Below are 126392 nucleotides of genomic sequence, written 5' to 3'. Positions count from 1 at the left end.
GGATCAAGGACCTCCACATCAAACCAGACACACTCAAACTAATAGAAGAAAAACTAGGGAAGCATCTGGAACACATGGGCACTGGAAAAAATTTCCTGAACAAAACACCAATGGCTTATGCTCTAAGATCAAGAATCGACAAATGGGATCTCATAAAACTGCAAAGCTTCTGTAAGGCAAAGGACACTGTGGTTAGGACAAAACGGCAACCAACAGATTGGGAAAAGATCTTTACCAATCCTACAACAGATAGAGGCCTTATTTCCAAAATATACAAAGAACTCAAGAAGTTAGACCGCAGGGAAACAAATAACCCTATTAAAAAATGGGGTTCAGAGCTAAACAAAGAATTCACAGCTGAGGAATGCCGAATGGCTGAGAAACACCTAAAGAAATGTTCAACATCTTTAGTCATAAGGGAAATGCAAATCAAAACAACCCTGAGATTTCACCTCACACCAGTGCGATTGGCTAAGATCAAAAACTCAGGTGACAGCAGATGCTGGCGAGGATGTGGAGAAAGAGGAACACTCCTCCATTGTTGGTGGGATTGCAGACTGGTAAAACCATTCTGGAAATCAGTCTGGAGGTTCCTCAGAAAATTGGACATTGAACTGCCTGATGATCCAGCTATACCTCTCTTGGGCATATACCCAAAAGATGCCTCAACATATAAAAGAGACACGTGCTCCACTATGTTCATCGCAGCCTTACTTATAATAGCCAGAAGCTGGAAAGAACCCAGATGCCCTTCAACAGAGGAATGGATACAGAAAATGTGGTACATCTACACAATGGAATATTACTCAGCTATCAAAAACAACGAGTTTATGAAATTCGTAGGCAAATGGTTGGAACTGGAAAATATCATCCTGAGTGAGCTAACCCAATCACAGAAAGACATACATGGTATGCACTCATTGATAAGTGGCTATTAGCCCAAATGCTTGAATTACCCTAGATCCCTAGAACAAACGAAACTCAAGACGGATGATCAAAATGTGAATGCTTCACTCCTTCTTTAAATGAGGAAAAAGAATACCCTTGGCAGGGAAGGGAGAGGCAAAGATTAAAACAGAGACTGAAGGAACACCCATTCAGAGCCTGCCCCACATGTGGCCCATACATATACAGCCACCCAATTAGACAAGATGGATGAAGCAAAGAAGTGCAGACCGACAGGAGCCGGATGTAGATCGCTCCTGAGAGACACAGCCAGAATACAGCAAATATAGAGGCGAATGCCAGCAGCAAACCACTGAACTGAGAATAGGTCCCCTATTGAAGGAATCAGAGAAAGAACTGGAAGAGCTTGAAGGGGCTCGAGACCCCAAAAGTACAACAATGCCAAGCAACCAGAGCTTCCAGGGACTAAGCCACTACCTAAAGACTATACATGGACTGACCCTGGACTCTGACCCCATAGGTAGCAATGAATATCCTAGTAAGAGCACCAGTGGAAGGGGAAGCCCTGGGTCCTGCTAAGACTGAACCCACAGTGAACTAGTCTATGGGGGGAGGGCGGCAATGGGGGGAGGGTTGGGAGGGGAACACCCATAAGGAAGGGGAGGGGGGAGGGGGATGTTTGCCCGGAAACCGGGAAAGGGAATAACACTCGAAATGTATATAAGAAATACTCAAGTTAATAAAAAAAAAAAAAAAAAAAAAGAGCAACAAAAATAACCATAGGAGGGGATAAGGAGGCAAAGTTTTGAGCAGAGATTAAAGAAAAGGCCATTCAGAGCCTATCCCAGATGTGGCGCGTGCGCGCGCGCGCGCGCGTGTGTGTGTGTTGTGTGTGTGTGTGTGTGTGTGTGTGTGTGTGTGTGTGTGTGTGTGTGTGTGTGTGTGTGTGTGTATACATACATACACCAAAACTAGTTAAGATGGATGAAGCTAAGAAGTGCAGGCTGACAGGAACTGGAGATAGATCTCTCCTGAGAGACACAGCCAGAACATGTCAAATACAAAGGTGAATGCCAGCAGCAAACCACTGAACTGAGAATGGGATCCCCATTGGAGGAATTAGAAAAAGGTCTGAAGGAGCTGAAGGGGTTTGAGACCCCATAAGAACAACAATGCCAACCAACCAGAGATTCCAGGGACTAAACCACTACCTAAAGACTATACATGGACTGACCCAGGGCTCCAACTGCCTATGTAGCAGTGAATAGCCTTGTTGGGGCACCAGTGGAAGAGGAAGCCCTTGATCCTGCCAAGGTTGGACTCCCAGTATAGGGGATTGTTGGGGGCAGTAATGGGGGATGGATGGGGAGGGAAACACTCATATAAAAGGGGAGGGTGAAGGTTTAGGGGGCTGATGGACAGGAAACCAGGAAAGGGGATAACATTTAAAATGTGAATAAGAAATATCCAATTTAATAAAAATGGGAGAAAAAAAAAGAATGACAGGCTTCAAGTATAGATTCTATTGATTTTTCTTAAAGAGGTCCATGGGCCTCTTTCCTTTAACAAAATTCCTTAAAGTAAAGGGTTCAACGTTGCATTCTTTATGCTTTGGGCCTTTGTCTACTTTAGTGTAATCTCACCAGCTCGTGATTGTTATCAATTATCCATTTTGCCAATTTGTGCCGATTAAAAATAAGCCAAATTTCATAAATTAGAAAGTATTAGGATATGCACCAAGTTCCTCATAGGTTTGTACGAGAGTATCTTTCTACAAACTTGCTGCTATGTATGAAATGTATATGGAACTAAAATATTATTAAAATTGTAATTAATTAAGGGTAGTATAAATTAGCACAAAAGACCATCATATTCCAGAATGATGCCCAGGTCCAGTTAAAATTCAGCATGGTCTTATTGTTTCCTAACATTTAAAAAAAATTTCTATTAATCCTTTCATTTGTTTACATTTCAAATGTTATCCCCCTTCCCAGTCTCCCCTTCTCAAACTGCCCACCCTGTCCCCCTCCCCTTTGCCTCTAAGAGGGTGCTCCCCCATCCACTCTGCCTCACCTCTCCAGCATCACCTCTGCTTGGCAGCAAGCCTCCAAAGGACCCAGCACCTCACCTTCCACAGATGCCAGTTAAGGCAGTCTTCTGCTACATAGGTAGCCAGAGCCATGGACTGGTCCATGTATACTCTTTGATTAGTGGTTTAGTCCCTGCGAGTTCAGAGGGGTCTGGTTAGTTGATACTGTTATTCTTCCTATGTGGTTGCAATCCCCTTCGGCTTCTTCAGGCCTTCCCCTAACTCTTCCATTGGGGTCTAGGGATCAGTCCAATGGTTGGCTGTGAGTATCTGCATCTGTCTTAGTCAGTTACTGGAAGAGCCTCTTAGAGGACAGCCTTACCAGGCTCCTGTCTACAAGCACATCTTGGCATCAGCAATACTGTCAGTTTTTGGTGTCTGTGAATGGAATGGATCACACAGTGGGGTGGTCTCTGGACGGCCTTTCCCTCAGTCTCTGCTCCATTTTTGTCCCTGCATTTCCTCTGGACAGGGAAAATTCTGGGTTAAAAATTTTGAGATGGGTAAGTGTCCCCATCCCTCCATTGGGGGCCAAATCTCTTCAGGTTCTATAACCCCACTATTTGAGTATTTCTAATAATGCCATCCCCATTGGGTCTTGGTATATGAGACTTTCTAGTAGTTCTCCAAGTTCCCATCCCCCACTTCTACTTATTTCTATTCATTCTCCTGGCCCTCTGGACTTCTCTCTCTTCTGACCCAATTTTTTCCTCCCCCTTCCCTCTCCCACTCATCTCCCTCCCTCCTTTTGCCTCCTGTGACTATTTTGTTCCCCTTTGTAAGTGGGTTTGAAGCATCCACACTTTGGCTGTCCTTCTGTTAAGCTTCATGTGATCCGTGGGTTGTATCGTGGGTATGCTGACTTTTGGGCTAATATCCACTTAACAGTGAGTACATACCATGTATGTCCTTTTGGGTCTGGGTTATTTCACTCAAGACAATATTTTCAAGTCTGATCCACTTGCCTACAAGTTCATGAAGTCAACATTCAATTGTGTAAATGCACCATATTTTCTGTATCCATTCTTCTGTTGAGGGACACTTGGGTTGATTCCAGCTTCTGGCTATTATCAATAAGGCTGGAATAAACATAGTGGAATATGTGTCCTTGTTATATGTTGGAGCATCTTTTGGGCATTTGCCCAGTACTGGTATAGTTCAGTCTTCTAGTACAACTACTTCCAATTTTCTAAGAAATGGACAGATTGATTTCCAAAGTGCTTGTACCAGCTTAGAATCCCATGAACAATGGAGGAGCATTCCTCTTTCTCCACATCCTTGACAGCATCTGTTGTCTCCAAAGATTTTGATCTTAGCCATTCTGATTGAAGTAAGGTGGAATCTCAGGGTCATTTTGATTTGTGTTTCCCTGAGGGCTAAGGATGTTGAACATTTCTTTAGGTGCTTCTTGACTGTTTGAAGTTCCTCCATTGAGAATTCTTTGTTTGGTTCTATACACCATTTTTAATTGGATTATTTGGTTTTCTGGAGTCTAACTTTTTGAGTTCTTTATATATTTTGGATATTAGCTCTCTATTGATGTAGGGTTGGTAAAGGTCTTTTCCCAATCTGTAAGTTGCCATTTTGTCCTGTTGAAAGTGTCCTTTGCCTTACAGTTTCATGAGGTCCCATTTCTCAATTGTTGATCTTAAAACCTGAGCCACTTGGTATTCTGTTCAAGAAAATTTCCCCTTTGCTAATGTGTTCAAGGCTCTTTCCCACTTTTTCTTTTATTAGATTCAGCATATCTGTTTTGATGTGGAGGTCCTTGGTCCACTTGAACTTGAACTTTGTAAAAGGAGATAAAAATGGATCAATTTGCATTCTTTTACATGCACCAGTTAGGCCACCATCATTTGGTGAAAATGCTGTCATTTTTCCACTGTATGGTTCTGACTTCTTTGTCAAAGATAAAGTGACCATAGGTGTGTGGGTTTATTTCTGGATCTTCAACTATTCTATTGATCTACCTGTCTGTCCCTGTACCAATACCATACAGTTTTTATCACTATTGTTCTGTAGTACAGCTTGAAGTCAGGGATGGTGATTACCCTAGATGCTCTTTTATTGTTGAGAATAGTTTTTGATATCCAGGGTTTTTATTCTTATTCCAGATGAAGTTGAGAATTATTCTGTCTATCTTTGTGAAGAACTGAGTTGGAATTTTGAGGAGGATTGCATTGAATCTGTAGATTGCTTTTGGTAAGATGACCATTGCTACTATATTAATCATGCAGATCCATAGACACAGGAGGTTTGGTTGTCTCACCTGTGTGCCTGGATGTGATGGACCCCATGGAGTCAAGCTGTCTCTGGGTGTGGGAGGGGGTCTGGAGCATTGGCTCTGCCTCAGGCTGAGTTGTGGACCAGAAGCAATTTCTAACATTTTTATTAACATATGTTAATTTGTACAGCAGGTCTTCTCTGTGATATCTCCACACATTCCCATGATATACTTTGATCATATTCAGATACTCTGTTGCTCTCTCTTATCTATCCTCCATTGTTCCTGTCCCTTCCATATACTTCCTTGTCCTCCATTTAGTCTCACATCCCTTTTCCCTATGGCTTCCACAGACAAAGGAAAATATGGGGTGGTTGATCATTTAACTCGATCAACTCTCATTCCCAGCATTTCTTGAAAAATTTTGTTCTTCATGGATGAATAAAATATGTTATGTGCATACACCCTACTCTAGGCACTTACCTGTGGATCAGTGAATGGCAATTCTATGCTCTGGATTAGTTAGTTGTAGAACCATACAACTGACTGTGAAGGGATAGCTGATGTAACCTGACTTTCATTCCTTTGGATATCTGTTCTCATTCTTTTCAGTCCCTAAAACTTCATGACTATCATAAGTGAGGAGCAAAGTCTGAAATCCAATTTTTGACATGAATAGGATAAATAATCAAAACCAACTGGCATAAAAGTCTATAACAACAAAATTATATGCAGAATCCAGGAGCAAAGTCCTTGTCACTATTTGAAAGAGGATAGTTTGGAACATAGAACACCATAGTGAAAAATTACAAAACTAATCACATGACAAAGAAAAAAGTACATTTGCAAAAGTATAAGATAACTACTCTGAGCAAAGCAGTAGGTGCAGCCTGCTGGAGGCACTATTCAAGGTTAGCAGTGAGCCTCCTAGATAAATATGTAAAGAGCTCTGATTATTGCTCAAGACCTCAAAGAAGGGGTTGGCAAAATGTGGTTGGTTCTCTATTTTTAAATTTATTTGAAAAATCCCTGCATGTGTCGACTTTATTTGCATGATTTCCACTCCTTTTTTCTCTTCTTCAACTCCTCTTGTGTCCCTTCCATGTTCTCTCAAATTCATAACGTCCTCTTCGCTAATTGTTGTTGTTTTATAAATGTGTATATGTACATGCTTCTGTAAATGGATAACCTATTGCATTCTGAACTATATGTAAATATATAACGTATTGCGTTCAATAGTGCTGCTCATCTATGCATTTGTTTAGGACTGTCCTCTTAAGACTGGAAGCTAATCCTTGAAGAAAATTGGTTCTCCTTTTCTCAGGTGATATTGCCTACAGTTTGCCAACAGTTTAGGGGTGAGACTTTTTGAATTTTCCTCCACCCATGGTAAGATGGCAATTGGTGTGGTCATTGTGTAGGTCTTATTTAGTCACCCATGTTGTTGGCAGCCTTCTTGTAATGTCTAAAAGACACCATTTCAGAGCAGACATCCTGGTCCTTGGGCTCTAATAATCTTTCTACTCCATATTGGGCTGGAAACTCCAGTTGGTCATTCTCTGCTCTTTGACCAGTTGTAGATCCCTGTAATAGCCTCAGGCTGCTGGAAAAGTTATTGTGAGCACTCAGTGGAAGATGATGAATATGATGTTTTGTTTCATTTCACTCATTGAACAGAAGTAATAGTAAAAAAAAAAAGTTAACCTCACCTAATCATTTCCTTCATGATATAAAGGCAGCCAATTAGAATGCCTTGACCAATCAGGCAGTAAGAAGATATGTACAGAATTATGAGTCAAGGCAAGCAAACAAACAAACAAACAAAAATAATGAAAAATCACCCAAAACAGATAATGGAGGCCTCCACATGTATACTGTGTCTACTTTGCCAGGTATCTTTCTACAAAAGAGACATAAAGCTAAGGAAAGTTGTCAAATAGTTTATATATTTTCCAATGCATCTCTTGCTTTTTAAGGCTAACTGGAAAACATAAACAGCCAAGCAGATAATATTTTACAAAAGCTAAAGAGAAAGATTAGGTCAGGAAGCAGATTCAGGCAAATAGAATGAATATGTATAACAACTTCTTGAAATTAGCCATTTTTCATTTAGAAAGTTAGTAATACTCTTATTTAGAATAGCTTGATCTTTGTCAGTTAGCTCTGATAAAACTGTGCAAACAGAACCTCCCAGTTATTTTATTTTTTGTCAGTAGGGTGTCCAGTTTTTTCTTGGGTTCAAACTCCTAGCGCATTCTTTTCTTTTGCAGTTGATTTGCTTCCCTGTATGTATGTGAGCCTTTGTAATTTGGGGGTACTGTGTGTTTCCAGTACGTTCTTAAACAGGGAAACACAGATAGAGCTAGGGATGTTGATTGCTCAAGGGAGGTGGGGTAAAGCACCAAGGTGTATGGGAAGGAGTGGTAGAGTTGGACTGCACAAAATTTTGAGCAGGGAGATTTGCCTTCAACCATTTTAGTCTATGGTAAAATGTTTAGTCCCATTTCTTTCAAAAGTCCCAACCACCGCTGTGCTTTAAACATACAGAAAAAGTGGAACTGATTGTTAATTTGCCATATCCCCACTTCATCACCATCATGGTCCTCATGTTCTTTGTCTGCACTTTGAGATAATTGCCTTCCATCCAAAGAGATGATGCACAAATCATATCTAAACAAGTCAATCTACATTTCAAAAGCCGAAGAGACGAACCATAGGCAGCATCATGAACTGGGTATATCTTCCATGGGTGATCAACAGAGACAGTTTGAAGAGTTTGAAGCTAATCACATTTGTGATTACAGAATCATTAGTGAGGTTTTTCCCTCATACAAATGAAGAAATGATGGTAAAGGCCAGAGTTTGCTTCTCAGGAGGAATAGTTTGTCCATAGTCACAAACGACCTTCTTCGTGTAAGGCCAGACTACACATGACTGTGAAGACCCAAGCATGTATTCTTCTTGTTCCGTCAATAGGAAAATGAAGCCAGTCAGGAACTACTATAATGTCCAAATATGTGTAAGTAAATAAAGTATCTAAATGGGAAGTTTAAGTCACATCTAGCAACTTCTGTGGTGGACCAGCCACTCCAGAAACAGGGGACTGGCTCCTTATCCCGGAAAACAGGAAGGCTGTGCTGGTGACTTGCAAGTGAGTTTTCTCTGGGAAGTTCCATCTGTTGAAAGGAACAGATTCACTCACGATTAGGTCTCAGCTTCAAAGGCAGCTCAGAGCCGGCCCAAATCAGAGCAATTGTTTAACTGCATCATGCTCTTGTTTGAATCAAGGACAACTGCCAAGGGCCACTCTAACTCAGAGTTAAGGCTCTCCCATATCTGCTTACCTGCCATCCTCACAGTGTATGATCCTCCCGAGAATACACACCCTTGCACAGAGTTCTCTCTAGGAATCATTTTCAGGGAGCCCAGTCTAAGACAGAATGTCAGAGACTGACATTACGACCATTCTCTTTCTGTAGCTTGTGAGAGAGTCAAGAGACATCTAAACTTAGGAAATCAGAGTACCAGCAGCAGAATTCAGCATTAGGAAAGGAACCTACAAATAAACATAGAAATTTGATTTCAGCAAAATTATAGGGATTAGATTGAGGATTGACAGAAACTACATTTCCCTGTGGCACAATTTTGTGTTTGTTGATAATATGTGTACAGCTTTGAATGGTGGGAGGAGAAGGACCTTTCTGAATGTGCATGTTTCTCTCTTTAAATACAATATGATATTCTATGGCATGTGAAGAAGCCAGTATTGAACCACTTAAAGTTGACAATAAGCAACAGATGACAAAATGCATCAAAGAAAACAGGGTCAAAACCCTAGTGTTCAACACGAATCAAATAGACAGGACGTGATGGCAAAGCTCAGTCATTTACACTTGCTTATCATGCATGAGACTCTGGGCTCTATCCCTGGCACCTCAATTATGCAAACAAAATATTAGTCAATGACAAGGAGATGGTTGATTCATGGACTTTAATGAGCTCTCCTAGTCTACTTCCTAACCCTTATGCTTACAAGTCCCAAAAAATACTATATAAAGAGGGAAATCTTTAAGAAATTCTAAACATTTCCCTAATGATCCCCCTCCTAATACAAGTTCACACAGTTTACAGTGAAAATAACTCAAGCGGCCATGAAGAGAAAACTCATGTGAACAGCAGCTCTGATTGTCATGTTAACATCAAAAGAATTCTGTGTTCATCACTTTTAAAGTCTTCAGACAGACCTGAGAGGAAAGTCAAGCAGGACCTCTATTTCCAAATACTAACATGAATCCTAACAGCATGAAGGACAGAGAACAGTGGTATCAGGATGACACAGCCCAGTTGGACAATTGTTGCCTCCAACCATACTGAATACACACACATGCATGCCCATATGCACTCAGACATATACACATACACTTGTGTGTGTGTATGTGTGTGTGTGTGTGTGTGTGTGTATATATACACACACACACAAACATGTTTTTGCTACAGGACACAAAGATAGGGAAACAACTCCAAACCTCTTAGAAGCTAAGAGAACCAGATTTTTGAGCTATGTATGTTAGCTCATGCTGTAATACTAATATTTCAGAGACTGAGGGAAGGGAGTTATGAGTTCAAGTTGAAGGAAAGAAAAGAAAGAAAGACAGAAGGGAAAGAAAGAGGAGGGAAAAAATCTCAGAAAAAAATAACAATCCAAATATCTGAAGAAAAAAAGAAGGAGAAAATATTCCAGAGAGATACCACCCATGTAACAAAGAAGCCGTACACTGGGCAGGAGAGTCCGGGAGAGCACAGGAGGAAAATGGAAAGAAGCAATGTAGGAGGGAAGAAGGAAAGGAGAAGCATGAGAAACAGAAACTGATGAGTAAAAACGCTGTGGAGAAGTCACTCCTTGCTGTTGGGTTTACATTCAAGAACCCGTTAACATAAGTTCATACTAACAAAATAAAAAAAATGAAAATATTTGATCAGATCATCTCAATAGAGGCTGGGAAACCACTTAACCAACTCCAATACCCACTCAGGATAAAAATGCTCAGAAAAAAATGAATCAGTCTTATTCAGACACTCAGCTTCTTGGGTGGTATTAGCAAAGTGGGCATGAAGATCTTGGAAACAACCAAAGACAGGGATGGGAAGAAATGGAAAGATCACCAAACTTCTATGCATTATCCTTCAACAGTATAGATGGAGCAAGCCCTTGAGCTAAAACACATCATCACCTACCACTGAAGGCCAGTGGATTCATTTAAAAGTGAAATGCGTGGTCTGATGAGCACAAACAGTACTTAAAAATCTCTGAACATCCTAATTAATACTTACTTCATTCTTATAAAAATTTCCTATAAGCCCTGGAGCTGTAGCCACCTTTTTCTTCTGGCTACCAACATTATCTTTAAAGATTTATTTTCCATTATGAATAGTGTTGTGTGTCAGAGTGTGCACATGTAAGTACAGGTACCTAGGACCAGAAGAGAATGCCAGATCGGCTTATGGACAGTTCAGCAAGGGTCCTAGGCACTTTTGGGTCATCACTGCAGCCTCACCAATCATATTTTTAGTTCTGCTATTTTTCTATTCACATTGTGATTTATTTGGCTATAAACTCTTTGGAAAAAGAACTGTGCTCTCATCGTCTTTGTCTTCCCTTGGAGCTTGGATGCAGAGCTTCTCGTGGCTCCTCGACACTGACTTGTTGAAGAAGTCAATAAGTTAAATAAGTGGACTGAGATGCTGTTCTAAAGTGCAGAGTATGAGCCAGACAAGAAAAGGTTTGTATTCTTGGCCCAGCTCAGTCTTTAATTTCATGCCTGCCAAAGTCTCCACCCCCTTCGCTTTTAGTGTCCTTTCCTCTTAAATGAAGGAATTGGAATTCATTACAGCGTCTTACGATTTCTCCCAGCTGTGCATTTGTAGTTTGTTATGAATTTTTGAAGACTAACTTGGAAATGACTTGTCTCTCGCATACATGAACAATGCCATGGCTATTACAGCCAGAAGTTCTCTTCAATGTCAGGTTATGGATGTACAAGAAGCTACCACTGGGTCTCCGGTAGAAACTGTGGCAATGACAGAGGCAGGTGTTTAAAGTAGGGCATCTTATAGGGCTTCCCACGTCTTGTGGTGATGCCAAAGAACAGAAGAACAAAGAAATTTCGGTAAGATAAGAGGGTTGCAGGTGTGCCTGCAGTTAAAGGGTGCAGGGCTGTGAAAGTCACAGAGTTGGGAGGGAAAGAAGAAGAGCTGCAGCTCCCCCACCCATACTCGTTCTAGAGACTGGATTTACATGGGAACTGTTTCCAGTGTGGGACCAGCCTAATGATTTTATCTCATTCTCTATCTGACTTCCCTCCAGTGAATCTTGTAAAGGAACCAGCTACCTGATCCTTTAATCCGGCTAACATTTTATAAAAGAAGATTCAAATTAGTTTTGCTTATTCCAGATGCTTTATATGCAAATGAGCCTCAGAGTTGGTGGCTGAGTCTAAACAGACACCATGATGTGCTGGAAGAAATACTCCCACCTGACAGCCTTCCCCAAACAATGGTATCATTCTTCTTCTCCATGCTGCTTGTGACTCCCTCCTCCCAAGAGAAGGCTTTGAGAATGCTCAGGTAACCACTGTGCAACTCTTTGATTCCCTAGGATGCACTCCAGATTCCTGGTCTGTGTAAATGCCTTCCACTTTCCCCAAACAACATGTGGATCTCTATCCCCGCCTTCTATAAAAAGCATTACCTATGCAGTATTAATCAGAGTTTGCAAGTCAAATATTAAGATCCTTCCTTGGAGTAATTCAATGGTACAACACTGCCATTTGATTTTCCCCTTTGCAACTCTAACTAGACAAGAGAGACTGAAAATGTTGAGCTTGAAATTATTTATTTAAAGCCACAAGCTAACACACGTAGACTCTGGCTAAAGATTGCTTAATCTCCTTCTAACAAAAGTGGCATCTTAATGCAGGGCGGTGCGAAACTCCATCCTTGCCTGTGGACCAGGGCTTCCATTCCCCCATGTAGCTTGGCATTTGCCCTCCAGCATTCCCATGGTGCTCCACTCCAAATGGAAGTGCTCTTAATTTCAAATGATTTATTGGGGGCAAGTGGGAGGCCAGTCCACCCTAAGTCTGTTTTATCTGGCTTCCTGTGTCTCTGGGGCTGATTACCAGAAGGTATCTTACACTGTTAAGTAGGGATGGGCAAAAGAGAAGAGTTAAGTCCAAGGACAGCAACTAAATTGCTAGCTGTCAGGGGAACAGTTACACAACTTCAATGGGGTGATTTCTTACAGGTTGGTCCAGTTGGATTATTCAGAGGAGAATACTAACTCTGGTGACACAACAGAGTGGCACTGACCACTATTTCTGGAACGTTCTGCTCCCACAGCGATGGCTTATGTTGGTACAGTTTCTACATCTCAAAGATATTATCTCTTTCTATAGCTCTAGCATTTGTCTATGATCTACTCAAATGGAAGGCCCTATGTTTAGTATTCTGATGATTCTGCAGAATGCCAAACAAATAACAGATACTCCAGAAGTGAAGGAAAGTATGTGGGGTTAGTTCCAACTGTATCTGAGCTAAAGCGGGTGTGGCTTGCGGAAGAGGATGCTACATTTAAATAGTGGATTCTGACCTGAGCAAGCATCCTGCTTGGGCTCTCACCAGCCTTGTGTAGAATATCAGCTGGAAACCGAAGCACTGCACATCCCCACAGAACATTCTGCAATAGTAGAAATGGTCTGTATCTGGGTTGTCTAAAAAAGTAACCACTCGTCAGTGCAGCCACAGACACGTAACTTTCAATGCCACTTTGATAAATTAGTTTACATAGCTGCATGGAACTTAGTTACTTACGGGACAGTATAGGTTTTGAGATGTCCCCAGGAAGAACTCTGTAATATTTTTCAGAGGGAAACACAGATTGCCCATCTGTGAGTGTATACTTGCTATTACAAGGAGTTGCTGTCCAACTCAGGGTCAGCAGAGTGTGGGTATTAGGCGTGTATCTTCCAAGAAAGCAGACTTCTATTAGAATTTTTGGCTTTGCACTCACTAGCTATATGACCTTGAACACCTCGCTGTTATTATTGGCATGCAGAGCTCCCCATCCTGCCAAGTATGTCAGGATGAAAACCTTAATTTTCTGGGGAAGATAGAATAAAGTGTCAACATCATTCTAAACATGAATTGTTGACAGGTGGCATCATCCTAGAAGAAAAAAATCTGTATGACTTTAGGCACCAACACTTACACACGTATGCATGCACACATATACAATACATGCCCAAGTATTCACACATGCATGTGCACAAACAGATACACAGGCACACATATACACAAGTGAACACACATACATCCCATATGGACTATATACTGCAGTTATGATTCTTCTTCCTTTATTAAATTAAAGTATGTCACTTGTCCTGACTACATGCCTTCCTCCTAATGACTCTGACAAGACAGCTGCAACATCATTTTGTCGAAGGAGCTAGTCAGACAATATATTCTGGACACAGTTTCCCTTCCCCTAATTCCTCTCAGATCTTGCCAATCTCTTCCCACCCACCCAACTTGATGCCCTTTCTTTCTTTCATTCACTCTTTAGAAAAACAGAAAGACAAACAAAAAACAAACAAACCAGAATATTAAGAATGGAAGAAATACACACACACACACACACACACACACACACACACACACCCCAAAAGCAAAACTGGAAACTATAACATAAAACATTACATAACATTACATAACATTACATAACATTAGTATGGCTTGTACAAATCAAAAAATCTGGGACCAAAAAAAAAAATCTATCATTGAGTTTCTTTGGTGTTGCTCATCAGTGTGACTTCCCTACTTCAATATGTAAGACCTCAGCCCAGTGGGCCATGTTTCTCAGTTTATTCCTGACCACAATGGTACTAGTGCAGGGAACAGTATGAGGATATCCTTGGATTGGAACTGTCATTTTGCAGAACCTTGAGATCAACAAATGCAATGACAAGGGTCAGTCATCAGACTGGACAGTAAATGACTTTATCTACTGAGCCATCTCACCAGTCCAACTACCATGTTTTACCAGAAGAAAAAATATTAAAAAGTTGCATTTTTTCACTGCTTGTCCACATTGGTGCAGGTGTTATCCTGAGCACTGGTGGGAGACGGCTTCATTTTAAAGAGGTGTTCAGTTATGGTTTAGGCTTTACTGTCCTCAGCGCTGACAACCTGGGGATGGCCACCCTCTGCTCCCTGGTCTTTAAGCCTAAGAGGCTGATGAAACTGACCTCATCATAAATGGGACATTCAGACTGTGGTCAGTCCACTGGACACTGTTATTACTGCCCCAGCCTTATCATCCCCAGTTTACTCTGCTAAGGAAAAGGCACAAGGTTTGTTTTTTTGTTTTTTATTTTTTTGCATGTACCTTCAGGTATGCTGTTGGAAAAAAAATAATAAACCCTCCTCTGAGCTGTTTCTCTCCTAAACCAAAACAAAGCATGTTCCCATACCGCAACACCTGCACATTTTTAAGTTTATCAACCAAAAGGGGTTGGTCCATTAATCAACTGACATTGACAAAAGTGTTAACATTCTTCACATGCTAGCTGAAGAACACCATGGTCATAGATCACTATCTCCTCTTCCTCTCATCGCTGGAGGCACCAAAGGAAACAAGCCCCTTTCATGGTATCTGTACGGCACAGCTTTGCTCCTTAACAATAATGATGCCATGATCATGCTTCTTGGAAGCACAATTAAAAACGAAGGTTTGGACAAGTTTGGGTCTGCTGCTATAAATATCACCAGCCAGCCAAACTAAGTTACCAAGAACTTTTATTAAACAGATATGTTCCCAAATCTCTAGAAAGGTTGAAATTGTTGAGAAATGAATAATAAAAAAAAAATTCAGCACCTGCCTATGTTAGAAGTTGGAGCCCATTCTTCAAGGGCTGGAACCGGCTATGGTTTGAATCTGAAATGCTCATTTTAAATGCTCGTCCTACTATATCAAGAGGCAGTGGTCCTTGCTGGTGAAGTAAGTCACCAGGGATAGGGATAGAATGCAGATTCCCATCCTTGTCTCTGTGGTTCCTGGTCTACCTCAGTGTGAACAGCTATTACTACACATGTCAGAGCCAAGATGTTCTAGTAAAGGATATGGAGCCAAGTTACTATGGATGGAAACATTCAGGGGTAGAGGGAGGGAATTGAGCTAAAATAAATCATTCCTCCTTTGAGTTGATGTTGTCATATGAAAGTAGCTAACACACACACACACACACACACACACACACACACACACATATACACACAAACGACAGGCTTATTTTAGTATCTCTGTCCTCTAGGCTTGATGTAACCACAGTTATCTTGAAATATGAGCAGTTGATATTCTCAACAAGACAGTACAAGGTTGGGTCATGAAGAGGAGAAAGTCTATGCTAAGCACACAGAACATTCGAGGAGAGCACAGGAGGGCCCTTTCCTTGCTGGAGTCACAGTTAACAGTTCTGGACAGTTAACTGTCTTCCATTTTCAGTCACATTTCTGTAACTAACCCTGGTGAAACTCAATGGTTTGGCAAGCTCCAGTTGAGTGGTATTGTTTCTGTAGTCTGTCCTCCATGGAATACCTAGAGTAACCAGGAAAGTTCATATAACAAAGCAAACTTCTATACTGAAACCAATAGAGATGGAAATGTTAAACTGTAACTCTCCTTCAAATACACATTGGTTAACATGAAGCCTGGCTACAAGTAGTAGCCTAACACTTTGGATGAGTCAAAATGTTGATGTACACAAATACAAAGGGATTCATGAATGAGTTTAGATTTTTAGGAAAGAAAATGGACTTTCCTGTACAATTGAAAACAATACACAGGCCATCTGGACCGATGAAAACAAATTACAAAACTCCAATAGCTTTCATGTTTTCTCCACACTACCTTTAAAATAAGATCATAATAGAAATCATCAAGAATAGATTTCTTATGTGATACTTCTTCCCGTGGTTCTTAAACTCAAGTTGTTCTCCTTCCCATTGTGTTATCTGGCCCTGGTATAATGTTAGCTTTTCACTTCTTTCTTTTTATTTACCCTAAAGATTCTTACTGTAGGTGAGATTAGATTTTGGAACTAAGAAGTAAATCATAAATAAATAAAAATCAAGTCCTTCCTTCTCTGGAAAGGTTCGACAATGAGTGGAGACCCAAATGTAACAGGAGAGCAGTATGAAAGTGTTGTGTGCTCAGAAACACTCAAAGGATGAAGCAAATCCTGGAAACATCAGAGCAGCCTTGTAAGAAACCATGCCGGAGATCGATGTTCAGCAGCTACTTTTGTGGCCCACTCATGGAAGTAGATCCTGTAAGCATAGCAATCAGGAGACAGAGTCAGGAAGATTAGGAGGCCAACTGGGGCCTTTTGGCAAGACATCTTCCAGTAAATTAAAAAATAATAATAATAAATAATAATGACCATGTAGAGATTGGGATAGAGAATCTTAAGACTTCACTACTTAAGAACACACTACAAGATTTTATCCAAGAGATGACTGGCACGATCCCCTACACATACAATTACATACAATTATTTTCCCTATACATATAAACCTATGACAGAGTTTAATTTATAAATTATGAACAATATGTATTAACAACTGCTATAATAAACAAAATAAGGCAGTTATATCAATTTACAATAGCAAGAGTTCTGTAAATCTCTCTTTCTCTCTCTCTCTCTCTCTCTCTCTCCACTTTACACTTTCATTTTTGCATATTTTGCATTCCCAGAACTTTTATTTTGCCCTTGGGTTCTTACTGTACTCATTCAGTACAATAAACTTTTGGAGCACAGAACAGCAGAACCTTCACAAGTGGTTTAATAGGAGAGGCTCTGGTCAGACAACATTGACAGTGCGGCTGACAGCAGGTGATCCCCACCCTGAGTGGGATAGAGTGGAGCGGCACAGGACGTCACCATAGTACTCAGAATGGCACACAATTTAAGCTGGGCTTTCTTTTTCTTAAATGTTCTTTCATCTTTGAGATGGACGTTACGGAAGCTTGAACACGAACCAATGGATGAGGGAGTGTCAGATGAGATATCCAGCACCAGATCTTCTAAGGAAAAGGATATTCAGATAGAACTAGGTGGCTCCCACAAAATGCCAAGATGCACGTAAAGGGCTCTAGGCCACTGCTTCCCAATGGTCGCTTGGTTTTCAGGTCTCCCACTTTTTCATTCATTGACATATTTTATACATTTCTAGGGCCTAGATGCTCGAAGGTGTCTCAATGTTTTAGGTTACAAACTTTGGCTTCCCCAGTTTAGACCTTTACCATGGATCAAATTTTATGACAACCTTACAAGAACTTAACATTAGTATCAGAATATCCGGTGTATTTTGCCTCTCCTTTTGGATTAGTTTGCTTGAGCAGCCTCCTTTATGATTAGAAAATTGTCGGGTAAAGTGATCTGTCTCTGTCCACATTTATTATGCCCTAGTTATGTAACCGTAATGCTTAATTTGATGTGTCGATGCTGGGCATGGAGAAGCATAAATGCAGATACCAGTGATAGACTTGGTGCCTCCCTGTCTGAGCACCTGATCATCTGGGGACTGTTACAGAGCTAATTGTCAGGTGTAAGTGCACTGTAATACAAGGCCATGCTAAGCTTCGAGAATAACCACCTCTGCCATTAGAACAGCCTTAAAGAGAAATAGTCATGGGCGTTTCTTAGTATGATAAATAGATTGCTAAGGTGGCCTAAGTTGAAGGGTACAGAGACAATGGAATATGAACAAGGTGTCAGACATATGTCTATAAAAAAAATAATAAGAAAACTTTGGAGCCTGGCTTGAGGTGTTGTATTCCTTAAACATGAAGATTTTTTCTTCAAATTCTACATTGTAGAGTGCTCTTTCTCTTCTTTGGAGTAAAGAAACCCCAGGTCTCTTACCACACAGACTGTGTGCACGTAGCTGTGCGTAGTGAGGATGGAAGAGGTTGTTAGGGCCACACTGCAGATGTGTAGGCGAAAGGTCGTGGGGAGACATAGAAGTCTCAAATTTTAAGCCATCCTGGGTTACATGATAGGACTGTGTCAGGAAAATAGAATAAAATGGAATAGTATTCTACAATGGCAGAGGAATATGGAAACAGGCCTCATTAAACATGTGCATAATAATAACCCAAACCAGATTTCTCCCTTGGGTTTTAAACTGGGAAGTTGTGAGATGAGATTGGTGCTAGACAGTCACCCACATATAGTTTGAAACACAGGTTAGGTCAAAAACATCAACAGCAGGGCCACCTGCTCCCCAATACCACAAGCAGTGACATCCGTATGACTACAAATTAGAGGGTGGGACAAGGTTTTGAATTAAAGTAACAGAAGCTTTTTGAATGGAAACAACAACAACAACAACAACAGCAACAAAAAGAATTTCAGGGCCCCGTGAAAACTGAACAAAAGTACTTAGCAATATAGGAAAGGTAAGGACAATTAATTTTCACAGTTTTCTTCTGGCTTTCCCTGTGGTCTACCCATGCCTACCCATTCGTTCCCCTTGGAGACTTGGTCCTTTGCTGCAACATGAATGGGAGAGAGCCACTTGTTCTTGTTGGTCCTGCCGATTCTGGAATCTTTCATTTCTTCAAGCCAGAACTGTCCCCTAATATTTGCTGATATTTACAGGTGAGAAAGGACCATAGAGATGGCTTAGGCAGTACGGTGCTTGCCACTAAGGCAGATGAACTAAATTTGATCCCTTCACATCTGGGAAGAAAAATACTTCTGCGGCAATTTGTCATCTGACCTCCACATGGATGGCCCCAGCCCACATCCACATCACCCCCACCCCCACACTTATGCACACAAATAAATAAAACTTAAAACCACATGAGAAATGTTTCCCTATAATGTTCTGGATTTCAGATTGGTTCGGAAACACAGAAACATCTGCTGGAACCTTCTGCCAACTCTATCATTCCCTTAGGTTAGACACATTCTTAAGTTTGACATACCCCCACTACTGTTGTATTTCTTTTTTGGTGCATATTAAATATAGAATATTGGGTTTCATTATGACATTTTAATGTATGTGAATAATGTATTTTAATCATCATCTTCCCCATTGCTATCTCTTGTCTGTCTCACTTCTCCCACTTGTCTCCCCCTCTTACCAAACAGTCAGCCTTATGACTTTCACATTTATAGATTTGCACATGAGAGAAACCATGATATTTTCTTTCTGGTTCTGTATTATTTTACTAAGTAATTTGATGAGCTCTAGTCCTACCTATTTTTTCACAAACATCACATTTTCATTTTTTCTTTCATCAAATATCACATTTGTCTTTAGCCATTCATCTGTCAGGCGCTATTTGGTTTGTGTCCTGAACCAGAACCAGGCTATAATGCACAACACCACAGGGAGGATGGGTGTGTGTTCATCTTTATCATATAATGACCTTTATCCTTTCTGATATAAGCCTAAGCATAGCAGTACCTGGATCATATGATGGTTCGAGGTTGAGTTTTGAAGTACATTCATACTGATTTCTCTTGTGACTGCATATTTTATATTCCTACCAGCGTTTATTGTTTTCTTTTCACTACATCCTCACCAGGGTTTGTGTGTGTGTGTGTGTGTGTGTGTGTGTGTGTGTGTGTGTGTGTGTGTGTGTGTTTTAAACCTCTTAGTAATAGATGTTCTAGTTGAAGTAAGATTTAATTTCAATGTAGTTTTGGTTTGCATTTCCAAGATGGCTTAGATGGTTGATCTTTTCTTGTGTGTATACTTATTAGCCATTTGTACTTCTTTTAAGAAATATTTCCTTGATTCCTTTGCTCGCTCATTGCTGAATTCTTGTTGGATTTTTGACTGGCCAGTTTTGCTGATTCTCGTTTCTGGTATAGACATGTCACTTTAGACAGGCCAGTGGCTTCCTGTAGCCTTCAATATAAGCCTGTTATTTTCCCAACGCACTTCATGGTACTGAGTGGGCCATACCAGCATAAAAATCTGCTCTCCTACATTCTCTACCAATCAGAGAAACGGAAGAGCTTCTGGACAGCGTATGCTGACTCTTTGACACCTCAGGGGGTGTCAGTGTTTCCACTCAGTCTCTTAGAAAGTCTCCAGCAGTATTGACTCGTGTCTAACCATCAGTTTCTCACATTCTGTCAGCTGCCTGCTCACTTCCCCACTCCATTTCCTCCTGGGACCATATCCAAAATAAGAGGCTGGTATGTAAGCCCCTGTGTTTGTATCTGTTCAGAGAAAAATAAAATGAACATAAGATCCATGGCCAATCAAATCCATCCTTTGGGGTTTCAACTGACTTCTGCGTTGTAGCTGCCCCTAAAGCATCACAGTCTCTGAGAATCCAGGCAAGGGATACGTAAGGACCACACATGAACCGTCTGAGGTCACCTGGAACTATTGCTTCCACAATGATTGAAAGTCTCTCTCCTGACCACAAGTCATTCCTTGCACGATTTGGGAGCAGGTAATGTGCAGTACGTCCCTCTGTCCATTCTAGCACATCTGCCTTTAGAAATAACATCTGATTGGATGCAGGCCTGCCCATTCCCTTGCCTCTCGCTTTGTCTGCTTCCTCTCCTCAGCAGAGTAGGGGAATTGCAACAAAGACCACCACTCCTCAGAGCCTGGAATGTTTACTCTCAGAGAGGGTCAAGGTTGACCTCCACTTCTTTCTAGTGGCAGGAGTCAGTAATTCTCCTGGACTCGTTCACAGATAAAACAGGGAGCCACCCCTCCTTCTCACCCATGCTCAATGGAGCAAGCGCAGCAGCTACTTTCCTTTCCTAAAAGGCGTTTGTAGCAGAGCCCAAGGACCAAGGCTGCAACTCTGACTTCTGGTAAATTAATTTATTATTTAAGCACATCTGCCTGTTTATTTAAAGATGTGCAGTGGCCTCCTCTTGTGCACTTGTGTGGAGCTAAACATCACACAGAGTTCTCAAGTGTGGCAGCAATTAGTCAAATGGGGAAAGATGCCGCTCCAGGATGTTCAGGGACACTGTACTTGATATTATTTAATTTGCTCAATATTACAATTAGGTAACTTCAAGAGCATTATAACCTCAATAATGTCAACATGCTTCCATTATCTTCAGTGTGTATATTATTTTTAACCTACTTCACACATAAGAATATATTAATGCATTTTTTTGGCTACTGGTAAAGTGGCCCTGTAGCAGGCTTGTGAAGGACTTAATAACCTTGTGGGAATGTTTCACTGATGAATATCTTAAACTTATTGGAAAATCACTTAGTGAGGGCTGAGGAAAGGTACTAGGTTATTATTGGATGGAGGAGAGAGACTGAAAGCGACAGGAAGACTGAGGGGCAGAGATGCTAGACTGACAGAAGTGGACGCAGCTGGGTTCCAAGCCAAAGGACCTGGGTTTCCAGCCCCAGCTGCATAGCCTGTTTGCAGTGTGAACACAGGAACATGGTTGAACTTGTTAGAAAATTGACCTCTTCATTTCCAGTTACAAAGTCTTGGTCACAGCAGTAATAATTACATGAGAATGTAATTTATAAGTGCTTGGCCAGAGAGGCAGAGGAACCTCAAGGAGCCTAGCAGATATGTGTCACTGTTATACAAAGCTGGAGCGAAGGTAGAGATGAGTATTGCTACTTCCTGTTGTCATCTGTCACTGTGTCTCCACGGCCTTTTATGGCAGGTAATATAAACAAGGAAACATGCTGACAGAAAGGGCAATTCACTTCTTCCACCAAAAGCCATGTAAACAGAGATGACAGTTGATCATTGCTCTGGGTCCCAGGCCCTGTCCACAGTGCCACTGGACTGTGCTGGAGAAAGTAGCCTTCTCGGGTGGGAGAGAAGTCTCCAGAAAACAAACTATGTGAGAGTCGTATGACCTCATACTGTGAGTGGCCAGTAAGCAGTAGCCAGATTTTATTTGCTTATTTGGGGAGCAACTTCTTCAGCCTCCGGCAGTCCCTGTTGTCCCCTCCTCTTTCTCTGACTGTTCAGAGGCAGGCATAACCCTGTGCCTGGATTGGTAAACATTTATGTAACTCCACTGCTTGGCACTGGTGTGAAATTACTGATATGTTGGGATCCTCTGTTTTCCCTAATTAGACCAGTGAGTGAGGGATTTGCAAAAACAATTCCAGAGACTCTCACTTTAATATTAACTAATGTGCACTTGGCCTACTTTTTGATTTTCCCACTGAACATATAGGGTCAGTTTCTCATCTTGCTTGGCACCCCTGTGGAGTAAGCTCAAGACTCAGAACTGCAATGTTTCCAGAGGCAATGTCCTCCCTCTCTTCTTCCCGACCCTGTCCTTTGCCTTCTACCAGGCTCTGTTTGCTGACCATTCATGGACAGACAGACAGACGTGTGCTTTCATGGGTGTACAGGACTATTTACAGAACTGTAGTGAACTCAGCTCAAGAACTAAACCTGTTAAGAGTTCTAGATATGTGTCTAGATGTGCATCTTTAAATATAAACTGACTTTCAGAACCTTGAGCCAGGAAGACAAAAGATCTCCATGAAGACCTGACAGAAGCAGAGTAACAACACTGACCTGGAGTCAAATGGTGTTCAAATCCTGGGCCTTGAATGGACTGTTTCTGCAATCACCCGCTCATCACTTAATGCCAACTCCAGAAGTAAAGAAATCTGTTCTTTAAGGGTTATTAGTTTATAGTGAATGTGAGAGCAAATTTCTGGCCATACCCCCCATACCCAAAAGAACTAAACAAATTACTATTATCATAGAATTAGTAACATTTACCTAACCCATCATTTCTGAGGGCCTCATGAGATCCTTGTACACAGAACATGAATGCTGTAAAAGGTAAATAAACATATGGCTTGGCATTGGGAAGGAGGGCATCAAAGGTTTCAGCTGATGGTGGGAAGGAGGGCATTGAAGGCTTCAGTAGGCGGTAGGAAAGAGGGCATTGAAGGCTTCGGTTGATGGTGGGAAACAGAGTATCTAAGACCTTCGGTAGGGGGTGGGAAGCATGGCATCAGCACCTTGAGTTGCTGCTGAGATGTGAATGCATCCAAGCTTTCAGTTGTCTATTTTGTCTTTTGAACATTAAACAGGCTTAGATTCTTTATGTTTCTTTAAAACCATTGACTTCCAGCTCCATGTGTACCTTAGGCCAAAGAAAGTCAAAGAAGGGAAAAGCAGAAGAGGAGGGAGGACAGCTCTGCAGGCCTGGTTCTCAACAACATTTGGTTGCCTAGAAAGGCTTCATCTTCTGGAACAATGTAGCGTATCACTCTACAAGGTTCCTTGCAGTGCTCACATTCTGCCGGGACATTGTCATTCTTTTCCCAAACTTTAGTTCTGGCAAACTGTCAGACTGCCTAAGCACTAGAAACATGTCAAGAGAGTTCTTGGACAACATAAAGTAAATATCTTTTTAAAAACTATGAATTCTTCACTTAATTCTGGATCTCCATTTATTATAGTGATGTGTGTATCAGTTTTATTCCCATAGCCTATTTGGCTTCAGAGTTTTGCCTAGCTCACTACCATGGCTCTTCCGTGAATTGAAATGTTTCCCACAGACCCTTGTTTTGAATATGCTTTCCCTACCTATGTGTATCATTCAGGAGATTGTGAGACTATTAGGAAGTGGTGCTTAGCTACAGTAAAAGGACACTTGGAAGTGGAACTTTGAGGGTTATTCCCAGCCCTGTGTTCTGTGGTCATCTGCTTCCTGCTCTACCCAGAAGTGAATAGCCTACCTTCCTGCCACCATGACATAAGCTGTTTCCAACTCTTCCTGACCACAGTGACATGAAATCTTCAGAAACTATGAACTAAAAATAAACTACACCCCCTGATTTCAGTCAGACATTGTGTTCACAACATTGAAAAAGTAATTAATACAGGCCCTTGTCTTGCTACAGTCCATTCTTGGGTTTTCACAGTCCATCTCTTTGTTAAGAAAGAAAAGCTAACTCTTTTCCCTGGTGATGTCCACCTCAATAGCAAGTGGCTCATGAAGGGAAAAAGGTATTTCATACTGCCCATCTATATTCGAATATCTTTGTATTACTCAAATCCAAAAATATTAGGGGGAAATATTTTCCTTCAAGGTTATCTCTCAGCTTCCAGATTCCCACAGTCACGTCAGCTACTGGTGTGCAGACAGCCAGCTGTGTTATCTCTGCCACACTCATCAGAGATGAACTTTTCAGTCCTGAGTCCTTGACTTCTCTGTCTTACTGCATATACTAACTTCTCTAGTGTCTGGTAATTATCTTGATGCTGTTGTAGGGATATGATGGTTTGGGGAATAAACAGCTGCTGAGCCAAATCACACCTCTTAATACCACACCATCACCACTACCATCATTCACTTCACCATCAACCTGTCATTCAACTCCATATAAACCTCAAGGCTCTAAGTACTGCCATGCTTCTTTATTTCATTTAAATAATCTTACACTATCTTTTAGTTATTATTTTTGCTCCAAATATACATATACACCATACTTATATCACAATGCATTCTCATATACCACATACACATATACACACAACACATACAAAATCACACACACACACACACACACACACACACACACACACACACACACACACACAGTTTCCATGAAGGTCCCTGGATCTTTCCTGTACACTGGGGAAATAGCTTCTATTATTGCTGGTTGGTGGTTACTGGTTATATCAGCTTGACAGCTTTTTTTCTGATAGTCCTTATCTAGGTCATACATAGAAATGAGAGACCCTGTCTATCTATTCTGGCACTGCCATATGCTCTGTGACCATAATGTCCACTCTGAGGGAAAAACAATCACACTTTTCTTAGTCTCGTTAGCCTGTGGCCTCTTACTTTGCTGGGTAAAGTTTCATCCGTTCTCCTATCCCACCTCCTTTATATTCCTCTATCTGTCCACTACTACCACTCCCTTCTCTCAATTTGCCATTCCTCCCTTCCTTTTCCCCTTTTCCCCTCCCTCCAAGTTTATCATCATCCTATCATCCAATCTCAGAATACTGAGAACTTTGTAAGATGCTAGAAGAATATATATAACCTTGTACAGAAAGGAGAACACCGAAATACCTAAACAGGGCGAATGAACTGTGTATACATATATACATTGTAATAATTCTCTGCCATTAACATATTCAGCAGTATGGTGTCACTGTCACCATCATCCTCTCCCTTGCCACCAATACCAGGAACTCTTCCAAAAGTAACAATGCTTCAGAATTAATGCAAGAAAATGAAGATGAATCAGAATTGAAATAGCTTGGAAGATTTCATTATCACTGTGAAGATATAAGAGCAAACAAGGTCCACAAAGGTAACCTCGAAGCTCCAGAAGTACTCATGTCAACTCAGACCAAGATGTCTCTTCTCTCTATGAAATTCTTTACCAAGTTCAAGCTGGTGGCAGCAAATAACATGCATTAAAGCAGCCTCTCAATGATAGCTCCTTCTCTTATTCCCAGGTAAATGTTAACTTTATAGAAATTCCATTTAACTAATGAGAAGGAAAACACAGTCGAAGGTAAAGGAAGTGCAGGTGTAAGGTGGCCCATTTAATGGGTAGAGAATTCCTCCCAAGCAATGGGCTTGCCGTCATTACTCCTACAGCTGCACAACTCCATATCTTAAGTGCCTGGAGGCAGAGCCCAAAATACATCCCCAGTTCTGATTGCATGGGAACAGCTCCCATGTTCTGAGAGATAACTAGGTGTTCACCGACACAATCAGATGGATGTTCACAGACAGCACACCTGCTAGTTCTCACGTCAGCTTTGTAGAAGTGTTTTTCTACAAAATGGCTGTGCTGCTCCTAACATCAAATAGCCCTGAAGTGGTAAGTAACAGTTCTATACTAGTTAAGGCATGTGTTGTTCAGAATGACTACATCACATGGCCCCAAACTTTGTAACATCTTCTCTTATATGTAAAAGCAATGTGGCATTGGTAAACTGTCTTTCCTCCCCCATTCCTACCCCCATGACCATTCATTGGATGTGGCCCAGTCAAGGGAGGAATCCAGTTGCCTTCACAGATGCGGCACCATCCTTCAGGTCCATCCCATTCCCAAATACCATCAGTTGTCTAGGGCCATTCTCCCTCATCCCTATCAGGTTATGGGCGCAGCATTTGCTATGTAGGGCTCAACTAATTCATAATGACATTTCTCTACCCATTTTCTCTACTTTATCTGTGAAACATTGTGAAAGGTTTTGAAAAATATCTAATTACAATGAAGTCACCTTGGCAGCCCACTTAGTCACCCCTCACATCGTTTCTGTCTCTGTCTTTGACCAATTGGCAACTCCATAAATTTTAGGTCATTGGTAGCAACACAAGCAGATACACTGTTGTATATCTGTCATTATTCTGTCATAGTCTGCATGGAAAACGAACAGTTTTCTCCCAATGTGTGTGGGGGTGGGGCAGTTTCATAACAGTCATAAACTTATTTTTGTAATCATGAGAGTTATTTTGTGTATTGATGCAAATTCTTCTTTGAACTACTTATAGACTCTCATTAATTAATAAATTAAATTAAATATTTGACACATGTTCACAAAAGTATGTTTATATCTTTATGAGACTTGTGATTCTATATTAAAAATCTTCAATTTGTTTATTCTTGACATTGCGATTGATCTTAATTTGGATTTCCTGGAAAGCAGAGACTAAAGTGAAAATTTGGTTATGAATATTTCACTGTGAAGGAAGAAGGTGTGTAACAGAATTTTCCACTACTATAACAAATTCCTGATATAATGAATTTACAAAAAGAAAGAGATTACTTTGTTTAGAATTTCACAGGGTTCGGCCCACGATGGGGTAGCCTAATTGCTTGGGGGCACACATGAGATGGGTCATCTTAGCAAGTTCACGTGGTAGAAGAAACTCCTCAGCTAGTGATGAACAGGAAGGAAGAAAAGAAAGGAAGAATCAGGGCCCAATGACCTAAAACCTCCCTCTAAGTCCCACCTCTTAAAGTTCCATTACCTCCAAACAACATTCTGCTGTTGGGCAAATGTTTAACACGTGGACTTCTGAGGGTCATAACAGCTCTGAACTATAGCAACCAGGAGGCCCTAGAAGTGTGTATTAATGGTTTTGGAAGATGAAAGGAAAACCACTAGTGCTCACAGACCTGATTACCCTGAGCACTGGAGCTCAGTTCCTCTGGGGCCTCTCCAAAGAGCTATTATAGAATACACACCTCAAAATTGCTCACACAGAAGATAGAAGGCAAGGCAGTTTCTCTGCTAAGTTCTATCTTCTTACTGGTTGAGGGTTACCTTTGGTGTGGTAACTCTTTGTAATTCCTAGTTCTATCTTTCATGCTCTTATTAACAGAAAAGAGCGTGGGACAGGAAAGCGAATAAATACTATTCTGTATAACTGAGGCCTCACATTGACAGGAACGCTCATAACCTCTGCATGAAGCCCAGACAGGCAAGGGCAGTGTGGAACAGGACACCCAGCCAACTGGATGACCAGCATAAGTGATTTAAAGCGGCATCATTTTATCCCTCTTCAACTGAGGACCTTCGTTCAATTTCCCCTGGCTTCCTGATAAGATCTAAACACATAGACTTGCAGACTTTGACCTTAGTCTCATTTGCCACCTCTACCTCTTCACGCCCTCTTCCTCCACCGTTCCTCCAATCCTTGCTATCTTCCTCCATACTATTTTAACTCTTTGTGTTAATTACTCATCCCATCTAGCTAATTCATCTTTAACTAGCACCAGAAGTATTAAATGGCTACCCATAACTCCTGTTCCATCTGTTGCCAATTTATTTTCACTCCTGACTTATGTCACTGCTCTGCAATTTGTTTGTCTTTATTACAGCATGAAGTACACGGGGCTACATTTGTATATTTCTCTTTACTCTCCCTCTCCTCTTGCATGAGTTCTTGGAAAACAGAAATAATGCCGATCTGTCTTCATTACACCAGTGCTGAAGAGCTTCTCAACCAAAGCAGGAAGTCAGAATAAAAGTTTGTTGTCTTAATCAAGTACTTGATCTGTAGTGCAATGTAAAGAGTTTGTGTTACTCGATATAGGCAAAACTATTCTGCAGGAACATTCCAGATGCTTTAAAAACTTGCCATTTATCCCATATATATTCAATCATATTTGAACAGAAAACATCTACTTATAACAGTTACTCAGGATGCCAGCTGATCTCCTAATCAATCTATCTCAGCATGTTACCTCATTCAGAAGTAGGGCCATTGCAAGCATCCTCAAGCATGACACCTGATTCTTGGGTGCATTCAAAAGCACGAGAAAGAAATGCTATGATACAAATAGCATATTTGGGAGGTGATCTCAGGAAGGAGTGTGAAGGAGCTGGAAAAGTGACACAGGGAAGGGAGAAAAAAGAGAAAGGAAACAAGGATGGAGGGAGGAAAGAATGAAGAGTATCCAAAGTTCAGTCACCAGGACTCCATGCAGAAAAGTTCTGCCTACGTTGTTCTGAGAAGTCAAATGTTACTCTGATGGGTTCGCTTTACATGTAACATGGGTTTTCTCTTGAAACTTTCAATACCCTCTTCTTGTTTTGAATATTTAGTATGTTAGTTATTATATAATTTCTCTGGTTTCTTTTCTGTTTCTACCTATTTGGTGTTCTTTCTGCTACTTGTATGTGTATGGCTGTGTCTTTCTTTATTTGAAGGAAGTTATCCTCTATGATCTTATTGATGCTATGATATATTCTATTAACCTGAGATTTTTTTTCTCCTTTATTATACCTGTTAAGTTGAGTACTTGGTCTTCTCAAAGAAAACTCTAGAAGCCAGAAGATACTTTAAGTTAATAATAAAAAAAAGGTCAGATTTTAACCTAGATTACTATACCAAGCAAAACTACATGCCATAGTTGAAGAAGAAAGAAAACACTTCCATTATGTAAGAAAAGCTAAAATAACTCACGTTCCGTAAACCAGCACTTCATAAAACACTAGAATCAATACTTCAGACTGAAGAAAAGAAAGAGCCAAGAGTCTACTAAAGGAGCGTAAACAAAGTATAGATACTGAAATACAAAACAGAACTAAGAATATAAACAACAATTTTGAAAACCAGCAATCAATATTCAACTTTTAATGATGATGGCTTCTAAATATTAATGCTTTCACCTCCCAAATCAAAAGACAAAGGTCAGCTGAATGAATTAAAAACAAACTTCATCTTTCTGTTATCTACAGAAACTTATATAACCATAAAAGATAAAACTCACCCTACCTTAAAATGAAAGGAAGAAATGATGTATTTCAAACAGTTGTAACCAGGAAATAATCTGGTGTCAGAAATCAGATATTTATTTATCTATCTGTCTGTCTGTCTAACACACACACACACACACACACACACACACACACACACACGTAGATCTAACATATCTATAGAGTATCCCATCCAGACCATGGGAGCTTCTTTAAAACACACCACAAACTGGGGAACAAAGAAAATCTTACCAAATTCAGAAAAATGTAATATCTCTGTGTACACTGTATGTAGTGATTTGAATGAGAACACTCTTCACGGTCTTATATATTTGAATACCTGTCCCAGTGGATGGAACTGTCGGGGAAGGATTAGAGGTGTGGCCTTATTGAATAATGTGTGTCCCAGGAAGCAGGGAAAGTTTTGAGTTTTTAGGCCCATACCATTCCCAACTAGAGCTTTCCCCTTGACCTACTGCGCCATGCCTGTGGATCAGCTTTCAGCTACTACTCTAAACCCATGCCATGCTCCCAGCCATAATAGTCACAGACTCACCTCTGACACAGTAATCTCCTACTAAAGACTTTTTCTATAAGTTTACTTGGCCATGGTACTTTGTCATAGCAGTAGAAAAGTAGCTAAGAAACTATCTGATCACAATTCAATAAAGCTTAAAATCAAATAAATCCCCAGTAATTACACAAACTCACGGGGATTAAGTAATACACTGGCAAATGACGAATCAGTTAAAGAACAAATAAAGAAATAAGTAAAAACATTCCTGAAATTAAATCAACATAAAAACACAATACATTATAATTTTGGAAACATATTAAAAGCGAATCAGATGGGAAATTTATAGCTTGAGGCATTTACACTGAAAAAAATCAGGGAGCACAAATAAGTGAATGATGAAACTTAAAAATTTAGGAAAACAAGAAAAAACCAAACCACAATTCTGTCCATGGGAAGAAATAATAATAATAATAATAATAATAATAATAATAATAATAATAATAATAATAATCAGAGTTGAAAGAAAGAAAACAATGAACAGAATCATCAATCTAAACAGTAGCTCTTAGAGAAGGTAAACAAGATTGACAGATCCTTGGCCCTGCTGACCAAAAGAAAGGGAAGATACAAATTAACAGAATAAAAAAATGAATAGGGAAACATTTCAACAAGAAAGAACACACTCCCAAGATAAAATTATGATAAGGGGCTACTTTGAAAACCTATACCCCATTAAATTAGAAAATCTACCTGGGTTCGGTCCCTAGCTCCGAAAAAAAAGAACCAAAAAAAAAAAAATTAGAAAATCTAAAAAAAAAAAAAAGAAGAAGAAGAAGAAGCATTTCTAGATTCATCCAAACCACCACAGTTAAACAAAGAGGAGAGCAACAACTTAAACACATTTATGGGGTTGGGGATTTAGCTCAGTGGTAGAGCACTTGTCTAGCAAGCGCAAGGCCCTGGGTTCAGTCCCCAGCTCCGAAAAAAAGAAAACGGAAAAAAAAACACATTTATAACCAATAAGGAGATCATAACAGTAATGAAGAACCTTTGACTAAAAGCCAGGCCCACATAGATGCACAGAAAAATCTACCATATTAAAAAAATCTTACTGGAAATACTTTTTAAATTATTCAAAGAAAGAAGTAAAGAAACAGACTCTAATACCAAGCTCAGGAAAAGAAATAACAACAATAAAACTACAGGCTAATATTTCTGAAGAAAATATATAGATGAAAAATCCTCAATAAAATATTTGTAAATTACATACAGTCATATCCTAAAATGATCATCTACCATGATTGAGTTGTCATTATCCCAGAGATACAGGGATGCTTCAAAATTTGTAAGTCAATATATGTAATAAATCATACATGGACTTGAAGACAAAAATTATATCATCGTCTCAATAGACACAGACAGGGCCTTTAACAACTTTTGTTTTGCAGCCTGCTTGCTTAGACTCAGCAGTGAAGGGTATAAATTCATCATTTTCCACACGCACCTCTGTTCCGCTGTCTTTCCTTCCAATTTTGTGAGTGCACGTTTGAAAGGCATCCGTCTATAAGACTCGTCTTTTTTACTTTCTAGCTGTTCAGGATCTATGGCAGAACCCTCAGACTCCTTTTTCTGCTGCCACATCACCCCCAAGACCCCATGGGTATCTCAGACTCCTCCGAGCTCCGTGGTGGGTGTTGGCAGCCACTGCCTCTTTGTTTTCTCTATTCTAAATTTTTGTCATGAATGCATACTTGATTTTGTTAAATGTCTTTTCTGCATCCGTGCAATGATCCAGTATTTATGGTGCTTCAGAAGCCAGAAACCCTGAAGCAGACCAATGAATATTTGCAAATAGAGCTGTCTGGGATACATATATGCACACGCACGCGCGCACACACACACACACACACACACACACACACACACACACACACACACTGCAGTTTCCAATTCCAATACAATGAACTACAGTGAATGAATATTCAATGGGAAGGTGGGAAAGGTAGAGGAAATGAGTCAGAACCAGAGACAGGACGGTGGTGGCAGATGGGAGAGAAGCCTGTGGTAGATGGGGGAACACATCGTTCTGAGTGACGCCAACAGGTTGCTGTGTATGGAGCTTGCACTGTGACTCAGCCCCACTTCGTAATATGCTGCCCAGCATAGGACTGCCCTGGCTCTGATTAACAAGATGTCCAAGATGAAGAATGGGTCATTTTCTGGAATGGACTGACTATAAAGGAATCTAAAGTTTGTGCTGCCTCTGGAGACCACTGTGGTATTCATGGTCTACTGTTGTAAGCTGTGGTGAAGTCCTGAGTTCTGGAGAATGTCTGTGGTCCTACAGCAGCCAAGAGTAGTGTTGATGTTCCTGGCTGGGGTTCCCAATGAAGACCATACAGATGTTCTTGGCTTGCACTGCTGCTGAGGACATGGTTTGTGTAGGCTCAGAGGGCCATGTTCATGTTCATAGTCTGAACTGCCATTGAGGGCCTTTCTGAGGCCTGTGCTGATGTGGATGTCTGAAGTCCACCCTGTTGCCAGAAATCCTAAGTCAATAACCCCTGTTCCTACTAATGGCAAAGGGCAAGGAAGCTACTTTTGCCATGATATCGATGATCTAGACTCACGGTTGGGAAAGGACATAAAAGCGCTCTCTCTCTCTCTCTCTCTCTCTCTCTCTCTCTCTCTCTCTCTCTCTCTCTCTCTCTTTCTCTCTCTCTCCCCCTCCTTTTCTCTCCCGGTGTGTGTGTGTGTGTGTGTGTGTGTGTGTGTGTGTGTGTGTGTGTGTAAAACCCATCCAAAAGTAACACCCAAGCTAGAAAGACATTGCAGAGAATTCTTAAAAATGTGATAAGGATGGTGAAGAGTCACTCTCCGCAATTGATGGCTTCTGGGGAGGAGGGAAGATGGGGTAAAGGACTCAGTTTTATTTAAGTGTCTAGCCACTGGGAGTTTGATCATGCTTCAGGGAGTATATGGGCAGCACAAATTGGACTTGATCTCTTTCTTATTTCCTTTTTTTTTCAATTTTTTTGTGGGAGATCATTAGGAGGTGGGCAGAAAACAGACCTGGAAAGACAGGAAAGTAAGTGTGCTCAAGGTTATTAATGTGAAATTCCCAAATAATGAATAAAATATTATGAAAAATATTAAAGGGGGTGGGGGATTTAGCTCAGTGGTAGAGCGCTTGCCTAGCAACCGCAAGGCCCTGGGTTTGGTCCCCAGCTCCGAAAAAAAAAAAAAGAAAAATATTAAAATAGTTTTGGCAGAAACATACCTTAACAATCAAAAATGTGTATGATAATATCACAGTCAACAACATCCTAAATGGAGAAAATCTGAAAGAAATGCTATAACAGGAGCAAGACAGGACTTCTACAATCCCTACTCATTTTCAGTGTAGTCTATGAAGCACTGTCCAGATTATTAGGACAAGAGATTAAATGCATAGAAATAGGGAAAGAAGTCAAAGTTTCCCTATTTAAGAGATACAGCTACAATATTATACAAACAACAAGAAAAAAAAAAAACCTCTCCCTAATTGACTATCCAATATCAAGAGGTCTGCCCTAAAGCTTGAAGCACACATATTCAAACACGCAGAACTGAATGGACTCAGTAGGGTTGCTCTAAAGAATTAATTAAAGAAAAGGTCAGGATTTTGAAAGACGATGAGGGGCCATGAGAAGAGTTAGACATGGGATAGGGAAGAGTGGGAATGATGTAAATGCAGTACTCATATGTAAAATCCTCAAAAAATATAAAGTAAATTTAACAACCAAAAGGATGATGCTAGCACACAGGACCGACCCCAGGAGCACCGCATCCCAAGCTCAGACCTTACCGCTTGGATGGTGCTTTTTGTAACTCAGGGATCTGTGGACAAGTTTCCAGGTCAAAGACTCCTGGCGCACTGTTGCTTACTGTTCCCCTTTTTTGAGATTAAGCAATGACCAGGTCCTGAGATGATCCATAGAGGATTACATTTGAACAATTTCATTACTTTATGAAACAACTACTTATATTCAGTACCATTAGTGCTGCCTAGGTGTAGTCCTGTATGGAAACGGCCCGCAGGAAACAGTTTGCTGTGGATTTTAGGACCAAAGTCACTTACGCCTGAAGTCTTGCTGCTCTGGCATCATGTGGCTCTTGAAGGAGATGTGTCTGTAAGCGGAGGATATAGTTATTCTCAGGTCCGCCTGTCCTGTGCCTTCTGCTCCATTTGTATGGCTTGTTCCTGACCCTTTCCAAGATTTGCTAAAGACTCCTAACCCGACTCCATCCCCTTCGTCTGTGATCCATTTTTTCTTTTTTCCCATCCCATTCTAGCTGCATAGATAATTAATTTAATACAAAGGAATCTCCTTTCATGAATTTGAGAAAAACACATGAAAATGTTCTATGATACATTGTATTATGTTGAACTGGGGATGTGCCAGACCTCAAAGCCAAGCAGGCCTTTCAGGCACAGCATGCACACTGAATGCTTCCACTGATCGGATGTAAACAGATGATTTTCACGGTGTCTAGCCGAGATAGACAGACTATATATTTTTCAAAAAGATTTCCTCCTCAGAAATGTCTCCATGTGCGAAAAACAGACCTTGTACTCACGGTCATGTTGGGATAAGAGTATAAACAATGAGTCATGGTGGGTCAGCACCACAGAGCTGCAGGGGTGGGACATGTTGAGAGTGCTGGAGTCTGCTAGAGTTTGTCAGTTTCTTGGGAGATGCTATTCTATGTACATTTGAGGAATGGAAAACTTAAAGTCTAAATATGCTGCTTTCTCTACTCTGCTATTCTCAACGAACCCAATACTTCAGAACATCAAAATAAGTTCATCTGTAAATTCTTCTATTCGCCATTTTTATGTAATTTTTATCTTTGTGAGGTGGAAAGCAGGAGGAAACATGGAACAACAATACACAATGTTCATAAAGCAGAAGAAAAGTGATTTTTTATAAGAAAATATTTCCATATTATGTTTTCCAGGGTCAGTGTAAACAATAGTGAATTAACATTTTTACAATTATGCACGGGGCCATTTACCAATGTTTTGTTAATTATGCAAATGTAGAGTGCTGCTCTACTTCTTCCTTCAGATCTATCAGTGCGCATCTGTCTAGCGAGTATGTCAGGAAGTAACCCCTTGCCACCATCAGAAAGATCCCCTTAACTACTGAAGTCCTGAAAATCAGTGCCAGCATTCACCAAAGGAATGGGGAGTGTGCTGTGTTCCTGATGTTGGTCACGTGGGTCTGTGGCTCAAGAGTGGAGAGGAAATAGAAAGAAATGGAACATTTACTGAGTAGCTACTAAAGAACTAATTTTCATTAAGTATCTAATCTAATTTTCATTATTAGCTCTTTGAGGCGTCTGCTAAGATGTTTATAGTTTTTAAAACAGCAAAGAATGGAGCTGGAGAGATGGCTCAGCAGGTAAGAGTGTGTATTGCTCTCGTAGAAGATCAGGCTTGATCCTTAGACCACATTGGGCAGGTCACAACTGCCTGTAACTTCTGCCTCAGGAGATCTGATGGTCTTTTCTGGAGCATTGACACCTATATTCCCATACACACTTGCATGCATGCATGCAAGTAAAACATGAAGCCACAGAGAAGTTTATAGAGAACACTATGGCAGAAGTTCCATGAGGGTATCAGCAACCCTCTCAGACAGGCCACAGAAAATGATCTTTCAAGAGAGACCCAATGTAATCAAAAAGACAAAAGGATAAGGTACGACGAAGAGCCTTATCGAAAACAACTGTGCCAAGACTAACAATAGCAGAAGCAGGTGACTGTGGTACAGATGCGAACAGACAAGTAAGAAGCTTAGTAGAGAAATCAGGAAGAGATGATGGTGCAGGAGAGCCTGGGTTAAAGCATTGTCATCTCTGCAGGTGGCAGAATGATAAGCAGAATTGGGGTGACCTTGTGAGAAGCAATTCTTAGACTATGTTTTGTGGCTGGGATAGAACTCATAAATTCAGTTCTGTTTCTTAACAAGGGAACTAAAGGTCAGGCAAACACAATCATAATGCTTAGATCAGAAGAATCATGAGCCAGAATGTCTATGCTATCTACAATGTCTACTTTTCATTGGAAAGATGAATACAGGAAAATACAGCAAGTCTCATATATATTCATACATATTCATACATATGCGTGTGATATATGTACTTTTCATATATATTTATATACATGCAGACATGTAGACATACATACATGCATACACACAGACATACCTACATAGAGGGAGACTCATATTTTTGTATTATTTTAACTATATATAGTTAGCTATGTAATATATATATATGAAGTTAATACAATGGCTTGTGTGTTATATTTAATATATGAAAACACCAAAGTAGCCATGATAATCATACTCAAGAACTAAAGGAAACTATGCTAAGAGAACAAAGGAAAGATTTGTCTGATTATACTTTAATGAAATGTCAACATATAAATGTCAACCAATAAAGAGATAGAAATAATCTCCCAATAGAAAATGGTAGAATGCAGTGGTAATAGTTAAAATAATAGAAAAATAATCTTAATAATAAGTCACACAGCAGCTCAGCTGTAGAGCGGAGTTTACAGAAAAAGACATTAGAGATCCTCAAATCAGATCAACATAATTACTCAATCTGAGGAATACAGAGGATGAAGAACCTAAAAATGTGTATCTCCTATGGGAATTATGATCACTATTACATGTATTTCCATTGCATGTGCTACCAGGACAGGAGAGAGTGAACCTGAAAGACTGAAGCCATCCCAAACTCCATTTAAAAGGAGTTAATCTGCACACTCACAAAGTTAATGAAAAACCAAACTGACACAACAAAAGACTTCACATCTATACATAACATATTTAAAACTATGAAGACAAAAATAAGAAGACCCTCTTGAGCAGAATTGGAGTGAAACAACACGTGAAATTGAAACTCAAAGATGGATGGTTGACTTCCCATCTGAATCAGTGGACGCCAAAAAATAATCGAAACTGTTGACCATAAAAACCAACACTGCAAAACGGCCTTTCAAATGCAACTGTGAACATGGCTACCATCTATGATGAACAAACACTGAAAGAAAAAGTTCTATCAAGTCTATTTTACATGAAATACTAAAGAGTGCATGACTTTAGCACTTGTAAAGCAGAGGCAGGAAGATCATTAGTTTAAAGTGAGTCTGACCTCTGTAGCAAGTTCCAGGGAAGCTTGAGTTACATAGTAAGACCTTCTCTCAAGGAAAACCTGGGTTCAATCCCCAGGAACCACATGATAGAAAAAAATATTTTTCTTCTGACATCCTTACGCATACCATAGCAGGCAGACTCACATACATTCACACATAGACACACAGACACACAGACACGCAGACACACACACACACACACACAAACATACACACACACAAAACAAAACAAATAAATAAACAAAAAGTATTAAAGTAATGAGAAAAAGGAGAGAAACACACAGCTCTATAGGATGAAGAAAAGTGACCGCAGTCCTAACTCACACATTTCAAAATCGAAGAGTATCAGTAGAGAGGAGTGAATGCCATCAATCAGGAATTGCAGACAGAAGTGAACTGACAAGGGGAGCCAAACGAGAAGCTTTATGTAACATTTTTCAGATATAGACTTGTTCTCCTTTCTTCTAAGCTTTCTAAACACATAATTCTAAAAATGTTTTGGCTTGCACTGTATGGTGATAGAGTATGTATGCACAGCCATGAGCACAGAAAGGAGAAAAGGAATGTAGCTGTACAGGAATAAAGTTTCTGCATTCCATGAAACCACGTCAATAGGAATCTAAATAGACCCAAATAATGAAAAAGAACTAAAATCCAGAAACAAATCCTCCTATGCAACCCTCCTCTCCAACCTCCTCTGTAACCTCCTAAGTAATCGTTATAGACAAGCGTTTTATGCAGTCTTCCTAGGCAATCCTTTGTAGCCCTTGTAGGCAAGCCTCCTGGGGAATCTTACTTTGCAGCCTCTGTTTGTGTATTAGTTTCCACAAAGACTATTATCTTCACCCTCGGAGGAAGGCTGACTGAAACAACAGGATATTTTAAAACAAAATGTTAACATGGAGGTGAACTGTGATGGGGAGGTGAACCATTAGAGCCTACAAGGGAGCTCCTTAAACTCAGGAAGTAGACAAGTCAAACTAGGAGCCCTTTAATCTGACCATATTCACTAGGCCTCACCTGCTTCTCAGAACTTATAACCATGTGAAGACTGCTGAGAGGCACACCCAGACAAGATGGACTGCCCAGATGAGGCTCAGGAGAGCAGAGCAGCCTGAAGAGGCAGAGACCAACAGAACTGCCTAGAATAGAGAGAACTGGGGATCTGCTAGGAAGAACTCAAACCAACTAAGCCTCATACAAAGGACACATCCTAACCTGCTAAGCTGTCTGCAGGTTGTATAGGATACTACAACTTTCCAGCTTCCGTGACTTGTCACTCATGCGGGGGTGGGCTTTCAGTGACACAGCTGATGGTAAATCTCCGTGCTTCTATCGGTAGCACTTCACCCATATTTCTGTTATATCAGGCCTCCAGCCCTAAGCAAAACTGATGCCATGGTGGAAGTGCTACTCAGGCCTTGGGGTTCAGCAGGTAAGCAGCAACACCTGACAAACCAAGAACAAAGGCCCAATTCATCAAAGTCTACGGTTCTGAGAAAGTCTCTAAACACACTGGCCTTGCTTTTTGGTTTCTGGAGTTTTACTTCTGGATAACCTTTCTTGCTAAATGAGGTGTTTCAACACAGGATACAGGTTTCTGTATTTAAAAGCTCACTCTGAGAAAGGTTAGGAACTGCATTTGGGTAGTTACTGTCTGACTAATAAAGATTTTTCTCTTGGCTTGAAGCTGAGTCCAAATGGTCTTTGCTCATGGATACTCCACAACTTTGTAAGTAACACCAATAAAACCCAAAAGTCCAAGTTGGACTTCGTTGGTATCCATACTTTGGTCTGTTATCAGTTCCCTATCTGAAGTGAGTAGTTGTTTGTTCATATTTCCCTATGAATAATCAAACACAACAACTTCTTATATGACCCTCCTATGCATGTCCATCAGTTTCTGATGGAATGATGACAGCTCAATGTATCAATAAATCCTCTATGTAGCTCCCTCCATCCCCTAAGCAAGGGCATGGGTTCCTGAGGGATTGCTGACAACACAAAAGGGAAAATAAAATATTTACAACAAGCTCCTGGACACTCAAGTGCAAAACTCAAAGTGAAGTCAGGGCCATTGTAAAAACTAAAACCATGCAAGTCAAGAAAAATGACGGGGAGATGCCTCAGTTGTTAACGTACTTGCCCATGAAACCATAACAGCTGTGACTATCCACACAAGACTGACACATAATCACTCAATCTACATCCCAGCACAGAAGGAGGAGAGACTCATGAACCCCTACCCAAGGCAAGGAGCTATTGATAGTTGATGACTTTTGGATGGAGCATTTAAGTTGACTGTTCTCTAGTAGATGTCTTCGTACCCATGTCTATATGTGTACTACAAATTGGGCACTGGGTTTTCTTAAGAAAACAATCACAGGAGGTAGAAGGAGGGAGGGATCTGCATGGGAGATGAGAGGTGGATGGGAAAGGGGGAACATGATCAGGTATGGTGGGGGGAGACCAGAGAGGCAGGCCAGCAGAATGAATGGAAATATGCAACCTCAGGGGTTAAGAGGTTGGGGAACCTTCTAGAAAGTACCAGAGACCTGGAAGGTGAGAGGCTTTCAGGACTCAAAAGAAAGTTCCTTAGATGAAATGCCCAACAGTAGGGAGACAGAGAGTCCACCCCCAGTAGAAAGACTGGGAGGACATCAAGTGAAGGGATTGGGTTGCCATCCTATAGTCAAAAACTGACCCAGAATTATTCCAGTATAAGAGAACTGCAGGGACAAATTGGAGAAGAGACTGAGGGAAAGGTAGTCCAGTGACTGGCCCAACTTGGGATTAATCTCAAACTATTATTGATGCTATGGTGTGCTTATAGACAGGAGCCTAGACCAGTTGTCCTCTGAGAGGCTCTACAAGCAGCTGACTGAGACAGATGCAGATACTTACACCTAACTTTTGGACTAAAGTCAGGGATACCTGTGGTTGAATTAGGGAAAGGCTAGAAGAAGCTAAGGAGGAGGGCAACCCCATGGGAAGATCAGCAGTCTCAACTAACCTGAACCCCTGAGATTTCTCAGACACTGAGCCACAAACCAGAAAGCATTCACTAGCTGATCTGAGACCCTTGACACATATACTGCAGAGGACTGCCTGGTCTAGCCTCAGTGGGTGAAGACTTGCCTAACCCTTGAGAGACTTGAAGCCCCAGGGATTGGGGAGGCCTGGTCAGGGGGTGAGAGTGGACGGATGTTCTTGCAGACCAGGGGGAGGAGGAATGGGAAGAGGAACTGTGGCAGGGTGGACCAGGAAGGGGGCAATGACTGGACTATAAAAATTAAAAGTAAGTTTTAAAAGGGGACATAAAGTTGAGAAGTGTTGTAATATAATGGGCTCAGGTGGAGTTAGGGGAAGATAAAAAGAGTGAACTCAAAATACATTGTCAAAGAATTAATAAATGTATAATTTGAAAGGGTACATGTAATATATATGGAAGTTATATGGACTACTCATTCTGATAATTCTACAAAGACAGAAGGCAGAGTGATGATTGTTCAAGGTTTAGAATAAGAAGAAAATGAGGGGCGATTGTTAGTGGCTTGAGGATTAATGGCAATACTACCAAATTAGACTATACTGATTATACTTTTAAGTATACTTTACATGAGTAAATTTATGGTATATGAATTATATCTCATTAATACTATTTGAGAATCACTTCTTGAACATCTATCAATACTTATTCCTGCGTCATAATCACATTAACCCCAAACACCAGTGATAAGTGTACACCAACAGTAAATGGCACAGCGAGATACGTCCAAAGCTACAACACAGGGTAACCAGCCAGAACCTAAGTGGACTTACAGCTCTCTCAATAGGAGGGAATTCATGCCTGTCAGTTATAAATTTCCTCAACTACATATATGGTTGGGATAGTTCTGACGCTAAGGTCCTGATCCCCTATTGTTTCTTGATCCTCAGTAGGAAGGGACAACTGCTGGGCAGAAGGGATGGGCAGGACTTCCCGGGTCCTGGGAGGCAAGTAGACAGATGCAAGGAGAGGAGAGGCGTTTTCACCAACCTTGGAGAGAGAAAAGCCACACAACCCTGTGAGATCTTGGGAGGAGCAACAGTCTGTGGCTTCTCCTACAGGCAGGCACTTGGGGATGTTGAGCAGGGACTACGCGTAACTGAGTTACTAAAGTTTAGGGCAGGAGAAAAAAACCTTAAAGTTTAAGTTTAGGAGAGGTATGGAGATAAGGGTGCTTTTCCAGGTGGAAGATAGTAGCGCCCAGCAATTGTGTTAAAGGCAAGTAGAAAATGAGCAGCGTGTGTGTGTGTGTGTGTGTGTGTGTGTGTGTGTGTGTGTGCGCGTGTGTGTGTTCTATCCGTGGACTCTGGGTGGGGGCTGCTAGTTCAGCCTATTCCCGGAGCTTAGACAGAGTAGCAGGAGCTACACACAAGAACTTATGGCTGCTGAGGCCATGGCCTTTAAAAGAAAACCTACTACCACTTGCCTAAACCAGGCTACTCTCAACTCGCATCTAAATACTTAACTTTCTATCCACAGAGAAGTGTATCTCTCCTGCCTCATCAAAGAAGCTTCTTTTTGAGGGCAATGGAGATCACTGCTAAAAGTCACAACGGTTCAAAATATGGAGATTAACTCTCTGTGGGGTCTCTGTCCCCAGTCAGTACATTTACAACACAACACCTACACATAAGGTTCAGAGAACATCAGAGAAGAGGGGCTAGAAAAACAGTAAGAGCCAGAGAACCACACATCTGTGACGTGCTTTGAAATTTCTCCACCCGATTTTCTAAGTTCCCGTGGTGGATCACCACCATGCCAGCCCCATGCATCCAAATTCCGCGGCTGGCTGCGGTGCCCCATACTTTTCTCTGGAACTCAGTTGAGTCGCCCTGTAAAGGAAAACACCACACGATCTTACTTCAGAATCAACAGGTAACACAATCGCTGGGCACAACAACTAACACCCTAATTAGTAAGCCATTCTAAATTAAACCCTCTGCGGGACCTTCTAAGTGCATTATGTCTTGTACCCCAAGCTCACCTATCCAAAAAGCCGCAAGTCCCTTTTCTTCTCCTCTCTTCCCCTTCTGACCTGGAAGTCCCACCTACTCCTTACCCAGTGATTGGTCCCCTGAAATCTTTATTCATTAGGGGAAGAGGTCCCTGCCACACATCTGCTTCAAGATAGTCTCTTCTTTAAAAAAAAATTGGAGGTAAATATGATAAAGGAATATTTTATATATATGAATAAATATAAATTAATGTAAATATAGTATTATTATTTATCTTTTGAAATTATAATTACACTACATTCACCTTCTCTTTCCTCTCTCCCTCCCCTTCTATATACCCATTCTTTTTCTCAAATACATGGCCTCTTTTTCATTAATTATTGTTACATACAGATATCTATATATAGTTAGATTATCCTAAGCATACAAATATTACATGTTCAATCTAAATAATGTTACTTACATGTATCTTTTCAGAGGCCACTTGATAGTGGACAACTAGTGTGTTCTTCCCTGGGGTAGACTATTTCTTCTGCTCTCAACACCCTTAGTTATCTGTAGTTCTTTGTGTAGGGTTGAGGCATGTGGCCTTTCCTCCATTCATGTTAGCACAACTATTCTTTGTTTTTTTTTCTTTGTCCATTGATGTTAATACTGGACCTGGTAGCAATGCATGTAATCCCAACACTAGAGACACAGAGGAAGCAGGATCCCTGGGACTCTCTGGCCTGCCAATCTGGCATACCAATAAATTCCAGTCTGATGAAAGACCATGTCTGAAAGGAAATGGATGACCTTCCTGAGAATAACACCTGAGTTTGTTCTCTGGCCTCTATATGCACACATCATATATAACTGTGTATGCACATATTTAAAAAGTATTTTCCAGTTGGAGAGTTGTAGTCAGACAATGCATATTATGAATAGTATTTTCTTCTTTACTAGTGTTTTGATTCAATGGATAAGTGAACATAGGAGTTGGATGGTGGTGACTTATATACTGTCTTCATTACAAATAAAAGTATCTAGAGAATGTAATTTGAATAGGTGTTGGAGTAGACGTGCTGTTTCTTGACCTCTAAAATTATCAGCAATTCCCAGTACAAGAAGTGTACTATTTGTTTCTATGTAGCAAACCCCTGAACCTGGAGTATGGACACAATGCTATATCAGTTATGAAACTTCTGTGGGTTGACTAGACAGTCCCAAAGGCTCTGTAGCTCACCCATAGAGTTCTGTTAGTTCTATGGTTTAATTTGATGGTTCTTGTGGTTCTGGGACTCTACAACAAAGTTCTAATAGATTCAGAGGGTGGCTAGACGGTCTGTGTGTCGGCTGGATAGTTCTGATAGTTCTTTAGGTTGAACAGACAGATTTCATGATTCTATAGGTTTATTGAACAGTTACGATGCTTTTGTGGGCTCATCACACAGTTCTGATAGTTATATGGGTCATCTGGATAGTTCTGACGATTCTTTTGATAGATTAGTGAGTTCTAGGTATAAGTTTACTGGAGAATTATGGGGGTTCTATAAGTTGACCACATATTTCTGATACCTTTGTGGGTTAGCTAGACAGTGCTCATAATTCTGTGAATTTGTCAGAGTTTCGATGGTCCTGTGAGCTGGCCATAAAGCTTTAATGGTTCTGTACATTTGTTGGACACGAGGCATTTTTCATTTCACCTGCTATCTATGTTCAGGTGACCTGGACTGGATGACCCTTTCATAGAGCATCCAACATGTCTGTGGCCATGTTCTCATCTTCGGTACTTTGGCTATTCTCCATATGGCCCTTACTCCATCTCCATCTCCATGAAGTTCTTCCCATCCTCTCTCCCTCCTTCTCTCTCTCTCTCTCTCTCTCTCTCTCTCTCTCTCTCTCTCTCTCTCTCTGTGTCCCTTTCTCTCTGAAACAGTCTGAATTTAAGTCCAACATGGCAACTAGATTCCAAGAAGGAGAAAATGAAATCTTCTAGGTCTTTCAAGAATGACACTTGTGACTTATATTGCACCAGTGCCCTTAACTGGTATAAACAAATGAGAATACAGATTTATATCCAATGATAGTAAAATGGAGTCCACCTATGATGGGACATAGGCAAAGCAGATAAGAGAAAAGAAAGAATTGGTGCAGCCCAGTTAAGAAGACCCAAACAGTCCTATATACCCAGTAACAGATAAAAGCTGAAGTTCATTCTGCATGACTCAGCTACTAACCTCAAGAACTAATCAGATAACAGAGAGAGAGAGAGAGAGAGAGAGAGAGAGAGAGAGAGAGAGAGAGAGAGAGAGAGATTCCTGAATCCAATCCTGGGAATCTCTCCGGCCCTGATATGAATGAGTAAAGGAGTACAGAAGACTCTAAGCTAGTGTTTTTCATAGGCATATTATTGAAACATCACTAGCTATATAGCACAAAGCAGAAGCCATGTCCTGTTCACAAAGCAAACCATCAGGAGGAGCATACACTTCCTGTTCCTCATTAGAGCTTAAAAAAATACAAGGATGTTCCTGGACAGCCCAAAGAAGAAAAAGATAAACACGCATGGTCTTATTTTCTAAGGTGGCATCAACTCTCTCCAACTCCATACAGTATTACTTGCAATCCCTGCTCTTCTTCATAAAGAAGATCTAAGTTTAAATAAGAAGATTTAAGTTGTGAAACCTGAAGATGGTTTACTTCAATGAAAAGTGAGAGGAGGGCCCCGTGTTGGGGGAAAGCATATGATTTTTAGATTCAGAAAGTCCTCAGAGCCACTGCTAAGTCAAGTTAGAATGCCATGGTTTGTCCCCTACTGCACTGGAGGACTGGGGATGTGCATAACTCCATTACTAACTGGTGAGGCAAATTCTGGATCACTTTTGATGTTTATTCCTAATGAGTGCAGACAATAAAACAGGTTCCTTCCATTTAGATATACTAATGAATATGGTTTTAATTTTAATCCTTCTTCTCTCTAAAGCAATTGCATTTCACTACCTGGAAATATGGCGGGAGCCTAAGAGCATCACAAATGTGCTTTCTCCCTGGGGTAATTCACCTGAAGCAGAAATTTGCAGGCAAGGAAGAAGTGAATAAACAGAAATTAAAAATACCACTGGGTGCCTCCTAGGAAAGTCTTCTTGTTCTCATTTTGGAATCCCACTGGGTCTAGAACATTCGATATCCAGAGTTGCTCTTTTTGTTTGTAAGTCCTTGCTTTGAGGTTCTGTTTTTGTTTTGGGGGGGTTGTTGTTGTTTTGTTTAGTTTAGTTTTTGTTATTGTTGCTTATAAGAACAATTAATTTGAAAGCATGTTAGGAAGAAAGGGGATATAGAACTGAATTGCATTGCTGTTGTAGACTAAAGATTACAGGGAAAGTTAGGTTAAAGGGCAGATCTAGTCTTTTTGGAGTCTGAATCCTGGATAAAGACAATAAGGTACTCATATTTAGAAAAACATCAACTTATAAATATAAAATAATATACTGAGCCTCATCTATAGCCAATACAATTTATGAATCTCAGAAAACAATTTTTTGGTTCCATGACAATGTAACCTTATTAGATATAATATGTGACCTAATTATTTATATTTCATTAAAGATCAAAAAGACTTGTCCATCATTGATATAGGTGCATTGAAGCAGAAAAAAACGAATTATAGAAGATAAGAGGATATGCTAGGAGAGATGAATATTTCATTGACACTACCTTAAGGAAATACTGAAAGTGGGTAGCTTAGTCATAGAGAGTTTTGATCTCTGGAAACCAGAGTCAAAGTCATCATAGTTTGGCTGCTTCTGAAAGCTTCTTGCCTAGATTCTCATCTTTCTTGCCATTGCTTTGCAATATATAAGCCCAGCATCTGCTTTGAACTGTATCTAGTATCCTTCCTTTGCCTATGAATCTGTCTCTAGACCCAAATTAAAGATACCAGTCAAATTATGTTAAGACACTTATGCTCATTTTATTTGATCTGACTTATCAACAGTGATTTTTGTCTTTGAATGATGTTACATTCACAGGTGCTGGGGATTGGTCTTCAACCTTTGTCGAAATGCAATTCAAATCATAAAGAGTTGCAAGATATTGATATATAAACTATCAAGAAATCTAATGCCCATGGTAAAACATCCTAATATATCATTTACATTCTATTCCATATGTGGAAATTTGATCAGAATATCACTATAAAAACAAAATTGCCAATTTGGTTAATATTAAACCAACTTAGGAAGCTGGCAAGAAGTGCTCATTGATTGCAATAATGGCATGAAAGTTATGAGGTCCACTACGTTTATCAAGTAATAGTTAATGACTACTGAAGGAGGGTGAGTGACTCTCCTGTAGGCATGTGGATGCTGGTAAGCTACTCATGCCCTGGTGAATGGCCACATATGCAGGTGCAAATGGGCAACACCACTTGGGCTCAGGGGGTTTGATAACAAAGGAAATAAAAGGGGAAAACAAAGCTGGGAAGGAAATGTTTGAGGACACTGGTGGGAACCAGAGAAGGGTAGATGGATATGATCAATATACATTGTAGACATGTATAGAAGAATAGAGAATATAAATTTTATACATGTATAGAAGAATAAAGTATATTATTTAAAAAAGAAAAGTGGGTCCAAGTTAATTCTTTCCACTGTATACCTGGAAAACCTTTATAGTGTTTGGGCATCACTGTTTTCTGGACTAGATTTTTAGTCTATGGAATGTGCCTGTTTCTACAGATCTACTCCACTTTTCCTGCCCTAAACCCTCCCTAAAAGGACTGGTTTCATGGACTCTGTTATCTTGGCTCCTAAGCTCAAGGGTTCAGGTTAGGCTCATCCCATACGGACTACTGAGAATATGTTGTAAAGTAGGATGGTGGGTAATATGTGAACACATCATCCCTTCATCCTTCTGACCTCATCTCTAGCTATGTATCTCAAATGAAGATCCTGTTCCCTCCCCTGGGATCTTTCTCCTTTTGAAAATCAATGTGTGACAACCCTTATTCTTCCATACCCTGGAAAAGGGCTGTTTCTATTGTTTCTTTTCTACACACATCGGAAAGCAAAGTTTTTCTAATGATTCTGTTTTATCTGTCCCATCTGTTTGTATTGGGACCCTGACTCATAGATTCCCCCAATTCCCAAATTTAATCACTCCTTCCTCTATCCTTCCAGTGCATTGAGTTTAATATCAAACCCACAGACTAATTACATCATGTCTATATAATGGTATTTACCAGTCTGACTCTCATACTAGGCCAACAGGAGCAGGCCATCAAGTTGGACTATGGGATCTCCAGCCCCTCCAAACTTGGATCTGATTAAATTTGCATCTCTTCTTTCTCTTTTACTCTGTTTCTGGCAATTGAACATTAAAAGCATCTAATCAAGCAATGTTTAAGCTAACTTAAGAATAATGAGACTTTCTCATACTGTACATTGTTTATCAAAATCAAGAGACTGGCCAATATTCTTTTAGTAAGAAAAAAGTATAATTTCAGTCCATACAGGTAGACCTGCAAGAGATTCTACCCCATCTTCTAAGTAATTTCTTAGGTTTAAAGAAAAACAACGTTCTTTCTCTCTGTCTCTGTCTCTGTTTTTCTGTCTCTCTTGTCTCTTTCTGTCTCTGTCTCTGTCTGTCTCTCTGTGTCTGCTTCTCTCTCTCTCTCTCTCTCTCTCTGTGTGTGTGTGTGTGTGTGTGTGTGTGTATGTTGTAGTTGAATCTACAGCACTGAGCATGCTCTAAGCAGTATACAACCCCTACTCTCAGCTAAATTTTATGCTTTGCTTCTATAGTTTTACACAATCGCATGGTTTTTGGATTAAGTGTTGCACAGGTAGTCATGAATCATTTGTCCTATGGGTTCCTTTGGTGGCCTCTTCTATCACAGAAACCTCTGCTCTTTCTACTACAGATGATGAGGTGATGACATTTTCTATGAAGCTCTGCTTGTTCCCATAGGCCTCCATATATGTAATAAGCTCCTTTCCCCCTGGAGTCCTTTCTCATCAAGGACAAATGAGAACCTTATCTCTTTACTTCCTTTGTCTTCCCCTTTTAATCTTTATCCACATCATTGTATTGTTTGTTTGCTTGTAAAACATCTTGTCAATAGCTCTGTCTTCCTTCAGCTATTTGCGCTATCTGCTAAATATATAGTAGACTATATATAATAGTAGGCTATAATCCACTATTGGTTTAGGAAGATGGGCCAAAGGGCCACAGAGAAATAGAACTTCAGCTTTGAGCCTATGGACAGAATCCTATTGTGCTGTCACACATTGAATTGGAATGACAAATAGGTATCTGTGGCGAAGAAACAATCCAAAGGTCAGGAGCTAGCGAGAGTAGAGCTGGAATAAGAAGTAACTGTGGGCAGATGGAAGAAAGGCGGCTGAGAGTGTTGTCTCGAACAAGAAGATGAGCTGTCTCTCAGCCTTTTCCATGGTAGATCCTACAGGGAAAAGAACGTGGCTTCCTTTCACTAGACAAGAAGTTGCTAATAAGGAAGATGACTGCACACAAGCCTACCCACGTTACAAGCAGTCAGCAAACCATTGCACCATTAGCATTCATGCTTCTATGTAGACCCTGCAGCACTGCTCAGTGCCTTTGTTATTCTCAACCTCACCATGCACCTGATTGTAAGTGGGCTTGTTCTTGGTCCCTAATTGCCAGTTCCTCCTATGCCAGCTATCTTGAAGTGGTCAACTTAACTCTATTGTTCCTCACATTATTCTTACTGGTCAAACATGCAGATTCATCAGTTGGTACCCACAACACCTCTTCATTTACATGTTCAAGAATCCAGCAACTTTATGAGTGACTGCTTAAATTCAGGCTTGTCACAGCTACCTAGAGGGGTTATTAAAACATAAAGATCTGAACCCCACCTCAAGGACCTCTGATGCAGAAGAACTTAAGGATGCCTTCTCAACAATTTCTGAGTGATAACAGTGCATCTATATCTAAGCATATAGGTCAAGTGATAGCTGAGGGAGGGGGTATGCCTATTCTCTACTGATGGCAAAGACTCTCAATGATGAAGAGTTTGCTGTATTTACCTGTTCTCAGAAGATTATGTATTTTCTTCTTGTTTACATTGATACAAGATAATCACTTGCAAAAGTTTAAGAATTATATTAGACACAGTCAGTATCAGGTCAAGAATATTCAAGAAGTTGAACAATTTATTCAGAAAATATTTAGTAGGCACTTGCTTTCTGTAATAAATATTGACAATCTACATATGTGGAACTAGGCCTCCATGAAAGAGTCAATTCTGTGTTGTCCAAAGCTGCTAAAGTTCTGACGTCCAGTTGTGTGTCAGAGACATCCTGTTAGTCATTCAAGGCCACACTGTATGAACCAGGGCCATTATTTCTTGTTACCTATCACTCTACAAATCATATTTATCCCTTTGTTGATGTATTTATTCTGCTTTTATCCACTGGGTTGTAAATCCTATGAGGAAGGAAGGTTTGTCATTTTTACTACTGTATCACCAATTCGTAGCCCTACAACAAGCTTTGATGCTCACTAAATAGGATGGATTACTGGACTACAACCATCAAGCTTGAATAGTTAAAGCTACTCCAACATGGATAGATATCTGACTTAATAAATGAAAAAATTCTTAGAAGAGTAGATAGTTGATGGTAAGAACTCAATATGCACTGGTATTCTAAAAAATGTATAAACTGGGAATGTGGCTTGGTGGTAAAGTATCTGTTGGTATGTGCAGAGCCTTAAATTGAATTCCCAGTGACTCAATTAAATAAACTGGGTAAGGAAATGTGGCCACTGTTAGTCCCAATTTCAAACAGATTGTGATACATGCCAAAGCAATGCTGTAGCATTTAAAACGTAAGGATGATGCATGTAATTAACTAGTAAGTCAGAGTTGCACTGAGGAGAAGACATTCCATAGGGATTTTAAGTTATGAGTAATAGTTTGACTTGGCCCATCAATATTTCATCTCAGGTTGGAGAGGGGTTCACCCCTCCTTGATAGACTATTAGTAGCTAATGATTACAAGGGAAGGAGCACCATTTTCATCAGTGGTGTAGCCACTCTTACGTTGCTCATGCTTTAATAGAAATCCTCCCATTCTCATTCATGAAAGCAACTCTAATTAAACACAGTGAGTCACTCACAAATGTAAACATAAAAGTACAAGGTGGATGGCTGGAGAGATGGCTCAGTGGTTAAGATCACTGACTTCTCTTCTAGAGGTCCTGAGTTCAGTTCCCAGCACCCACATGGTTTCTTACAACCATCTGTACTGGGATCAGATTCCCTCTTCTGGTGTGAATAAAGATATAACACTCATATAAAAATGAATAAAAATATAAAATTACACAAAATACAAGGCAGACTTGTTGGAAAGAAGTGGAGCTCCACAGAGAAGGAAGAAAGATGCAAGGGAAGAATGGAAGGTGTGAGCTAAAATTTGTTAAATATGTGTACAGAACTGTCAAAGAATTAAAAATTGAAAAACAGAATTAGAGGACAACACGTTCTTGTGTTGTGACATTCCTTGCAAATTGAAGCATTTGCTATAGGAAAGAAAAAGACTCAGATGTCTTGGGTAGTAAACAGCAGAGACACAAAAATTACATCACTGTGGAGAAAAGAAGCTTGGAAGATTCTGAACAGCCCCTACCAACAATGTTACTGCAGCAAACAATTTCTGAGGGTAATAGAGGAGAGGGATCCTGGAGGCAAGGACTCCAACCAGCCACACTACAGAAAAGGAAAAATATTCCTACTGTGAGCCACCTGCAGGCTTCACAGAGAGCTCCAGGGTCACAGCTCTCCAGAGTCATCACCTGTTTGGGATGGTCTTCCGCATGATGAGCTGCTTTTATAAATAATTCCTTACCTAATCTTCTGTTAGTAACCCCAATTTAAAAAGGACTCACTGGCACAATTCTTACTTCAGTCTATGATGGGCTCCTGTTCTAGGGTGAGAAGCCGCATCAGCTAAGCTAGGAAGCGATATAAGGATGTGAGCAAAAGTCATGGAAGTTTGTGCTTACCATCTATGTTCTTGGCCCATTGGATTGTTGAGCAGCATTACTAAATAGCTCCCAGGGCAGCAGCAGCAGCTTCTCAAATGTTCTAGAGGAATAAAGCCATATTCAGGATCAAGTACCATATCCTCACTCTTCCTAAAACAGGCCAAGCACACACATAAATCTATGGCCAGGGAAAGCCCCAGAGTAAAGCAAACTTTTTTTTCCTATTCATCTGGTGATTCTCAAGTGGTGATGGAAGGTTCTCCATTCAAGACTCACATCTACTTAACACAGCACTATCATCTATCAGATAAATTTTGACAAGCCCTCTAGTAGCCTGTGATGGCTGCCAGGGAAAAGGTAAGAATAAGTATTATATATTCTTCATCTAAGGGAAGGTGGTTCTGTGCCCTGAAATGGTTTAAAGTGCACAGTTTATTGCATGATTCAGAGTTGGGAAAATAACACAATCAAAGCAAGTGTGAGGTTGTGTTCTTCCTGAAGTGGTGCACCACGGATTGAGTATTGGGGAAGAGAATGCGTAAAGAACAGATATGAACTGTCTGTACTTGTCCCAAATTCAGGCAGTGAAACTTTAGTGGTTCACAACTAGATACACTAGTTCATCTCTTTCCCACAATTTTTAAGAGGAATCCAGAGTCATCTGAGAGACTTTTTGAAACCTAGAGGAAGAGAGAAGCCATACTCTCTAGACAACTGTTGAGACCTAAGGTGATTGATGGTTCAAGCCGAGAGAGTCATAGTAATGGTGTGCCTGCAAGAGGGCTGAAAGAGAAGTTCCCACTGGAGGAGACATTGTGGAGAAAGCCTGGGAAGTCCAGGAGATTACAAGTGACATGGGGATTATAGCCTAGTGCAGTTACCAAAGTCAGCTTCATGGAAAGACACAAATGGGCAAGGACTTAGATTAATGGGTATTGAAAATGAGGCATCTTTATCATCTAGAAGCTGATTAAACTTAAAGAGAAACATGGGTTTTTGTCAAGTGGCCTAGTTAGCAATTTTACACTTCAATGAAAAATGAAAACTGTGCTGATCACCCGTGGAGGTGGACATGAATAAGGAATGTAGACTGGGTTTCCTGTGGCAAGCTCCCAGACACAAAAACATCCTGTTATCTCATTTCTTGGTGTTTGGATAAGTCATTATTGGCTATATATATATATGAGAACTACCTGCAAGGAACTTAAATTCCACTTAGTGGTGACTCCCTTGAGGGTATTGCGTATACTCTATACCTGTAAATTCTCAGTGTTGATACACACAGTGTCATCTTGACACAACGGAAAATCATCTAGGAGAAAAAGTCTTGATGAGCTATCCTCCAGGCCAGGGTGGCCTGTTGGCATGTCTGTGGGACATTGTATTCATTGCCTTAGTTGACTTGAGAAGCCCCAAGGTTGACTGTAACAGTCATAAGTAGGACTAGTCCTTTGTCTAGGGCACTCCAGTGTATAAGGGTGGAAAAAGTTAGTTGGGCATAGAGTATGTGCACATTCATCGTCCCTCCACTCTGAGCTATGGATATGTGACAAGCCCCTGCCACTGCCTCAAGCTCTTGGCACTGGGATTTCTTCAAAGTGATAGCCCGTGACCTAAAATTGTACACAACAACAATAACAACAACAACAAAAACAACAACAACAACAACAACAACAACAACAAAATAACCCTTTCTCCCCTAAGTTGCTTTCTCTCAGGGAGGTTTACCACAACAAAAGAAAACAAACAAATCTAAGAGAATGTGTAGTAAGAGTTCAATAAATAGTTCACATGTGAATTAGAGAAGGAAGATGTAAGGGGTGACCCTTCCCTCGTTCAGAGAATACACCAAGATTGTTTAACGGGAAGGGAGGTCTCTGTTAAAAACCTAAATGCATCATATGAAAGTCTGAAAACACAGTATACTACAAGACAAACCCTCCTGATATACCAAAACACTGAAGCAGAAGCCGGATCTATTTCTGAGGTCTTCTAGCTCTCCATCTTAACTTCTTTGTGTAGATAAAAGGAAGTTGGAATTTGCATGACTGAGCCAACTTCCCTGCACTGGCTGTAAATGAAGACTCAAATGCACACAGGCACATCTATTTGGAAGGAGAAATAATCAAAATATGAGGCAAAGTCGAGAAGGGTATGGTCATCTGATGAGCTTTTAGTACTGTGGAAAAAGATAGGAATTTGGGGTCTCAAATGAGTGCAGGGCATTTTTATCGCTCATGCTTTTGTCTTTGTAGCTGCAATGAAACATCCATCCCACAATCAGATCTTTTAAAAGCAATTCTTCTTTGCCATTAACATTTGCCTAATGCAGTGTCAGTTGACATTAAGAAAAGTTGATCAGGTAGACTTGGGTAGACTGAATTCTTTGGGGGAGGAAAAGCAAAACCAGATTATTCCGGTACTGAGGTAATTTAAAAATCCATAATAAATAAAGTAATGTGATTTTCAGAGAATCACTTAAGCAGAAAAAATGGCATAAAGTTACTACATCTACAGAAAAATAAGAGTTCCTTAAAAGTTGTAGCTCTTAATTTATTGGACAAGCATTTCACGTTGACTTAGCGATTAAGAAATGAAATATTTATTTTTCTGGTTTTGTGGAAGAGAGCACATTGTTTTATATTTGTATAAATTTATGACTGAAATTTTAGTGTTGAAAATCTGCAGGGTCATTGCACATTAAATGGATATTGATGTAACATTAGAAATAAAAAACAATACCCATTAAATTAATCAATAAAGACTTAATTCCTGATGAACTCAGCAACCGAAGGTAGAGTATTTGTTTGCGGTTTTTTCTCTTTCCAAGCAAAGTATTTCATGTTATAGTAAATAATCCAACATTTAAAAGATTATGCTGGGGGAAAACAGCACTGGTGAAAGCTGCAGTTTGTAATTGCAAAGTTAATTATCTTTCCTAAACCATCAGTTGTCACTTAGAGAGACCAGATTCTTGCAGACTCTCCAGGGACTGCCTTTATTTCATTCCTAATGGCTTGGGACCCACCATTTTGCTGTCTCTGAACATTTGGTCACTGAATGCACCATTTATGGAGTATTGTTTAATTAAGGACAAATTAAGAGAACTGTGCACAGAATTTAATTTCATAGGCTCTGTAAATTCTTTTAAAGAGGATACTAACTATAGGCATGATAAGTTTTCATTATCCGTTTCTTCTATAAGGTATTGACAATTTATTGTCTGCAACAGTTCCGAGTTTTGTTTACTCTTTGGGGGATTTGTGTTGGCACTGTACTTTTGTGCTTTGCGGAAATCCTATTGGCGGCATCTGACACTCCATTAACCCTTTCCACTCAGAAGAATCCAGAAGCAGAAGCTGGCGTTTGAAGATTGCATTTGGCTTTTGTAAAGACTGAGGATTTCTTCAAAGCATCAAATGAAAACTGACATCATTAAAATGTGTGCTTAAAATGCTTTAGAAGATGGGATAAAAATATTCCATATCATAGGTACTATTGATAGTTCCATTTGGCAAATATTTGGGGAGTGCTTTCTGTATATTAGGAAGCATCCTAATGACGAACACCCCATTTGATAAGTACAGGAGTCCTGAAATATTTGCTTGAAAAGGATTTTAGAATAAATAAATGTTCTTCAGGATTCCTACTGTCACTTCAGAAACTAAGCTCAAATAATAAGCTGCACGTTTTAGTATTGCTATCTTGACAGAATATTTCTGTGCTACATACAGAGTGAAACCTGGAGATCCTTTTGTTCAAGCTCATATGTTTCTAAAAAAGAAACTGAATCACAGAGGGGTTATTTTTAACCATTTAACTTCATCCAAGGAGTTAGTGTCATCTATCCAATACTTAAATCCTCAATGTAAAATTGCTGTGATTTATAGTCAAGTAGACAGTCACAGCTAACTGTTTTACAGAAAGGTTGTATATGAATGCAGCAGGCGTTTTTATGTGACACTCTTCTTCAGGAGATATGAAAAATGTCTATACATCCCAAATAGAGAATGATGATCAACCTAAATAAGGGTGCTACCAATGTCCAATTTGGTGAACCAATATATTCATTGGGGTTACTTACAGGAATATGTGTGAGGTATTATTCACAGGAACAAAAATGACTCAAAGATAGCTGCATTATCAAAGTCCATCCCAGCACAGGTACCAGCTGAGGAAAGTTGAGACCTAAAACACACTACACAGCCTGCAGACAGCTGAAGAAGTTGGAGAATGTCTCTTTCAGATAGTGCAGCTTCTCTGATAGTGACTCTGATCTGGCCATATTGTGTACGTACATATTCTTCAGAAAAGAAGGGCCTGGAGAATTTACTTAGTTTCAGGGAATTCCTGAAACTGTTGAGTTGTTAACCTTCTTAACTTAATGAACTTCCCTATGGGATGGAAGTTTTTTTCTCTGAGAGGAAATTTCTGTGCAACAGAAGCTGTGTTTAAATTCACCTAAGCCCACGTGAAGTTTGTTATCAGAATTCAAAAACTTCAGAACAAACTAACCCCAGTGAGAATCTGGTTTAGTCTTGGAACAATACGCCTCTAGTATCTGCTTCATTCTTTCTTTCTTATGTGTTTCCATTTCATTTTTCTCCAATACCTTCTTAAAATAGCTACCAATAGTGCATCCATTCGTAAGTTATTTCCCAGAAGGCCAAGGACTTAAAATTTGTATCCCAATTTAAAATTCTCATGAAGGCATTCATTGGAGAAATTTGAGGTAAAAAAAAAAACGCTTTAGTCAACCCATTATGGCCAAATAAAAAACATCTGTAGAACAGAGTGATTAATTCTATGACCAGGGCTCAATATGGGATTTTGTGGGAATAGAGTGTGTGTGTTGGGGGCAGGGGTGTCATTTATGAATCTTCCTGCTCTTGTTAAAGGCATCTCAATATTTTTGGTAAAACTAAAAACAATTTCTTTTAAACACTAATGTGGTTAAATAAATTATTGTGCTTTTTATATAATGGACTACTTTAAAATAATAGAAATTATATAATTGCATTTATATGTAAAATCACACACACACACACACACACACACACACACACACACACACACACACACACACACACTTTCAAATTAAAAGAAAAGCATCACGAACACCAGGTATGGTAGCAAACACCCTTCATCTCAGAGGGCAGAGGCAAGCATATCTCTATGAATCTGATGTCAGTGTGGGCCACATAGAGGATGTCATGCCTACCAGGGTTACATAGGCTACATATGATATCTATATCACTAACAACTAATAGCATCCTTTTAGATATAGAATTCCGAAATCTAACATTGCTGGTTGGGATTTCACATTTAAGTAGTAAAACAAATAAAAGGAGGGAAAGTGTTACGGACAGTTCAGGGCTATCTGGGAGCTTTTGTGGTATGGTGATGTTTTCTTAAACTAGACAGAGCTACTGGAAGTATTTACATTATGAGAATTCAGTCGCTGGTCTTTTTATAAAGGGGTTGTGGTTTATTTAAAAATATGCTAATATTTATAACTAAAGGAAGATCTCCTTGGCCCAGGAACAGCCATTTCTATTATCACTCCTCTACCATGTGAGTCCCACAACTTTGCGTAAGAATCAAACCCCTCTTCCAACGCACTGACTTTGGCAAGGAATGGTTAGCTTTCACTGATCACTCCTGGAGTTTCTTTCCGAGTTCCCGTGTTTCAAGGAACGAAAAAAGAACCTATTTAAAAGCAACCAAGACATGTGTAGTGCTACCTGTAATCCCAGTGACTGGAAGGATGAGGAGAGTGGATCACATATTCAAGGCCGGCCAGGGCTGCACAGTGACTGTCTTTTAAAGAAATCACCTTGAGTTCATTCTAGCTTTATTCGATGGCTGTACTCATGTTTTCAATATTCTTACCTCATATCTAGACTACAGAGCCCTTTTCATAATTACAATCACAAGTCTTGGATAGTTGTTTTACCAACCAATAAATTATTTTCTTGCCCAAACTGCAAAAGTCTCTCTTTTATAGGGATGTCACTGTTCTTTGCAAGGTCAACTTCTGTTTGGCATATCTTCACCCATTAGAAAAACAGAAATAAATAGAACCATGAAAACACAAGTTAATAATAGCAGAGAGCATGTATGGGTGTGTGTGTGTGTGTGTGTGTGTGTGTGTGTGTGTGTATGCTTGTGAATGCATGAATCGAAGCCAAGAGGGATTTTAGTTTTTAAGATTGAATCAGTGAACATAGTGTAGGTATAAACAGGACTAAATTCTTGCAATTTGCATTTCTTCTATCATGGGAGAAATGAGTGTAAACATTTGGGTGTGGGAAAGAAAAGCATAATAAATGAGCAGATAGGCAAAGGGAAAGCTTTTGTGTGTCCTCAGACTCGCAAATGTGTGTGTTGAGACATGCAGCCAGACAAAAAGATTTTCTTGTAATCATATTTCACAAAGTATCCCCTAGCTATGACCTAACTGCTAAAATATTTACTTAAGTTGAGTGTATATAGACAGCGGAAAAGAAAGGAGAGAAGAGGGTGTGACAAAGAAGTGAAGAACTTGGAAGGGAGAGACCAAAGGGCTTAGAAATAAAATGTCCATCTGAATCGTGGCTGACAAATTGCTCGCCCAACACAAAAATACTATAGAGAAATTACACCAAATCCGAAACCTGTCAAATGAGATTTAGTAATGTGGTTCAGATGTTATCCCCCATTGAGTAACTGTCTATAATCTTGCAAGAAACCCCATAAGTGTGTGTGGTAGTTATTCCATATGCTAAGGGCAGCATATCATTTTAGAGCTGTCAGTTTTAATTTCAGTTTTATTAATTTTACCATAAGCCCACAGACGTATGGTTCAGTGGGTATATATCACATAGATCGTAAACTTTCACAAAGAAGCTAGTGATGGCTACAGGTTATGTCACAGGTTTGATGGGAATTAGATGCATCAAGAGAATAAGGAAAAGAGGTTTAATGTATATGTCAAAACACACATGAAGAAAATAACCCATCCATAGATTACCAGAAAAGATGTGTCCAAGTGATGAACAATCCTTTGGGGAGACATTTTTTTACAAGCATCATGTTGTAAAAATGTAAGTTTAAAAAGAATCCCATGCTCTTCTGACAAAGAGTTTATTTTTAAGAAATAGAAAATTAGTTCTTTTGATAAAAGCATTGCTTCTTACTTCAATATTTCTCAGGAAAATTTTAGAAAAGTAGGAAATCTCAAATATGGCTTGTTGGTAACTGTGGATCCCTCTAATTACCATGAAGTTAATTGGTTACAATTCTAAGGTTTTGCCTTTACATCCTGGAATACCCTAGAAGGCAAACACAGTGCAGATCTCACATGCTATTGCCATGTTGCAATGAAGCCCAAATCACTTGGAGAGGCAGAAGCAGTATGAGGGGTTGTATTGCTGTCTGGAACCTATAGGAAGCTGTTTTAGACCACCTTTCTTATCTCTGTTGGTAACCACATACGGCTAATGTCAGTAACCATATATGGCTAATATCAGTAACCATATACGGTTAAAGTCAGTAACCATATACAGCTAATGTCAGTAACAATGTATGGCTGAATAAATGAGCCTAGATGATAGTCTGCACAGCCTTGCAATGGTCCTAGCCCACAGAGGATTGACAGTTATGAACTGGCTTTGTTTGAAGCCACTGTACCTTGAGATGGTTTATAATGTATCACTAGAAAATGTTCACAGACCATGTGTATGATATTTGTGGTAGATAACCATTTGTGACTTAAAGGGAAGTTACACAAAGAGGATTTTAAGTAAGAGATTACATTTCTAACTTCACTTAAAAAAAACCAGTGACATGGGATATGGGGAAATGGACATAAAGTGAATATGAAACACAAACAATAGAGACACTTGTCACTCTGAAGAGAAAGTAAGCAGAGGTGAAAGAAAGGATATATGCAGTTAACAGGAAATGAGTGTCAGGTAGGCTGGTGTCAGAAGATGGTAAGTTGGTGCAAAGGAGAAGCCAGGGGCCAGCAAGAAAGCTCAGCAGGAAGAGGCTTGCCACAAAGCCTGATGTTTTATCACCAGGACTCTGAAAGTTGTCTTCTGGCTTCCACAAGGATGCCATGGAATTTAAAATTTTAACATAAAATCATCATGGGTGAAAAGACATCATCCCCCTTTACAGCTGCTTCTTCTTGTTTTTATGTTCAAGGTTGAACATTAGAAGTCACTTAAATATTTCAAGTACCCTGTGGCAACTCTCTTTCTCCCACATAGTAGTTCTTGACTGTCAGTTCATAGAATGAAATTTGAGAAAACAGGATGGTGCTTTTAAATCACTATTTCATAAGTTAATTCAATGAGAACTTAGAAAGGTTAAGTAGCTCAAATATTATCTAATGCAAAGATTTGACTCTGAGTCTTCTGTCACCTAGGATGAGCTCTTAGGACAGCAAGGCTCTTCATGTTATCAACAGAAAAGTAAAGATGGCGGCTTTATTTTAGCCTGGGGCTCAAGATAGCATCTTGCCTAAGAACCCTCACAGGCAGAAAACATTAGTAACATGAATCTGAGGACGTCGCCTGCGTGCTTCTTTGGGCTCATTTGGTTTCTTTTGTGGTACAGAGAAGTCACCCAGGCCAATCACTCCCCCCTTTAGTGGTTGGCCTTGCACCTATTGCTGCTGGCCACATTGAGCTCCAACAGCAGATACAGTCAGAAACTAGGAACAAGAGGCCCGGTGCTGGCTCCTATGTAATGGATTAAGCACAAGCGAAATGCCACAGTAATTAAAAATATATCTTGTCCATTAGCTTCCTGGCTTGAGAGTTCACAGCCTTTGTGGTTGTACCATTGGAGGGTTTTGATTTGGGCTGTGGTTCACTCTAAATGCTCGTCAGCACTCACTGTGGCTAGGAATAGAAAGGATACAATAGACTCGGTTGGGTTTTATGGAGCTGTTTTGGTGTGCTTCCCCATGGCAGGCAATGGCCCTGTTGACATTCCATCATTTGGACACACTAAAAAGCTGCTCAGCTGGTATTAACAATACTCTTTTCTTTTAAAAAAAATAAGATATGTCACTATACAGACAAAAAAATTACTATGTGCTGGGTACTATGTCATAAAGCAAAACACTAAAAAAAAAAAATTCTGAAAACAGTCCTCTGGAAGAATGAAGAAATGGTTTGACAGGCAAAAGTACTTGTTGACAAGCCTGAGGTACAAAGTTCAAACCCCAAAACATACATGGTGGAAGGAGAAAAACAACCCCCAAAAGTTGTCCTCTATCTTTCAAAGATGATCTATGATACACATACATATACATACATCAGATAAGTGGAAAAAACAATAAACACTCCTTTGACTAGTTACCTGCTGTCTTTTATGATAAGGAAATGATTAAATCTTCTTAGTCTGCCTATGTGTCTCTATCTACTTAAATTAGTTTCTTCAAAACATAATGATTTAGAAGCCAATGTAAGGCTCTTCTAAAATGAAAACTAGCAGTAAAAGAGGGGGACAAAATATTTGTGCCCTGAACCCCCAGTGAAGCATGCTGTATTTATTCATCTGAGGGGAGACATGGGGTATACAGTGATCTTCCCGAAACCACAATCTCCATTAGCCCTGTCAGAGTCTGCATCTGAGATCAAATGAACCTGGGAAGATCTTTTTGTCCCACTCGGAATGCCTTTATCACCTGGCTCATGTAGCAATACTTCAAAAGCTGCAAACCTTCCAACACTCTTTTTCAAACTAACTTCCCCCAACTCTATCAAGTCTTTCTGAGCCCAACCCTAGTACCATTCGGTGTGCCATGGCAGCAGCTCAGGACGGTAGAACATGTCTACTTCAAACTGAGGTGTGAACTGAAGCACCAGATGCTCACCAGATTTCAAAGACTGGGTGAGAAAACTTATATGACATACTCTAGACATTTTATATTGACTGTTCACATCATAATACGGTAGAGCAAATAAATTGTTAAAGTGAAACTTGCCTCTTTCTTGATGGTTTATATTGATTGCTGAACATTCAAAATTTCATGTGTGGATTAGGAGAGACATCTCACAGTTAAAAGAGCACTGACTGCTCTTATGGAGACCTACATTCAATTCCCAACACCCACCCAATAGCTCACAACCATCTGTAATTCCATTCCAGAAGATCTAAGCCCTCCTCCTGGGCTCTTCAGGCATGCACATGCACACCTGTGTATGTGCACGCACACACGCACCGGCACATGCACAGGCACACACAGAGTACACAGACTATTCATGCATATACATAAAATGAATTTGAAAATCTCATGTGTGCTTTCCTTTGAGATTCTGCTGGACACTGCTCTTCTAGACCATCCGACCAGGAATCTGGGAGAGGTGAGCTGGATGAGTGAATGTGTTCCTTATATTTCCAAGTTATCTGAATTGTCCCAGTCACAACATTCCAACATCCACTCTTCCAAATACATGCGTGAATGAATCTCATTTATTATGGATATAAAAACTTGAAATATTTATATAGGTAGCCGCTTACCAGTCCCTAATACCTGCAGTGTCTGAGGAACCTTAAGGGGATCATCATCAAAACCAGTGTAGAACATGGGGACATGTTCCTCGAGGGCAGCAGCTCTCAACCTTCCTACTTCTGCAACCTTCTAATACACTTCCACATGTTGTGGTAACTCCAACCATAAAATCACTTTGTTGTTACCTCATAACTTTAATTTTGCTACTGTTATGAATAATGATGTAAGTATCAGATACAAGTCCCTGAGAACCACTGCTCTAGAGACTGGGAAAGCAGCAAGTGTTCCCTGACTGACCTCTTTCTTACTGAGCATGCTCAACTGTAGCTGCTGCTTTCACCCTCCAATGACTGCTTACTCTCTTCATGGTCCTTTCCAGTAAGCAGTGAACACTCCACATGAACCCCAGGTCCCAGCACCAGCTTGGGAATGCAGAGATGCCCAGCTTCATGGAAGCAACTGCCAGGCTTTCAGTCTCCAGTATGCTGACAGTCATCGCTGGACTGCCAGCCCTGTCATTGAGACCCAATCTAAACACATCCCTTTCATAGTCCATGAACATTCCTTCAGTCTGTTCCTCTAGAGAATCCTGCCTCACATAATGGCTTTCCAAACCTAATTCATTAACTTGTAGTTCTTTAAGGTTGAAGGCTGTCACGGGTTTCTCCAAGCTAAAATCAAAGCATTGTCAGGGCTGTGTTCCTTTCCTTGGACACTGGAAAGGCTCTGCTTCTTTGTGTCTTCCAGCTCCTCTCTTCACTTTTTGGCTTATAGGCTCTTTCTCTCCTACCCCAGTCAGTGGTGAGACAAGTCTCTTTGACTGCTCTCCTCTTTTCATTGCTTTGGATCCCACACATGACATGGGATAACCCTATCTCTGAGGTCTTTCTCTTCATCTCATTCGCTAAGTCACCTTTGCCACAGGTTCTCAAGTTTGGCACATGGACATTTTTGAGGAGCAAGGTGGGACAATTTATGCCTCTTATAGATGCCAAACAATATTTAATAAACCTGAAATAAATCCATGTTTTCATTTCTTCTGTATCTTCACAGGCGGTACATCTGTGACAGAATATTTGATCCCTGAGTACCTGACAGGCAAAAACATCACCTTGAACTATAAGGTCAGGAAGATTTTTATGAACATCACAGGATGAAACACTGCTTGTAGAATGGTGTTTCTGGAGCTCTAATAATAGTAACTTCTGCTCCAGATGATACAGGGAAATGTGTCTTGTATATGTCGCTGTTTTTAAACAGGGATTGCTATTCATTCCCAGTAGAGTTATTAATCAGGGCACCATTATCTAGCTGAGAAACTTTGGAGCAGAGTTGCAATAATAGTCTCGGAAATCAAATAGGTTAATATTTATATCTAGGCTGCCACGCTGGCCTTTTTGAAAGTTTTACCTTTTAATGGCATGATGATTAGTTTTAACTGTCAACTTTACACAAATTAGAGTCAACTGAGATGGGAGGCTCAAGGAAGGCTTATATAGATTAGGTTGGCTATTGGACATGTCTTGTAGGGAGCACAACTTGATCACATAATTGAGGTGGAAAGAACATCCCTCTGTGTGTAAAGCTATTCACTGGCTGAGATCTAGGACTGTGTAAGAGCGATAAAAGCAAGTTGAGCATAAGTATGCGTTCACTCTTGCTCCACTCTTGCCTATGGATATGACCAGCCATTTTAAGTTCACACTGCCTTGACTCCGTCTCGTGATGGACTGTAACCTGGTGTTGTTTCTCCTCTAATATTTTTTGTCAGAGTTTTTCATCACAGTAACAGGAGACCAATAAAGACAAATGTCTATTTTCATGCTATGAGCACCTCTATTTCAACATCTGTCATTCTTGGCTCCATTGGCATCTCGGGGCATATACTTCTTTGTTGTAGAGACTTCCCTGTGGATTGTAAGTTAAGTTACATCTATTCACTGTGTGCCAGTAGCCAAAAACATCTCACCCCTTTCGATGACAAAGAAAAACTATCCCCAGACATTTCCAGATTATGATTGGAGTGGAGACAAAATCATCTTTGGTATCTACTGTTCTCGATAGACTTTTTATAAATTCTATTGTCAGAATATAGTTTGACTCCTTTATTTCATTCCTTCAGGCTTAAAGAGTGGTTCGGCTCAAGTTTTTTTTTCAGTGACTGTATGTATGATCTCCTTCCATAAGCAATGTAGCTGGGTCTTTCTATTTTGGACATGAGGATAAATCAACCATGAGATTAAAAAGAATGAGTGCTAGCATCATAAAGACATGGTGTGATCTTGGTTGGCATTTCTAACTTTAATTGCCACATGACATGACAGTGTGAGTGGCCAGCCAGTATTCAGTGTCATCAACAGCCCTCCAAGATAAATCAGGCCAATGAAAACTCTGGTAAACATCTGGTAAAAGAAGAAAACTAAAGATGTCTGTGAGATTGTGAGTCAAAGCATACACATGTTTAAACAGGTGCGCACACACACACGCACGCGCACACACACACACACACACACACACACACACACACACACACACACTCTGCAATAAGCAAATTTCTACATAGAAACTGCCACAAATTTCAGCCAAGCTTGACCATGGTAGGATATATTTTGAAACACATTACTCCAAGCTGAGATTGGTGGTCCTTACCAACATACCACAGAGCTCTACATGCTGGAACCTGAAGATGTACCACTGAGCACACTGTGAAGGGACGCCTGGGGCTATTCTGAGGTCAGTGGTAAAGATGTGAATCCAAGTTTGCATTTCTCAAACTCGCTTCCACTACCGTTCCCACTTGGGCCTGTTTTAAATACATGTCTCACCATACATAAGATGCACGTGTGATTAGGGGGTTCTGTTGGATTTTTGTCATTATTTCCTAAACCCCAGGTTTAGCTCAACCCTCTCATTTTGAAAACAAAAACAAAAACAAAAACAAAATCCTGACCTGTGTCACTCATTGAATTGATAGCATCCTTCCCACTTCGGATTTCTGCCTTTCTAGGGGTCACCACTGTGAGCACCGAGCTCGCCCATGATTGCAGTTGTGCATTGTGTCAACTGCTCTGCAATCAGCCAAGGGCATTGTGCTGAGAAGCCATCAATTATCCCGAGTAGTCAATGAGAGTTTGCTGTTGTGAAGGGACTCAATTGAAGATAATCCATAAAAAATCAATTACATTATTATTTCTTAATTAGAGCACTTGACAATATAGCTTTCCTCAGCAAAGCCATCAGTGAATAAGCACATAAATACACATAAATAAACACTGCTTCCGTCCCGCAGAGCTCCTCAATAAGTTCACAGTGACCTTTATCACCAAACATTTGCCAGACAAGAATGTCTGCATATTTAAGAAAATTCCCAAGCTGTTTTCCCCTATCAGACAGAAAAATGAGTCCATCACAAGTATCTATAATAATAGTAGTATTATGTTTCTGGATGATTAAAAGACCACTTAATACTTATGTACTTCTCTCCAGTTTATGAAATGTGCTCCTCTTTGAGGCAATGGTGAGTCCATCTTTACATTGAAGTAAGTTAGACGTGTTTATCTCCCAGCAACCAGTGAGGTAGGACCACAAAATATGACACCATTTTAACAACCTGCTCCTTTCATCCTTGGCCTTATTCCATTTCGAATGCATTACTTCCTGCCTTCTAGGTGATGGGTCCTTTTGAGACCTTAAGAAAGTCCTTTTGATTCAGTAGTGGTCTGGATTCCTCCAACTACTATTTCCTAAACGTCTGCATATGTGGTAGACTCTATAGGGAGGAACTGCTGATGTGCAGTTTACATTCTAATAGATAAAAAATCATAACACAATAAACCTCAGAGCTCTATAGCCTCTGGATACATTGAATAGAATGTCCTACTCATTCTTAAGAAAGAGATGAAAGCTTTTAACATGAATTGCTAGCTAAGCTGAAACTAGAGTGATGAATGGGACTAAACGAGACCAAGATGGAGTAAAATGTTATGTGCAAAGGCCTGGGAGTAAGAGATACTGTGGGTAGGAGAATTAAATGGATGAAGGGGGAAGGGAGAAGGGAGGATAAAGAGTGGGGTGGGGAAAATAATTGAAAAAAATCATTGGAGGAAATGCATTCTAGGCAAGCTAAAATAGATGCAAGTTCTGAGAGGAAAAGAGGACCAGAAAAGGACTAAGGCTAGTAAAGCATTAGCTAGAGAAGCGAGCTCAGAACTGGGCCAAGGAAAATAGAGGCACAAAAAGATTTTGTTCTAGAAGTAAACGCCATTCCAGTTCTGCCATAGAGTAAGCCATTTTCCACACAACAGTGTTCTTTCTATACCAGGGATCTCCATTCTTCGTCTCTATCCACCTTAAAATACCAGTGGCCCCACACTGTATCTCGAATAACAACCCAGCTGGTCACCACAGGGTCTCTATGACCCTTCTCTGTTCTCAGCTCAGAGGGTTCCCCCTTATTTGTTTTGCAAAATTACATCAGATTGTTGTCCACAGGTATGCTGAATTTCTTCTTGCTTCTGGACGTGTGACCTTGATGTCCTCACCTTTTGAAAAGTCCTGAGGTCTTAACAGCAGATTTAGCATAACTGTCAGTTGGCACATCCTCTCAGAAATATCTGCTACCATTCTTCAAGACTTTCTACAGATCAATTTGTTCCTTTCTGGAATGCCATCCCGCTATACCTTTTTCAAAGCTGTATTATTTCGAGAGTCAGGGAAAGCTTGCTGACACCTGGGTTTCTGTGTAGAACACCCACAAATGACAAAATTGTTTTCCTCACTAATACCAGTGCAACATGTGTGTTCTACACTGAAGGTGCTTCTGCACAATACTGCCACCTCTCCCTAAAGCTTGTCTCCAGGACCTGTCAGCAATAAAGACACTTGGCATAGAAGTAGATCCTGACATTATCATTTATACCCCATTGGGTCCATCAGTCCCAAAATCAGGCACCCAACTGCAGGGCTTTGTGGGATTTTTCTGTAAAGACACTTCTCAGCCACAATGGTATTTTGCAAGGAAAGCCTGGTATTGTTGGGTGGACAGTCACCTCTGGCACAAAAGAGTAGTCTTAGTTAAATGAATTCTAACTATTTTAATATATTCAAATATTAATATATAATTTAAATATTATATAATATTTATATATAAATGCCAGAGGTGGTAGCATTTTGTTTCCGTCAGAAGTCGAGCTCAGCTTGATAGCATCGAAAAGGTTTTTTTATTATGGTCAACACTGTGCATGGCCCCATTTCTTAGAGTACATAGATTCCGGAAGAGTAGATATTTATTGTAGAAACATGTTTATAAAAATGCTTGAATTATTCTTGGTTTTCCTATTTGTAGCCTGCATGCTTTTCACCATGATGGCATCTCTATCTTCTGTAAAAAATAAGCCACAGGCATAGCTGTCTTGTGATGGGGGATAGATAACTTTTAGAATGCGTTTTTCAAAGTGCTCCCAGCCCTGAGCTTCCCTGTGCCTCTCTTTCTTTCCGCAGTGTGTAGAGGTAAGAACTTGATCCTGGGCTGAGGGCGTGTGGGGTACGGAAGCCTTGTGTTAAATTCCTTACCCTAGAGGAACTTTTCAATAAATAGTTTACCCTTCCAATGTTTGGCTTAGGTTGACCAATTCTTACTTTCAATCTTTCATTCTTTCTTCCTTGCTTTTTTCACAGTGTCTTGCTATATAACTCAGAATGGACTCAAACTTACAGTCCTCCTATCTCAGCTTCCTGGGGGCTGAGCTGTGTGGCTGTATCACCATGCCCGAGCAGATTTCCAAGCTTGCGTTGGCCTTGGTGAAGCAGCTGATGTCATCAAGCTTGTGATCAGTTCTTCAGAGCTCCTGCTCCGCCTCTCCCGGGATGTGCAGGCCAGCAGGACATAACAAGGAAGGCCTTTCTGCTAGTCATCAAAAGGCACTTCTTAATTGGTCTGGTGATCAAACTGAGCTCCACAACTTAGCAACAGTTCTCCTATCTGATAGGTAGGTATCTAGGAAGGGATCGATGAATAATCGCTGATTAACTTTGGATTTCAAATATTAATGACAGTCAAAGCATTTAAATAGGTTAAGAAGAAATGGAAGCACCAGGCCAGGTAGTTCCTGAGTGTGCGAACAGCTCAGCAACTTGCCATTTCCTCAAAATGCTTGATATGGGTTTTGGCTGCTTTGTAGCATGCATCAAGCAGAGAAATATGACCAACCCCTTTGCCAAGACCTATCTGTGCTTGAGTATTTGGGGGAAAGTACCTTTGTGCACTACCTCCTCCCTCCTTAACAAAATAGTAGTTTAATAATTCTTTGAGACTATCAGACAGTGTATTTTGGCCATATTTATTCCTCGCTTCTCCATCTATCTCCCTCCAGATCCATCTCCATTTCTCCACTCCCTCCCTACTTCCTGTCTTTTTTTTTTTTTTTGGCACTTCAACCCCGGAAGTCCAATTTGTACTAGCCATGTACATACAGGAATAGGACTGCCCACTGGGACATGCTTGATCTATCAGTGGCCACACCTAAAGGAAATACACCCTCCTCTGCCAAAAGCCATCTGCTATCAATAGTGCCTCAGTTAGGGATGGCGGCTTATGAGCCACTCCATGTTTTATGCTAGTGCGTTGAGGGCTTGATCTGGGCGGGTCTCGTGTAGGCAACTACAGTTGCTGTGAGTTTATGAGTGCGGTGGTTCTGCTATGTCCAGAAGGGTGGCTTGTTCCAGTTCTCTGAGATCTCCAAGATTCCTTTGTACAGTTTACTTTGAGAAAGAATAAGTTACCAGACGGCTATGAATTCAGGCTCTAGCTGAGATTGGCACTAGATCTGTGATCCTCCTGCCTCGGCTTTCTGTAGCTAGGATTACAAGCTTATACTACCAGACCTGGAATGATCTTAGAGCCTGGATTTGTGGGAAAGAGGATAGCTTTTATTATACTAGACACTTCCCTTAAGTAGATGAATCCTAGGAAGGAAATTGGGATGAATTTTCTTTCCCACTACAGAGGAAGCTTTCCCAATACACTACTTCTCTTTGCTACATGCAGCATACATCCACATATTAAATAATAATAATAATAATAATAATAATAATAATAAATATCTCATCGAAATAGTAGAATAGTAGGTACTGTGGGGTCTGCAAATGTCACTTGATAGTAGAGTGCACTTTTAGCATGGATGAAGACTTAGTTCAGTCCCTGATACCAAATGATAACAATGGTTATGGCGGGAGCCCTTAGAAAGAATGGGTAAGAAAAGACAGTATAGCATAGGTCAGTGGCTTTAAACTTTACCTTGTAACAGAATCACCTGGTATGTTATATGTATGCTGTATGTATGAATACAGCTGTGGATCCTACCCATATTATCTGATTCAACAAGCCTAGATGACAGCATGGGACTTGAACATCACACTGATAGCTGCTGATATGGCTACTGTTTCTGCTGCTGCTAATAATGACAATGATGATGACGACGATGGCCATCAGGATTTGGGTCCTGCCATTGTCACCAGTCTGCTGTCGTTGTGCTGCTACTTCTACATCTGCCAACCAGGCTTTGTAAGAATAATTATGTACTTGTTGAGAAGACGGAGCCAAGGGACACTCATAAAGCCTATAGGACAGTTATCAGTGAAGAAGAGGCATGCAAAAGACACAGCCATGGCCAAGAGCATTCTCTACTAGCACATCTTACATTCATGTACACTGTTTCCCTTCATGGAGTTCTAAAGCACTGCTTCTTTAGTTTCTCCTTCCCACTTGCCTTCTGTGGTTGAAATGCACACAATGCTAAGTCCCCCAGCTAGCATGCCCTCGTTGACTGTTGCTTTTAAAGAACAACCAAGCCTGTATAATTGTCATTGATCATCTTTGTAAGGAAGTTACCCAATTTGCCACTTCTACCCTTTAGTATATTTCCTTATTATGTTAAGGACTTCACAGGTCATTTGTTTTCTAAAAGGAACATAGAAAGAACGGATTTCAAAAAATAATTGAATAGACTCAATGTTCCGCTGTTATTACCTGAGAAATGAAAGGTTGTCAGGGGAAAATGTTAACACTACCAACAAATGTTCACCTCATAGAAGTGACTCTTGGAATTCTTATGAAGCAGAGAACATTTTATTTTTGCTGACAGGACCACCAAGTCTTTTTTCGAATGTGATCATGCTTACTCTGAGCACTGCCAGTGCAGCTCTCTGAACACAATTTATAACCATTTGCCCTCACAATCAAGTTTCTCTTTCAATATGTGTTACCCCTTCACAGGGCTTCATTTTTCTACAGAGATTTTTCCCACAAAGTGTCACATGTCAGTATAAATCATACATGGAGTTTATTTTAAATGCAAAGCCCCTAGCTCATCTTATGAGGCTGCTCACGAACTCACCTTATTTAACTTTTGAGACTAACCTTGTCAAAACTGCCACTTCTTACAAGAGGCACACTAATGAATGTTTAACAATCATCTCCCTCAAAGAAAAAAGAAAGAGAATTCCCACCATCAACAAAACCCTTAGTTATTGAGGTTGCCAATTTTTCTGGGCATGAATATTTCCACATTAACCAATTTCAAATGATCCATGAGATGCCAAGGTAGGCAAAGAGGAGCAGCGATTTGCAAACATCTCTGGCTCTCCTGGAGGAAGTGGTGAGAGTTATCACCAAGTGGCCACTCTCTAACACATATAAGCATACACACTCATGCTGTTACTACATTACAGTCCATGATTTCACACTCGAATAGTGCTTTCAAGTCTCCCTGCCTTTGCCAATGTTCTGTCTCCTGCCAGGAATCCCACATGGAAAATGCCTTCTTCAAGTCCTAGGAAATGGTTCAATCTTTATTCATAGCTTTGCTACCAACTTCCAAAAGAAGAGTTAATTACTCTTCTTCTTTGTTCACTTAATGTCTTAGTGTACTTCATCAGCTGTAATCCTATCACCAGTGTGTGTGTGTGTTTGTGTGTGTGTTTGTCTGTGTATACCTACCACAAAATCTAGACACAGTAAAACAATATATTAATATTTATGAGATAAAATAGAAACTCAGTGACATACATGCATTGGACCTAGGCCTCCCCACTCATATGTAGCAAATGTGCAGCTTGACCTTCGTGTAGGTCCTGAAAAACTGGAATGGGGGCCATCCCAGAAGCTGTTGCCAGTATGTGGGATGTGTTTTACTAGCTGGACTGCCTTATCTGGCCTCACTGGGAAAGGAAGCACCTAGCCTTGAAGAGATTTGAAGTTCCAGGGTGGAAGGGATCCCCAAAGGGGTTCCCACCTGCTCAGTGGAGAAGAGGATGGGGGTTGGGGGTGGGCAAAGGATTGTGGGAGGGAATGACTGGGAGTAGGGCAGTGAGTGGGATATTTTACGTTAATACGTAAAAAAAAAAACTAAGGTTAAAAAATAGGAACTGAATAAACAAAAAATCACAAAGAAATGTATTTTTCAAATAATAAAAGTAATTTAAAGCCTATTAAAAGTTACAAGACAGGCATTTTAAAAGTGAAATATTCAGGTAAGGGAATGAAGCATGTAACGTTTTTGTTTAGAGAGTATAATATTTATATACTTAAAATATATTTTACATAATTCCCATTACAGAAATTCCCATTTCAGAAATGAAAACAAACCAACAATTAAAAAAGAAAGAAAAAGAAAAACTACTCACAGAAGTAAAGCCACCGACTCTAAACCAGAGAGTTAATTATTAATGGAGTCAAGGTTAAAATTTTTCTAATCTGCCTTTTCTGTGGAAATATGAAATCAGTCTAATCTATACTCAGACGTACTGTGAGCTGCCTACAGCACTGGGTATGCAACAGTCTCTTAATAAATATCACTGACTCTTTTCAGCCCCAATCTAGCAAAGAGTAATTCTGTAACATTCGTTTCATTCATTTCAGCCATTCAAGTTTTGATGAACTTGTATAGAAATGGGACTTGAAGAGCAAGCTGAATTGTAAGGTGTATAATTTTGCAATTCAGCAGTATAGCATGACTTCATTCCTTCACCTTATGGAGACTGAGTGCCCACTAACAGCTAACATTTATTGTCTCCTTAACATGCCCCAAACATACGCTCAACAGTTGACAGGCCTTGTCCATTCTGGCGATCATCTGAGGCATGTACTATTATGATCATCTTCAGTTTTCAGAAATGAGTTAGCCAAATGAGATACCATGACTAAGATCCTTCTGCACGTGCAGAATTGAAAACCATACCTAAGCGTGACATGAGCTTTAGCAGACACCTTGAAATACAGATCCCTTGTGATGTGGAAATGAAATAACTGAAGCATCCACATCAGGGACGAAGAGCTCAGAGAAGCTGCCGCTGTGCTTCAGAGAGTTTAAAATCTTCTCAGCACTGCAGGAGGACATTGGTATAATTACATATGAAGATGTACTTGTATTTGAAATGTCACCTAAATTCAAAGACAGTAGAAGGTACTGTCAACCTGTAGGGACAGAGAGGTATCAACTGTGAAAGGATGTACTGAAACTGAACGAAAGGGTTGCATGTGTGTGTGTGTGTGTGTGTGTGTGTGTGTGTGTGTGTGAGAGAGAGAGAGAGAGGGAGAGAGACAGAGACAGAGACAGAGACAGAGACAGAGACAGAGACACAGAGAGAGGGCAATATGTGTATGCTTGGAGAAAAGGATGCAAGATAATGAGGTCACCAAAGATTACCACTGACTGTATCTTAGAGGTTTATTTAAGAGGTTAAGGTTATGGCTGAATAATAGAGGGTCCTGAATATCAGGAGAAGGAAATTGAACAGCAATCTCTAACTATGATTATGGATGACTAAAGAGAATGACCATCAAAAAATGCTTTTAATGTATCATTTCTCTGGCACCATTTGGTAAGAGAGAGCATTTAGGAGAGATCTGCAACCTCGTTCCATAGTAGACAGAAGTGATGAAGTATACTTGGAAAAAAGTATATATTTTCATGAAAAGAAATGTCTACAAAATAGAGGCCTTCTTCACATTACTTGAATGAAATAAAGTAAAACTCACTTAAAATACAATAAATGCAAACCTAAATCATGTTACTATGTAAACTGAGAAGGAAAGATAATAAAGCCAACTTGAGAGAGGGTGGGGGAAAGACATGTGTGAAAGTTTTTGTAGAGGACAATTTACCACATTCTCTCAAAATTGAAATGTGCCTTTCACCTATCAATTTTCCTTTTAAAATGTATATCCTGAAGAAATAGTAATATACTCACAGACTATACACATGCAAGTTCATGGAAGAAATCGTATTTACAGGAGGAAGTTTGAAAGAAACATCCACGAAGAAGGCATAAACTTAAGAATCTGCCTACTGTGAGGAGGTCTCCATGTTGCCTACTATGTTGAGGTCCTGGTTTTGACCTCAACAGCAAAGTCAGTTCTTGTCCTCTCAGAAGAGGACAATAAAGAAGTGTTACTCAGTAGTTCTTACATTGTGGAAGGGCATAACACTGATTGTTTCTGTTTCTCAACAGTGAGTCACAGAGTAAAACCCCATCTCTTAAAAAAAAAAGAGAGAGAGAGAAAAAGAATGTGCGGAAAACATCAATGTGAGGACAACATTCTGACGTGGCTCCAGGGGTTCATCTGATTGCTGTGACGAAGAAGTCACAAGCACACAGACCCGGGACAGCTGAGCAGGGTCTCTAGTGGAGAAACCGTAGCACCCCAGTGTGCTCGTTACATGACTTGAACAGAGAGCCCCAGGGTTGTTCCATAGGATTGAACTAGGAAGAAGGCTTATTACATACAGCTGAATGCGGATGCTTGATAAGAGCAGCCTAGAGAAAAGTCTTTAGGCCATAAACATCTAGGAGGAGAAATCTACGGTGCCTATTTTCTGCACACATTGTCACCATTCACATTCAGAGTAGACAAAGCCTGTGCCATCCCTTGGAGCCTCACCCTGGGAAGACTTTGCTATTCTCATTACTTTACAGTTTGACTTCCTCAATGCTGATAATTTTAGTATTCTCTCTTTTCATTTTTGGTGGCATTTCTCTCTTCCGATTCCCCAAAAACTAATTTACTCAATGGTTTATTGGATGGACAAGGCTTTGACTATTGGCGTATCCATTGTTCCACTTCCATGAAACCTGCTGGTCACATTGGCTCCGTTTTGTTGTTATTCTTTGTTTTATTTTAATGTCATGTCACTCTTATAAGTATCAGCAATGAAGAGCTGACCTGCATTCACAAAGCAGTACCTCTACCCAAAGCCTCCCTATTTGCCTCCTGGAAGTGGAATCACTGAATTTTGAATCCCTCTAACCCCAGTCTTGCATTCTCATGTGTTATAAGTGAATGAACTCCTGAATGCATGTGTGTTGCTTGAGATGGGCAGAGCCATATCAAAGCCCAATGCCTGAGCACCATAAGAGCAGCCAAGTACTAAAGGAAACCCTGCAAAAGAGATCGGCAACAGGCTTCTGCTTTTCATGGCAGCTTCAAGTGATTCTTGGAGGGTTCTGGAAAAATGGGATGCACAGAAACAGTGCAATTAAAGTTAAGGGCAGCGAAAAACTAAAGATAGAAAGTAGAGATGTGGTTTACTTTTATAGTAAACTAACTGATGAAGCCACAAGATGTGGGAAAAAATTTACTCAAAGAGAAAGGGACAAAAAAAAAAAAAAAGACCATGGAAGAAGGTTGTTGATAGGGCAGGAAGCCAGTGGGATTTACGTGACAACGGGAAGGATCTGAAGACAACTAGGGAAGTTACTGTCTTCTGAGACCAGAGAAAACAGGGCTTTTGCAGAAAACACAGTTTGCAGTGCAGGAAAGAATACAGTTATTAGGAGAAAATCCTTTTAATAATTTACCTGCATCCAAACTCAGAATGCCTGCCAAGTCGTCACAATCATTGTTTGATGGAAAGGCCTCCCCTAAAGGGAGCAGGTGTGGTTGGAGCCCGTTCAAGAGTGGAGTTGATGCTTCCTTTGGCAGACACCCACTTTTCTTCTCCCGTTCATTCCTCCACTTCCGGCAGGTGCCCGGTTGCTCCCCCAATCCCAAGAAATTGTATCCAGGTCTCTACCCCTGGGGAGAATTCTCAAAAGTGAATTTATTAAAAGCATAGCTATTGTTTATTGCCTGCCTAGCAGTCAGGGAAACACTCATGCAGTGTTAGATTTCTGAGCGACCAAGTGATTACTACCCTCTCGTCCCAGGCTATTTCTTTCAACGGATTCGTTACACAAAACAAAACAAAACAAAACAAAAAGTCCAAATGAGTAAAGTTCCTAGTAAAGAAATACTCCATTAGGAAACACAGGGAAAGGGAATCCTGAGAAGAGCCCAAATGAAATTATGCCACCTGGTTAAAATCAACCGGGCTGTAATAGACTATCAGGCCTCATAGAGGTCAGGGAATAGAGGTAGAACCACAGTAGTGGAATGATGGTGGTGGCTGTCACACACTGGTGCTGATTAAATAGTAGCCTGCATTATTTGTCACAATGCTGATAACAAACACTCACCATTACTTTCCCCTTTCAAAGCGACATAGCACAATTAATACAGATGGCAAATTTCTAGTGTCTATGTGATAGTTCTAATTGTCAACTTGACACAATCACTTGGGAAGAGAGTTTCATCTAGATCAAACTGTCCTGTGGAGATTATTTTGATTACACTAATTGCTGTGGGAAAACTCGGCGCATAATGGCCAACGCCATTTTCTAGGCGGGAGATTTTGGTCTATACAAGAGTAGAAAACAACCGGGGCACTCACAAACTCTCATGAATTTATTTCTGTTCTTAATTGTGATGTAGCTAGCTACTTCAGACCACTGCTGCTGTGACTGCCCTACAAAAAAATAAATAAATAAAAGGACTATAGCCCAGAATTGTGAGCTAAAATAAACCCTTTCTGCTCTAAGCTTTTTTTTTTTTTTTTCGGAGGAGTTAGGATATTTTATCTCATTGACTGAAACGGATCTCCAACTTGCTATAAACCTCTATCAGTTGTAAAGGCTCTCTGAAAAAATCAGTGGAAAAATAGATGACAGGAAGATAAAGATAGTTAGACAGATATATAGACAGATAGATGAAGATGGATGGATGGATGGATGGATGGATGGATGGATGGATGGATGAGAGAATAATTACAAAATAGCTTACAAAACCATGAGACAGGGTACGCAGGCTGCTAAAATGTGAAAATAAGTGTTGATGCTACAACCTTGAGACAGAAATTCTTCCTCAACAAACCCTAATTTTACTCTTAACAGTGTTCAGCTGAGTGCATGAGAGCTGCCACATTCCACGGGGAAATCTCCTGTAATCAACTCCTCAGATTGCAGATAGCAACTACCTCTGAAAACATTCATGTAAACATTCATGCAGTATCTAATCCTTGTCTGGATTTTTGGATACTTTAATCTTGCCCAGTTGACACATAAAGATTAACCATCAGGTGGACTAGCTGGTTCCACGCAGCATTAAGTCAGTTTGGGGTTGTACTTCGACAGAGTCACTCTGCACAGCGGCGTTTTAGGAAAAGCCACAAGAGGATGTTCGGCTTATATTTATACATCCAGACGAGGCCTCCCACAAGAGGGAATGTGTGATAGCTGAAGAAGACTCAATAAAAGCAGGAAATAAGAATTATTTAGGAGAAAAAAATCAGAACCTGAAAATCTCTAGGGGCATGAATATTAATGGGAATGCAAACCATTTTTATTTTTTTACTTTAGGCATCCAAAACAGAGTGACCCAACAATACTGGATGATTAGGGAATACCCAGGGAGGTGACAGCAAGTTACATAGATGTGAACTTCATGAAAGAGATGATGTTTCTCCCATCTGTTAAATTTGATTCTTTCATACTAATTATTTTTGCATGTGAATTAATTCTTAAATTTAAATGGTATTCTCGTTTCATCTTTGTTGCTGTGGTAAAACACTGACCAAAAACAACTTAGGGGAGTAAAAAAATTTATTTCAGCTTATAGATCACACAGACCATCACTGAAGGAAGTCAAGACAGGAAATCAAGTAAGAATTTGAAGCAGAAAGTGTGGTGGAATGAACGCTGCTTGCTGGCATGAATTCAGGAAAAGTATTCATTGGAGCCAACAGAAGTGATTTTAGACGCAGTCCCACCTCAGACAACGGTATAGAGGCCCACCCACAAACCAGAGACTAGCTCATGCCTGGCTAGTTCTCATATAGAGTCCAGTCGTATCTGCCTAGGGATTCGTGTTACCCACAGTGGGGTGGGCATTACTGTATCACTTAACAATCAAGATAATCCCCGTAGACATGTCCACATGCCAACCTGAATTGAGAAATTCGCTCACTTGAGACTCCCTTCTCAGATAATCCTTGACTATGTTGAATTGACTAAGAAAGAACAAAACAAAAACAAATATTACCAAATTGAAAAAATGATAAAAAAAACCATATTCAACTTTTCAATGAGTTTATCAGACTTGGAAGCTGTAATCAAGTCATGATTGATAACAGCTAACTCTTACGGTGTGCTTACTCCCTGCCAACATAGCTTACTCATTGCCTTCTTCTCCTGTTCTCCTTAGGGCAGGACATTAAATCAGGAATCTTGACTTTCCACCTAAGGAAGTAGGCTTGAGAGAGATAAATATAATGCCAGCCACAGCCAACTCCCCCAGAGCAGATAAACATCTCAGGATGACACTTCAGCCTTTTGGTTTGGGGAAGGGGCAGTTCACAAACTATAAAGCCATTGGCATTGAAAGGATTCTCACCAGTGCTGCTGGTGTGAGTGAGCTGTCTTACGGAGACATAAAAGGATTATGCAGTCGGATTGCTACGCCCAGAATTTCTGCACATCCAGATCCACCCACAAATTCATGATGCACAGTGCTTTCCTCTCCTCAAACTGTGTAACCCATTTGCTCATGTCACCTAGCCACGGCTCTGCCAGACAACATACTCTCTCAAACGTCTATTAAATTAGTACCTACGATGCAGGACTTGGTGTAGCTCTCAGCTTACATTTGATAAGTGAGGTCCAGTCGACAATACAAATTACTCCTCACTTAAAACAAAAATTGCCTACCTATTAGCAAAACCTTCAAATCTAAATAGGAAAAGTATTCATTGGAGCCAACAGAAGTGATTTTAGACTCAGTCCCACCTCAGGCAATGGTATAGAGGCCCACACACAAACCAGAGACTAGCCATATAAGACAGGGTTTTTTGCTGTTTTTGTTGTTGTTGTTGTTTTAACAAAAGCAGATGAATAGCCCATAACCATCAGTTCCCACTATATTAGCAGTGTAATGCAAAAATCAAAATGTAAGTGTCTCCAAGTGTTATCAAATCTATTAAGTCCAAAATAGTTCATTGATGACCAATTTGAAAGTGCTTAAATGGTGCGACTGTATCTTAGCTTATGTGAAAATCAATGCAAAAGCATGAATCACCCAAGAGTGTGCTTGAGCCATCCAAAGACAGGTTGTAATTAGCAAACCATTGATTCAAGTAGACAGCACCCTGAAAGATACAGAGACACAGCAGGTGAAAACCTAGAGTCTTGGTTCTTTACAGTTAATCATTACTGTTCTACCTCCTCCACATACCACATGGTATCTAGACTGTAATCTTGGAATTTTACATTGTTTGGGGGTTATAATTCAAGTCTACCATCACAGAGAAATACAGAGTGGTATAAAAGGCAATGTATGGAGAGTGGAAAGGGAGGGGGGATATGATGCAATTATATTGTAATCTCAAGAATAAGGTAAGTGACTTTTTAAAGGGAATGCAGTACATAAGCTATATGTGCTTCATTTTAAGATCAGCACTATTATCATTAATATTTCCAAGCACCTCTTTTTCTACCACCTTATATTCTGGTCAATATTAAATAAAGTGCAAGTGAATATTATAATTCGCAGGATCACTGAATCTTCGAACTGAAAGAAAGCTAAGGGCTCTTTCGATCAGGCTTCTGTGAACGCAGGGGTAGAGAAATGACATGTTTGAAGCTGCAGAGAGGTAGCTAGAAGGCTAGACTCGTAGTCTTGTTTCCACGTGGTGCTATTCTCACTTACAGACTAATAGCATAAATGGTTGACCTGGTGGTCTAAATCTTTTACCTTAAAGTGATTGATCTAACAGTTAATTACACCATTTTCCAAAACGAGATCTGACCTTCTCTAAGAAGGTTCTAGTTAGGCCTGGATGCATGCCATAAACTGACATATATTTGTAATTTATAGCCTAATAAATAATTCCTGTCTCCATTCCTCCATATTCAAAATATTTAGCAGCTTCTATCCAGAGCAGAACCTCCCATTGTTCACCATCCTCACTTGCTTTTCCTTATATCTGAAGATGGAAAAGTTCATTCAGAGGGCACACTGATGATGGCAAGAAGTGGCAAATGTCACTTTGTTGATGGTGTTGCACACTACACTGTGTCCCCTGCCTTTTGAGTAAGGAAAGACAGAGGATATCAATATGGTCCAATCAGCCTGGTCTACTGGTTACTATAAGAAGCAAACCTGACCAGTGTTGTAAGAAGGGTGACTCTTAGAGTTTGGACAGAGCCATTAGTCACTACATCATGACTACATGTAATCCAACTCATAGAAAAAATGTGGTCATGCCCCCTAGACATATTTCTGAGATAGGAAAGTACTCACATGCACTCCCAATTTGAAAGGACAGAGATGTGTTGGTCGACGCTTATTTGGGAGAGATAAGCTTATTTTCTCCATGAGTACAACTTAAAAACACATTCAAAATTTTTCTTTAACCTAATGGTTTTATGACATATTTTTGGAAAGCTGATTTGGCTACAGACAATTTTTTACCTAAATTGTAAATATAGGTAAACATAGCTGCTAATATGTAATTTGGACTACAAATACAATGTTTCTTTTAGAAACAGCTTACATAAAGAGAAGAATGAAGCTAACTGGAGAAGAGGAACAGAATGGAAAGCTGGCAATTTCACAAAAAGCACTACAGAGTTAATCCATGTGGTCACAGCAGAAATCGAAGCACACCTCCAAGGTCAATATACTCGTGCATGTGTGTGCATGTGTACACACACACACACACACACACGCACACGCGCGCACACACACACACACACACACACACACACACACACACGCTGACCCTCTTCTCCCTTGCTTCCGTCCCCACTCCTTTCTACTCCTTCTAATGGCATCTTTTGCTATCCTAGACAACCCTTTTCATTAAACAATAGTAGATGCCTAATTAATGAGTCTTTATCAAATTTCTTTAACTTGGTACCTAATGCTCATTGGCTGTTTATGAAACTCAAAGCCAATCAGAGGTCAAAGGCAAGCTGTGGGGAAATTTAAGCAGCCCAAGATATCAGGGGAAAAGCAGACAGACAGATCCCAGAAATCTAACTGGAGACTCTGAAGGACGGACCATGAATTAATTTGTCGTCAAGGACCACAGCAGCATCCCCTGTGGTGGAGAGAGATGACAGGCACTCAAAGGTTCAAACCCTAATCCTAACATGTTCTTTCAGAAATCTCCCCAAGGGCTTAGAAATATGAGTTTTAGCAATTTTCCCAACTACCGTTTAAGAATAAGTTTATAAAGTTTGAAATCAGTCCACCAATTTTCCCTCATCTTTGTTTCCACATTCACTGGAACTCAGACAGTGGCATCTCCCAGCCCAGCAGCAGTGTACCCTATTTGGCCACTCTGAAGCCTCTGACTGATTAGACCTTGTTGATGGCCGTAGACACAGCTCCATGCACTGAGAAAGCGCCAGGCAATTGCTTTTTCTTAGATAACTTCAAGATTAACAGGCTCACTGTGCTCAGATTAACAGCACTTCCCTCCCTGCTCACAGCCAGGATGGGAACACACTGTTCTTTGTTCAGGCCAAGGGGCTTGCTTCCCAGCCATCAGTTTGGGTAAGGGAGACTATGATCAACATAAGTCACTGCCTGTTCCCAGATTGTCACCATTACCCTACCAGTGAAACATTCTGTCCTGCTGCAATGCTCTGCTGGTTGGCCTGGCTCAGGCCCTGACTGGGCAATCACACAGGGAATTCTGTTCAACAAAGCACAAGCCCATTCAGAAAGCCTTTGCCTCCTGACCCCGGGAACAAATGTCAGTGTAGCAAACTACCACTTGCAGAGAACCGGTACGCAATGTGCACAAATCTCGTTGTATAGCCCTTCATAGGCAGACGAACTCTGAAGGGCTTAATGTGCTCCCCAGTGGAGGTCACTGTGTGGACAACTGGCCTTAGGGAAGGGGGAGCCTGGAAAAGATGTTTCTATCTTTCCTTTCTCTGCATTTCACCTTGAAACTGTTGGAGACAGATTAGAGGTTCCATCAGTGTGTGTGCATTAGAAGAAACCTTCCATGAACAAAAATGAGATAAATATAATGAAGTAACATCTGCCCTCAGTAGCAGTCGCTCCTCAGTGGCAATGGTGCCTGCTTCAAAATTCATCAATGGCAGAGAGGAGAGCACGAGCAGTCACCCACCCATTCTCTCTCAGAAAGTGGAATCAGAAAGAAGAAAAAACAAACCTTCCATACAACATGATAGTGTTTTTAAAAACAATGTTTTTAAACATTAAAAACTTTAAGGCCTCTGGCCATAAACTAGAATCCAAATGCTCAGATGTGCAAACACGACCCTCCTAAAATTCCCTATTTTGGTAAATGTTTCAAATCTATCTGATCTCATCAGATGAGATTCAAAATAGATGTAGGAGTAACAATAGAAAAAAAATGTTTTGGTACCGAAGTAGCAATAGAAAAAGCCTGGTTTCTTCCCCAGCCTCAGAAACAAAAAAACAAAAAAATCCATGCTGCCCATTGTAACACCTGCTGCTTGCAATGAAGGGCTGAGCCAAGCAAGGCTTGGCCTTCCATCCAAATATCCATCTACCCGCAGAGAATTCAAGCTGTCCAGCCACACACCAGCTGCTTGCCTAGTAGCTGCAGAAAGTCAATCCGGCTTCCCTGCTCCTTCCCCATGCTTGCTCTCCTGTTCTCCTACCTATAACTTTCTCTAGAACAGAAATTGCTAACACTGTCTCATCACCTACTGTGAACCCATACACCAAGATGAGTCTTGAGGCTTTTCCAGCAAAGACTGGAGACTTCATGCTTTTCCTGTAGCCCCTCTCTTCTACTTCTAACATGACGCCACAAGGAATGTGTGAAGGATAGAAAGGAAAAGCAATAGCATCCCCCAGGGCTTAGGGGAAATAAACCTTCTTTAAAGGAAGATGATGGATTGGTGAGTTGGGATCCAAACTCACGCCCTACTTCTAGCCCATTTTTTCTAACTCATGATAGAGATCTTGAGCCTATTAGGAAGCTCATTTTCTTTCTCAAGGGCTAGATTCACAAAATAGTTGTCTGTCCTGTCTGGACTTGACTTATGATTTATATTATCATATAGATTGGATAGATAAGCCTTAAAGTGCAAATGCTCTTTGGTTTTCTTGTTCACTGCTGAATGGACAACGCTTTTCACTTCTTTAAATTTAGAGACCTTCCCTTCAGGCAGGATCATATTAGTATAGCAAAACTACAAGCACAAAGTACCCTTGCTATTGATCTTCATTGTATAGAGAATGACACCATAATGTGAATAAGCTCTCCTAGTTGACCATCTTTGTAAGCAATGGTGCCCTCTAACAGTTCTTACAACATCCCATAGGATGTCCCTTTGTCCTCATCCAGGGCCATGCGATCCATAAGAATGGAAATAGAGACCCAACCTTGGTTGTCACAACTCATAGCTCATGGAAAGGCATTGCTTAAAATTAAACTCTTCAGAAACAGTCTTCTTGCAATTTATAATCTTTTGCAGGTTTTGTATATATTGGAAGAGGCTCTTTTGATAGCCCTAAATCAAAATGGGAACCTTCTGGCTTTCAGATCTTACACATCTGAGAAAACTTCCTTGACCACCTGATTGAATTCAGCCTGCCTCCAAACTGAAATGTACAAACTTCTGTTACACATTATCTTAGTCCACCATTTAATCCTTAGCAATACCAAAACGGTGATTAAACTCACCACAGACCTTATCCTTAACTTTAGCTATTACTTCTCCGCACATTTAAACTCTTTTCTCTGTAACTACCTAGTCTCTTCTTACTTTGACTACTAGGATCAAGCAGAGGTATCATTAAAACCTTGATTTATTAGTCCAGTAGTACCCAATGATCAGGTAAGTTACATGGTCAATCTGAAAGTCAAGGCAGAGGGAAATAAAAGAAAATACAAACTCATCTGACAAAAAGGAGGGGACTGAAGTGGTGCTTATGACTCAAACACTGTACTAGAAAATGTCAATGATCTGCTAGATCATTGATGTTGAAAATATTCTAAAATTTCTTCTGGACTCACTAAAAAGTAGATAGCAAATCCCAAAGTTAGTCTCTCTCAAAGGTCTTATGTTGAGAGCTAGATTCCAGGTAATGGTATCAGGGATCAGGCCTTTTAGAAATGATTAGGTTGTGGGTCTCTGTCTTTACAGATGGAGTATTTTTATAATGGTCTAAAGGCGTCTTTGTCTCTTCCCTTGTGTAAGAAAGGTATATCTTGAAGCATCAGCACAGTCCTTATCAGGCACGGACTCTACAAGCACCTTAACTTGAGAATCCCCAGTTTCCTACATTGTAAGCCATTGTATGCTATATGTATACTTAAGCATTCTGTTATAGAGCTCAAACTGACTGAGACAGTAGGCCATTGCTCCCATGATCTAGGATATATGTAATAACAAAATAGAGAACTACAAAGAATGTGTTGAAAACAGGTGGGAAATCAAGAAATGTCCTGTCTCATTCCAGAGCTCAGGAACTGCCACTCACCACTGGAGCATAACTTTGATACAGGTTTGCTTCCTCAATCTCTGTGTAAGAGCTAGAGTGCTGAAGAGGATGGAGTTACTAGGCCAATGGAGAAGCGAAGAAGGAGCACTATATGAAAGTGTTGGCTGCTGGGGGCTTTTTATTTTGCTTTATTTTGTCTTTTGCTGGCTAACTGGAATTGGCTTCAAAAATTCACTATTTTTCTTTATTATTTGGGTTCATCAATAGACTTATCCAATAGAAGATTCTTGAAGTTTGATGGTAATTTGCTTAAATGCCAAAGAAAATGACAGACATAGACGTTTTGACTGATACCCTGCTCCGATTGCGCTATGGGTATGTCTATATGTCATTTACAGTGTGCCCCCAATATTCCCTTATACCTTCAACAACGATCCAGTTGTTATTTTGTTAATTGGTTTAGAGGCTATCTAGTAGATCTGTATAATGGAGAATGCTGGGCTTTTGCCTGGATGATAAGATACATTTCTCACCAAGTCAGGCCTATTTTGTTTAGTAAAGATCAACCTCCTTCTCTCTTCTCTCTATCCCCATCCCCACTACCTGGCCTGTCACTCAGGCTACTTGCTAAGCTCACTATCGTGCCTTCCAGGCCCCTTTTATACTTCCCTAACTCATCCTGCTAACGGACAAAGTTCCTGAAGATCTAGTCTAATCAAGATACCTGGGTATTTAACTTTACGTCATCTAAAGGTGAAGTTTGGGTTCTGTGTTTGATCTTGATGACCTATTTGTAATGGACTACTAGTGGGCAACCTAACACATGACACTTGGTCATCCTAAGTCCTGGGCTTCATATTCAAAACTAGTAATAATAATAGTAATAATGACAAACAAGACAAAGTTATTATAGAGTATGAATCCTTATAAATCAAACAGTGCTGTATAAATTTAATAGAGGCTAAGTAAATGATAGTGCAACTATTAAAATAAGCATAACTGGTATAGTGGTTGGCTTTAACTGTCAAGTTGACAACTTGTAGAATTACCTGAGAAAAGAGTCCAGATAAGGACTCTCTATTAGGTTAACCTGTAAGTGATTTCCTTAATTGGGTTCAGTGCAGTAGGAAGATCCACACTGAATATGGATGTCACCTTTTCATAGTATAAACCCTAAGAAGATGGAAAATAGAGACTGAGCATGATTGTATCCTCTCTCCATTTTGACTGAATCTTGACTAAATGTTTCAAGTTCCTGTCACCTCAAAGATGTACTGTAACTTAGAATCCTGTCGGAAGCAAACCCTCTCTCCCTAAGTTGCTTTTGGTCCAGTCATTTTACCAAAGCAGCAGAAATGAAACTATATTAGCTGGAAAGAATGTCTAGGGTTGTTCATGGGTAGCAAACAATTCAAAGAGAACACTTGAAAAGAAAGCTTAGGAAGTTGGACAGATAGGAAGGAGTAGGGCTAGCCACTTAATGACAGTCTATCTGACATTAAGCTTCATTGTGTGGCTGGAATCTTGTTATCATTTATTCCATGTTTAGCCCCATATTGAACCATGGATGGTGTATGGTAGGGAGAGCCCTTGTACTTCCTTTGGGATTTGGGGGGGCTAACAAAAGTACTAATGAGACAGGCTTCAATATTGAAATGAATTTTATTTGCTGTGCCAATGACTCTGAAGTATCACCAAGAGCTCAACTATATCAGAACTATCTCTGACAGTGATTGCTATGGGTACTTTGGTCTTCCTCTACAGCAAGAAATGGGAAATTTTCATTTTAAGCATCCAACGTGAAGGTTTCCATATGCCCTGGTGGCTCAGAGAAAGAACATAGAACTCAGACTGCACCAGAGTGAACCATGCCTAGGATTCTTTTTTATCTTTATTAACTTCTGTATTTCTTATTTACATTTCGCTTGTTATTTCCCTTCCCAGTTTCCAGGCCAACATCCCCCTAACCCCTAACATTCCCCTCCCCATCCTCCCCCCATTCCCGCCCTCCCCCCAACAAGCACGTTCACTGGGGGTTCAGTCTTAGCAGGACCCAGGGCTTCCCCTTCGACTGGTGCCCTTACTAGGTTATTCATTGCTACCTATGAGGTCAGAGTAGAGGGTCAGTCCATGGATAGTCTTTGGGTAGTGGCTTAGTCCCTGGAAGCTCTTGTTGGTTGGCATTGTTGTTCATATGGGGTCTCGAGCCCCTTCAAGCTCTTCCATGCCTAGGATATTTGTGTGACCTCTAGTCAATCACTGTGGTGGAGATGTGAGATGTATTGCAACACCTCCTTATGGGCTCGCCAGAGAAATTAAGGTCGATCTCGTTGCCAGACTGAAAGGAAAACAGGAAAGAATTTCATAGACTGTAGAAACACTATTATTTGTCAGTGTTGGAAATGGGTACATTCTGGCTAAGAATTCTGTCTGGAACAGAAAGACGCATCCTTGGGAAAGAGTTCATCCTCAAGAAAACAAACCAAGTGCACAAGACACTCAGCCCAGGAGAAGATGAAGTGTGGGATTGTCATCTTAAAAGAACATAACCTTGACAGGTCTTCCTGGTTGCTGCCGCCACAGAGAGCCCTTGGGCAGCACCCCGCGAGCAAACTTGAGCCTCGGGACCACAGGTAAGACCAACTTGTCTGCTGCAAGAGAGCTGCCTGGTGAGATCGGGACACACAGAGGCAGAGTTCATCTAGGACCGGGCACTTCCTGTGTTTGCCGGAGGTCCCACGCCCGCGGATCCCGGCCAACAGCAGCTCTCTGCTCCCAGACCCTGTGGGAAAGACACCTCACCGCCTGGTCAGGTGGGCACTCCTGAGGCTGCAGAGCGGAAGAGACCACCAACACTGCTCACCCCTGCCCACATCCCTGGCCCAAGAGGCAACTGTATAAGGCCTCTGGGCTCCCGTGGGGGAGGGCCCAGGAGCGGCAGGACCCCTGTGCCTGAGACACCGCCGGAACCTGAAGGAAACAGACCGGATAAACAGTTCTCTGCACCCAAATCCCGTGGGAGGGAGAGCTGACCCTTCAGAGAGGCAGACAAGCCTGGGAAACCAGAAGAGACTGCTCTCTGCACACACATCTCGGACGCCAGAGGAAAAAGCCAAAGACCATCTGGAACCCTGGTGCACTGAAGCTCCCGGAAGGGGCGGCACAGGTCTTCCTGGTTGCTGCCGCTGCAGAGAGCCCGTGGGCAGCACCCCACAAACGAACTTGAGCCTCGGGACCACAGGTTACACCAACTTTTCTGCTGCAAGAAAGCTGCCTGGTGAACTCAAGACACAGGCCCACAGGAACAGCTGAAGACCTGTAGAGAGGAAAAACTACACGCCCGAAAGCAGAACACTCTGTCCCCATAACTGACTGAAAGAGAGGAAAACAGGTCTACAGCACTCCTGACACACAGGCTTATAGGACAGTCTAGCCACTGTCAGAAATAGCAGAACAAAGTAACACTAGAGATAATCTGATGGCGAGAGGCAAGCGCAGGAACCCAAGCAACAGAAACCAAGACTACATGGCATCATCGGAGCCCAATTCTCCCACCAAAACAAACATGGAATATCCAAACACACCAGAAAAGCAAGATCTAGTTTCAAAATCATATTTGATCATGATGCTGGAGGACTTCAAGAAAGACGTGAAGAACTCCCTTAGAGAACAAGTAGAAGCCTACAGAGAGGAATCGCAAAAATCCCTGAAAGAATTCCAGGAAAACACAATCAAACAGTTGAAGGAATTAAAAATGGAAATAGAAGCAATCAAGAAAGAACACATGGAAACAACCCTGGATATAGAAAACCAAAAGAAGAGACAAGGAGCTGTAGATACAAGCTTCACCAAGAGAATACAAGAGATGGAAGAGAGAATCTCAGGAGCAGAAGATTCCATAGAAATCATTGACTCAACTGTCAAAGATAATGTAAAGCGGAAAAAGCTACTGGTCCAAAACATACAGGAAATCCAGGACTCAATGAGAAGATCAAACCTCAGGATAATAGGTATAGAAGAGAGTGAAGACTCCCAGCTCAAAGGACCAGTAAATATCTTCAACAAAATCATAGAAGAAAACTTCCCTAACCTAAAAAAAGAGATACCCATAAGCATACAAGAAGCCTACAGAACTCCAAATAGATTGGACCAGAAAAGAAACACCTCCCGTCACATAATTGTCAAAACACCAAACGCACAAAATAAAGAAAGAATATTAAAAGCAGTAAGGGAAAAAGGTCAAGTAACATATAAAGGCAGACCTATCAGAATCACACCAGACTTCTCGCCAGAAACTATGAAGGCCAGAAGATCCTGGACTGATGTCATACAGACCCTAAGAGAACACAAATGCCAGCCCAGGTTACTGTATCCTGCAAAACTCTCAGTTAACATAGATGGAGAAACCAAGATATTCCATGACAAAACCAAATTTACACAATATCTTTCTACAAATCCAGCACTACAAAGGATAATAAATGGTAAAGCCCAACATAAGGAGGCAAGCTATACCCTAGAAGAAGCAAGAAACTAATCGTCTTGGCAACAAAACAAAGAGAATGAAAGCACACAAACATAACCTCACATCCAAATATGAATATAACGGGAAGCAATAATCACTATTCCTTAATATCTCTCAACATCAATGGCCTCAACTCCCCAATAAAAAGACATAGATTAACAAACTGGATACGCAACGAGGACCCTGCATTCTGCTGCTTACAGGAAACACACCTCAGAGACAAAGACAGACATTACCTCAGAGTGAAAGGCTGGAAAACAATTTTCCAAGCAAACGGTCAGAAGAAGCAAGCTGGAGTAGCCATTCTAATATCAAATAAAATCAATTTTCAACTAAAAGTCATCAAAAAAGATAAGGAAGGACACTTCATATTCATCAAAGGAAAAATCCACCAAGATGAACTCTCCATCCTAAATATCTATGCCCCAAATACAAGGGCACCTACATATGTAAAAGAAACCTTACTAAAGCTCAAAACACACATTGCACCTCACACAATAATAGTGGGAGATTTCAACACCCCACTCTCATCAATGGACAGATCATGGAAACAGAAATTAAACAGAGATGTAGAAGAGAAGTCATGAGCCAAATGGACTTAACGGATATTTATAGAACATTCTATCCTAAAGCAAAAGGATATACCTTCTTCTCAGCTCCTCATGGTACTTTCTCCAAAATTGACCATATAATTGGTCAAAAAACGGGCCTCAATAGGTACAGAAAGATAGAAATAATCCCATGCGTGCTATCGGACCACCACGGCCTAAAACTGGTCTTCAATAATAATCAAGGAAGAATGCCCACATATACTTGGAAATTGAACAATGCTCTACTCAATGGTAACCTGGTCAAGGAAGAAATGAAGAAAGAAATTAAAAACTTTTTAGAATTTAGTGAAAATGAAGGTACAACATACCCAAACTTATGGGACACAATGAAAGCTGTGCTAAGAGGAAAACTCATAGCGCTGAGTGCCTGCAGAAAGAAACAGGAAAGAGCATATGTCAGCAGCTTGACAGCACACCTAAAAGCTCTAGAACAAAAACAAGCAAATACACCCAGGAGGAGTAGAAGGCAGGAAATAATCAAACTCAGAGCAGAAATCAACCAAGTAGAAACAAAAAGGACCATAGAAAGAATCAACAGAACCAAAAGTTGGTTCTTTGAGAAAATCAACAAGATAGATAAACCCTTAGCCAGACTAACGAGAGGACACAGAGAGTGTGTCCAAATTAACAAAATCAGAAATGAAAAGGGAGACATAACAACAGATTCAGAGGAAATTCAAAAAATCATCAGATCTTACTATAAAAGCCTATATTCAACAAAATTTGAAAATCTTCAGGAAATGGACAATTTCCTAGACAGATACCAGGTACCGAAGTTAAATCAGGAACAGATAAACCAGTTAAACAACCCCATAACTCCTAAGGAAATAGAAGCAGTCATTAAAGGTCTCCCAACCAAAAAGAGACCAGGTCCAGACGGGTTTAGTGCAGAATTCTATCAAACCTTCATAGAAGACCTCATACCAATATTATCCAAACTATTCCACAAAATTGAAACAGATGGATCACTACCGAATACCTTCTACGAAGCCACAATTACTCTTACACCTAAACCACACAAAGACACAACAAAGAAAGAGAACTTCAGACCAATTTCCCTTATGAATATCGACGCAAAAATACTCAACAAAATTCTGGCAAACCGAATCCAAGAGCACATCAAAACAATCATCCACCATGACCAAGTAGGCTTCATCCCAGGCATGCAGGGATGGTTTAATATACGGAAAACCATCAACGTGATCCATTATATAAACAAACTGAAAGAACAAAACCACATGATCATTTCATTAGATGCTGAGAAAGCATTTGACAAAATTCAACACCCCTTTGTGATAAAAGTCCTGGAAAGAATAGGAATTCAAGGCCCATACCTGAACATAGTAAAAGCCATATACAGCAAACCAGTTGCTAACATTAAACTAAATGGAGAGAAACTTGAAGCAATCCCACTAAAATCAGGGACTAGACAAGGCTGCCCACTCTCTCCCTACTTATTCAATATAGTTCTTGAAGTTCTAGCCAGAGCAATCAGACAACAAAAGGAGGTCAAGGGGATACAGATCGGAAAAGAAGAAGTCAAAATATCACTATTTGCAGATGATATGATAGTATATTTAAGTGATCCCAAACCTTCCACCAGAGAACTACTAAAGCTGATAGACAACTTCAGCAAAGTGGCTGGGTATAAAATTAACTCAAATAAATCAGTTGCCTTCCTCTATACAAAAGAGAAACAAGCCGAGAAAGAAATTAGGGAAACGACACCCTTCATAATAGACCCAAATAATATAAAGTACCTCGGTGTGACTTTAACCAAGCAAGTAAAAGATCTGTACAATAAGAACTTCAAGACACTGAAGAAGGAAATTGAAGAAGACCTCAGAAGATGGAAAGATCTCCCATGCTCATGGATTGGCAGGATTAATATAGTAAAAATGGCCATTTTACCAAAAGCAATCTACAGATTCAATGCAATCCCCATCAAAATACCAATCCAATTCTTCAAAGAGTTAGACAGAACAATTTGCAAATTCATCTGGAATAACAAAAAACCCAGGATAGCTAAAACTATCCTCAACAATAAAAGGACTTCAGGGGGAATCACTATCCCTGAACTCAAGCAGTATTACAGAGCAATAGTGATAAAAACTGCATGGTATTGGTACAGAGACAGACAGATAGACCAATGGAATAGAATTGAAGACCCAGAAATGAACCCACACACCTATGGTCACTTGATTTTTGACAAAGGAGCCAAAACCATCCAATGGAAAAAAGATAGCATTTTCAGCAAATGGTGCTGGTTCAACTGGAGGTCAACATGTAGAAGAATGCAGATCGATCCATGCTTATCACCCTGTACAAACCTTAAGTCCAAGTGGATCAAAGACCTCCACATCAAACCAGACACACTCAAACTAATAGAAGAAAAACTAGGGAAGCATCTGGAACACATGGGCACTGGAAAAAATTTCCTAAACAAAACACCAATGGCTTAGGCTCTAAGATCAAGAATCGACAAATGGGATCTCATACAACTGCAAAGCTTCTGTAAGGCAAAGGACACGGTGGTTAGGACAAAACGGCAACCAACAGATTGGGAAAAGATCTTTACCAATCCTACAACAGATAGAGGCCTTATATCCAAAATATACAAAGAACTCAAGAAGTTAGACCGCAGGGAAACAAATAACCCTATTAAAAAATGGGGTTCAGAGCTAAACAAAGAATTCACAGCTGAAGAATGCCAAATGGCTGAGAAACGCCTAAAGAAATGTTCAACATCTTTAGTCATAAGGGAAATGCAAATCAAAACAACCCAGAGATTTCACCTCACACCAGTGAGAATGGCTATGATCAAAAACTCAGGGGACAACAGATGCTGGCGAGGATGTGGAGAAAGAGGAGCACTCCTCCATTGTTGGTGGGATTGCAAACTGGTACAACCATTCTGGAAATCAGTGTGGAGGATCCTCAGAAAATTGGACATTGAACTGCCTGAGGATCCAGCTATACCTCTCTTGGGCATATACCCAAAAGATGCCCCAACATATAAAAAAGACACGTGCTCCACTATGTTCATTGCAGCCTTATTTATAATAGCCAGAAGCTGGAAAGAACCCAGATGCCCTTCAACAAAGGAATGGATACAGAAAATGTGGTACATCTACACAATGGAATATTACTCAGCTATCAAAAACAACGACTTTATGAAATTCGTAGGCAAATGGTTGGAACTGGAAAACATCATCCTGAGTGAGCTAACCCAATCACAGAAAGACATACATGGTATGCACTCATTGATAAGTGGCTATTAGCCCAAATGCTTGAATTACCCTAGATACCTAGAACAAATGAAACTCAAGACGGATGATCAAAATGTGAATGCTTCACTCCTTCTTTAAAAGGGGAACAAGAATACCCTTGGCAGGGAAGAGAGAGGCAAAGATTAAAATAGAGACTGAAGGAACACCCATTCAGAGCCTGCCCCACATGTGGCCCATACATATACAGCCACCCAATTAGACAAGATGGATGAAGCAAAGAAGTGCAGACCGACAGGAGCCGGATGTAGATCGCTCCTGAGAGACACAGCCAGAATACAGCAAATACAGAGGCGAATGCCAGCAGCAAACCACTGAACTGAGAATAGGACCCCCGTTGAAGGAATCAGAGAAAGAACTGGAAGATCTTGAAGGGGCTCGAGACCCCAAAAGTACAACAATGCTAAGCAACCAGAGCTTCCAGGGACTAAGCCACTACCTAAAGATTATACATGGACTGACCCTGGACTCTGACCTCATAGGTAGCAATGAATATCCTAGTAAGAGCACCAGTGGAAGGAGAAGCCCTGGGTCCTGCTAAGACTGAACCCCCAGTGAACTAGACTGGTGGGGGGAGGGCGGCAATGGGGGAAGGATGGGGAGGGGAACACCCATAAGGAAGGGGAGGGGGGAGGGGGATGTTTGCCCGGATACCGGGAAAGGGAATAACACTCGAAATGTATATAAGAAATACTCAAGTTAATAAAAAAAAAAAAAGAACATAACCTTTAGAGCATGTTTAAAGGACTATCTAACAACTACACAAAAAATAACAAAAGGCCAAAATGCCATTTAAAGTAACCCCAAAACCGACAAACTTATAACGCAGACCCAGAACTTCCAATTCCAAATTACACGGTCAATCATTAAATCAACTATAACCATAGTTGGAAAAACAAAATTTCATAACAGATAGAAAACTTGTGATAGGCCTCAAAGTAAATTTATTAAAGCCTTGTGCATATATAAGGTGTAGCTATGATATGTAATTTCATTATTATGTATGTCATTATTAAACTATAATAAACATCTTCTAATCAGTTGCACCCACGAGAACACACACCCATGAGGTCTTGTTAATCTCTGTGCCACAAAGCTCTTTCTTTTTCATTTGAATCCTTAACTTTTGCAGCAGATGAACTTCTTGTATTTATTTTTAGGCACTGCGCTCTGGGCTGCCTGCATCATGTCAATGTTTGCTGTGCTAACTTTGCATCTAAAGGTTATTCAACACACTAAGATATGAAAAAGCACTCACACTTTTACCTCAAAGAAATTGTGCTTGGATTCTGCTGTATGTTCTGATGGTGTTAAATGTCAAAAAAAATAACTAGAAATATAAAGTACTGGGAGGTGTGCTACAACTCTGCCCTAGATTGTCTGTGCTGTTGAAGGATATGAAGACGTCACTGCTCTTGAGCTCAGAGCTGGCATTCTGGCATCAGTCTGTCAGATTTCTGGGAGGAATACAGATTGGGAGATAGGAAGATAAGTCAGTGATTATTTCTCCCTGCCTGCAATGCATGAGTCAGAGCCATAAGGAACAGAATCCAAAGAGTTGCCTGAAAGACTCACAGGGCATATGAGCAGTGGGAGGGTCCTTAGCTAAGAGCACTTTGATTCCTAGGCATTTATTCTCATGTCAACCTTAAATGTGTCAATATCATCTCAACTCCTAAACAGGGAAATCAGGACTTGGACAAGTCAAGTGATTAGGCACAGAGCTCTTACTCTGCTCTCCAATTAATAGCAGAACTAAATAAAGTCCATGGTTACTTCTGAGTGATTCAAAACCCAGCAATGATGTCTGGAAACAGCTCTCTGAAGGAACAGTAGCCTCTCCTCTTCTGAATCTGTGCAGTGTTGCAAAGCATAGGCAGAATCCTGTCATGGATGCCCCTTCAACCATGAGTCAAAATGCTCATGAGTATAGAGAGAGGCCAAGCCACTCCTTAATTTTAAAGCAGTAGAGTCAGAAAAGAAAACAGTGCAGGTCAGTCAAAGAATGCTTCCAGGTAGAGCCAGGCAGCTCCATTAAAGCTTTGCACATACACATGCTCACACACAAAGAGAGGTGGAAGGGAGAGGTACACACAGCCACGGCACGCTATATCAACTCAGGAGAAGGGGCAAGTTCTAAAATAGTCTAGAAAAAACCTCCTTTGTTCAGAAATGAGATTGATTTGCCTTTTGTTTCCACTCAAAGAGCGGGAGACCCTGTGTTTCAGTGTCTCCAGACACAAAAGAATAAAGTGCTATTTATTTTTAATGATAGCAATAAGTGTTATTAGTATATCATAATTAAAATAGTTATATTAAATTACCTCATATTTTAACCACATGATATGATCATTACCATTAACAAACAAGAGCACATCATATGTCTGGATAGTCAACTTATAACACTAACGGCCTCACATTGCACTGCACAGGTACATACAATCCCAAAGGTAAAAGGCATCATGTCGGTGGTGTTCTACAGTCTACAGTCATGGTTAAATCCAGCCAGTGTCTGTTCTTTGTGACAACACTGGAATGGGCTTACAGACCTTTACTTGATGTCATTTACAGGTGGCTTCAGTCTCCAAAGACAGAGTTGTCACAAGGAGTAGAAGCCCTGCAAAACTAACAACACTCATTACTTGATTCTTTACAGAGAAAACTGCCAACTTCCGACCTAGGTCATGTGACAATGTTTTATACTTTGTTCTGTATAGTAACACCCATGCACCACAGGAACTCAGTTAGAATATCATAGTACATTATTGTCAGTAAGCATCCCACATCCACTACTCTGCAACTGTTTATGTAATCCATCTGAAGGAAAATTCTGTCTTCCTTTACTCATATCCACTGGCAGCAGGACTTCTCTGAGCCCTGCCATATGTCTACCATACTTTGTATAGTAGTCTTTCTGTTATGGGTCAATGAAGACCTCCTGGTAAGAAATTCCAAGCGAATGGAACTAGAGAAATGGCTGGGCAACTAAGATCTATGTTCTGAGCACTCACAGGCCACTACCTAACCAACTGCAAGTAATTCCAGTTCTCTGGGATCTGATGTCTTCGTCTGGCATTCATGGGCTCCTGCATGCACACAGTAGACATACATGCACAAATATGCATATTAAAAAACAACTTTTAAAAGGAATACCAAGTGAACCCTAGGCTGGATAATAGACCAGGATGAAAACTCTCTGATACTCATCAGAAAATTAGTTCTACCTAACAAAGTAATAAATATGTTTTCACTCACTACTCAAATGATTAAAAATAAAAGTGCAGAGTATGACATGGCACCCAGACGGTGCTCACCAATATGCCCAACCAGTACCATGACATTCAAATAGCACTGTGCTGCCTAGTGACATCACCAAATAAACTTAATTCTCATGAAGACTCCATTTATAAACCAATTCCCTTAGATTAAGTACACTTTGATAGCAATTCCCTTATAGCAAAAAAAATGGAGGGGGTGCTGTGAGTATAGGTTCAATGCTAATTAAGTGGCACTTGAATAGCCAGGAGAAGTTCATTCTGACTGTGTTCTCATTGCTATGATAAACAGTGCATAATGCCCTTCAATTATAGCCCTAATGGATGTAAAAAATTAAATTCTATGACAATTGATCCCAACTAAGTTGTAATTTCATTTCAAAGATGTTGCCCCTTTAATCAATAAAAATTCCACTCATCCATTCCATTGTTCTCAAGTTAGGCACTAACAGTTGGATGAATAACAGGAGAGAGGGCTGCCAATGAAGTCAATTGTCAGTGAGTTAGTGAGACTTGTTCAGCCACCAAGTTGAATTGAGCCTCTTCGCTGTCCCCTGAAAGCTTTACAAATAAAACATTACTGATGACTGAAGTATAAATAAAATTGTGGGTTCCGGCCTGCTATGAGCAACAATACAAGATGACACATTTGAGTAGTCCCCAAGTCATATGAGAAAGCTCGTGTCTAAATGTCTTACTGGTGCACACATATATTCACACCTGCAATATCTGTGCAGTTTTCTCCATTTCATCATTGTAACAAGCCACTGACATAATTCTGATCAAGTAACTGAACGTCTTCAGCATCTCAGAATTCATCATCACCTCTGCTGAAGGATACTCACGACCATCCAGGCAGTACTGACTCACTTTGCTGCTTGCATTTCAACTAAATAGAGTCACTTTTGTCGTTATCCACTATCCACCAAGAGTTAACTGTTTCTCTCTGTCTGTGTCTGTCTGTCTGTTTGTCTCTCTGTCTGTCTGTCTGTCTCTGTCTGTCTCTCTGTCTCTCACTCTGTCTCTTCTCTCTTCTCTGTCTATCTCTCTGTCTCTGTCTCTGTCTCTGTCTCTCTCTCTCTCTCTCTCTCTCTCTCTCTCTCTCTGTGTGTGTGTGTGTGTGTGTGTGTGTGTGTGTGTGGTGTGGGTGTGTTCATGTATGTTTCATTTTATAACCTGGCTCAGTAATTTTACCCATTAACTCAAAGAAGGAAGGAGTATTTTCATAGGTTCTGTACAAGACTGTACAAGGACCATTTAATCAGGGATGATGGAAAAGCTCATATCTGGAAGGGAAGGCCCCATATCTTCCATAGAACCTGCAGACACTTAACAGTTGTTGAGATGAATCATATTCCTTAGTATCTTGCCTCTATTAAGATAAATAATGTCTCCTACCCTTCACTTATACAAGCAATGAAACCTAAATAAATGCAGTGGACACCAAACAAAAGACATGGAAGTAGAAGGGACATTTGTTGGTAAGAAAGGAGTTTGATAGAAGGAAAAAGAGCATAAGAGAAGATAATTAGGGGATTGTGATTAGGGGATTCTAAAAGGAAATTATCTGTATTCATGTAATTGCTAAAAAAATAATAAAGGAATTTTAGGATACCATACTAGTTTTTGACAATTTGTCACAAGATAGAGTCAGCTGGGGAGAAGGAAACTCAATTGAGAAAAGGCCTATGTTAGATTAACCTATAGGCAATCTGTGGGAATTTTCTTGATTAATGATTGATGTGGGAAGGTCCAGTACACTGTACACCTTGCCAATGGTCCTGGGTGGAATAAGGAAGCAAGCTAAGCAAACAATGCACAGCCAGCCATCCCCCTGTGGTCTCTGCTTAAGTTCTGCATCCACCTCGACTTCTTTAATGATGGATGTTACCTATCAGCCAAATAAACCTTTCCTCCCTAAGCTACTTTCTGTAAGAATGTTTTATCCCAGCAACAGAGGCCAACTAGGAGAGATGGTCAAAAATGTCCTAAAGTTGTTTTCTCGGATGGCCATTCTTCAACAACTTTAGTTACCTATAGTTAGACAGACGAGCACAGTAGAATGCTGCACCTATGATTTTAAGATATCTGATTGCAATAATTAGTTTTGAAAGACTCTAAATTCTGTGTGTGAAATGTGTGTGACAGATGTTGGGGTTAATAGAAAGGGGAAAAGGAAAAAGCAAGGCAGAATTGTTCCATGAACAAACTGTTATGAAAACTGACATATTGTTTAATTCCGTTCCTTAAACATTCTCAACACGGCACTAACACAATCATAGAGATGAAGAACAAATTAGAGGATGTCAAGAGTCAGGGATGGATGAGGAGTAGGAAGTGCTGGGCTGGGGTGGATACTAGTTCAGTAGATGTGCCAATAGATGTTCAATAGATACAGGTTATCTGAAGTTAAAGCTCAGCCAGACATACTCTGGTTCTGTATACAGCTTTGTGTGAACCTCTCTGAACACAAGTCTGAGTTTCCAGATGGCCTGACTGCTTTCCAGGGCATCCACCCGTTGACACTCACTCTTGAATAGGAACATTTTCAATGTCTTCAACCTTTTCTTGTTTACTAATACCATGTATTGGAAATTGAAGCCAGGCTTTCTCCTGGGGGCCACCCCTCCCACTGTGACTTACCTGATCCCTGTAAACCACCAGGCTGTATGTCAAGTAGATCCGCTCCTCAGTCTTGTCTTGTTGCCCACCTCTGTTCCCCTAGACATCAAATTAACACAGGCATCTTTGTTCTTCCCCTACTCGTCTATGGCTATTCTTGTCTAATTCTTTAAAACATTTCTTTCCCTATGTGTTTTGTCCTACAAAGCTCCTTCTGTCATTCTTAGTGATTACAATGTCCATGCAGATAAGATTTTCAAAATCCCGGGTTTTCATTTCTCCAAACTCTTCACACTATTTCTGACACCGTTTCCTCCCCTCAGCCTTTTGCTCCCTCAAACAGAACATCGACTTGGATTTAAATCTACCCTCGCCATTCCTTATCTCTTCTATTTCCAGCTGACAAACTTTCATATCCGAGCTCAGCACTCGTATCCATACCCCATCATTCCAGTTTCTGAGCTGCCTTTGACTCCTCACATCTTCATGCCACCTCTGTCTTCCTGAGAGTTCTGTGACCACTCCTTAGAGTCTCTTCTTCGCACATGCCCTGTCAGCTCTGCCCCTTGGGCCCGCTCACTTCAAAAATGCATCCTCGTACCCTCGCCTGTAGCAGGGAAACTAAATGAGGCTGGAAATAAACACAGGACTGCTGACTGACCTCAGTTTAAATTCCAGCTCACGCTCCACAGGAGAGCCCTTCATGTGGCCAGACAATCACCCCTCAGCTCCACAGTCCACTCACTGTCCCGCTTTTTGAGGTGACTACTTGTAACTTTTCCTCTCTCCTGAAATATTTAAATTCCATCTTTGTCTCAAACATTTCGCTGAATAGAGACAATGAGAGGCTGCAGAAGTGCCACATCTCCTCTCCTCCCCTCCCCTCCCCTCCCCTCCCCTCCCCTCCCCTCTCTCCCCCTCCCTCCCTCCCTCCCTCCCTTTTTTTATTAACTTGAGTATTTCTTATATACATTTCGAGTGTTATTCCCTTTCCCGGCTTCCGGACCAACATCCCCCTAGCCCCTCCCCCTCCCCTTCTTTATGGATGTTCCCCTCCCCATCCTCCCCCCATTGCCCCTCCCTCCCCCCCCCGTCTCTCTCTCTCTCTCTCTCTCTCTCTCTCTCTCTCTCTCTCTCTCTCTCTCTCTCCTTCACCTGCATCAGGTCACGTGGCTTTACCTTTTCTTTTTACTGAGTGGAAGTTATTTCTTTCCTGCACTTACATATTTTTATGGTTTCTAAAATTTTCTTCTGTCTGCTCTTACAATAACTCTGAATCTTCCTCGTCAGTGTACAAATATCTAGAGAAAAACCTTTAAGCCAATACTCCTAAGCCACGCAATTCCTTATTTTCCCTCTTTCTTTCAGAGCCTGACCTTAGGCATACTCTCCTTTCTAAATACCACTCCTCAGGCGCTCTTTGAACTTGTCCTAGTCAGAGTTTGATCTAGGAACTGATGCAAAATCCTTATCAAAGGTACAAATGACATCTGTGTCCCAAATTCAATGCCCAGATCTCCTCTCTTGCCTAGATGTTCAATTGGCTTTTATACATTGGCTCTTGCAATGCAGTGAGCACTGACTGACCCCAAACTTGAGAATTTCCTGCCAAAGCCTTCCCATGCTGGGAGTTTGGGTACTTGTCACTCTACCCAGCTTTCTCTCCTTTGAACATATTTTTCATTTGTTGTCTCCCTACATGTCCATGTCTCACTAATATGCTTTATGCCTCATCTGATGGGTTTTTCTTACACTTCAACTTCTTTGTCTCCAACCTTGGAAAGCTATAATGTCTCTCAGTGTGGTCCTAGCCCTATCTTGTTTCCCTACGGTTTCTTCTTTTTCTTTTTTTCTATTGGATATTTTTTATTTACATTTCAAATGTTATTCCCTTTCCCAGTTTCCCGGACATAAGCCCCCTATCCTATTGCCCTCCCCTTCTTCTACAAGGGAGCTCCCCTTCCCAGTCACCACCCTCCCACACCTGTCACATTCCCCTAAAATGAGGGGTCCAGCCTTGGCAGGGCTTCTCCTTCCATTGGTGCCCAACAGGACATCCTCTGCTACATATGCAGCTGGAGCCATGGGTCAGTCCATGTATAGTCTTTGGGTAGTGGTTTAGTCCCTGGGAGCCCTGGTTGATTGGCATTGCTCTGGCTGTACCTCTCAGGAGACAGCTATATCAGCTCCTGTCAGCATGCACTTCTTAGCTTGACAAATCTTATGTAATTTTGGTGGCTATATGTATAGGGGCTGGATCCCCAGGTAGGGCAGGCTCTGAATGGCCATTACTTCAATCTCTGATCCAAACTTTGTCTCCATATCTCCTCCTATGAATATTTTTGTTCCCCCTTTTAAGAAGGACTGAAGCATCTGCACTTTGGTCACCCTTCTTCTTGAGCTTCATGTGGTCTGTGGATTGTATTTTGGGTAATAGAGCTTTGGGGCTATTTATCCACTTATCAGTCAGTACATACTAAGTTTGTTTTTCTGTGATTGGTTTACTTCACTCAGGATGATATTTTCTAGTTCAATCCATTTGCCTATGAATTTCATGAAGTCATTGTTTTTGATAGTTGAGTAGTACTCCATTGTGTAGATGTACCATATTTTCTGTATCCTTTCTCTATTGAAGGGCATCTGGGATCTTTCTAGCTTCTGGCTATTATAAATAAGGCTGCTATGAACATAGTGGAGCATGTGTCTTTGTTATATGTTGGGGCATCTTTTGGGTATATGCCCAGTGAGATATAGCTGGGTCCTGAGGTAGTTCAATGTCCAATTTTCTGAGGAACCTCCAGATTGATTTCCAGAGTGGTTGTACTAATTTGCAATCCCACCAGCAATGGAGGGGTATTCCTCTTTCTCCACATCTTTGCCAGCAACTGCTGTCACCTGAGTTTTTGATCTTAGCCATTCTGATTGGTATGAGGTGGAATCTCAGGGTTGTTTTGATTTGCATTTCCCTGATGACTAAAGATGTTGAACATTTCTTTAGGTGCTTCTTGGCCATTTGATAATCCTAAGCTGAGAATTCTTTGTTTAGCTCTGTAACCCACTTTTAATAGGGTTATTTGGCTCTCTGGAATCTAACTTCTTGAGTTCTTTGTATATTTTAGATAATAGCCTTCTATCAGATCTTTTCCCAATCTGTTGGTTGCCGTTTTGTCCTAATGACAGTGTCCTTTGCCTTACAGAAGCATTGCATTTTTCTGAGGTCCCATTTGTCAGTTCTTGATCTTAGAGCACAGGCCATTGTTGTTTTGTTTGGGAAATTTTTCCCAGTGCCCATGTGATCGAGAACCTTCCCTACTTTCTCTTCTTAGTTTAAGTGGATCTGGTTTGATGTGGAGGTACTTGACCCACTTGGACTTAAGCTTTGTACAGGGTGATAAGAATGGATCGATCTGCATTCTTCTACATGCTGATCTCCAGTTGAACCAGCACCATTTGTTGAAAATGCTATCTTTTTTCCATTGAATCATTTTAGCTCCTTTGTCAAGGATCAAGTGACCATAGGTGTGTGGGTTCATTTCTGGGTCTTCAATTCTATTCCATTGATCTACCTGCCTATCTCTGTACCAATACCATATAGATTTTATCACTATTGCTCTGTAATACAGCTTGAGGTCAGGGATAGTGATTCCCCCAGAAGTTCTTTCAATGTTGAGGTTAGTTTTTGCTATCCTGGGTTTTTTGTTATTCCAAATGAATTTGCAAATTGTTCTTTCTAATGCCATGAAGAATTGAGTTTGAATTTTGATGGGGATTGCATTGAATATGTAGACTGATTTTGTCAAAATGGCTCTTTTTACTATATTAATCCTGCCAATTCATGAGCATGGGAGATCTTTCCACCTTCTGAGATCTTCTTCAATTTCTTTCTTCAGAAGCTTGAAGTTCTTGTCATACAGATCTTTCACTTGCTTGGTTAGAGTCACACCAAAATATTTTGTTATTTGGGACTATTGTGAAGGGTGTCATTTCCTTAATTTTTTTCTCGGCCTGTTTATCCAGAGTTTTCTTCCTGAGTAGAGGAAGACTACTGATTTGTTTGAGTTAATTATATACCCAGGCTCTTTGCTAAAATTGTTTACCATACTTAGTAGTTCTCTGGTGCAACTTTTGGAGTCACTTAAGTATACTATCAAATCATCTGCAAATAGTGATATTTTGACTTCTTCTTTTCCAATTTTTATCCCTTTTACCTCCTTTTGTTGTCTAATTGTGCTGGCTAGGACTTTGAATACTATATTGAATAAGTAGGGATAGAGTGGGCAGCCTTGTCTAGGCCCTGATTTTAGTGGGATTGGTTCAAGTTTCTCTCCATTTAGTTTAATGCTGGCTACTACTGGTTTGCTGTATATTGCCTTTACTATGTTTAGGTATGGGCTTGAATTCCTGATCTTTCCAGGACTTTTATCATGAAGGGGTGTTGAATTTTGTCAAATGCTTTGTCAACATCTAATGAAATGATGGTGTGTTTTTTGTCTTTGAGTTTGTTTATACAATGGATTACGTTCATGGATTTCTTTATATTGAACCATTCCTGCATCCCTGGGATGAAGCCTACTTGAACATGATGGATGATCATTTTGATGTGTTCTTGGATTCAATTTTTGAGAATTTTATTCAGTATTTTTGTGTTTATTCATAAGGGAAATTGGTCTGAAGTTCTCTTTCTTTGTTGGGTCTTTGTGTGGTTTAAGTATAAGTGTAATTGTGGCTTCATTGAAGGAATTGGGTCGTGCTCTGTCTGTTTCTATTTTGTGGAATAGTTTGGATAGTATTGGTATGAGGTCTTCTATCAAGGTCTGATAGAATTCTGCACTAAACTCATCCAATCCTGGGTTCTTTTTGGTTGGGAGACTTTTAATAACTGCTATTTATTTAGGAGTTATGGGATTGTTTAGATGGTTTATCTGCTGCTGTTTTAACTTTGGTACCTGTATTTGTATAGAAAATTACCGGTATTTGTATAGATTTTTCAGTTTTGTTGAATATAGGCTTTTGTAATAGGATATGATTTGTTTAAATTTCCTCAGATTCTGTTGTTTTGTTTCCCTTTTCATTTCTGATTTTGTCAATTTGGATACACTCTCTGTGCCCTCTGGTTAGTCTGCCTAAGGGTTTATTTATCTTGTTGATTTTCTCAAAAAAAAAAAAAAAACAGCTCTTGGTTTTGTTGATTCTTTGTATTGTCCTTTTTGTTTCTACGTGGTTGATTTCAGCCCTGAGTTTGATTATTTCCTGCCTTCTAGTCCCCTTGAGTGTATTTGCTTCTTTTTGGTGTGCTGTCAAGCTACTAATATATGCTCTCTCCTGTTTCTTTTTGGAGCTATGAGTTTTCCTCTTAGCACTGCTTTCATTGTGTCCCATAAGTTTGCATATGTTGTGCCTTCATTAAATTCTAAGAAGCCTTTAATTTCCTTCTTTATTTCTTCCTTGAACAAGTAATCATTGAGTAGAGCATTGTTCAACTTACATGCATGTATGGGCTTTACGGGGTTTATTGTTGTTGTTATTGAAGACCAACCTTAATCCATGGTGATGTGATAGCACGCATGGGATTATTTCAATCTTCTTGTATCTGTTGAGGCCTGTTTTGTGACCATTTGTATGGTCAATTTTGGAGAAGGTACCATGAGGTGCTGAGAAAGAAGGTATATTCTTTTGTTTTAGGATAAAATGTTCTATAAATATCTGTTAAGTCCATTTGGCTCATGACTTCTCTTAGTCTGTCTACGTCTCTGTTTAATTTCTGTTTCCATGATCTGTCCATTGATGAGAGTGGAGTGTTGAAATCTCCTACTATTATTGTGTGAGGTACAATGTGTGATTTGAGCTTTAGTAAGGTTTCTTTTATGAATGTAGGTGCCCTTGCATTTGGAGCATAGATATTTAGGATTGAGAGTTCATCTTGGTGGATTTTTCCTTTGATGAATATGAAGTGTCCTTCCTTATCTTTCTTGATACTTTTTGGTTGAAAGTCAGTTGTTGTTGTTGTTTCAATATTAGAATGGCTACTCCAGCTTGTTTCTTGGGACCATTTGCTTAGAATGTTGTTTTCCAGATTTTACTCTGAGGTAGTGTCTGTCTTTGTCTTTGTGGTGTGTTTCCTGTATGCAGCAAAATGGTGGCTCCTCTTTACTTATCCAGTGTGTTAGTCTATGTCATTTTACTGCAGAATTGAGTCCATTGATGTTAAGTGATATTAAGAATAGTGATTGTTGGGGTTGGGGATTTAGCTCAGTGGTAGAGTGCTTGCCTAGAAAGCGCAAGGTCCTGGGTTCGGTCCCCAGCTCCGAAAAAAAGAAAAAAGAAAAAGAGAGAAAAAAAAAGAATAGTGATTGTTGTTTCCTGTTATTTTTGTTGTTAAGGGTGGTATAATTTTTGTGTGTCTCTCTTCTTTTAGTTTCATTACAAGTAGATTACTTTCTTGCTTTTTCTAGGGTATAGTTTCCCTCCTTGTGTTGGAGATTTCCATCTATTATCCTTTGTATGACTGGATTTGTAGAAAGATATTGTGTAAATTTGGTTTTGTCATAGAATATCTTGGTTTCTCATCTATGTTAATTGAGGGTTTTGCTGGATGTAGTAGCCTGGGCTGGCATTTGTGTTCTTTTAGGGTCTGTCTGGCTTTTAGAGTTCTGTTGAGAAGTCTGGTATAAATCTGATAAGTCTGCCTTTATATATTACTTGACATTTTCCTCTTACTGTTTTTAATAATCTTTATTTGTTTTGTGAATTTTGTGTTTTGACTTTCATGTGATGGGGGAATTTCTTTTCTGGTCCAACCTATTTATATTTCTATAGGCTTCTTGTATGCTTATGGGCATCTCTTTCTTTAGGTTAGAGAAGTTTTCTTCTATAATTTTGTTGAAGATATTTACTGGCCCTTTAAGTTGGGAGTCAAAACTGTCTTCTATACCCATTAGCCTTAGGTTTGATATTCTCATTGTGTTCTGAATTTCCTGGATGTTTTGGACTAGGAGCTTTTTGCATTTTACATTATCTTTCACAATTGTGTCAACGTTTTCTTTGATATCTTCTGCCTCTGAGATTCTCTCTTCTGTCGCTTGTATTCTGTTGCTGATGCTTGCATCTATGACTCCTGATCTCTTTCCTAGGTTTTCTATCTCCAGGGTTGCCTCCCTTTGTGATTTCTTTATTGTTTCTATTTCCATTTTTAAATCCTGGATTGTTTTGTTCTATTCCTTCCCCCCTGTTTAGCTGTGTCTTCCTATAATTCTTTAAGAGATTTTTGTGTTTCCTCTTTAAGGGCCTCTACTTGTTTACTTGTGTTGTCCTGTATTTCTTTAAGGGAGTTATTTATATCCTTCTTAAAGTCCTCTATCACCATAATAAGATGTCATTTTAAATCCAAATCTTGCTTTTCCACTGTTAAGATATCCAGTATTTTCTTTGGTGGGAGAACTGGGCTCTGATGGTGCCAAGTAGTCTTGGTTTCTGTTGCTTACTTTCCTGAGCTTGCCTCTAGCCATCAGGCTGTCTCTGGTGTTAGCTTGTTTTGCTGTTTCTGACAGTGGCTTGACCCTCTTGTTGGTCTGTGTGTCAGCACTCCTGTAAACCTGTTTTCTTTCAGCCAGATGTGGGAACAGACAGCTGCTCCTGGGTTTGTATAACCTAAACTCTCCAAACAGGTTGCTTGGAACAGAAGAGTTGGTCTTACCTCTCCTCTCAGGTGTGTAGGTGCTCCTGGTGACTGGCTTTCACCTGAAATGTTCTGCCCTAGAGGACACAGATGGCACTAGGCAGTTTCCTCTTGGGTCAGGAATGCCTCAGGACACACAAAGGCAGAAGTCGTCTTGAACAGGACACTTCAAGTTTCTGGCTGTGCCCAGAACTGAACTGAACCAGTCCCACAGCTCCCTGAACCCAAATCCCCTGGGGGAGAGAGCTGAACTCCCAGAAGTGCAGACAATCCTGAAATCTCGGGGGAGACCACCATTCTGCCCACTTCTGCTCACATTCCTGGCCCCAGAGGAAACTACATAGTGCCTCTGGATACAGGAATATAGGAGCAGTGAGCAGCAGGAACCTGCTGGTTTCTGCCTATGCCCAGAACTGAAATGAATCTGTCCCACAGCTCCCTGCACCCAAATCCTGTGCAGGAGAAAGCTGGACCCTCAGAAGTGCGGACAATCCTGAGAACTCAGAGGAGACAACTGCTTTTTGCCCACATTCCTCACCCAAGAGGAAACCACCTAGTGCCATCCATTCCCTCTGGGTACAGGGACGTAGGATCATACAGGGGCAGGACCCTTTGGGTCTCTGCAAGAGCCAAGAGCTGAAAGTCAGTCCCCAGGAGTGCCTACACAGTTGAGAGCAGAGGTAAGACCAACTTTTCTGCTCTAATCGACCAGCCTGGTGGCCTCAGGACACAAAGACATTGTCTGGGATAGGACACTTCAGTTTCTGGCCGTACCTGGAACCAAACTGAATCAGTCCCACAGCTTCCTACACCCAAATGCTGTGTGTGTGGGGGGGCGGGGGAGTTGAACTCTTAGAAGTGCAGACAGTCCTGTGATCTCAGTGGGGACTGCTACTTCTGCTAGCATTCCTACGGTTTCATCTGGAGATCCTGACAACCATTTCTACAACATTTAGACCATGATACCTATAACTAGATTCATGACATGCACGGGACTTTGCAACACTTCACTTGGCTGGAAATAGCTATCTTGACTTCAAGTTGGAAAATGGAGCTTTGGCAGATCACCTCCCACTTACAAAAGCCTACGACTCTTCTACAGCGGACAGCAGGCAGCTCAACTCACAACTGCTCAGTGAAGAGAGTAATCGTCTGTGAAGGGCTCAGCTACAAACTGGACATCTGTATCACACTACTCTAGCAAGGCTCGGGGACCATTTTCAAAGAGAGATAGGAAAGATCCTAAGAGCCAGAGGTTGGGGAGAATGATATCAAAACAGTGTATTCTGGACATGACAAGACCATTGTATTCAGGAGCTCACAGTGGCTGTAGTGGCCTAAGGAGGATCTACACAAGATCAAGCCAGGCAGCATAGGCATAGGGTAGGGCAGGGCATAGGAGCCCCCAGCCTTTGCTGTGGAGCTACTAACAGGTGATGGATGCTCAGAGTCGAGAGTCAGTTTTCTTCAAGGCTATGGCTGCTGGTCAGTCAATTGCATTTCAGTGGGTAGCCCCATTCTGTGCATATACAGGCAGCACAAACTGGCTTCAGAGATATAGAACAAATAGCAACAAAAACCAGAAGCAAGAAGTTAGAAATCGGGGAGTGGTCAGGGGTCAGTCTGATTAAAATACATTGTGTGCATGCATAAAACTTCCAAAGAATTAATGAAAACGCTATATTTAAATTTAAAAACTTTCTGCCCCTCCCAGCTATCTCAATCTGTGTGTTTGCTAAGATGCCACATTCTGTACATGGACTTGGTTCTTCTTTTTTCTACTATCATGTGATAGTGAGCATGTGATCAGTGAGCAAATGTATGCCATGTTTTCAAATATCTACAATCACATTTTAGTGTTTTTACTGTTACTAATTTCGTTCAGTTTTCACTCACCTTGGTCATCTTCCAGTTAACCTACATCTCCATGTTTGTCTCATGTCTCCTCTTCCCAGTCCAGCAACGAGAATGGCACAGAATGAGTCTAAGCTGTCCATCTTCTTCTCCAAAGCCTCTGATGGAACTGTTTCCTATTTAGGACTGAGCAACATTTAATACATAGCACATTTAGCTTACAGAGATCCTCTTCTGTCTCTGTCTCTGTCTCTGTGTCACTCTCTGTCTCTGTCTCTCTGTCTCTCTGTCTCTGTCTCTGTGTCACTCTCTGTCTCTGTCTCTGTCTCTCTTTCTCTCTCACTCTCTCTCTCTCAGTTTTCTTACTCTCTACAATCTTCACTTCATAGCTGATAAGGGTACCACTTTGGTTTCTAATTTTAACTGTCACCATTTGGCAAAAACCTTTTCTGCTTTGTAAGCCATTTATTATGCAATGCCTTCTTTATAAACTCAAATACTCACAACGAAAAGCTTTTTCAAATTCTTTTGATATATAATTACCAAGTACAGTTAATGAGATAATACAAACAAATTGTAGATAATTCTTTCCTTTTCCAAATATCTTGTGGAATCACCTTACTTGGTATTATACTTTTCTTTCTTCATGTCTCCTGGTGACTGGTTGACTAGAGGAAACAATATCCTTTGTGGTAACCCTGCAGATTATTTTCAAACACGGGCTTTTAAAAACAATTTTAATCTAATCAAAATGTAGTGATAGCCTGGAATTAAAATATGCAAGGAGAGGATTTCCTAATGGTTTATTTCAGTGGGATGTGAAGTTAGAATTGTTAAGAAATGCAGAATGCTAATTAAGCCGAGTTTGAAAGCTGGGGATGAGAGGAAATAACCTGATGTGAACTCGACATCAACTTTCCTCATTAAAAGTACACAGAAGCCAATGACCAGATGGCACAAGGCTGTAAGGTCATGACCATGAGGACTCCTAAGGGGTTGTTCTCTTTAGTCATTCCATCAACCAGCAGGGGGAGACACAGAATGCTTCTTGCTACTCCAGAAACAACTCCCTGAACATGGGGACTTCATCAGACCTCTTTGTCCCTAACAGGTAGAACGAGTTGGTCCAGGCGACTGCCCTCTAAATGCTTTTGGTTTCCTGGCTAGAGTTGTTTGCATTCAAGTGACTCCTTCGAAGGAGGAACTTGAGTGTGTTTGATGGTTTGCCTATACTAAATTATAGCATATGTGTGTGTTCATACATATTTATGTATCATATACACATAAATAAACTTAGTCTATGGTTGTAAAACATTCGTGTCTATGGTTGGAATTCAACCAATTAAAATTTTGATTTTTTTTTCTATCTACTAATCTTCACATGTAATTAATCGTGCTCAAGAGTCAACTCTGTGGGAGATAACAAATAGAATTCTTAATAGACTGGGGAACAAAGTGTTTTGAGTATTTTAAATGTCTCTGGTAATAAGGCAGCTAGAGGATCTAGGCTTTGTGTTTGATCCCTCAAGAACCAGATAACTTTGCTTTCATTTACTCAGCCATTCAATTCTGTGCCTGCCCAAGATCTCTACCACAAGCCAGCTCCTAAACTAAGTAATAGAGACAAAGGAATATCATGATATCTTGTATCTTGGCAAATGGGCATTTAATAAGTAGTCATTAGACCGTCTACTCCACAAATCATGACAAATATGAATGAGGTGATAATGTCCCTTAGATGGAAGAATAATTAACTTTGTTTGAAGTAGGCTTATAGAGAGGGGATAATGCCCAAAGTGTGGCTTTAAGGACTACCCAAAAAGACTGAGAGACAAGACTGTGGAATAGAGAATGAAAAGGCATACAGAGAACAATAGAACTGAGTGAGTCTCCTTTGTTTGAATTTCAAAGAGGAATCACATATAAGAGAGGCAAAGGGTAGGTGGATTGGGCAGAGTAGAGACTAGTAGTCCAATCATGGAACAGACTCCAGACTAAATCACAAAAACTTGACTCTAGTCAAGCAAGTGGAACGTCAGGTAGTTTTTTAGACTCCTCACTGAACACATCTGCTGAGAGATGAATCCTAAAGAAAACTGAAGGACCGTGGGAGGGAATCAAAACTTTGAGCACCACAATGGGCATAATACACAGCCTCTTCCTTTAGGAAGGTTGCCTCCAACATACTCACATATGACTATGAGTTACTCGGTGGCATGAGTTCTCAAAAAGTAAATGGTGCCCTTAAAGACAATTTCAACTTCAAACTTATCTTCCTACTCAACAGTAATATTTCCTTCTCCAGGCTTTAATTTTTAAATATTAAATATTGCACCCCTAGAAAGATCTCCAAAAGAGTTTCTCAACAAGCAATCTAAGTTACAAAGGCAAAATAGAACCAAAAAAATCTCTAGTTTCCTTTCCTCATTTGATTTCCTCAGGTAATGGTTTTATTTATTATTACAAAGATTTCAGTAAATCTTTGATAATTTCATATAGTATATTTTAATCTTATCCATATCTTACCCTTCCGCCAACTCATTCCAAATTTATCCCTACCTCACTATCTCATCCCCAACTACATGTGAGTGGGCATGGTCCTGTGTGTGTGTGTGTGTGTGTGTGTGTGTGTGTGTGTGTGTGTGTGTGTGTGTGTGTTTAAATAATTCAAGTCAAATTTGTGTCACTCATATACTTCTGGTTGTGGGGTCATTCACTGGAGTATCTTGACCTGCTAGGAGCTTTCATCCTTAAAGAAAACTGACTCTTCCTCACCAAGACACAATCAACTGTCCATAACTCTTCAGTTATGGATAGCACTGATGAACTGATGAACCCCTTCCTCCATACTAGAAGGTTGATAGGATTGATCTTGTATAAGTCTTGTGCAGTCAACCACAGTTGTTGTGACTTCGTGCAGTGGTCTTTTCACATCAAGAACGCACTGTTTTGTTTGGTGGTCTCTGACCTCTGCCCCCACAATCTTTTCTTCTCCTTGTCTATAATGGTTCTTAAGCCTTTGGAGAGGGAGCTGATATACATGTCCCATTTCTGGCTGAGCCCTCCACGAACTTTTTTCTCTGTTGTGAGTTTCTGCACCAAACATTGTCCAAGATACACAGAGACTTCTCTGATGAGCTCTCACATAATCTATGGATATAGAAATATGAATTTGTAAGGCAATTTGATTCTATATTCATTTCACAGAATAATAGCAGTAGGTTCTTCTCTGCAGCCTGTAACCTCCCCACCCTTGGGTTCTTGATTTATAGTATCAAGAAGGTGTTTCTTCCTACAGAACAGGCCTTAAATCCAATTAAAAGTGGTTGGTTCCTCCATAACATTTATGCCATTATTGTGCTTATGGACATACATATCTTACCACACTGATCATTATTACAGTTCACAGAGGTCACAGCTAGGTAAGTCATTTATTTGATTGCTTTTTCTGCCTAGTAACCTGGATATCACCTTCTAGTATTGTGAGAGTTAGCCAGTAGGGAGGAAGCTTGCCAGTCAGGACCCACGTGATTTATCCATGTCCTGTGACCAATGTGTGTTGTGTTTTCGATCATTCAATCTTTTAATTTCATAAAACATTGACTATGGATATCAGTTGTGGAGAGTTAAATTCCTAGTGGTGTCATATAAAATGAGTGTGGGCTGTTGCTTTTTAATAAGTGATTTGCAAAAAAATGAAGATCAGATCTGCCAAAATCCCCACCCAAATCTCATTTACAGCACTTTCCAAAAGGAAAATAAAGCCCTAAATGTTTGCACCAAACCTAATTATGAGTTTGCAAGTATTTCAGGCAGCTGAAGATGCACAGCCTTGACAGAGGAGAACTGGAATGAGCAGCAGACACACTATTTCCAGGAAGTAAAGCAAGGACAGGAACTTTAGGAACCAAAGTCAGGAGAAAGGATGTATATGGTGTTTCTGATGGTCTTTGGTTTGCCAAGGGAAAAAAGAGGGAGGAATAGAGTGTGAAGAAGAGGAAAAAGTAGAACGAAGGCTAAGAAATTTAAAAAGGAGTCCTTTGGACCAATCCTGAGCTGATGGGGAAATGGAGGCAATGAGTTTAAATGACTAAAAGGAGACCAAAGAGACTGGAGCCCTGGGTACCCTCACACCCGGATAAAGTAAGGATGCAACCACTCTGTCCCTTCTCTTTGCTTGGCTCTGATTTTTCTGTTTGCCACCTAATTTTCAACACTAATAGCAGAGCCAAGGTAGTAGAGTGTCTCTTTGCCTTGGAGCTCTCACTGTAATCCCTACCTGGTTTGAAGAGCTGGAACAGTTGCCAAGTGAATCAGCTTTGGAATGGCCCATCCTGAACTCCAGGTCCAGACACTCAAGGGAAACACTACTAGTTCACATGGATAGACGTGACAGGCTTCCCTGACTCAGAGCAGAGTTAGTTCTTCTATTCTCACCTTCACTAGCTCACCATAGCTCACTCTGTATGTGGCAGACATGACAGGAGGCAGCCCATATTTTCAGACAGACTAGAATTACCATTGAAATGCAATATTGTCCACCCTTAGCTATATGACCATCAGGGAAGCATTATGTGATGAGAAGAAAGGGCCCCAGCTATTACTCTGCATTTAATAAATACTTGCACAGTGTCCAGCATTTTGACACTGTCATACCACATTGTCATCTGCAAAGTTTATGCTCAAAAAGCACACAATCAAATTGAAAAAAGAATTCACAGACAGTGATAATGTGGCAAGTAAGTTAACAGCTTTGTGCTTGGCCACATTCACAGCTAGAATGTGGATTGGATCTGCCTGAAAAGGCTTTTGTTGGTTCCTCCAAACTTTCTCCCTCCTTCTGAAAGCTATGGTCTCATTTCCCCTCCACAACTGGTAGAGCTCACTGCCCTGATAAACTGTGACCAGCCACTGATGAAATGAAGGAAACGAGCCAAATCTGTCCAGTCAGGGACACATCTGTTGCTCCACTTGCCCTGTTTAGTGAATCCTGACACAACTGATCCAGAGTTACATTCAGAGAAGGAATGAATCATTCATCAAATCTGCCTCACATTCCTTCCCCATGGTCCTCAGACTTAAAAAATATAGAGCCAGGAGTGATGAAACAAAAGGAATGTGGTAAGGATGACCACTAAATTTTAAATCTTCAGGTGGATTTTATAAGTGGGGATTGGGGATCTTATCTCTACAAAGTAAACAAGTTCATCCTTATAGGATAACATCTTTCTTGCAATATTCTTTTCTGTTTGTAGATCACCAACCAGCCATAGGTGATGAGTGAGTGGGTGAATGAATATCACTGTTTTTTTTTTAAAATCAACAAAAATAAACACACACAAATATACATATATGCATACTCATACACATACACATATACACATATAAATATCACAGGCTTCATTTTCCACCAAGTTTGTAGTTTACTGATGTTGGCTAAAATGCAAAGTATTGGTACAATAAATTATTAAACTTAAGATATAACTAATGAGTGCTTGGAAATTCTGCACCGCAGCATCTACAGAAAGATTTTCTATGGCCCATGTGCAAATCATGATTCTGGATAAAGGAAGACTAGCCAACAAGTGAGTTATCACTGAAAACAAGATTTATAAATCAGATCAGCAGACAGAACTACCTTTCCTCACTAGACGATCATAACCACAACATTAACTCCAGCTCCGAATTCACCATCCCTAACTCCCGTCAACACCTAAAGTTGCACTAAGGTCACTTATCCAACCACAGTAAAGAAACATCTATGCCTTTTCTTGAAACTCTCATGAGCACATGGCTCTTTGATGTCCTGGAGATGATGTGTGGCTATCTGTCCATCCCTTTGCAGTAGGAGCAATAACAAAAACTTAATAAAGGAATCCCCCCATTTCCTCTTGAGAGCTATTTAGAAGCCAGTTCCTGAATACACACTCACCAATTCTAGCCTTAGTTAGCTTGATCATTTTGATCTTTTCTCTTGTCAAGATGCCAAAAGGGTTTGGAACACTCTCCCAAGATCCCACTGGCCACATTTCTATTTAACATCAATCCTGTTGGGACCCAGAGACAAAGCACGAAGCCCTTTCAGCCAGTCAACTCCTATTGTTCTGTTTTACACTGATTTAAAAAAAATGAATGAATGGTAAAACAGATTGTTTTTGAAACTGATAACACAATTTGTTCTCCTGCTTCATATGTTAGATTTCTGCCTGCAGCAAATATTTACAGCAGAGTTTTAACCCTCTGAAAATCAGCTCAGTTATGTCAGGGCTGTGACTGTCTTTAAACAATCCTCTTGACAATGTGGCTTTAAAAAAATAGTGACTTCCTACAATGTCCTGTGTGCATGACCAATGTTTAGTTACAAGGAAGCATGCAGATAGAAAATATAGTTTAGAAAACCTCATTGTCAATTATTTAGCACTCCCATAAACCATTAGATGGTCAAAAATATCTTTAATTGATTCCATCACTACCTAGGCTACTTCTTATTTATTACTATAACAAACTTCTCCATGGGAACAGCTAAGTGTACGTCCCTGGTGGCCACTTCTCCTTGAATAAGGCCTGCACAGTGCAGTCTAAGATACGCTAAAAGGTCTTCAGCTTTGGGGACTTGATTAAAACTGTATTACCTGAGTACATCAGCCACCACTGGTAAAACCAAACACTGAGGTAAAAACCGCCCGCGCTACTGCTCCACACAAGTAGAAGGAGCTTTGTGTGCGTACATTTGTATGTATGTGCATGTGTGTGTATGCCTGTGCACCAGGCAAGGGTGTGGGAAAGTGCAAGCAGAAGTAGGGGTTCCATGTGTTTTCTCTCTTGGAAGCAATTGTATTTAGTAGAAACAATGACATTCTGTAACACAATAAGGTGCAAGAAAAGGCAATCTTGCCAGCCACATTATGGGTACAAGCAAAGTCTCAGACTTAGCAGTAGGGATGTAAGAATGAAAATTATTATGTTGCCTAGCCCCTCTGCGGTGCACACATGCTAGTGGGAGCGCGCACGCGTGCGCTCACACACACACACACACACACACACACACACACACACACCCCTTCAAAAAAAGCATAATTGTTAATCTGCTCTTCAGTAGAAAAGACAGATGTTATGGAAATAGTAAGCCACACTCTGCTCAGAGTGTTCTACGGAAAGAGATTCCGTAGACAGCACTCTACACGGGAAGATTTAGACAATTAAGCAACCGTTGTGAGGCATGCAGATGAATAACACATGCTAAATTAAATCAATACCAAACACTGTGTAGGAAATAGGTTAATTGTTTATTTTAAACTTCATGGGAGAAAAAAGTAAGTAAGCAACAGTGGAATTTGTCAACTACTGGGAGCAGTAGACTGGCCTAGATTCACCACAGCAGCCCTCACACAGCATGCCCCATCACGCCTTATCCATGGGCTTTCACAAAAGCTTGTCTTTCCACTTAAACAGTAATTCCAGATTCATTTTAAAGAAGGCGAAAATGAAAAGTGAAAATCAAAAGTTTAATACAAGATGGCAAGTTTTTGCTCAACCATGCAGATACTTGGGCTGAGCAGTCACTAAAAGATACCCATGCCTCAATTTACCAAATTTATTCACAGAGGGCAAATGTTTAGAGAGCCTTTTCTATTTGTTTGATGAACTGGATGATAAGCTACATCTCTCCAACATTTCCTGAATGAATCAAGAAGGACATTTGATAGGTGTGTGTCACTCCACAGAGTTAGTATCTCTAAATATTGTTATACTACCAAAGGCTAGTAGCTGAGTCATTCCTTCAATGAATATGATATGCAGAGCCAATCAATTGTAGGCACTAATACCACGGCATCAGAGAGAGTTAGATGGGGATGAAATGTGTGTTTGTATAGCTGTACAGAGACCTTAAATGCTAACTTATCCATTCGGAAGAAGCATTAAAGAAAAAGTTGATCTTTTCTTGCATCTTTTAATGTCACACATGTGTAGAGCTCACTGGTTTTCATATCTCCATTCTATGGTGGATGAGCTATCAGGTTCATGTTTATAAGTGAGGAAACCTAGGTTCCAAAAGCCAGAATCGAAATGATATGTGTAAGACCACAGGCTCTTTCTTGAGTTGAACTGTGAAGCCAGTGTCTGGCTGACTCCAAACCTGGGATTCCTTTCATTCCCATAGCAAGTTGCTAAGAGCAGTATGAAAGCTTGACTGTCTCGTATTGCAGCTCATGATCTATCTTGAATCTGTATACTACATAACCATTGTGCGTGCTGTAAAATGAGACTATACCAAGAAAACCCCAAGGGGGAGTGAGCACATGTCTCAAAATGCATTACTCCCTACGTCATTGCCAGCACAACATGTCCACACTGACATAAATGTATATGTATTACTTGTATTCTTTTATATGTTTTTTAAATTTACATATATTCCACTTGTAAATTGGTTTTTGCTCTAGATATGTTTTATACAATATAATCATTAGTTGGTTAGTTATAAAAATCACTTGAAGAAAACTATAGATAAAATTACATTTTACCAAACACCTAAAACATGGCTTCCTTGCAGCTAATCCCCTTTCCCTGGGCATTTCCCCTTATACATTGCATGCCTACTACCATATCTTTATTTGTAGCATTGTCAGGTCACTGAATCATTCTAAAGCACATAAATTTCATGCCACAAAAATAAATCTGTTTTGTATTAATATGTCAAAGTTTATGGAATATTTAATTAGACTTCGTGCTATAATTACTGTAACATATCCAGCATAATCTAGCCCAGGATCAAGCACAACTGTCTCCTACAAAATATTCTTTTCAATTGGTTTGAACATAGAAAGGTAGGCCTGCCAGAGGATAATATGATTCCGTAGTTTCTCAGACAGGAGAGCATGAGTTAAAACAGTAGATTTGAGAAGACATTGTTAGTAGTGTCAATGGCAACTGTAAATAAAATGGCATTAGTAGGACTACATGTGTGTTACTAGGTATCTGACATATCCTGATTTCAGGTCTTAAATGCCATAGCAGCAAAGGGACAGAAAGAAGCCTGCTGCATCATATTGGAGTTCCATCCCATTGACTCTTGATTAAAGGGAGCTCATGTCCACCATAACCTGGTACTAGACTATACATATGTAGCTTTAAGGCCACCAGGGCTGAGGAGATACCATTATGCCATCTTTCAGATCTCTCATTAACGCAATAAATCATTAAATTAATCTGTGGGTTCCCATGATAAGTTATTCCCAGACACAGAAATATATTCAAGGGTGTCCTTTATCACGTATTAGCATCCTTTGTTCCTGCTGAAAGTAGATCTGAGGTAGGGACCCAGCTGGAAATGGTATGGGTGTCCTGGACCAGTTTCTTGCTACTTCGTTCGCCACTGATGGTCGTCCCAGCATAGCTAGCTGCCAGCTCGACACTGGCACTTACAGCAGGTAGGAAATGTAGACATGTTTATCTATAGAGATGATCTCAGAAAGGTACAGCACACTGATTTCTGAAAAAAATAGGCATTGCATATAAAAATAAAAACTGCATCCAATCTGATTGTTGACCAAAATAATTTAAAATAGTACAAAAATAGCAGTTCTATTCTTTAAAAAAATAAAGATCATATTCATTGTCATAAGCTCGAATATAATCCCAAGCACAGGAAATGTAGGATTCAGCCATTTTGGTCCTTCACAAGCTTATTCTTCTTAGTTTGTACATTTTTTCCTTTCAGTGGTTTAGAGTGAAAATGCGAATTCTGGGGTCGTGAAAGTTCAGACCCAGAAGGAAAGTCTGGAATTCCCTAATCAAGCCTTATCATACAAAATACAAAATACATATACCATACAAAACTACCCATAGTGCTCAAAGTGTAGACAGCTAACCCTCCTTTAGCCTGAGGTCCCTTTTAGACTCTCAGGCCATTATATTTTTGTTAGTTCAGTTCGGGGGTTGGTGTTGGAGAAAGTCCCAGAGATGAAATTAATGATGGGTACACTGAAAAGCACACTTCTGGGTGTCAGTGAGTCTGATTTTGTGAACTCCTCCTAGAAGAAACTCTAGACAACCACATGAGTCAAGTGTTTTGTTTTCTTGAATCTTCTGTAACTATGACTATAGAAGTAGATTTTACACGCTTCCCTGCTGAGGTGAAGACAGCATCAGATGAGAACGTGGAATTGATACTGCTCAACTGAGCTAGTCTGTGATGATGTCACCCAGAGTACCAAAAACCTCGGTGGTGTTATGCAGAAGCATCGTACTTATAGAATGAGATCAGAATATTCTTATCAGAGACCTTCCTTCCCACATGTGTGTGTGTGTGTGTGTGTGTGTGCGTGCACGTGCGTGTAATGAATATGAAGAGCCCTTTGTATTTTTCCTTTGTATTCAGTTTTTGTTTTCTCTTCCACTACCTGCTTCCCACATTAAGGATTCCCTATTTTATTCAAAGGCAATAAATATCACCCACTTTCTCAACTGGAGCTTTGACACTTGCTCTGAATGGCTAGTTTTGCATGCCTGCCATTTTGTCCATCTATCTGTAAGCCTAATCAGTTCAACCTGCAGTATCTACCCCTCATCTCCCAGCTCTGTCTCTTCCCCATGGCTACCATCTAACCCAACCAAAACTGGCTCCTAGCTATAGAGTCATTTTCAAGCTTTAATTCGTGCTCCTCTATGGCAGCAGTAAAAACTGAATTCTTAAAATCCAAGGCTCACCCTGCCTCTTTCCTGCTAAGAAAATCTTCCAGCTGCCTTCAACCTAAGGTATCAGAGGAAACACTAAATAAGTAGGCCTTGGTTTTGTGCACCCTTCACAAAACCTCTACACACACACACACACACACACACACACACACACACACACACACCTGTGTGAGAGACAGTTGACTTGCCATCTCTTCTTTCCATGGCCAGCCAAGGCCTCAGAGATGCTCCCCTTTACCCTGCAGATGAATGAATCAACCTTCTGAACAAAGAAAACTTCGTGCTGAATGTAAGACACAAAGCTTGCCATTTGGGTGAGCAGCTATATGCAAACACAGGGAAGTTGTTTTGGCAATTAACTCTATTGTGGAGACTGTCATTATGAAGGCAGTGATTAAAAGCACCTTTATTAGAGTGCATTGTGTCAAATAGAGAAGGTGGGAGTCAGGAATCTGTTCCTGAGTGTTTCACCTGACTTTGTAGATGCCATCTTCAGGGCATGCAGCTCATTTAACTCTTACTTAAAATATAAATAAGTGAATGAGCCCTTGGTCACTGGTGCTTCAGGGATCAGCAGCGGGGACATCGCTAAGCGCTGCTCAGATGACCAGTGCGAATATCAGCCTGTTGATGCCAAACATCCCTCACACAGGTTTTCTGATGTTTAACAACAGGAAATAATCCTTACTCGTTGAAATAAGATCATGTCTGAGAAACACGGAGGTTTTTATTCACGTGGGCTGTTAATCTAAAAAGCAATGACGAAGACAGACCTCCGAGCAGTTAGCATAATCTGGAGGGTTCTTCCACATAAGGAGAACAACTGAAATTGTGCAAAACACAGCAACTTTGGGTTTTTTTTTTTCAGGGCTCCACAAGAAGAGGGTCTTTGAGTTGATAATGCTCAACCATGAGAAAATTATCTTAAAATTATCTTAAAATTTGAGTGAAAGATCATCTTTTCACAATGTGAACTACATCTACAGAGGAAGTTGAGGTAGACATTTACGAAGAAAGGAAGCACAGCTTATCTTTCACGTACTTGGTAGGCCGAGGCAGGAAGTTCTCATGTTCTAGCTTCTTTTATTAATGGAGCCTTTTGGTTTTCTAAATGTGTGGTTTTAGTTTGTTTATGCCCTCCCAACTTCAATCACCTTGCCATGAGAAAAGGATAGGCAACCTCCCTTTCAGATGATGAAAACAGAAATAGAGACATTAACTACAATTCCGAATACCTCGTCACTAGCAAAGGTCTGAAGGAATCAGTTGCCTACATGACAGCGCAATTACCTGGCAGTGGTTAGCAGTCTCTGAAGTCAACAATGTAGCTTTCAGATCTAGACAACTTCTCTATTTAAAAACAACTTGATAGCTTAGTTTTGCATATGAAAGGGGGAGCCTGATAGTATCTCCCTAGAGAATTTTATGAGGATTAAAAGCCACAATCCACCTAGAATGTACAGGGCGTCAGTACCTCTCAAAGAAATGTTTGTTGTGAGCATTAACTTTTTTTTTTTTTAACACTTGCCTGACTCAGGAGCCCAAGCTCTCAACCACAGGAATGACTGGGACAAGTTCCAGAAGAAACAGTTGCCTGGGAAAGCCCGAGCTATCCCTACTCACCGCTGTACTCATTCTCACTGCTGTACTTATTCTCAGGCCTCGATTCTGATCATGCGCTGCCCGTGTGTCTGTTAATGGAACCCGAGACCACCTCAACATGAATAAAGGCCAGCACACTGTGCTACCTCAGGATCCAGGAGACCTACCAATGTGGGCCAGCACAAAGCATACTTAAACATACTTAACACATTATCAGGTTTTCAAGCTTTATTATTATAAATAATTGCAAATAAATAAACGCATCACATACCAAAATTAATCAGGTAGAGCTGGCATTCAAAATCGAAGCTGTAGTGCTCTACATTAAAATGTACACTTTATGTACTGAATATATTCCATGTATTTATCCACTATCAAAAACAAAACAAACAAAAGAAAAAATTCATGGCAGAATGAGGGCTGGAAAAATGACCTCTTTTATCTTTCCCATAGTTTGTGTCTATAGCCTTCCTCATCTCCTTATATTAAGTCTTTTGTCTTATCTTTTCATCACATTCCTGTACCCTCTTGTACATTTGTACATACATGTAGATATATAATTGGCTAGATCCCACAGAGAACTACGACTTATTTCTCTCTGAGAGTGTATTATGATCTTCCTTAGTATTATACGTTCTAAGTCCATTCGCCTCTATGCAAATGTTTACACTTTGCTTTTCTTAGATACCGCCCCCCTCACCAAGGTGGGAGGGGAGAAATCACTCCTAAAAGTGGCCATCATGTTTTCCATTGCATGAATGCACCTACATTTTTAGACACATATGCACGCATACAGACACAAACATTTAATAAGTTAATCCTAACTAATAATGGACTCCTTTCTTCTGGAGACTTGGTCTAATACATATTTGGTCATTGAAAGTGAAATTTATAGAGATCACAACGCTACCACAGATGCTCTACAAAGCCAGCATAGACCTGTGAGTAGAGAATACCTGGGTGACTCACATGACCTCAAGTACATCTACACGGGGTGCACCCATCTAGATGTGAATAAAGGCCAAGGTCTATTCTCACATTTAAGGAGGCATCACTGCCTAATGAGACTAATACAGAGAACCAATCAGCACCATAACATATGTGCATCCGTGAAGATCTGGGTCATTCAGAACAGTGAGAAGAATGTTCTAGAAGTAGAAAAGTATCCACATCATTATACCTTTATACTTCCTTGACTTTTTCCTACACAAGATTGTAAACTACTGGGGGTATGAAATCATTTTCATTCCCTGGGTGTAGCTTAGAATTTCACATGTAATAAACCCTCAAAAATAGTTGCAGGAATAAATTGTGACAGAAGAAAGCATGTAACAAAAATTAAAGGAACAAGATGCAAACAGCTGTCAGAACAGAGTACAATTGAGTGTCACTTGCTCTCCGTGTATGTGTGTGTGTGTGTGTGTGTGTGTGTGTGTGTGTGTGTGTGTGTGTGTGTTTAGGGAAATTCGCAGAATATTTCTCATTTCAGTCCTTTAAAAACAATTACCTTCAATGTAATATACTTAGTATCATCCTTCTAGTATTGCTGGTTCAAGGACATCTCCAAAACAGGGCACAGAAAGGAGAAGTCACATGAAAATAAAGCCAACCTCATTCCCACCTGGCACATCATGCATTGCTCCTCCCACAGAAATGTGGAGACCACTGGAGCTTTTTGAGATTACAGAATCTGAGGCCCCAGCTGCATCCTGCAGAGCCAGACTGTGCATTAGAATGTGATTCCTGGCTGCTTCACCTGTGCTCGGTTCTGAGGAATACCTGCCCACTTCAGTATCTGAGAAGATATTCCATGATATCACAAAAATGAGGTCAGACAAAGCTGTGATTTCAAGCCCAGTGACTATGAAAGTGACGACTACATTAACGAAAATAAGGAAGACCAAAGGAGGAACTGTCTCAAAGTGGCTTTCAGTAGGGCCACACAGATGCACTAGGGTTGGAAAGGGAAACTGGGCTGCTCATCCTTTTAAACCAATCAAACTACTATTAAATATTCTCTTCTAATACCAGAAGTCCACAAGTACAGACCACATTAAGGTGGGCTGGTGTAGGTTTGGGCAAAGACAGTCATTTGACGAATACGTAAAAGGAAGTAACTCATCAAGTAAAGACATTTAAACTCCTAAAATCTAGAAAGGAAGTCATTGCTCTTGACATCTCTCCCTTAGATAATGGATCACTTCTCTCCAGAATTCTTTGAACCAACTCTCCAGTTTTTTCCCATGGTTACTCCATGAGCATTTAATGGCTAGAAAAACAGTCCCCATAGAATCCTCTAAACACCATTTTGAATATCCAACCTGTGTAAAATGCATGTCTAAAAAGCTTTTTACCACATTGTTTTCAGATGCCACCTCCAATGTATTTTCCTCGTTTTTATCGTCACTGAAACCTACTGCTCCTTATGATAACCCTTATGAAACCAAAAATGAAGTCTGCTTTTATAACATTTTAAAAGCTTAGCCTTCATTCTATGTTTTTGTCAACTCTTCTCTTTTTAATGATTATGTCAAGTTACTGAAAATTACCAGGAGCATTAGTTTTTCTTAAAGAAAATGGCCTGAAATCATTTATATTGACTGTGTACAAAGATACGTATGACAGGAACATAGACTACCTGATGTGGCTGGGATAAGAGGACAAACAAATGTGACTTGATACGGTGGGTGCTCCCTCTATTGTCAGACTCCCCCCCGGAACCCACTCCTTCACTTCCCTGGGAGACAGGTGAGCATAAGCACAGGTTAAAGGGGAGAGCTGAAAGCATCTGTCAGCAAGAGGTCTGACCACCGCTGCAGCGAAGGCCACCATGAGTGAGGGCAGAGTGTGGTGTCTCCATATTAATCATTCATACCTCTTGTCATGGATGACTCTTTCCACTATAGCTCGATGGATAAAAGTACATGCCACCAAGCCTGAGGAGCTGAGTTCCCTCTCCAGGAACCATCAGGAGGAAAGAGAAGACAGATCCCTCCAGCAAATTGCCTCCTGATCTCCACATGCATGTCCACATGCCTACATGTACACACATCTCAGAATAAATAAATGCATTGATTTTCTTCCAAAGAGTAGTGCTTATGGCCTGTCAACAACACTTGGGCTGTTGATTACATGTTACAAACTGCATTTCCCCCTATTCTTCCCACAGCCCTAACTATCAGCTTCTCCTAACCAGGCTCCTATGCCAGTCTCCTGTCCTCACCACCCAGCAGAATTAACAGAGAATCATGTGAAACAGGGTGGAATAAATATCAAGTCTGTCATTGTGTGGTGTGTGTGTGTGTGTGTGTGTGTGTGTGTGTGTATTTTCATAAAGGGAGAAAGGAAGCCAGTACTCAGGACCTAAAAAGGATAGCTGACATTTCTAAAGTTTTCAAATAAAACAGGGCACGTTGGGATTGTTTTTAACATTGAACTAAACAGCAATAAAAAGAACTGTCTCCATTTTCGTTAAAGGTCAAAGGCAAAAAAAATACAAAAATACAAAAACCAAACAACAGTATTTCTCAGTTCAACTGCTGGAAAGAAGGTCTGAGACTTGCCTGGCAGTCAGTGTGCCTAGCACACTCTCCAGGGACCTCACACTACTTGAGAACAGCTCAGCTTTGCCTCCCGTTGCATAGTGTCCTAGTTAACCTGACCTTGTCACATCCTCCAGCTCTGGGAGGATAATACAACTCTTTGCTGAACAAACAGAAATAGGAAGCAGAGGCACCAGTGGGTAGAGTTTGCTTCCATAAAGACCTCAAGGGAATGCTACGAAGCAGAGGAGAAGCTCTCAGGGCCCACTGGAACAGACGGCCTTCTGTCTTGTTAGAGATCTCTTTCCTCAGAACCTCACTTGAGCAGGCTATTGGCCTGTCCATAATGACTTTCAAGGACTGTTTTAAGTCTACCCTGATCTACTTCCCAGTAGATCCACACTCAAGGTGTGAGTCTATGACTGGAAGGCCAGCCTACCCCTCCCTGTTATCACTGTAACTGGGGACTGAATAGGAGAATTGTGAATTCAAAGAATACACAGAGAGTTTGAGGCCATGCTGGGCAACTTAGCAAAAGACCCTGTCTCAAACCTTCAAAAAGGTCTGGACATGTTACACAGCGGTAGAACACAGGAGCAACCTCCAAGAGGCTGTAAGGTCAGTTCCAAAAGTGGCCCCAAAATTCTGTGTCCTGATGATGCATAGATTTCTTTTTGCTAAGGCTTTGAAATGAACTGAATGGTGCTACGTCCACCGGCTGTGCCCACTGTTCCAGACATAGAAAGACACATACACCACGATGATGTTCACACCACCACAGATGCAGTCCAAACTGTGTTGTCCGCCCGGCATCGTTAATAGTAATGGCCATCATTACTGCTGATGGTAACAGTAACTCTGAACAAAGCAAGATCCGTGCTAATGATGGTTATGAGAAAACTAAGAATTCTACACTAAAATGACAATATAATTTCAGGTCTTAATCCTAACAGGCTGGAAATTAAACGTGGGCCCGGAAGTCAAGGGAACTGATGCTAGTCTACACAACAGCCTCCAAACCATTATTTCTCTCTCCTGTTAAAAATTAAGTTGAGGGCAGATTCAAAATTGCATTGTTACTAGAATCTGCGGACAGTGAAAGTTTTATTTTTCATTAGAAGCAATTTGCCGAATATCCAATCCATTGAATTATTAATAAAAATATCCTGTACTTTCTTATGGTTGCAAGGAAAATAACAATTCATGTCCTCAGGTCAAAGAACAGTTGACAGTAGATGTTGCTCCTTTGTGTTTGAGTGAGTCCTATGATTTGTGTATGCTTCTCCAAAAAAGAAACAAACAAAAGTAGATAATAACAAATAAAATTTACCAGTGTAAGCTTCTCCTTTAAAAAAAAGATAAATAAGGGGTTGGGGATTTAGCTCAGTCGTAGAGCACTTGCCTAGCAAGCGCAAGGCCCTGGGTTCAGTTCCCAGCTCCAGAAAAAAGAAAAAAAAGATAAATAATAACACAAAAAATGACCAAGGTGAAGAATGTGAGTTGAGATCTGTAAAAAGAATCCCCCTTTTAAACTTCCTAACATAACAAAATAGAAAAAACAGACTAGGTAGTGCCTGGATGCATTGAAAGGTCAAGATAGATCAGGTTTTAGAGTATTACATTTCGAAGGTTCTCTCTTTTTTACCTCTTATTTATGTGTGTGTTTGTGGTGTTTGTAGGGGTATACAGTATGTGGGTGGCATGCTCACCCATGTATGGGATCCTCCTCTGGCATCTTCTTCTATTGCTATTCACCATTTTTGGTAGAGTCTCTCGGTGAGTCCATAGCTTGCTGGCCATTTCAGTTAGACAGGCTGGCCAACGAACCCAGGGGTGCACCTCTTGGCCTTGCTGCGGCTGGAATTCCAGAGGACTGTCTTCACACCTGGATTTACACAGGTGCCGGGACCTGAACTCCTGTCCTCACACTGGCACCTTGCACAACAAGCACTTACTATTCCAGGCTCCCGGACGCTATGTGACTTTGAAGGGCATATTCCAAGTCTGTGCTTTGCACTTTGCTTTACCTTTATCTGGCAGAGGTTTAAAACCACACTAAATGGAAACAGAAAAAGAAATGTTGGAATAGGGAGAAACTAGCCAAGTACATAAAGAATAAAATGTAGAAGTGGCGAGTATATACAAGACCATCTTTGCAGTATAATTCTTTTCTTCTTCCAAAAAAAAAAAAACTATCATCTCAAGTGTATGCCTGTGCCAACTTACTCACTTTTCTCTGTCATTTAATTTGTACAGTGATCACTAGTCTGTCTTTTCCTTTAATATTTTACACTTGGCCCCAGATAGGCAAGAGCCACTGGAACAAAACAGGTTAATACATAGCTTTTTGTGTTCCATTTTGTAAGTTTTGAAAACTCTAAGATTGGACACAGAATAAATTAATTTTTAAAAATATTTTACTAAGTCCCTTTATTTAATGTGTGTGGCCTCACACCACAGTACACACATGGCAGACTGTCAAACAACTGGAGTGAACCAGTTCCCTTCTCCCTCCATGTGGGTCTCAGAGATCAAGTTCATGTTGTCAGCTTTATTGGCAAGTTCTGTTACCCACTAAAGCCATCTTGCTGGTCCAGAGTGTGTGGTATTTAACAAACCCATCTGCAGGCCTGTGAGATGGGTGGCTGAGGTACAGAAGATCCTGCTCCAGTCAACCCACCATTCCTGAGGACAGTCTGAAGACACTTCCGGTCTTCAGCAGGTCATCTACTCCAGGTTGTGTAAAAAGACGCTGAGGTACAGAAAAGGATGAAGTAATCCAAAACTCACAATATGTCACCTGGACATGTATATCACAGTATGACATCTGTATGTCAATGTCAATATTTGGTTGAAAGCCTTCTGTAGTCCTCCACCCCTCTGTATGCCTCTTCTTCAACAGAACAGGTATAAACCCAGCAGACCACTACAAACAGAAGAACAAACGGACGTAAAAACAGGCTGGAAGGCTTATGTTTGGTTTTTGTTTGGTTGGTTTTTTTTTTTTTTTACAATCATCTCTCATAGTCTGGCATTTATAAATCCTTAAATACTTTTCATCAATCATTTTGGTCAATTCTGATGTGAGAATTTTATCAAGTGTCTAGTCAACACATCTGG

The 126392-nt window shown here is 40.4% G+C and overlaps 1 long non-coding RNA gene and 1 other non-coding gene across 7 annotated transcripts; one reads left to right on the top strand and one right to left on the bottom strand.

The window, feature by feature from the left end:
* Positions 1-5925: 5925 nt before the first annotated feature.
* Positions 5926-98841, bottom strand: LOC148003303 (uncharacterized). 6 transcript variants are annotated; one of them, XR_015629318.1, is made up of 7 exons: positions 97926-98739; positions 51270-51351; positions 42090-42116; positions 34146-34195; positions 16090-16178; positions 8564-8775; positions 5926-8395 (listed from the first exon to the last, which is right to left on the bottom strand). It is a non-coding gene; the product is annotated as an uncharacterized LOC148003303 (transcript). The 6 variants fall into 6 exon arrangements; XR_015629316.1 differs by lacking the exon at positions 42090-42116 and having other exon boundaries at positions 16090-16182; positions 34061-34195; positions 97926-98775; XR_015629317.1 differs by lacking the exon at positions 42090-42116 and having other exon boundaries at positions 97926-98775.
* On the top strand, positions 18573-24794 carry LOC148003304 (uncharacterized). The gene is made up of 3 exons (XR_015629321.1): positions 18573-18735; positions 20524-20754; positions 22768-24794. It is a non-coding gene; the product is annotated as an uncharacterized LOC148003304 (long non-coding RNA).
* Positions 98842-126392: the final 27551 nt, after the last annotated feature.

The sequence above is a fragment of the Rattus norvegicus genome, chromosome 9 (assembly GCF_021556685.1).
Source record: "Rattus norvegicus strain SHRSP/BbbUtx chromosome 9, alternate assembly SHRSP_T2T, whole genome shotgun sequence".
NCBI lineage: Eukaryota > Metazoa > Chordata > Mammalia > Rodentia > Muridae > Rattus > Rattus norvegicus.
This window is presented reverse-complemented; position numbering and strand designations above follow the sequence as displayed.